We start from the raw sequence: 144,179 nt of genomic DNA, 5'->3' as shown, positions 1-144,179 counted from the left end.
GCTGGCCCTGTGGACCGGCAGGAAATTTCTGTGGACCGACACTGGTCCATGGACCGGTGGTTGAAGAACACTGCTCTAAATAATATGTTTCCCGATCTGTAGGTGTGTTAGTTGCTTTCATCTTTAAACTGGTGGACCAAGGCAACTCTTCCCCTTCCTCTTCTTTCCTCATCCTCACTCCAGTCATTTCTACCTTCTCTCTCTCCCCCCCCCCCCCAAGTATAAGCCTTTTGCCCCCGTCTACTGCTCTTCCCAAACCTAGCTCTCTGTCCCTCCTTCCTGGTTTGACTTCAACATGCTTCTCTATGCAACTGAACCCATTCACCCTTTGTTCCAGCTGGATGCCTTCCAACTTCCAGCTCCATTCTGTGCAGTAATCCAGTCAATAGTATAACCATTGTGGACAATTTACAGGAATGCTTCCCAGTGAACTGTGCAAGTGCATTGGTCTACACCAGGGGTCTCAAAGTCCCTCCTTGAGGGCCGCAATCCAGTCGGGTTTTCAGGATTTCCCCAATGAATATGCATGAGATCTATGTGCGTGCACTGCTTTCAGTGCATATTCACTGGGGAAATCCTGAAAACCCGACTGGATTGCGGCCCTCAAGGAGGGACATTGAGATCCCTGGTCTACACATTTGCAACTCGCCAATATCAGATCTGGAGAAAGGATTACTGATGTGTACTGCCAGCAGTAGTGGTCTAAAAGAGGTTTTGCATATGTGCAACCGAACATCATGATTTGTCGTACTAGAAGATGGTGGTTTCGTTGATCAATATTTGGAGCAGAGGAGGAAGAAAACCGTTTTTATTCCCAGTTTCAGCCCAAAACTAAATCTGTGGCTGTACGAGGGGGGCCACTGAAAAGTTCTCAGCCCAACTAACAAAATTGCAGCAGTCTCTATTGAGTGCTATACACTCAGGCCCTCTTTAATTAAGGTGCGCTAAGCGTTTTAGCACACGTTTATCATTTGCTAAATCAACGTACATGCTAAACTTTTATACATCCATAGGATAACATGCATGTGTTAGCATTTAGCGCACGCTAATATTTTGCGTGCACTAAAAAGCATAGCACACCTTAGTAAAAGAGGGGGGTTAGTCCAGCAATTTTCTACTTTTTTTGTTCATTATTTTCCAATTGAATGAAAAGAATGGAGAATCTGGCCTAAGTATATAGCCCTCATTGTCCCAGCTTTCTTTGTTGGGCTGAGAACTTTACAGCAGCCCCTTGTAATGTGCCATTTGGTTTTGGCTGAAATTTAAGCCAAAGCCCAAACTAGTCACTGCTACCCCAAATTAGTGCTATGGCCCAGCCTGGCATAGACCCTGAATAAAAACAGCCCCCACTTCCTCCCTCTCAGACTGAAGGATCCCACCTTGCTCCCTTCCCCTGAACAAAAGACTCCCTCTCTCTTCCTCTTCCTCCCTCCAAACAGGAGACTCATTTTTACCTGTTAAGGATATCTATTCATTTTGAAGCAAATGAGTGCATTCTCGGTTCATTTCATTTTAAATGAAACGCATAAGTGTCATAAAATAAACCAAAACCTATCTTTTTTTTATCATTCATTACCACTACAGTCTATGGGGATGGTTTAAGTTCCCAATGACTTCATTGGAAGTCTGTAGAAAGTTAAAAAATCAACAAAAAAAAATCTCCCAACTGGGGATACATTTTTTCACAGGAAGCAAGGTGGATGCTTTGAATGCTCTCCTGGAAGAGATACTGGAAGCAAAACCTATGATGAAATTTAAAAAAACAAAACAAAAAAAAAAACAACTCAGTGAGATAGACACAATTGATCCCTAAAGAGCAAGAGATAGAAACAAAGCATAGATCACATCAGTCCAAAAAAGCTGTGAAATGACTTTTGCACTTCTATGAAAGCATGAAGGGCAGTAACTAACATTACATCAGTTACAATCATTATACCTGACAGACCGGAGTGTAGCAAGACATAAGAACATAAGCAATGCCTCCGCTGGGTCAGACCTGAAGTCCATCGTGCCCAGCAGTCCGCTTACGCGGCAGCCCAACAGGTCCAGGACCTGTACAGTAATTCGCTATCTATGCCCCTCTATCCCCTTTTCCAGCAGGAAATTGTCCAATCCTTTCTTGAACCCCAGTACCGTACTTTACTGCCCTATTACACCCTCTGGAAGCGCATTCCAGGTGTCCACCACTCGTTGGGTAAAGAAGAACTTCCTAGCATTCGTTTTGAATCTGTCCCCTTTCAACTTTTCTGAATGCCCTCTTGTTCTTTTATTTTTTGAAAGTTTGAAGAATCTGTCCCTCTCTACTCTCTATGCCCTTCATGATGTTGTAAGTCTCTATCATATCCCCTCTAAGTCTCCTCTTCTCCAGGGAAAAGAGACCCAGTTTCTCAAATCTCTCAGCGTATGAAAGGTTTTCCAGAATTCAAGAAAGCAAGGAATAAGCATAATATTTTTCCCTGTACTACAGTTTGGTTATTTAAGCAGATTAGATGAGGTTTGCATTGTAATTGCCATCATCGTCTTCTTACAAATAACATAGGATGCAAATATTCATTGGGAAAAGCACCATAAAACTCTAAAAGATCAAATTATGCATATACAGTACTCCCCCGATATTCACGGAGGTTCCGTTCCAGGAATCCCCGCGAACCTTGAAAAATCACGAATACAGTTTTTTATGGGGGAGACGCGGGGATAGGCAGCAACATAGCAGCGGCAGCCACTGCCCGGCCCGTCAGCGAGTCTGAAAAACGCTGAACAGAAAAACCGTGAATACGCTGAACAGAAAAGCACACGATTCAGGCACCTCAGAGAAGGCATGCGCTCCAGCAAGGAATCTCGGACCAGCTGTGTGTAGTTGAAGTCACTTCTGTAGGTGTTTTTAGTGGGGGAGACAGGAGAGAGCAGCCAGAGCACCTGCGAATGAAGGATATCATGCTCCGACCGTCTCTTCCTACACTAAAGTTGGGCCTCACCAATTAGGCACACATGACTTTTCATCATGCGTTAACCCCCGCACTGGCCTAAAAACTACCACCTGTTCAAGAAAGGTGTTAGCGGCTAACGCAGCTGGTGGTTTAGCGCACGGTATTACATGCATTAAACTGCTATTGCGGCTTGTTAAAAGGAGCCCAAAGTTAGACAAGTTCCTACTGAACAAGGATGTATGCCGGTAGGGCTAGTCTCAGGGCGCTGGTCTTTGACCAAAAGGGCTGCCAAGTGAGCTGACTGCTGTGCATGATGGACCACTGGTATGACCCAGCAGCGGCATCTCTTATGTTCTTATGTTCATTATTAAAGGACGGGACTATAAATATGAAGATGGATGGATCTGGGGATGCCCCAAGGAGTATTTAGGAAAGAGGATGAGTACAAAACATATGGAGATCTTGGATTTAGTGGATTCTTAAAGTGAAACGGCACCATATACTGTAGCTAATTAGACAAAGTTAGCACTGCTTCTTGAATGTTTCAAGTTTATTAAAATTTGATATTCCGCCTTATCAATATTCAAAGCAGATTTACAAAGGGGGGGGAACAAGACTAACAATACAAATGTTGACAAACTGGCACATAAGGAGAGGGAAGAACTACAAAATATGAATAGGTCATACTTGTCAATTTAGCTTTAGAGGCAATGGCACTGAATATTACCGGCACCTTCATTGCTCATGCTCCTTCCTGAGTGTTCCCCCGGAATGTCCCTCTGGTGCCTGGTTCCAAAATGGACAGTTAGTTCCAATCCTCAGCACCACTGCCTGGTTAATTGTCATTTTGTATCAGTGGATAACAAGCCCAAAGTGACGAACAGAGCACATACCGAAGATATCTAAAGGAAGGCGAAAGAACAACAAAGGAGAACCAGCGTGGTTATCAAAAGAGGTGAAAGATGCAGTGAGGGATAAGAGGAACTCGTTTAAAAAATGGAAACGAGAAAAAACATCAGAGGCCTTGAACTGTCACAAAAGAGATCAGAAATAGTGTCATAAAGTGGTAAGAGATGCCAAAAAAGTCTATGAAGAAAAGATAGCACAGGAAACCAAAAACTTCAAACCCTTTTTTAGATATATAAAAGGTAAGAAATCAGCAAGAGAGGCAGTGGGCCCTCTCAACGAACAAGGAAAGAAAGGGTCAATTAAGGAGGATAAACAAGTTACCGATAGGTTAAATTAATTCTTTGCCTCTGTCTTCACAAATGAGGACATTTCAACAGTGGCAGACACAGGAAAGATATTCACCGGAGTCATAGAAGAAAGCCTCACAACAGTATATGTGACAATGGACATGATATACTCTCAGATTGACAAACTGAAAAGCGACAAATCCCCTGGACCGGATGGAATTCACCCGAGGGTATTAAAGGAACTTAAGGTCGAAATTGGTGAATTGCTACAATCTGTGGCTAATATGTCAATTAGAACCGGGCAAATTCCAAAAGACTGGAGGATAGCAAATGTTATCCCAATTTTCAAAAAAGGATCAAGAGGTGATCCAGGGAACTATCGACCTGTGAGCCTCACTTCGGTTCCTGGGAAGATAATTGAAACACTGATTAAAGACAACATTGTACAACATTTGGAGGATCACAACCTAATAAGGGCTAGTCAACACGGATTCAAGAAAGGGAAGTCATGTTTAACAAATTTATTACAATTCTTTGAGAAAGTGAACAAACAAGTGGATAGTGGAGATTCAGTGGACATAGTTTACTTGGACTTCCAGAAAGCGTTTGACAAGGTTCCGCATGCAAGGCTTATGAAGAAACTACTAAGCCATGGAGTAGGAGGAGAAGTGCACAGATGGATCGGCAAGTGGTTGGAGAACAGAAAGCAGAGGGTTAGCATAAATGGGAAATTCTCGGACTGGGAGAGGGTGACTAGCGGAGTGCCCCAGGGCTCAGTTCTTGGGCCTATTTTGTTCAATATTTTTATAAACGACCTGGAGGAGGAAACAACTTGCAATATAATAAAGTTTGCAGACGATACAAAACTATGTCGGGCTGTTGACTCTCAAAGGGACTGCAAGGAACTCCAGAAGGATCTGAACAAGCTGGAAGCATGGGCAACAAGATGGCAGATGAATTTTAACATAAACAAATGCAAGGTGATGCATCTAGGAAAAAAAACCAAAGAACACGAATATAAGATGTTGGGGGTGACATTAGCAAAATGCGAACAAGAAAGGGATTTGGGGGTACTGATTGACAGAACCCTAAAGCCTTCGGCAGAATGTGCGGCGGCGGCGAAGAAAGCAAACAGGATGTTGGGCATGATTAAGAAGGGGATCACGAGTAGATCGGAAGATGTAATAATGCCACTTTATAGAGCAATGGTCAGACCGCAGTTGGAATACTGTGTCCAACACTGGTCTCCATACCTCAAGAAAGATATAATTATGCTGAAAGGGTACAGAGGAGAGCCACAAAACTTGTCAAGGGATTGGAGAATTTGAGCTACAAAGAGCGACTTAGGAAATTGGGATTGTTTACCCTTGAGCAGAGAAGACTGAGAGGGGATTTAATAGAGACTTTTAAAATAATAAAGGGATTTGATAAAATCGACCAAGAAGAAGCATTGCTAACTTTTTCGGATGTGACACGGACAAGAGGTCACAGTCTGAAACTGAGCGGCAGCAGGTTCAGGACGAATGTCAGGAAGTTCTTTTTTATGCAGCGCGTGCTGGGAATTTGGAATGCTCTCCAGGAGGATGTTGTGACAGAGATTACTGTTCTGGGATTCAAGCGCAAGTTGGATGCACACCTTCTTGCAAATTGTATTGAGGGCTATGGTATATCTGGGTCTCCAATCAGGAGTACCTAAATGGGCCGCCGCGTTTGCGGATCACCGGACTGGATGGACCTCGGTCTGATCCGGTGAGGGCTTTTCTTATGTTCTTATGTTCTTATGGTGCCCACACATGTCCTGGCACTGAATATCCAAGGCTAATTTAGACAGCCATGGTTAGTGTTAAAAAAAATATGATGTTTGTAAATTTCCTATAGTAGAGAAGATATGACCTAGAAATTGGTAAACTATATCTAGCTCCCCTAAATTATTTATCCCTCTAAAAACATGCCTGTCTAGTCTGATATGTTAGGTGCCATCGACATATGTTCGAGTCCTAATGACTTGATGAACATCAGGTTTCGTGGCAGAATTGAGAAGCACAGGCCTTTTTTCTGGTCAGTATAAATTCAATGTTGTTGCCATTGTTGCATCACACTCGATTCTCTGCCTCCAACACCGCCAATCTTCAGCTGCCCAGATGGGTGGTACATTGTTAGTCTGGCATCTCCACTGAAACCTGTCCACCTCGGGAGGCCCTGCTGATAGTGAAACTCATGATGGCAAAGCTTTCAGCTACTCAGATGCGCGCAAGCCCCAGTGGCACAACAAACCCATGCACCACGACTGGGGAATATGATGTTCACTGTAATAAAAATTCCACAACCACAACATCAGTTCAGACCACCATTTTTGCATATAAAAATATCTAATGCACCAATAAAGGAAATGTCTTGCCTTTAGATGTTTGCAAACAATTACAAACAATTTTAAAATGCATTTTGTCATAAAAGAGAGAAGGCAAAGCATTGTCAAATGCAGAAAAGGCTAACTGTTAATGCAGTTTCACAGTCGGGGGAAATGATTTGACTCTTGGCTGTTTAATTTTTTTTTTTTTTTTTAAATAACCGAATTAGCTAGCATGATAGCTTATCACAGCAGGGTGCTATCTTGTGTAAAGTGCTGTACTCAAAGGCAAGGATCTGACACCTAGTGTATCCTTACTTAGATAACACAATGGTAAAGAAAGTTTAGCTTTCAATTGAAAAAAAAAACCCAAAAACAACAACCCAAGAAAACCCCTTCAGGATGATTACTGGGAGCAGAAAGGAAAATTGGGGGGGGGGGGGGGAACAAACAAACACCCAGAGAGGATAGTTAAGCAATTCGTTCATGGGAAATTAATTACTTTGCCAAGCTATTTATATGTTGGCCCTGAGCTTTGCAGCAGTTACTGTTCACAGCCAGAAAAATACATTGTTACATTTTGCACCATGGTATGCTATTAAATCCCCAGCAAGTGTGATATTGAAACTTTCACTGGTAATGATACCTGTGATGTCAGTGTATAATGCAAATCTAACAGTACGCGTTGAGTATGAAACGCACCACACATAAAAGGACAGTAGGTCGTATGAACTAGTAACAAATGATACATCTGTCACTAAGCTTGTGGCTTAATAAGATGCTTGGAACTACTGAATGTATGCAGTTGGTTAAACTGCGATTAACTTTTCATTTACTGATAAGGTGAGAGCCACCAGTTTTGACAAGTGGATGAATAACATCATCTGAGCCTGATATTGGAGCAAATGTAGTTGTATGCTGGATAGTGGGAAGGATGGAGGGCAGTGCTATAGTAAGGAGGAGGGGTGGTGGTGGATTGTCTCAGACACTGTCTTGGTGGGGATGCCAACACCTCTCCTCCTCTCTGATCCTCTTCCTTCCCACTCCTCCCTTCCCATGCATGTGTTTCACTTTCCCCCCTTACCTCTACCTTGCGCTGGCCTCGGCTCTACAGGAAGTGATATCAGAGAGAGAGCTGAGGCCGGTGTGGTCAGCAAGTTGAAGATGCTGCTCACGTTGTGGACATTGAAGAGGTACAGGGTAAGGGAAGGGACATGCACACGTGGTGATGGGGCAGGGAAGGAGCGGGGAGGCGGAGAAGAGGGCAGGCTCGCCATAGCCCCAGTCACCTTCCACCCTCACTAAGCCACTGACGGAGGGCAGTGTTGAGGTAGGAAAAGGGTTAATAAGGATGGAAGCTAAATAGGGTAGTGATAGGGCAGAAGGTAGTTGTCAGGGATGATGGTGGTGAGTGAATGAAGGAGGCAAAAGTGGATTGGATGTAGCAATTGATTGGTGAGAAGTCTCCTGGGGACTTTTGGTGGGAGTGTGGCATTTGGGTTAAGGGTAGGAAGAAGAGAGGTAGCAAGGACGGGTATTAGGTTACCAAGCCCCTCCCTCCCACCCATGGAGGTGTGTGTCTGTGGTATTGTTTCTTATTGTTGTGAGATGGGTAGTTTCGGTGGATGGATGGGAAATGTAGGTTGGGGGAAATGTGGGGTTGCTGTTGGATCCTTCATGCGGCTGTTATATGAGTAGATTTACATGCAAATGAGGGATTGTAAGGGGTGCTCATGGGCAAGTGAGGGAGTAACCTGATGGCACCAGGTCACACTATGGGAATGGGAGTGGTTAAAGATACAGGAAGTACATAAGAGCATAAGAACAATCTAGTTTCATGACCAAATAGCTCATAAGGGTTGGGGCAGCTGCACTGGGGCTGGAAATTGTTGAAGAGATTGAATTGTAATAACATTAGCATTTCTGTCACCTGCAACTGAAAACTAATCACTATCAATCAATAATCACGCAACTCAATGTTATTAGAATAAATATTTGGCCGCAGCTTTATTATCTATCTGAATATTATCTCCACTTACAATACAATCCTTGTCCAAAACCAACAATCCTCTAATACATATTTCACACACCCCCAGGAAGCAATTCAGTGTCAAAACTAGCTCCCATTAAGTCTTCAAACTTATAACATTCTCCCAAACTTGACTCAGAGTGATGCAAGGGAAGGGGTAAAACGCGGACTTCACGGACCTGACGGACCTCGCGGATCTAAACCCGTACGGCCTTAAAAATCTGAGGTCCGTGTCGGTCCTCGTCCGTGCCGCTTGTAGTTTCTGTCGCTGACAGACCTTGATGAGATTTTAGCGCTGACGGATCCGTCTCAGCATAGAGAGGGAAAAGTGTTAGGATCCGTCAGCGCTAAAATCTCTTCGAGGTCTGTCAGAGCCAGAGACTAGTGCTGGAGCGGCAGAGCAGAAGTCAAGAGAGCGGGGACATAGGTTTTGGACGTGCGTTATGGAAAAGAAGTCTCCAAATTCCAGCACTAGGGTCTGGCTCTGACAGACCTCGAAGAGATTTTAGCGCTGACGGATCCTAACACTTTTCCCTCCCTATGCTGAGACAGATCCGTCAGCGCTAAAATCTCATCAAGGTCTGTCAGCGACAAAAGCTACAAGCGCCACGGACACGGACCGACACGGACCTCAGATTTTTAAGGCCGTACGGGTTTAGATCCGTGAGGTCTGTCAGGTCCGCGTTTTACCCCTTCCCGTGATGCAAGGCCATGCTTCCCCTCCTCCAAACATGACTCACAGTGATGCAAGGCCATGCTTCCCCTCGCAGCGATGTCACATACGAATGTTACATTTATGTATTTATTAACTGCTCATCTCCCAGATCCAACTGGGCCAAACCCCATTTTCTGACCCACCCAAAGCTGCGACCTCCCCCCAACCCCATAAGCTCAACCAAACCCACCCAAGTCGACATATAACCTGTAACCCCCTACCCCCACCCCACAACACTGACACAAAACATAACACCAGCACACATAGGAGGGATCATTTTTTTCCTGAAGAGACTACTGTACTGTACTGTTCTCCTTTCCTCACAGAACTCACTCCAGCCTGCCACAACATCCAACCAATCCTATGACTGCTCCACCCCATCACCTTAGAAACCTCCCTAATCCTTTTTCTTTCTTACAAGCTCTGTTTATTAACCCTTTCTTACCTCCTCTTATAAACTTGTCAATCCTTATTCTACAGACCCTTGACAACACCTCATATATTCCCCTCACTTTCTGCCCCCCCCCCTCCATTTTACCCACACCACCATTCAATAATTCTTACCTGAAGGTGACATCAGCTCAGCTAATGTTATATCACACCAGATCACCAGATGAATCTGGTGTTCTGTATTTGAATATGTTAAAAAACATTTAAATAAATCTGTGGCCCAAAACTATTTCCCCAGTAAGAAGAAAGAGTATAGTTTTGGGGGACTATGTTGAAGTTTAGTACGCAGGTGGGAATGCGAATACCGATGTTAGGGATCTGGGTGTTGCAGCATACTAAGTGCTGCAACCTAATGAATGTAATCCATTGAGAAATGAAAAAAAAGTCATGGATGACTGTGAGTTATTTCTTTTATTATTGCTGTAGTGGAAGTGGTAATATGTCATCAAGAGCTGTGAAGATGAAGTGCTACGGTTCCCAAAACAGGTGTATCATGACTTTCAGTCAAGACAGACAGTCTACAGATCATCACTCTTCTGCAGCACTGTCTGAAGCATGTCAAAAAAATATACAGGGCAAGATAATAAGATTCGGAAGCATCACAAGCGTTCTAATTAGGGCAGCGTTTTGCATAGCAGCGTGCCAATCTTTTTAATCTGTTCTAGTTACTTTCTAGTTCAAGGGTATTTGTTTTATTATTGCCTTCGAAGTCATTACAACCTATCGTATATTTCTCTGGATGCCAAGTGGAATAAATCACTAGATCCCTGTCTTGGCAATAAGCTCAACATTTTTTTTTTTTGTTGTTCAGATCTTTTGTCCTACTATTGAACAGTTCATCGTATAAGGCAAAGAGCATTTTTGAAGGTTTTGCAGCTCTATGCGAGAGGTCACACTGGTGTTCAGGGGCACTCTTTTCCCTCTTTTCTTTAGGTTGAACACCTGCCCCTCCTCCCTTTCCATTGACAGAAGTTTGTTCCCATGATGAGATCACCAGCATTTCTGGAAAATGGGAAGAGGAAGCAAAGATCAGGAGATGAAACTCTTTTGTGATCAAGCATGCGTGCACAAAAGGAAGTGGACATTGACAATGAATAGATGACTTCATATCATTTATTTTATCAATACCAAGATTTGAGCTTTGCATGCCTTAAAAAAAAAATAGAAATGCATTAAATATTACTGATTAACTTGTCTGTCTCTACATGAAAAGATGTCACCTACTTCTTTTATGCTATGCACTTTTTCTGTGTTTTTCCTGCCAGTATTAACATTTATTATTTTAGAAAAATTTATATACCATCTATCATCTGATTCTAAATTGTTTATAATAAAATATAGATAACATTTAGACACACAGAAAGCAATGGTCAGTCATGGAACATATACAAATGGAATGTGACTGGTTACCTTTTGTATATCAATTGCAAATATAAATATACTGCATTAGAAGAGCATAATAAACTAAGCCCCTCCTTTACTAACACATAGTATGGGTTTTAGTATGGGCAGCTGCAGTAACTGCTCTGACGGGCATAGAATTCCTATGAGTGTCAGAACAGTTACTGACGCTGCCGGCGCTAAAACCCGCACTACATGTTAGTAAAGGAAGGGGTAATTCAGCAAGACACTGTGCTATATTGTAAAGAAGAAAGGACAAGCGCCCCACCGTATAGGGGGCAGCGGCGACAAAATGGCCAAGGCCATTGCCTAGGGGGGAAGGGAAAGGGAGGGAGGGAGGGGAGGGAGGGGAAATCGGGGTAGAGAGAAATAGGGCCAGGAAGGGGGGGAGGGCAATCAGGGTCAGGGACCAATTGGGATCAGGGACCTAGGCATGGGGGGTGGGCTGAGCGGAGGGAGGCGACCCGAACAGTTTCAGAAGCCGCAGTTCGGCCCTCGCCATGTTAGTAAAGGAAGGGGTAACTCAGCAAGACACTGTGCTATATTGCAAAAAGTGGAAGAAAAGAACTCAATAAAACTCAATAAAAGTTTGCTCTTAGTAACTGTTCTTAGAGACTTTATCATCATTATAAAAAAAAAAAACCTCCACCTACATGAGCACACAAAGATCAACATTTCAAACAATTCAAATTGATAAAGCAGTTTTTAGCGCAGAGAGCTGCGCTGAATGGCACACACTGCTCCCGATGCTCATAGGAACTCTATGAGCACCAGGAGCAGCACAGGACATTCAGCGCGGCACCCCACACTAGAAATTGCTAGCGCAGTTTCATAAAAGGAGGCCTATACTAATCCACTTTCCAAAAAATGTAGTTCAAAGTATCTGAGTAAACTCCTGACAGAAGTACTTGATATTTTGATTATAAAATAAGCTGCTTCAGGGAAATATTAAATGGTCTTTGTGCCACACATCAAAACTTTCACAACATGGCTGTATTAATGTTCTAATACAAGGCAAGCTCAGCACACTGACCTTTCGCCCTTGTATATGAATACTGAATCATTCCTCATTCCTCCCTCCCTTCTTGACACAAAACCCCTGTCACATATTAACCTTTATCTTAATTGAGCAGTTCTTATTTGGAAAGGACATCAGCTGACAGGCCTTGAGGACGTGCAAAGACTCAGGTTCTGTCCACGTGTTAATCAGGCCCTTGTCTAAGTGCTGAGTTGGAGGATGATCACGAGGTAAAAGCACGAGGTAAAGGGAGGGTGATCATGAGGTAAAAGCATGTACCTTTGTATCTACCAATGTAAAAGCATGTATCTTTGTACCCACCAATCATGAGATGTGTAAACGAAGGAATTACTATGATGTCATTAACTTAGAAGCATAATAAAAAGGGACTCAGAGCTAGCCCCTAGCAACGCCTCCATCCCGACTCTAAGACTGCGTGTGTGTGTTTGCTGTGTCGCATTCCTACACATGGCTGTGTCTAAGCTCAAAAAACACTGATAATATATGTGCTCTTCTGTGACATTATCAACTCTTGTCCTATAATTTTGTTACTGCAATTAGGCCTCCTTTTAAGAAGCCACATTACGCTTTTTTATTGCCAGCCATGGAGGCATTAGCTCCGATGCACATGGGAATTCTGTGAGCGCTGGAACTTTTACCACCACGGCCAACGATAAAAAAGACTAACATGGCTTCATTAAAGGGAGGGGGTTATTTTATTTATTTATAAATTGCCTACTACTAAATGGTGTAAAAAAAATTTTTTACATACATAATAAATTAGACAGTACTAAAAACAGCATCTTTCCACCCTGTCTGCCACTAAGGATCCAATAAGTTGCTCCTCTTAAACTAAGAAAGCTTGCCTAAACAAGCATGTTTTCAAATTTTTCTTAAACTGCTGAAAGGTTAAGCAGCCCTGCAATGTTCTTGGGAGAGCATTCCACAGCTTTGATCCTGCAATTGAAAAAGTGCCATTGATGGCAATAGTGTGTTGTACATGTTTTTAAAGTAGACAGTACTACTTTCTTCTCAACATTAATCCACAATATTCTTTTGGAAACATGCTTCTATACCAGAGATAAGCAATTCTGGTCCTCGAAAGCCGGAGCCAGGTCAGGTTTTCAGGATATCCACAATGAATATGTATGAGATGGATTTGCATGCACTGTCTCCTTGAGATGCAAATCTATCTCATGCATATTTATTGTGGATATCCTGAAACCTGACCTAGCTCTGGCTCTCGAGGACTAGAATTGCTTACCCCTGTTCTATACCATTTGTTTAAAATAGGATGATATTTCACAATATAAGCTCTTACATAGCAGGCACAATACTTTAAACAGAATTATAAATTTGACAGGTAGCCAATGCAATTTTTTTTAAATATGGGGCTAACATGTTGGAATCTATGTACGTTGCCAACTACCTTTGCTGTAGTGTTCTGAACTACCTGAAGAGCTTGACATTTTGCTGCTGATCTAATATACAGTACAATATAATGCATTACAAAAGTCTAATGTAGACAAGACAAGACTTTGAACAACAACTCAAAAGTCCAATGCTGTAAGGTAAGCATTGGCTTCAATTTACAACCTAGTCTTAAATAATAAAACAGGACTGAATCACATGAGTGATATGATTTTGAAATGACAGTCTCATCAAGTAAACGTCCTATGTTTCTTATCATTGATTTTACTTCCTAAAAAAATGTGTGCCATTCAATTAATGAACTTAAGCCCATCAAGTAGTACTAACTTGCATAGAGCACAGTATTTGGGTTAATAATAAATATTTCAACATATTAAAAATATGTCTTTTACTTACACAGTGAGCCACTAATGGATATTTTCCCCATATTTGAAAGCACCAATGTCCCTCTACTCTTGTACTTATACTTCTCAAAGTTTGACCTATAAAGTTCAAGTTCAAGTTCAAGTTCAATTTTATTTGATGAATCGCCTATAACACTTTCTAAGCGATGTACAATTAAAATATCATATATGATAACAAATAGTATTAAAAACAAAACTTCTTAACAAATTTTTGAAAAGCAAAAATTTATGACATACAATGTTAGAACTAAAGGGGTTACATCACACACTAGGTACATTAGGGAAAAAGGGAAAAAAGTTACAATTTTCTCAGTCTAAGATGGAAGAAACATTAAAGGTAAGCACATAAGGAGGGGGCAAAAATAAATTTAGAAGATTAAAATTTGAGCTTGAAAAACAAAAAATTTATAAACAGAGTATAAAATTAAATAGTAAAAGCATCTTTAAATAAAAAAGTTTTCAAAGATTTTTTAAAGGAATTGAGGTCTTTTTCTTTTCTTATATAGAAGGGCAAGGAGTTCCAAGTGTGGGGTCCTAAGACAGAGAACATTTCGTTTCTTCTTGTGCCTACTGTTTTTAAAGAAGGGACTGATAATAGATCTTGAGATATAGATCGAAGGGAGCGGGAAGAATGATAAGGAATAATCATTTTGGAAATAAATTGTGGTTCCTTAGATGCCATAGTTTTAAAGATTAGTAGTGCTATTTTAAAAGTGATTCGATGGTTAATGGGTAACCAATGGGATTTTATCAGTAAAGGGGTTACATGGTCACAACCCACAACCCACAAGCGCATATGATGATATATATAACATTTGACGATTGACATGTAGTGGATGTTTTATGATAATATTAGAGGCCATTGAAAAGTCCTCAGTCCAACCAACAAGGTCCAGTGATTTTACACTTTTTTCATTCTGTATTTTTCCTACAGAACGAAAAAGTGGAAAATCACTGGACTAAATGTATAGCCCTCAATGGAGACTGCCCCAACTTTGTTGGTTGGGCTGAGAACTTTTCACTTGCCCCTCATATTTTTGCCAGAGTGGGGATGTTGAAAATAAGTGATGGTACACATGACATCAGACCCAGAACAATGCATACAAGGCTGGTGACCTCTTTGCTATACTTCCTGTGTTAGCTGCAAATGTGGCATATCTCTCAGATATATTAGGCCGAATAAATTGTTTGGAGGAAAAATAAGAAAGAGTCCTCAATGAAAAATGTAATTTAAAAATATTTGAAATCTTTACCAATGTCTGCATTTGCTTTACATAGGTATTCAAATAACTTTCATTCCCCTTCTATGGACTTCAGCGGCTAGATTCAGATCACAGTAAGCAATACTGAAAATAATTTAGCCAAATATCTTCATTAGTCCTTTCAACTGCTTATTTTAAACTTTTTCTTAATATATACAGTATACTTTTATTTTAATAACTCATCTTAAATAACTGTTTTAAAAGGGATATCCCAACATGACATCATGCTTTGCCGGAAGGCTGTTTCAAGGTTCATTCCGTATAAGAAGTGCAAAGATAGTACGTTCGTTTAATACACATATACAGTATACTGCCAACCACTTTGCAGAATCTAAATGCCAGAAACCCATGCTTATATTCATTTTCTCATAAGTGCATAAATTATCAAACTTTCCTCAACCTACCTTCAATCACACATGGAGCATCTTTGATCACTTTCAAAGATGGCCATGATGATGTTTTGTTTTTGTTTTTTCTTTTAAAGTTTTATGTTGCCAATCAGAAAGCACGTAAGCTCTTATATTGAAGACATCACTTCTATCCACTCAATTTCAGTAACATGGGGTTACTGTGTTAAGTTTAAAAATCTATTGTTCTTTATAATTTAGTCATCTTTCACTATCATCACTCTTCCACCCAACTTTAACCATATCAATAACACTCATTTCAAATCATCCACTATGTGGTTATTTTCTAACCATTGTGTAACAACCGGAGCCTGTAGATTTTTAGTCACTATCCGTGTTCAGTTACTTTCTGTCTTGTTGATACAGAAGAAAATGGACACACACAGGTTAGGATTTCAACTTCACGCTTCCCTTTTTCCTTTTTTGTTATCAAAAGTTCCCATTGAGCAAACCTAGCTTTTTTAAATAGGCCTTATGTATAGCTTTTTAAGGATATCCCCTTTCTAAAATTCACACCTTAAGAGCTAATGCAAAACGACTTGAGAAGATGGTAGACAAACTTGAAACAGTAGATCAGGCATGGTGCCTATTGAAAAATACTATTGTAGAAGCACAAGATCTCTACATTCCGAGGATTTCCAAAGATCGGAGAACTAAAGGCAAAGGAGAACCGGCATGGCTTACCATACAGGTGAAGGAAGCCATAAAAGAAAAGAAGGACTCTTTCAAAAAATGGAAATGCACGAAGACAACCGAAGCCTGGAACAAACATAAAGATGAACAGAAGAAATGTCACAAGGCGGTGAGGGATGCAAAACAGGACTATGAGGAAAAAATAGCCGGGAGGCCAAAAACTTCAAGCCCTTCTTTAGATACGTGAAAGGGAAAAAACCTGCAAAAGAGGCAGTGGGAGCCCTGGACGACAAGGGAAGAAAAGGGTACATCAAGGAAGATAAACAAATCGCAGACAAACTAAATTCCTTCTTTGCGTCCGTCTTTATGAAGGAGGACACCTCAACAATACCTGAAGCGGAGAAACTGTTTACAGGAGAAATAGAGGACAGCCTCACCACAGTGAAGTGAACTTAGATCAGATATACTACCAGATCGACAAACTTAAAAGTGACAAATCCCCTGGACCGGATGAAATTCACCCGAGAGTCTTGAAGGAATTGAAGGTTGAAATCGGAGAGTTATTGCAAAAACTTGCAAACCTGTCAATCAAAACTGGTCAGATACCAGACGACTGGAGGAAAGCGAACGTCACGCCAATTTTCAAAAAAGGATCGAGAGGAGAACCGGGCAACTATAGACCTGTGAGTCTTACGTCTGTCCCCGGCAAGATGATTGAATCACTGATCAAGGATAGCATAGTTCAGCACTTGGACACACACGACTTGATGAAACCCAGTCAACATGGATTCAGGAAAGGGAAATCGTGTTTGACGAATTTACTCCAATTCTTTGAGACCGTAAACAAGCAAATTGATAGTGGAAAGCCGGTGGACATAATATACTTGGACTTCCAGAAAGCATTTGACAAAGTTCCACACGAAAGACTTCTCAGGAAACTACAAAGCCATGGCATAGAGGGAGATATACAAAGATGGATAGGCAAATGACTGGATAACAGGAAGCAGAGAGTGGGCATTAATGGGAAGTTCTCCGATTGGGAGAAAGTGACTAGTGGTGTACCCCAGGGCTCGGTACTTGGGCCGATCCTTTTTAATATTTATATCAATGACCTGGAAAACGGAACATCCAGTGAGATCATCAAGTTTGCAGACGACACAAAACTCTGCCGGGCAATCAGATCGCAGGAGGACAGTGAGGAACTCCAGAGCGATTTGTGTCGGTTAGAAAAATGGGCGGAGAAATGGCAGATGAAGTTCAACGTGGAGAAATGCAAGGTAATGCATTTAGGCAGTAAAAATAAGGAATACGAGTACAGAATGTCAGGTGTAACTCTGGGAAAAAGTGAACAAGAAAGGGATCTGGGTGTACTGATAGATAGGACCCTGAAGCCGTCGGCACAATGTGCGGCAGCGGCAAAGAAGGCAAATAGAATGTTGGGCATGATAAAGAAAGGAATCTCGAGTAGATCGGAGAAAGTTATAATGCCGCTTTATAGGGCAATGGTCAGACCCCACTTGGAATACTGCGTCCAACATTGGTTTCCCTACCTAAAGAAGGATATAAAACTGCTGGAGAGGGTGCAGAGACGAGCGACTAAACTGGTGAAGGGTATGGAGAAACTGGAATATGAGGATCGACTTAAAACACTGGGATTGTTCTCCCTTGAGAAGAGGAGACTGCGTGGGGATATGATCGAGACCTTCAAAATACTGAAAGGAATCGACAAAATAGAGCAGAGATTATTTACATTGTCCAATTTGACACGGACAAGAGGACATGAAATGAAGCTAAGGGGGGACAAGTTCAGGACTAATATCAGGAAGTTCTGCTTCACACAGAGAGTGGTTGACATCTGGAATACTCTCCCAGGGGAGATTATTGCGGAATCGACAGTCCTAGGCTTCAAAAGCAAACTAGATGCATATCTCCTTGAGAGAGGCATATAAAGATATGGTTGGCTATAAAATAAGCCAGGTGTATACCTGGCAGGGCCTCCGCATGTGCGGATCGCCGGACTTGATGGACCGAAGGTCTGATCCGGAGATGGCGCTTCTTATGTTCTTATGTTCTTATGACTCTTAAATTCAGCTAAATCTGTATGATACTTCTTAAATGGAGAAACTGACTTATTGATAAGTTGTATTTCAGGTGGTAAGGGTGAAAACTATGAAAGCAAAGCCAATTATTTTTATCCACTGGTTACGATACAATGTTGTAACCAGTCTGTTATCTTGTTTCATAATTACTAGATCAAGAAATTCAATAGCCCTCTGATTATAATGAAACACATATTTCAAGAACTGATTCTGTTGATTAAGTCAATCTTCAGAGCTCTTAAGTTCTTCCAAGGACTCAGACCAGATAAAGAAAACATCATCCAGGAACCTCTTTCATAGTCATATTTTAGATTAATTAGCACTAGGATAAATTCAGTAGAGCATTCAGCGTGCTGGCCTGCATGAAAAACCGTTATTGTGGTTCTGTAAAAGGGGGGGGTCAGTTACTAGCAGAGTTCAATTCAATGGTTAGCCAGAACTATATTTTTTTGTGTTGCGGATCATTTATCAATAAAACACTGCCAGCATATTACTTGTGTAAAATCATGAAGTGAATAAATAAATCGTTCTTCAAATGGAGACAAACAAATTAGCTAAAGTAGGAGCAAAGGAAGCTCCCATTGCTTTTCCAGAAAGCTGCTGTTGAAAAAATTCTTTATCTAATATAATAAAACGGTAAGCGCGCATGCGCACTCTTACCACCGTGTTGCCTGATCTGTAGTTCCGTGGTCGGCAGACTGCGCATACGCGCTTAAAATGACCCCATGCTCATGGCAGCAGAACCCAAATAGCGGCCCGGGAAGAGAAGCGCTGACCACAAACACTCCTTTGCCGGCTCCCCACTCACTCGGTAACTTTTTGTCGCGGTCTGACCCTCCCATCCCTTCCCGACGTCTGACCGTCTCACTTACTCCTTTGCTGCCCCTCCCCCTTCCCTTCCCACGGTCCCGACTATAAACCTGCCGATTCCAGCAGCGTCTGCAGCACTCTACACATGCTGCTTCGGGGCCTTCTACTGCCCTGATTGCTCTGCCGCGTCTCTGATGATGTCATCAAGGACGTGCCAGAGTAAATCAGGGCAGTAGAATGCCCCGAAGCAGCATGTGTAGAGTGCTACAGATGCTGCTGGAATCGGCAGGTTTGTCAGGACTGCGGGAAGGGAAGGGGGGTGCGGGAAGGGACTAAGTGATCCGGCCAGTCCGCGGGAAGGGAAAAGGGGGTAGGGGAAACGCTGCTACTGTACAGGGAAGTGGTGTGGGGGGAGGGAAATGGAGGGGGAGGGAATGCTGCTGCTGTGGCTGCTGAAAAGATTTATGCCAAGATCACAGCAGAGAGACTGAGTGGAACTTTGGGAAGTTGGTACACAAATAACAGGCAGGTTTTATAGATGATATTTACTAAGATTCAAATGTTGGATTCTATTTGTTAAATAGAGGCCTACAATTTAGATTGTAAATTAAACCCTATATGGACATAATTTTACTTAGAGGAGCTTGGCTAATATAACAAAAGAAGTACAGTAAAACCTTGGTTTGCGAGCATAATTCATTCCAGAAGCATACTTGTAATCCAAAGCACTCGTATATCAAAGCGAATTTCTCCATAGGAAATGATGGAAACTCAGACGATTCGTTCCACAACTCAAAAACTTTAATACAAAATACTATATATTTGTATTGCAAGACCTCGCTCATTTAGAACAGTCACTACACTCCTGCAGTATTAGAGAGAGAAGAACCATCGGCTCAGTTGTGATGATGTGACATGTGTATACTGTATGTACTCGTATTGCAAGACCTTGCTCGTTTAGAACAGTCACTACACTCCTGCAGCGTCAGAGAGAGAACCATCGGCTCAGTTGTGATGATGTGACACGTGTATACCGTATGTACTCGTTTTGCAAGACTTTGCTTGTTTAGAACAGCCACTACACTCTTGCAGCAACAGAGAGAGAAGAACCATCATCTTAGATGTGATATGTGTATACTGTAAGTACTTGTATTGCAAGACATTACTTGTATATCAAGTTAAAATTTAATCAAATGTTTTGCTTGTCTTGCAAAACACTTGCAAACCAAGTTACTTGCAATCCAAGGTTTTACTGTATATCTCATACATAGACTTCAGAGTACAGGTTCACATCCTTTATCCAAAACGCTCGGAATTAAAGACATTTTGAATTTTAGAATTTTTCGGTTTTTGGAATGATATGTCACCAATGGCCATAGATTCATATTCGTTGCCTACTGCAGCCCTGCAGGCTTCACTCTGCTGCCTCCTGCCTTACTGACATCATTTCCTCTTTCCTTCCTAGCTGAATGTGACAGAGAGAAGTGTGTGGAGCCACAGCAGAAAGAAAGATAGACAGCGGGAGGAAGGGAGACAGAAAGAAAAGAAGAAAGACACAGGGGCAGGGAGAGACACAGAAAAACAGATAGACAAAGGGGGGCAGGGAGAGAGACAGACAGAAAGAAAGAAAGACAGCAGGAGGGAGAGAGAGACAGAAATAAAGACAGACAGACATATATTCTAGCACCCGTTAATTTAACGGGCTAAAATACTAGTTAAAAATAAAATATTTGGGTGACCTCTGGATCCAAGATGGCGGATGGACCGGTTAGCTGAGTGCTTCGCTACAAAGTGCTCGCTCACCATTGTTTTTGCCTTTAGCAAAAAAAGAAATTACTGCGGAGAGGCCGCAGTGCTGCTGGAGCCTCACAGCGATCTGGCCCGGCCAATGTCAGCAATATTGAGGAGCTTCTGTGCTGGATGCAGGACATCACGGGAGCATCGGCACGCCTACTGGAGACATGCCGTGGTGAGATGGAAGCGTTCTCCCTGGGCCTGGAAACCACCTTGAGTCTCGACGCCAGAGAAACTGATATTACGAATCACAAAGTTGATTTACAAGATTTAAAAAATTCAACATTGAACTCTTCCCAAGAAATGAAAGTTTCTAAACAAATTACAGAAACACTGGTGAGAGATAAAGAAGAACACCAGATTCATTTGGTGTGATATAACATTAGCTGAGCTGATGTCACCAGCTGATAATATTTATTGAATTATGATGTGGGTAAAATGGGAGGGGGGACAGAGGGTGAGGGGAGTATATGAGGTGTTATCAAGGGTCTGTAGAATAAGGATTGACAATTTTATAAGAGGAGGTAAGAAAGGGTTAATAGACAGAGCTTGTAAGAAAGAAAAATGATTAGGGAGGTTTCTAAGGTGATGGGGTGGAGCAGTCACGTGATTGGTTGGATGATTTGGCAGGCTGGAGTGAATTCTGTGAGGAAAAGGGAACAGTAGAGTAGTCTCTTCAGGAAAAGATTATCCCTCCCTTCCTCCCATTTGTGTTGGTGTTATATTTTGTGTCAGTGTTGTGGGGTGGGGTTGGGGGTGTACATGCTATATGTCAACTTGGGTGGGTTTGGTGGAGCTTATGGGGTTGGGGGGAGGTGGTCGCAGCTTTGGGTGGGGCAGAAAATGGGGTTTGGCCCAGTTGGATCTGGGAGATGAGCAGTTAATAAATAAATAAATGTAACACTTGTATGCGATACCGCTGCGAGGGGAAGCATGGCCTTGCGTCACCGTGGATCATGTTTGGGGGGAGGGGAAGCATGGCCTTGCATCACCGTGGGTCATGTTTGGGGAGAGGGGAGGGGAAGCATGGCCTTGAGTCACCGTGAGCCATGTTTGGGGGAATGTTATAAATTTAAAGACTTAACGGGAGCTAGTTTTGACACCGAATAGCTCCCTGGGGGGGAGGGGGAGGGTGAAATATGCATTGGGGGTTTATTGGCTTTTGGACACAGATTGTATTGTAAGGGAAGATAATATTCAGATAGATAATAAAGCTGCGGCCAAATATTTATTCCAATAAAACTGAGTTGTGTGATTATTGATTGATGGTGATTAGCTTTCAGCTGCAGGTGACGGGAATGCGAATGCTAATGTTATATTAATTTAAGGAGAAAATTGGAATCTCTGGAAATTTTTCCTATAATAATAATCTTAGACTGATTAATTTTCCTAGAGTTGCGGCAGTAACTCCTAGAGACATGTTGAAATGTTACATGATGGACGCGTGGGAAGAAAAATTCAAAGAAGTTGATCAACAATTACTTAATATTTCCACGATGTTGGAATTCTCGGATAGGGAAGTGGCAACACCGGCAACACTTCTTCTTACAGTTGCCTTAGCACCAGATAAGAATTGGCTATTTAGACTTTTCTTTAAAAATAAACAGAAATAATTTCTTGGGTATAAAATGCAAATGTTTCCAGATCTGTCACGAGATACACAAAAACGCTGATGCAAATTCTTAATGTTAAAGCCAGGTGTTATTGCTCTTGGGTGACTTTTTTCCTTCATCACCCATGTAAATGTGTGATATTGAATCAAATGCAAAAATATGTCTTCTTTGATCCTAGCCAACTGACAACCTTCTTGTCAGCGGCTCTCCTGAAAAAAGGAGGGGGAAAATGAGCACTCTCTGATTGTTTGATTTCCTTCCTCAGCTAACATAACTATTTGCTTTTTATCTTTTATTTCTTGATTATATTCTCGCTGATTCTATCTTTTGGATTCTTTATGAGGACTTGAATTGAAACTAAACGATATTTTCTTATGATAGTAGATTATAATTTGTATTGTATTTTATTTTCTGCTTAACTTTACCTTTCTGTACAAGTGGATACTTGATATGTTATTGAAAAATGATAAATAAGTTTTCTGTTTGATGCAATGGAGCTCAATTGTGTAATAAATTCAGAAGTAATTTGATGAGGTCTTGGTCATTGATCTAGTGCCATTTTTAATAATGACAAACTTCTTCTTTGGGTATGCTTATGTAAAGTGCACATACATCCAAAGTTTTGTTGTCAAGGAGCATGAACATTTTGGATGCAGTGGCAGTCAGATCACGCTTTTTCAAATTTATGATGCAATTACAAAAGTGCACATCATTTTGATTTGATTTTCTTCTAACATTTGGTTTTGATAATATCTTCCATAACATTACATTGCACAAATAGCAGTCTCATAAATATTGTTCTTTTACTTGTAATTAACAACAGTTTTACGTAATATGCTTTTATAACATTGTACTTATTGGTAATCAATAGAATTACAAATGATGGTATTTCCTTCACAAGGTAAAGATATAAGGCTCCTTTTACAGTGCAAAGCTGTGGTAGAGTTACCGTAGGCCAGTGAGGTAAATGTTCCAATGCTAATAGGAATTCTATGAGCATTGGAGCATTTACCTTGCCATAACTTCAGCATTATCTATATTTATAAGAACATAAGAACATAAGCAGTGCCTCCGCCGGGTCAGACCATAGGTCCATCCTGCCCGGCAGTCCGCTCCCGCGGCGGCCCAAACAGGTCACGACCTGTCTGCATCACCAGAAGGGGCTCCCTTGCCACCTTGGTTTCTCATTGAAGTCCTATCTTCCCATCGTAGTCCTAACCCTCCGGTCTTGCACATGCACGACCTGTTGGGTTTCTATACTTATTACCTGATTAGCTTTCTATACCTGTGTTACATCCCAGCACCTCTCTCAGTATCCCACGATCCCTTTATCCCTCAGGAATCCGTCCAATCCCTGTTTGAATCCCTGTACCGTACTCTGCCTGATCACTTCCTCCGGTAGCGCATTCCATGTGTCCACGACCCTTTGGGTGAAAAAAAACTTCCTTGCATTTGTTTTGAACCTATCTCCCTTCAGTTTCTCCGAATGCCCCCTCGTACTTGTTGTCCCCTTCAGTCTGAAGAATCTGTCCCTATCCACCCTCTCTATGCCCCTCATGATCTTGAAGGTCTCTATCATATCTCCCCTGAGCCTCCTTTTTTCCAGAGAGAAGAGCCCCAGCCTATCTAATCTCTCGGCGTATGGGCAGTGTTCCAGCCCCTTTACCAGTTTCGTTGCTCTCCTTTGGACTCTCTCAAGTACCGCCATGTCCTTCTTGAGGTGCGGCGACCAGTACTGAACGCAGTATTCCAGATGTGGACGCACCATCGCTCGATACAATGGCATGATGACTTCCCGCGTCCTGGTTGTTATGCCCCTCTTTATGATGCCCAGCATTTATGTTTAATATGAGCCTAAATATTCATTTATATTCATATTTAATTTTCATATTTTTTCTTAATATATGAATAATTTTGGGGCATCATTTGGGGTTTATAACATTCTTGTCTTCTCAAGTAGGGGTGTGAAGCTTAGGACTCCTTTTATCAAGGCGCGCTACGGGGGTTAGCGCGTCGGACATTTCATCACGCGCTAACCCCCACGACAGCCTAAAATCCTAACACCTCGTCAATGGAGGCATTAGGTACTAGCGCAGCAGGCGGTTTAACGTGCGGTTTTCCATGCGTTAAACCGCTACCATGCCTTTGTAAAAGGACCCCTTAGTTGTTTCATTTTTATAGGAATTATGTTTGAACTTTCATTAGTTCTCATATGAACTTTTTCATGTAATATTCCCCCCCCCCCCATTTGCTATTCTGGGGTAAATTTTATGGCAGTTATTTATGGTTATATATTGTCCCTTTTTTATATTCACTTGCCACTTAAACAAGAAATTTGTTCTTTTTATTATTAAAAAAAATATATGTGTATTTACACAATTTATAAAACCTCTTGGTATACCATTTTATGTAATACTGTTTCTTAAAACAGAAAATATTAGGTCCTTAGGTTTCTTTGTATAGTATTCTACTATTTAATTATCTTTTAATTTTTATTTATTTTATTAAATTTAAAGTTTCATTTTACTGTGTTTTGTTTTTTAAATATTTTTAATATACTATGATCACGATGCAGTCTTTAGGATTGAAAGACATGGGTTGAGTCTTTGATTTGCAAAATAAAGCATCTCTACTTATATGGTCACCTTCACTGTTTCTATATTTGTGATTTCTCATCTCAAGAAGGTGGTTTCTCCTGCTTTTCATCATTCTGGATGAAGTAACAGGTTCCCCCAAAACAATGGTATACCAATGGAGATGGGGGTGGGGGGCAGAAGAACTTGGGCCTTGTTTGCTTTCATGGTATGGTTGCTCATTTAGACCTGAACTGAGCATGTGCAATATTTTCTTCCCCATTAACAGGACTCATGAAGATGTCTTCAGCTGGTAGGGCTTGGCATACTTACCAGCAAAGGTAAAATTTTATTGTGTTGGCATCAACAGTGGCTTCAGGAGGAGGGGAAAGGGTACAACAATAGTAGACCCCCCCCCCCCTCAGTTCATCTTTGGAAACCTCCCAAAATGGAGTTCTATTTATGCCCTTGCACCAGAAGAAGATTTTGTTTCCACTGATTTTAAACCTCTCTCAAATTTTGAAATATGGGCAGCTCAGAGTCATGGCATCTATTTATTATGCATTTGATCTATTACCTTGCTTCCTGCTTAAAAGCTCTTCTATCTTTTTAAGCAAATGGTTTGATGACCTTATTCCAGGAAGAGGTCATTATAAGACCTAGCTCTCTTAAAACCTGGCTTTTACCCAAACAATCTAAAATATTAATATCCAGTTTCCAATTTTTCTTCTCGGGGAAAATAGCAGGGATGTATATTCATTTGAAATGACAAGGGAAATGTAAACTTTCCCTTGTTGTTTCATATTGCTTCTAACCTGAAATGACAGGTTGCTTTCCAGCGTCATTAAATTTCAGCATTTTCTCCACTATTGTCAACTATCAGATACCAACCAGCCTTGAATCTGTGAACTTTAGGTTGGAAAGTAGCCACCTTCCAGAAGTATTCTTTTTCTTGGGTGCTTGGTATAGCTAACCAATGCTTAACTGTGTCTTTTATTTCTGGTACTAGTTTCTGTTTCATGATTGGCTTTTTGTTTTCAGTAATCGTTGTATACCCTTTTCTGCTGGATGAATTTTGTTGAGGTACAAAAACATTGACTTTCAATAATCTTAATTCTTATCTTGTTCTGGTCTAGTAATCAAAGTTGAAGAGTTCTTGCTGGGAACTCAGGAGCAGAACGAACCAGCTAAAAGATTGACTTAGGGGAGAATTCATCAAGGTATGGTAAAGAATGGCAGATTGTCAAATTCTGAGACATTGGCCTGATGCTTTAGGGCCCGATGTACACAGGGCTATAGGGCTTCATATAATGCCAATCCCCCAGTCTACTACCCCCCAGTTACCATTCTCCTCTAGTCCCCCCAACTTCATGGTACCATCATCCCTCCCAATGCACTCCCCAAAGCATCATCTTCGTATCCCCAATCCCCCTCTCTTAGCAGCAGCATCATATCTCTACCCTAGGCAGCTTATTTCTAACCCCAGAGCTAGACAGCATCCTCCTATCGCAAATCCACCCTACCCCCAGAGAAGGCCTCATGGCCCTTACCTGGTGGTCCACTGATTTCTGGACAGGAGTCATTCCCCTTCACTCCTGTCTGGTCAGCGCCACATGTAAAATGGTGCCCCTAGTGGTAGTTTGTTTCTTTTTATTTGAACTGATCTTTTCTTTTTTGCTGGGAGCTACATTCCACACATCCCCTAGGGAGATCTTGCAAACCTTTTAGGGTACCTCATGTTGGGAAATCTGCACTAGGCTACTCCTCTGCACTACAGGGATAACTGTGAGGCTATATTTTTGAGATTGATACCAGCCTGACGTTTATGTACCTAAACTAAACTAGACTAAAACTTAGCCTTATATACCGAGTCTTCAACCAAAGGAAACTTAATGCAGTTAACAATAAATTTTTAAAAAATAAAGTAAACTGAAATACAAGAGCTAGTTTTCAAAATGTTTAGCGAATAAAAACGTTTTTAAAAAATACTGGCGACCGTGATAATGTGGACTAGGACATGGTTGATTAATTGCCTATGTTTTAATGCTCTCTATATTGAGTTTGCTGTGGTCATTCATGAATATTTGTTATTAATGTATTGTAACGAATAATCAAATAAAGAATTTTAAAAAATTAAATTAAATTAAAAAAAAAAACATTTTTAGAAGTTTAGGGAAAAGTTGGAAGGAACTGGGACACCTCAAAATTAGGGGAAGTTCATTCCATAGTTGGGGAAATTTAAACGCCAGAGAGCTGCTAAAATTCTTAACTCCTTGAATTCCTTTCCTACAAGGAAGAGAAAGTTTAAATCGATGAATGCCTCTCGCATATGAAAATCTATAAACATTCCATAGCAGAGGAACAAGAGGAGCAAAGATACCATGTAAAATCTTAACAACAATACATAAACACTTAAATTGAATTCTAAAATAATCCGGGAGCCAATGGAGAGAGAAAAGCAAAGGAGTCACATGGTCAAATTTGCTCTTTCCATAGATCAACTTCGTGGCGGTATTCTGAATCAATTGTAGTCTTTGAAGGCAGTTCTTAGTGATGCCAAGATAAATGGCATTATAATAATCTAACTGGGATAATATAATAGATTGGACCAAAACAGAAAAAGGACAATGGAAAAGAGATCTGACCTTCCTCGACATTCGTAAGCTGAAAAAACATTTCTTAACCAGAGAGTTTATTTGTTCAAAAGCTGGATGTTTCACTTTAGAAAATGGCTATTCATTTTGGACATTTTCAGTGTAAAAACATTCATCTCACAACCATAATCAAAAAGGAAATCTAGACATTTTTCCTTTTGATTATGGCTGTTATATAGACCTTTTTTATTTGGATTTTATGAGCAGGACATTTCTTTTGGAGGGGATTAGATTTTTTTAATGCCTCTTTAAACATTTTAACAAACTTGGAAACATTTTAAAGGTTTGTCACATTTGTTTGACAAGCCAATTTGAATAAATCCCAAATGAAATAAAAAGATTTGCAGAGGATATTTGAAAAATTTGGTTTAAATGTTTCCAAATTGACAAATTTGCTAAGGAATTTTGAATGCATAGAACAATTTTTGCAAGCCCTCTTAGATTTCTTCTGTTTTATCCAAATCTACTTAAAAGTGTAATACATTTTCCTACTGGATCAGCTGACAATTAAAAATTCCTATCAGAACTCTTAAAAATTATCTGGTCTGAAAATGAAAATGAATATGCATACTTCTACTTAGACATAAAAAATATATACATTATATTGTATAAAAATGTTTGATAACAGTGAACTCTATGACTTCCTGAAGTCTGATGCTTAAAAGCAAGAGTAAAACTTGCTACTTCTATGCTCCCTCATTCTTGGTTGTTTTTTTTTTTTTTTGGGGGGGGGGGGTTTCTCATAATTATATTTATTAGCAATTGCAAAAGGGAACATACAACCAAAAAGGGAGCAAATGTGAACAGTACAATGGTCAAGGGATAGAACCAGAGAAAAGTCAACAAATAAGACAAAGTATAAGAAATCCTTGGTTAGATCATTCTGATAAAACTAAGATGTCTGATATCATCAGATTGCACAGATGGGAGAAAACTGGAATATACAGGCTGGGATCTTTAATATGGGAAGTGACACATCAAACCTTAGTAACAGTGTGTGACAAGTTTCAACTTGTTCAGTGCAGTCAGTCGTTTGAGAGAAGGTGTGTTTTAATGTGTGTTGTAAATCATGGATCACGAACAACATGAAATTTTGTTTGAAACTGCAAAAAAGTGCTAAAGAAACACACAAAATGTTACAATTAGTTTATGGTGTTGCTGTAACAACCACAAAGGTGGTTTACAAGTGGTTTGAGCAATTTCATAATGGTTGTGAATTGATTGAAGATGAGGAGGACATCCATCAACATCAAAAGTCCAAGAGAATGTTGAAAGAGTAAGCAAAATGATTGACTATTAGGGACATTTCTGAGGATCTGAGCATCTCTCATGGTTCTGTTCAAAACATTTTAACAACAGATTTGAACAAAAGGTGCAACCTGAGAAATGGGAAAATGGTTTCATCCTCCATTTTGACAATGTCGTCTTTTACTATAATACATTTTTTAAAATTTAAACATTTACCATATTTTTTGATCACATCTCATATATAAGGTGAGAGGAAAAAAGAGTTCTATTCACATCAAATGTAAATTTGATGTGGTTATTTTTGAAACTCCTCCCAGCCATGTCACTTATAGTAGACTCATTTTGTTACATTTAGCATCCAGTCAAAATTGGACAACCTGGTAGTTATGTATAAAAAAACAAATCCTATGCATGAGCAGCTAGTAAAATATGCATTGTCCATATGTTCAAAAATATATTTAACACAAACTGTCTGCATCTCAGGTAAACCCATGACCATACAATAATTGTTCATGCAGTGATGTGTCAGCAGACAAATGATCTGCTAGAAGAATTCAGAGAATCACAACTATACATCAAGACAGAAGAAAGATTCATTCTTACTTGACTGATCAGTGGGGTGTTTGTTTTTTTTCTTTAACATATGAGAGAGTTGCTTCATAAGTCATGGCAACTATTTTTTTCTCTTGAAAATGCGCCAACACTGGAAATCTAATATATATGTTTGAAAGTGTGTGACATGTACTTCTTAATGTTGCCACCAGATGAGAAATGAGTGCGGCAGTCTCTGGTAGAGGAGAAACAAAAAACATGACATTTGAAATTATTGTTTTATTATAGCATACAGTGGACAATATGAACAACAAAGTACAAGAACTAACTGTTTAACTGTTAACATCCTTCAAAGTAGTCTCCTATGTTGTCTTGTTTATCATCCAGTTCTTGAGGGATATTCTGTGAATTTACAGTATTACAAGTATTACAGTATCACCAGTGTCATGAAGTATGAGAAAAACGTTCAGAACTGTTGTATAATGCCATAATCCTACATGACAACGCTTTGAAGGATGTTTACATAGAAACATGGCAGATAAAGGCCAAATGGCCTATCCAGTCTGCCCATCCAGAGCATCCACTATCCTCTCCTCTCCCTAAGAGATCCCATGTGCATCTCCCATGCTTTCTTGAATTCAGACACAGTCTTTTTTTCACCACCACCTGTACTGGGAGACTATTCCACATATCTACCACATTTTCAGTAAAAAAGTATTTCCTTAAATTACTCCTGAGCCTATCAACTCTTAATCTTATTCTAAGCCCTCTCACTCTGGAGTTTCCTTTCAGCTGAAAGAGATTTGTTTCATGCGTATTTATGCCACATAGGTATTTAAACTTCTCTATCATATCTCCTCTCTCATCTTCCCTCTAAAATATATACTGAGATCTTTAAGTCTGTCCCCATTTGGCTTATGAAGTAGACTATCAACCATTTTAGTTACCTTCATCTGAACTGACTCCATCCTGTTTATATCTTTTTGAAATTGCAGTCTCCAGAATTGTGCACAATATTCTAAATGAGGTTGCACCAGAGTCTTTTACAGGGAATCAAAATACCTTCCTTTTCCTACTGGCCATTCCTCTCACTATGCACCTAAGCATCCTTCTAGCTTTCGCCATTGCTTTTTCAACCTGTTTGGCCACCTTAAGATCATCACATACTATTAGACCCAGATCCCGCTCCTCTTTCATGCACAAGATTTCTTCACCTCCTAATGCATGACGTTGCATTTCTTAGCATTAAATCTTAGCTGCCAAATTTCAGATCATTCCTCAAGCTTCACTAGGTCCTTCCTGATGTTTTCCACATCATCAGGGGTGTCTACTCTATTGCATATTTTAGTATGATCTGCAAAGAGGCAAATCTTACCAGTTAGTACTTCAGCAATATTGCCTACAAAAATGTAAAAAAAACCCCAAACAGGCCCAAGAACCAAACCATGAGGCAAACCACTGGTAATATTCTTTTCCTCAAAGTGATCTCCATTGACCACTACCCTCTTTTGCCTTCCACTAAACCAGTTCCTCGCTCAGGGCTAGATGCACTAAAGCCTCTGATCATCTAACGATCATCACTAAACCGATTTGACTGGTTTAGCGACCGAACGTATTTGCGACACGATGCTGTAAACAGGCTCACATCATAGTTTTTCATGTGATCCTACATTCTCAAATTCTGGCATATAAATGAGGTCAGTAATATTAAAACCAGGCATCTGATCGATGCCCTAAATTTGCCAGACCGACCTGGAAAAGTCAACAGGTCTAGCTAGCCCTGTCAGTCTGCCTGTTTTTATCATTTTTTTCTATGGGCACAGATGTAGTATGTGCATATAATTATACCACACCCTCACAAAAATGTACCAGACAAATTACCCCAATCTCACATATGATGGACTCGAGAAATGATGTAAATTCTTTCTTTTTTCTTTATTCTGTATTCTGTTATTCAAAATAAATGATTAATTCATTCTCTTTTAAATGTATTCTTCAATCCTTCTGTAGTTGCGTAGATTGACTTATCAATAAGATATAGAGACCATTCATATACAAATATCACTGAAAGCTCATACAGTGATGGAAAATACTGTTAGAATTACCTCAGGAATAGAGAAACCTCAATTGCTCAAGTGCTCAAGTTTGTCTTTTTAGAACAAGTCTTAGTCAAAACTGTCTGATACGAGCCATTATAGGTTTCAGCACTCTCGCTATTGACTATTGATATTATTCTTGAACTTATTTTTTAAGTGAATAAATATTTAAGATTACTTAGCTTATATCAGTATAATATGTTCCTTATTCCAGATGGAGTGGTTACAAACTATTATCTCAAATAAGATATAGGTCACAGGCTCCACGGAGCATCTCCGTTTCACTCAAAACTGAGCTTCATCAGGAGATATACAACCGAATAATAAGTTGATTGCACTACAAGAAGAAACAGAAACATATTTCTTATTACAAAAACAGCATTTCTCACTACAGAAAGAATCTGGGGCAGAATGGAATCACTATGCCAAACGGCTACTTAGTAATTGCTATGCAGATAAACTAAACCTTCTTATATCTAATTAAATCTTTTTAAACCTTTTTTTTACTCATTTTTAAACTTTTTAAAAATAATCTCCCCTGGCTGGATGGATACACTGCTGGGTTATTATATTAAGGTGGATTTTATTGCTATAATGCCTAGTAAAAAATTATAGAAGAACACCAGATTCATCTGGTGCGATATAACATTAGCTGAGCTGATGTCACCGGCTGGTAATATTAGTGAATGATGGGGGGAGGGGGGACAGAGGGTAAGGGGAATATATGAGGTGTTATCAAGGGTCTGTAGAATAAGGATTGACAATTTTATAAGAGGAAGTAAGAAAGGGTTAATAGACAGAGCTTGTAAGAAAGAAAAATGATTAAGGAGGTTTTCAAGGTGATGGGGTGGAGCAGTCACGTGATTGGTTGGATGTTGTGGCAGGCTGGAGTGAACTCTGTGAGGAAAGGGGAACAGTAGAGTAGTCTCTTCAGGAAAAGATTATTCTCTTCAGAGTTTATTAATTCTTACTAAAAATATTCTTCTTCATTGTGATTTTAATGTTAGGAAGTTTGGTTTATTTTGAGTAAGGGGATTTTTTACCTTGTTAACTTTCTCTGTGTCTGTGTTTTAGTCAGGGCAGGCTATTTTGTCTGCCAGGTGCTGGATTTGGTGCCTGATTAAGCAGAGGCTGCAATGGAGAGGGGCAGTTTGGGCTCTTCTGTGGAGGTTTAACAGCCTGGCAGTACAACAGTCCCCTGTGTGGAGCAGCAGTTAGCGTTGGGCTGCCATTTGGTGAGTTGTCTGCACGACCGTGGGCAGAGTAGGTTGGCTGTGAGGGAGATGGGATGTGAAAGGTGTTTGCTTGCTAATGTACAGTGTGTGAGAGAGGGACTTACCTGTTGGGGTTATTTTGTGTGACTCAGAGAGGTCTTTCTGTTGAGGTGTAATTTTGCCAGGTTGTTTCTTAGTAGGCTAGTTTAGGGGAGCTGGCAGGTGGTTGGTCTTTAGTTCACGAGGATAGTGACTGGCTGCTCTGTGTGCCACACGGTTGGGCACTTATGGAAAGGTTTGAGGATTTGACGTGAAATTCTGGTGTTAGAGGTAAGGAGGGAGTTGGGAGGTGCTGATGCTGCATTCAGGTGTTTGTTTTTTACAGCTAGGCGGATTTGGTGTTCCCGTGTCTGGGAGCTGAGGAGTACTGGCAGCTGCCATTGCAATAGTTATGTGCTCAGCGGCTGCATGACTGTACGGCATCACTATTTTCGCAGCATTGTGATTTAAAATTTTGATTGGAGTGTTAATAGGGGCCATTTTCCTAATTTTTCTTTTGTGCTGTGGCCTTTCTGGATCTCTTGTATCTTCCTGTGACTGGCATTCTTTCTGGGTCGATTCAGCTTGGTGTCAGCTGTCCTAATTTGTTAGCTTAGCTGGAGTTGACCTGTTCTTGGTGTTTCAGGTACATTCATATTATGTACTTGTGGGTTGTTGGTTTTTTTTTTCTGGGTTTGTGGTGTGTGTGTGTTAGGGGGAAATAGATTTATTGGTGTCTGTCTCTGTGGAAAGGGGGGCATTGTAATAAAAATGAGGGTTTGGTTTATTTGTGCTGGAGAAATTAAAGAGAAAAGATTTTATGGTGTTAGTGGGGAATCATCTAGGTAAGTAGTGAGCAAACTTGAACACAGTTATTGTGTATGTCATGTATAGGAACTACTGAGTGGAGTGCAGAGAAAAGGGTGGATGTGAATTGCTTGTTCACTCTTTCCAAAAATATTAGGACTAGGGTGTGTGCAATGAAGCTATTAAGTACTAGATTTACAACAAACCAGAGAAATATGTATTCATACAACATGTGATTAATCTATGGAATTCATTGCTGGAGAATGAGGTGAAATCAGTTAGCTTAGCGGGGTTTAAAAAAGGTTTGGATACTTTCCTAAAAGAGAAGTACATAGGGCCTTTTTGAGATGGCTTGGGGAAATCCTCTACTTATTCCTATGATAGGCAGCATAATTTCTGTTTTATTACTAGGGCATGGAATTTGGATTATAGGATCTCACTAGGTTCTTGGGTCCTGGGTTAGCTACTGTTGGAAACAGGATACTATTCTTGCTGGACTTTTGGTCTGTCCCAGTATCACAATTCTTATATTCTTATGAGGTGCAAGGCATCAGAGGCACTATTGGATAGAGTTAAGCGGGGGTTAGTCGAGTAGTCTGGAAAGTGAAGATGGAGATGGCAGGATAAATAGCTGCCACGGTAATGATTGGGTACAAGACATTTTTAGATTTATTAGGGATAGGAAGACGTGCAAAAGTGATATTGTGGAACCCAAGGGGGCAATAAGTAGCAGCTGATAAAAAGAGCTGACTTCTTCACTAATATTTTCTGTTCTGGGTTCACAGCTGAAGGTTTGGGGAGGAGGGTGTACAAACACCTCATGTGACTGGGGCAGGAGGTGTAATAAACCCTGATTGATTTTCAGTGGCTTGGGTTTGTGAGGGTTCGGGTGGATACTGCGAGGTACATCCAAGGGTAATGCAGGAATTTGGGGGTAGCTCTGGTGACTCTGCTGCCTGACCTTCTCACTGCTTCTTTAGAGTCGGGAGTGGGTAATGCTGGAATAGAGCAGGGAGGATGTGGTTTCTCTCCACAACAAATGGAAAAAAGGCAGCACTAGGGATATACAGGCAGGTAAGTTTTTGGTAAGTAACTCAATAGAAACACTTTTACAACAGAGCTTGGGGATTCACTAGAGATGGGTTTGGATAAGGGGAGTGTGGTGAATATGGTGTATTTTGATTTTAGTAATTTTACCATTTTCATAGGCATATCGTACTCAGTGTTCTCGGTATGGGGGCTCCACTGATGGTCTGGGGCAGGAACTAGTTGGTCAGTAAGGTGTCAGTGGGTTGTGGTCCCAGGAGATGGCTATGCCAAGGGGGGATCTTATCAGTAGTGTGTTTGAAGATTTGTTATTGGGCTTGTTCTTTTCACAATTTTGTAAGTGGGATTGTTGTAGGGTTGTAAGTAAGATTTGCCTTTTTGTGGAGGAGGCCAAAACAGTAATGGACCAGACAGTCCTGATGGTGTGCCTAACAAGGATGGGCTTAAGTTTGTAGAATGGCTTCCTATTGTGCAGCTCAGATTTCATGCTCGCATGGTGTGATTATGGGGTGAAGACCTTGGTGTACGAATGAGAAGTGGGGTTTAGTGTGATTATATGTGATGAGCTTCAGGAGGCAACCAGGTTATAATAGTGCTAGCAAAAGCTAGACAGATATTTGGGTGCATAGGGATCAGTATGGCCAGCAGGACAATGGAAGTTTGCTGCCCCTCTAAAAATTTTGGTAAGACCTCCTTGTGAATTTTGTGTACATTTAAGTTCAGTTCAAAGGAAAGCTACTAAAAGGGTTGATGGTCTATGTCCTATAGGCATATGGGAACTGAGTTCATGATCTCCATCTGTATACTTTGAGGAAGGGCATGAGAAGGGAGATAATAGTGATGTTTAAATACCTATGTGGCCTAACTATACATGAGATGACTCCCCTTTTATTAGACAGCAAATCCAGAGTAAGAGGGCAAGGGATGCAGTGCAGCAGTGCTGGGCTCTGCAGTACTGTATGGCACTATGTTGTTACAGAAGGTGAGGTAGATGCATGAAATAGTTTCTGAATTGGGGAAGGCATTGGATAGGCACATGGACTCTCTGGGAGAGAGGAGAAGTTAATTGTTGCTGTGGAGGGGTATACTGGCTGGACATTTTGGTCTTTATCTGCCCTTATGTTTTTTCTAGGTGGCTTTGCTTATGTCCTCAGACTGGATTACGAGGAACTGCAAGGCGCTGGCTAAGTGCTGGGAGCCAAACTGCTTTGTTTGACTCATTTTCTGCAATTTTTGGGTGCCAGAGGTGTGTTGCTCTTTTCTCATATGGAGCAGCCGAATGTTCTATTAGTTCTGTATGGTTTGTTTGTAGGATGATTTTGGAAGATGGTTCACTGGACATTTGCTGGTGTGGGAATTTTATGGAAGTTATGAAATTGGTACTGAAATTGGCTGTGGGTGTGTGTGATCCAGTGTCCATGTGCAGGGTTTACTTGTTTGTTTGTTTTTTGTATGAGGGTTTGGTGACATTTGTTTGCAGTATTGCCTGATGTGTGCACTTCATGATTTGTAGTGGTGCTCTGGCGATTAGCCTTTTTGTGGCACTTATCAGCTTATCGAGTGGGTGAGCTGGCACCTTCTCAACCTGCTATTGTGTTCAAGGGGTAGCTGTTTGAAGATGCTGGGTTGACTGCAGGTTAAATGCAATTGCCTATTCCCTGGTCACCTGCTTAGAAGGATCAGGAATTTGGATTCTTTTGTACGTGTGTGTGGAGTAACGGGAATGTGCAGTATCTTGTGTACCATTCTAGTGGGCTGGGGAGGATTGTCTTAGCTGTTTCTGAGTCCAGTGGGGCATGGACTATAGATTTTATGGTTAGGTGTATGGAGCATTTGTTGGGAATGACTCTTGCTAATCCTTTTCCAGCAAATATAATTTCCTAATCTCCTATTCTGTTTCACTTCTGATTCTTTTGATGGGTTGTGACATTTGTTCAGTAAAAGGAGAGGATTTCATACTGCCCCTGAGGCGGGATCTGTTGTCTGCTGTCTGTGTTTTCCCTAATGCTCCCACCCCTTTTGTTTTGTTTGGTCCTCTATTGAGTGTGTAAGGAGGACTGGGACATGGTTGCTATTGAGTGGTTGCATAAATGGGTTTAATACTAAGCTTTTGGAGTTACGGATAGCTTTTGGGGGTTTAGAGTGGTTTCTCATGAGTTTGTTGCAACTGTTTACCCTAGACATTATTGTCCTGATGCTGTCTACTTTTCAGGCATAGGTTTGGCCAATTTTATTGGGGTACTCTTTAGGATTTGTTGGAGACTTGTTTTAAAGATGTTGGCCACAGCTTATGAGGTGGGGGAGCAGTGACAAGCTCGAGGCTGTCACCGCTTGTGGCGGAAAATGGGTTTTGGCCCAGTTGGATCTGGGAGATGAGCAGTTAATAAATAAATAAATGTAACACTCGTATGCGATACCGCTGCGAGGAGAAGCATGGCCTTGCGTCACCGTGGATCATGTTTGGGGGAGGGGAAGCATGACCTTGCGTCACCGTGGGTCATGTTTGGGGGGAGGGGAGGGGAAGCATGACCTTGCGTCACCGTGGGCCATGTTTGGGGGAATGTTATAAATTTAAAGACTTAACGGGAGCTAGTTTCGACACCGAATAGCTCCCTGGGGATGTGTGAAATATGCATTGGGGGTTAGTTGGTTTTTGGACACAGATTGTATTGTAAGTGAAGATAATAATCAGATAGATAATAAAGCTGCGGCCAAATATTTATTCCAATAAAACTGAGTTGTGTGATTATTGATTGATGGTGGTTAGCTTTCAGTTGCAGGTGACGAGAATGTGAATGCTAATGTTACTTCCAAACCAATTTGGGCTTAGCTAGTACATTGACTTTAACTGATAACTAATAACTAATAATGGCTAGCCCCCATACATACTCCTCACTTGCATTTCATTGCCTTAAAAGTATTTACACTAACTCATTCACAGCCCTTCACAATGAGGCTGGGCCTATGGTTAATTCCGCCGTATGTATTCTCAGCGTGGTGTTGCAGCAATGGTGCCTGCTACTATGGCGTCATCTAAATTTCAAACTTGTTTATGTCTCTACGTTACGACGTCAGTAGCGCAACATCTCCACATAAGAACGTACTGGCTCGACCCCGCGAGTACGGGGCCTGCCCTTATATAAATAAAATTCCTCTTTATGTAAATAGAGTCACTTAATACTATGCAACCATCCCTAGTTAGGATACATTTTAAGTCTTCGTAAGTATTAAAAAGGTTTTAAATTTGGATTTTGGTTTAGATATGGCTAGGTTTAAAAGCTTATTGATGTAATGTATACATTTATAAATGCGCTTTATAGACTTAATGAAAAAATATTAATTCATTTCAAAATCATTAATTAAAGAATTACTATTAATAAAAATATGCATGAAAATCTTTCATTACAAGTTCTGGTTAGAAAAATGTAGACCAATTAATTGTGGAATTGAGCCCTTTAGGGTGTACACATTGAAAACGATGTATTCATCGCTGCTCAACCTGTAGTAGTTTTTTCACCTATCTCCCCCCCCTCGTACTGATTCCTGTACTTGATCAATAATCAAACACCTTAGTTGATCAAAAGTGTGATTGTGTTGTAAACAATGCGCTACAACTGGAGCCTCTTTTCACTGTAAATGAAGGCATGACTTGTGTTCAGCCATCCAAACTCTAAATGGTCTTGTGGTTTTGTCTATGTAGATCTTAGAACAAGGGCACTGTATGCAAGTACAGAAGGATTGAAGAAGAAATTTAAGAGAGAATGAATTAATCATTTATTTTGAATAACAGAATACAGAACAATGAAAAAAGACAGAATTTACATCATTTTTGGGTCCATCATATGCGAGATTGGGATATGTGTATATAACAAACACACAATATCTGACCCATAAAAAAATGATGAGCCACCCCCCCTTATTAAGGTCCTCCCCAATGACCCCCCCAAACCCAAACCCCCCTGTGCCAGCCAAAATCAGCAAGAGGGATGCTCTCTTGCTCACCACAAAATTTCCCCTGCTCTATCCTACCACAAGGCCCCCCCCAACCAACCTCTCCCTTCCCCTGCTCCCCTTCCTACAAAAAAATTAGAAGGAGGGATGCCCACTCCAACTGCCATTGGATGCCCCTGAACCCCCCGAACCCACACACACCACTTAGGGGGCCCTTAGGCATCTGAGCCAATCATGGCCTTAGTTCCCTCCCTGTGCATTCCAGGATGCACCAGGAAGGGGAAGACCTGACATTTTGCAGTGGAAGGCCTGAAGAGTAGGTGCGACTGGGCATCCCTCCTGCTGTCAACTAATTTACAAGTACTGGGGGGAGGGTCAGGGTGGTGAGGGGGGTTTAGGGCATCCGATGGCAGGAGGGACTGGGCATCCCTTTTGCTAATTTATTTTTGTAGGAAGGGGAGCGTGGAGGGGTCAATTTTGGGGGCTTGTAGGGGATAAGTGTGGGTAGGCTTATGCGGTGGGCAGGAGGGACTGGGCATCCCTCCTGCCAATTTTGGCTGCCATGGAGGTTCCATGGTGGCAGGAGGGAGTTGGCATTCTTCCTGGGTTGTTTGGGGGGAGGGGGAAACTAGCATGGGTATTTTATTTAATGGGGCAGATATTGTGCATGTATAACATTAAAAAAGAAAAAAGCCCCAACAATTGAATGGCAGGAGGCTTGTTTGGGGCTTTCCTCTGCCGCTCAGCTGTTTGAGCTTCCCCAAACCAGCTCTTAGCATGTGTCCAGTCGCTCTCAGAGTAACTGGTCTTAAAGGGATTGCTACGAATCTCTATGTAAATAATTTGCATGGAAACCTGTTGGAACAACGATCGCTGTTCCACAATCAGCTGAAAAATTGGCCAACAGTAACTCGCACAGTCTTAGCGACCATGTTTAGTGCATCTAGCCCTTAGTACTCCACTTTGGCACCAATACTTAGGGCACTTATTTTATTAGATGCCTAAGTGGAATACTGTCAAAGGCATTGATAAAATTTAAATGCACCACATCGAACACTCTCCCTCTCTCCAATTTTCTGGTCATACAGTTAAAGAAATTGATCAGATTTGTCTTACAAAACCTGCCTACAGTAAATCCATGTTGCTGGATTCCAGAAATTGCACTGTTACCTGCTTTAAAAGCATTTCCTTCAATTTATTTACCACAGAAATCATACTTACTAATCTGAAGTTCCCTAATTCTTCCTTTCTTCCACTTTTGTGGAGAGGGGCCACATCCGCCCTTCTCCATCCTCAGGTACCATTCCAAAATCTAGAGAAGCATTGAAAAGGTCAGCTAGCGAAGCCACCAGAACTTCCCTAAGTTCCCTCAGTACCCTTTCTCTTCATTTGTGTAAAGGTATTTAGTGATTCAGTTACCTGAGGGCTTATATGAGGGACTTTGATCACCCTGCCTCAACTATGTACACCATCCAGCCCTATTGCTTTGTCTACCTTTAGCTTAGCTAGCTCCTCATGAACACAATCCTCTGAAAATCGATCAGGGTCTACTATACCACCAGCTCTATTTGCTTTTGTCTTCTACAGTCCCACTTCTGGTGCTTCAGCTGTGATCACAGAGCAGAAATATTTAAGCAATTCAGCCTTATATTTATCAACTTCTATATAGTCCTCTTCTTCACCTTTGAGTCTCTCAAAGCTACTTTGCACTTCCTCCCATCACTAATATATCTAAAAAATGTCTTGTCTCCCTATTTTACTCTCTGCTCTTTTTTCTTCCATTTGCATCTTTGCTTTCCTGTCTACTCAACCAGCCTCTCTTAACTTTTCCAGATATTTTTGCCTGTCTTCTTATTTCTGCGATGTTCTGTAGTTTATGAAAGCTAATTTCTTTCTCCTTACCTTCTTAGCAACTATTTTTAAGAACCAAAGCAGCTTTCTTTTCCTCGTACTTTTACTTACTTTTCTTACAAAATGGTTTGTTGCCTTTACAATAGCTCTTTTCAATTTTGCCCACTGCTTTCCAACTTCTTCCAGATGTTCCCTTGGCATAATCCCCCAACTGAACAAAGTTAGTTTTTTTTAAAGTTTAAAACCTTCACTTTTGAATGAGCCCTCTCTACACCTGTCTTTATATTAAATCACACAAAGTGTTGATCACTGGATGCCAAATGATCACCCACTGTAACATCAGAAACACTTTCTCCATTTGTAAGTACTAAGGGCTAGATTCACTAAGCAAACCGATCGTGGCCTTTGCCACCCAATTTCCCTCTGACCTGATTCACTAACCTCACTCCCCATCCGCTCCGCACTCAATCCGATTATCGCATGCAAATGAGGGTAAATGGCATGGCAATTTAAGGCACACCGACTGGCCTGGCCGATCAAAAACCATGCGACTGCTGAGGACCAGTCTCTCACTGAAATCCCAGCCCTGCAGCCCAGAAAAACTGCTCTCTGCCACCCTGCCTGCCTGTGTGTTCAAGCAGCAAGCTTTCCTTTCCGTCCACCTCGTTCTCTACGAAACACCCAGTGCTGCGGCTTCTCTCTTCCTCCTCCTGTTTTGTATGCAAATGCAGTTGGGAGGAAAAAAAAAAAGCAGTGGTGAGGTAGTACAAGATCCTAGCCCAGCCATCGTTGGCTGTTTCACCTCACCGGGACTGAGCTTCCCACTAGCAGCTTGAAAAATGTCTAAAGAAAGAAGCAGGCAGCATCGAGGTCAGCATAGGGAAGGAGAGGAGAAAAATACCTAAACGCCATCCTCTTCCAAGTCATTGGGCTCTCTCCTGCTCTCTCACACTGAGAGGAGAAACTCTGCTCAACTTGGAAAATGGCCAGTATTTGAAATTCACACAGTTAATAATACAGCCACGCTGTATCTGTTGCTTACAACAGCTGAACCAAAGAGGGATAAAAGTGCCGCCTCGACATATCGCAGTGCACCCCCACTTTCCCACAGATTAAAACCCTGGAGGCAAGAAGGGGAGGGAAGGCAGAGGTGAAGGCGCATAAAGCCGGGCTGGGGCTGGGCTGCTTAGGCAGGTTCCCTGCTCCAGGAGTGACAGGCTGACACACAGGGTGAGGGGAGAAGCCTAGAAGAGGAAGGCACTTGCGTCGCGATCGCTCAACAGCGAACCGTGGGCATGTTTGTGGGCATGCTTACAACTAGATAATTTGAATGCATGAACTATTGTGGATCGGTCGCCCAGCATGACTCGGCCATGGATCGCACTCGGATTGCCCAAAAAAATGAGGTTAGTGAATCTAGGTCTAAGTCCAGTATGTCCCCAGCCCACGTTAGTTCCATTACCAACTGCTGGAACAGTTCTCTTTGCAGAGAATCCTAGATCTCCCTATTTCTAGAATATCCTGCACTAGGGATACTCCAATCAACATCTGGCATATGAAAATCTCCTGTTAGTATTACGTCACCTTTTACAGCTATATTTTGAATGTCTTCTATTAAATCTCTGTCTACTTCTTCCATCTGTGCAGGATGCCTGCATATCACACAAATATAAGTATGAGATTTTCCATTCCCTCTTGATCAAGAACCTTGGTTGCTGCACTTCAAGTGTTAGTATATACTGCTTTCCAGACATTGTCCCTTTTTCTCATTTGTGTAAAGGTATTTAGTGATTCTGTTACTTGAGGGCTTATATGATCACCCTGCCTCAATGATTCTAGTTTAATGCTTTCTTCAGTAGGTTATCCAGTTTGATGCTTCTTTGATAGATGCACACCATCCCTCTCAGCATCCCTTGGAAAATCATCTCATGGTCCAGGAAGCCAAAACACTCATGATAACACTATCTGCTCAGCCAAGCATTCATCTCCAGGATGTGAGCTTCTCTGCCCTGGTCTTTACCTCAACAGGAAGGAATGATGAGATCACCACCTGCGCACCTAACTGCTTCACCTTCTCTTCCATAGCCACAAAGTTACTTTTCATACATTTGTAGAGGTACTTTGCCAACATGGATGAGTAGCATCAGACAACAGTCATTAGGCTTGATGAGTCTGGGCAACCTCTTAGTAACATCTCAAATTTTGGCACCAGGCAGACAGCACATCTCCTGAGATTCAAGTCTGGTCTGCAGATGGATGCCTCTGTACCCCTCAGAAGGGGATCACCAACTACCACTACCTTTCGCCTCCTAGTGTCACAGATTCAGCAACTTTGGGGATTTCAAGCTTTGGCCCTTTCTCTCCCTGGGATGCTCTCACCTCCTCTATTTCCAGGGCTGCACACCAGTTCTTCAGTTCAAGGATAGGTGTAGTCTCAGTATCGACTGTGTGCTTGGTTTAGTGAAACAGCTAAAATTTATTACTTGTTTGTTAATTTAAAAAAATTATTTCAAATGTCATGTTTTTGGCTGCTCCCCTACTAGGGATCGCCACACTCATTGTGCATCTGGTGGCAACATTAAGAAGTGCATGTCACACATTTTTAAATGTATATATTAGATTTTCAGTGTTGGTGGATTTTCAAGAGAAAAAAAATAGTTGCCATGACTTATGAATCAACCCTCATATTAAAATTAAAATATGTCTCATAAATACATTCTGCTCAAAATATCTCATCCTTATTTATGTTTAAGATATTTTTAACCTGCACCTATCTATCCCATAATATAATTAAACAGGATTTGTGTGTGTGTGTGGTGGGGGGGAAAGAATTATAATTACTGTCACTAAAGCTTTATCAACCTTTAGAGCAGTTGTTTCTTTTAAAGCATGTTATATGACAAGGGCAATCCATTCATGCATGACATCACCAATAATAAGACAATTTTTCTCATTTTTCCACTAAAAGCACATTTTACTCTCATTTATAGGAAATAAGAGAATGCTATGATAACAGATAATTTCAAGCCTCTGAGAGTTGGAGCAGCTTCATAGCATTTAGAACCCCAGGCCATGGTACCACACTTAGTAAAATGGAGGGGGGGAGGAGGGGGAGGTGCTGCTGAATATTTGCATATAGCCCAACACCAGTAATTTAACCAGCCAGAACCATTTTTGGCCATTGATCTCACTTTGAATATCAACCCCTCTATGTCTAAAAATATCATACCATATCATTTAAATCAATGACTGGACTCTCTTATATGCAAACTGAATACCACCAAAACAATAATGTTAGGATTTGGCAAATGTGAAGAGCTATTACCCACTACAATACTGCTTGATTCAGGAAAATTTCTATCATTTAACAGTCTGGTTAAAATTTATTTATTAGGATTTATTTACCATGTGTTTCTGAAGGAATTTACTCAGCAAGAATACAGTAACATAGTAAATGATGGCAGATAAAGACCAGAATGGTCCATTTAGTCTGTCCAACCTGATTCAATCTAAAAATTTGTTTTTTTATTTTTCTTCTTCTTATCTATTTCTGGGCAAGAATCCAAAGCTCTGACCAGTACTGTTTTTAGGTTCCAACTATTGAAGTCTCCGTCAAAGCTCACTCCAGTCCATCTACACCCTCCTAGCCATTGAAGCCCTCCCTAGCCCTTCCTCTACCAAATAGCCATATACAGACACAGACCATGCAAATCTGCACAGTACTGACCTTAGTTATTCAATATTTACTATTATTTCCTGATTCTAGATCCTGATCTTAGTTATTCAATATTTACTATTATTTCCTGATTCTAGATCCTCTGTGTCCATCCCATGCTTTTTTGAACTCCATCACCATTTTCATCTCCACCACCTCTCTTGGGAGCGCATTCCAGGCATCCACCACCCTCTTTGTAAAGAAGAATTTCCTTACATTTCTCTTGAATCTACTACCCCTCAACCTCATATTATGTCCTCTGGTTTTACCATTTTCCTTTCTCTGGAAAAGATTTTGTTCTATGTTAATACCTTTCAAGTATTTGAATGTCTGAATCATATCTCCCCTGTCCCTCCTTTCCTCTAAGGTATACATATTCAGGACTTCCAGTCTCTCCTCATACATCTTTTGGCGCAAACCTTCTATCATTTTTGACACCCTTCTATGGACCGCTTCAAGCCTTTTTGTGTCCTTCGCCAGATACAGTCTCCAAAACTGAACATAATACTCCAAGTGGGGGTCTCACCAACGACCTTTACAGGGGCATCAACACCTTCTTTCTTCTACTGGTTATGCCTCTCTTTATATAGTCCAGCATCCTTTTGGCAACAGCCACCGCCTTGCACTGTTTTTTCACCTTTAAATCTTCGGACACTATCACCCCAAGGTCCTTCTCCCCATCTGTGCATATCAGCCTCTCACTTCCCAGCATAAACTCTCCTTCCAATAATCCCCAAATGCATTACTCTGCATTTCTTTGCATTGAATTTTAGTTGCCAGATATTAGACCATTCCTCTAGTTACAGTAGGAATAAAATGTTAGGAATAATCTTGGACTACTCTTTATCTTTTGAACCTCATATAAAAAAAGGTATTTTATACTCTTAAACAACCTAGAGCAATTCACTTCAGTTTTATTGAAGATCACTTTGCTTTACTAGTTCAGCGTACAGGATTATCATAGCATTGCCATTTGCACTTTCCTTTACCCCTATGAATAAAAACACTGAATTTCAATAAATGCTCAAAACAATTTGCATTTGGCAAACAATCAGCCACAGCTTTATTAACCTAATTAATAATCTCCTTTTTACCTCCCATCATTCCCAAACATAAACACAGTTCAAAAAAGTTATATAAAACATCAAAATATTGAACAGTTAAAAATGTAGGCCCTCTTTTATCAAGCCACGTTATAGGTTTTTTATGTGGTAAAAGCTCCGACACTCATAGGAATTATGTGAGTGTCAGAGCTTTTACTACAGCGGCCGGCAATAGAAAACCCTAACATGGCTTGATAAAAGGGGGCCTTAACCAGTTAAGTTCATACTGAACTAACTGAATTTAACAAGTACTTGATATTCAAAAATTTGCAGGGTTTGCAGTAATGCCAATTCCTGACCTTATGCCAAAGGGGTCATGGAGGTACTACACATGACTTATTGTATTTTTTTCCCAAAGCTCCACAGGTTCAAAAATATTCAATTATTTACCAATTAAATACCATTCATGGTGTAATGATTACACGCAGGGATCTCAAAGTCCCTCCTTGAGGGCCGCAATCCAGTCGGGTTTTCAGGATTTCCCCAATGAATATGCATTGAAAGCAGTGCATGCGCATATTCATTGGGGAAATCCTGAAAACCCGACTGGATTGCGGCCCTCAAGGAGGGACTTTGAGATACCTGGATTACAGAATCCTTGACATAAGCTGTGAAAGCCTAGTTAGTCACTGCTTCTCCAAGCTAGCTGCAGGCTGGTTACAGCAGGGTTACACTGCTGAAGTCTGTTTAGCATTTATAAGACAATTTTCCATCTGATACATATTGGACAGTTTTGCAAGTTTTGATGTTGATGCTTCTCAGGATTATGTAAACATTATGACAAGCAACTTTGAGCATCATATATCTAGAATCAGGGGGTTAATGATTTAGGTGCACTGCCAATATGTAAGCACTTCTATAAACTATGCCCACTATATTAGTGCCTACGTTTAGATGCCAGCTTATAAAATTACCTTTTATACCTATTCCCATTGTAAAATACGCGCACAATATTTTGATCTGCCTTAACCATGCCCAAAACAAGACTCTCAAATCTGTGCAATCCAGGCCATCTCCACCTGTAAACAGTGTCAGTTGAAAAATTGCCAATGTTTACATGTACAATCCATGTGTATAAATGCCACTATTTACAATTTGAGATGACACATGAGGGCTCTTGATTCTATACAATGCACTTGCTGTCAGATGCCTAGATCTGCCTGCCTAGTCAATCTAGGCGCCTAAATGAATTTTGAATTGGTTCAATCGGCAGTTAATTGAACAGCACCATTAAAAAAACAATAAAACAATTTTAAAAAATTATTTCTGGGTAGGTTTCTAATAAGGTAGGCACCATCTAAGCATCTAGAGCGAGGTGCTTAGTGGTACCTACCTGAAAGTAGGCATGGTTACGGGCAGAGTTTGGGTGTGGATCGAGTTAGGCGCCAGTAGGTGGTCTATATTAAGCGTTGATATTTTAGGCCAAGAAAACCCTGACCTAATATGCTATCACCTAACATTTTGATGCCTACCATCACCTAACTCAATTTAGGTGCCGCTAGGTACATTTCTATGAATGATGCCTCCCTTTGAATGACATGGGGTAGATACCGTTTCTATAGGCAACTACTGATTTAGGTATCATTTATACAATTAGAGCCAAGATTTCAAAATGACCTACATGGTCACTCAAAATCTATGGGTAGCAGAACATGCATTTACCAGTTGATTATGACCACTCGTACTACTGAAAATTTGCAGATATGTTCATAGTATGCTGATTAAAAATCTCTTAAAAGACCTGTATATTTTACTAATTCCTGAATTAATTATTTGGCATAACTGAGAAGTGGATCAGATATCTCTCAGTACAGTTGAACACAGTTTTGTTTTCATGAAAGTTGTGTGTGAATAACTTTTGTTATCCCTTGAAGCTACTTCATTAGAAGAGTTGTTAGAAGATTTCAGTCATTGAAAGAACATGATCTCTTTTTTTTTTTTCTCAGTCTTTACTACGAGTGTTGGATTTCAATTTTTTTCAGCACTGTCATAAATCTACTCACCCTTCCTCATGGTTATTTCAACCATTCAAAAATAATTAGACCCACCAATCTTTTAAGAAACATTCTTTAGTAGTGGATATGCAGGGATTCTGCATAATAAACAAATAAGCATGGCATGATACCATTCAACAAGGACTGAAAAGTTTGGGGCAGTGGGGTGTGTTTTAGCGTGAAGAGATGCAGAAGATCATGAGGAGGGATGGCATTTAATAGTTTTACTGTATCATTCTAACTTGTTTACTATTATACAAAGCACTAAAATTTACTGTAAACAAGGCTTAGTACTAAATATAGAGTGCACTACACTTCCCCCTCCCCATTTGCAGTTTCAGCAATCGCGATTTCACATATTCGCAATTTTTGGGAAGGGGGAAAAAAAGAAAAAAAAACATAGTTTAGCCTTCCCTCTGACATCCCGGGCTCATTTGGTGGTCTAGCAGGCTTTCGGGGCAGGAGCGATCTTCCTACGCTCCTGCCCCGTGTAGATCACCAATAGGAAATGGCTGCCATGAGCTCCCGCCGTAGTCTCGAGAGTCTACGGGAATTCACAGCAGCCATTTCCTATTGGTGATCTACACGGGGCAGGAGCGTAGGAAGATCGCTCCTGCCCTGAAAGCCTGATAGACCACCAGGCAAGGCCAGGATGCCGGGGGGAAGGCGGGAAGGAGGCGGGGGTGGGTCAGAGCCGGACCAGAAGATATTTGCTGTATTTCACCATTTGCGGTCCAGCTCTGCTCCTATCCCCCGCGAATCCAGAGGGAGAAGTGTACCAGTAAAATTAGTGTACCAAAATGGGGAGACATTCCCAAACCTTTGGTTATTCATTTGTGCTCTAACATTACAATTTGTGTATGACTACTAGCATGGGTTAGCACGGAGGTACTAACACTCAAATTCTATATATGGCATCTAAACTTATGCATGTATATTGATGCATGTAGCTAATGTATGCATGCAACTTAATGGATTAACAGGCGTAATCAGTGCCTATAATTGCCAATTAATACCTCATAATTGATGCTAATTGGATTTAATTAAAAGTTAGGTGCACTACTTCATAGGCGCACTGACCAAAATGTTATGCATCAGATCAAGCATGTGGATCTGGAAAGGGGGATTGGTTAGGGGGCAGATCATGGGCATTCTTTTCCACTATGTGCAAGATTTTAGCTTATGCGCCAATGTGCACACAACTTAGTCACAGGCATTGAGGACACATTTTATTTGGCCAAAATTGGTACACCTAAAAGTTATGATGAATGACCAGTGCTAAGTATGATTTGAAGAGCTCCACATAACTTTTATGGAATCATGCTTAGTGTCACATTAGTCAGAACCAATTTCTAGGCATTTTATATAGAATCAGGCTCTTATTGCCTTCTATTCAAGTATTTCTTGCATGTTAACACCAAATCTAGGGTGTACCCTTCCTACTTGCATATTATATCTTTGGTGCTCTGATTAGCTTGCAGAAAGTGCAAAATTAGCTCAAAACCCATTAATATGGTTTTGCACTAGCCAGTTTTCTTGCACAGTTTATTGTGGTTTAGAAAACAGCTCTATTGAATTCAGTTTAGAAGTCTTTTGAAAATTTACTTTTTTAGCTTAGTATTTCTATAGATGCCCTAGGGAGGACTATAATTTTGCAGCTACTACTAGACCTGTAGTGTTCGGGGTTTTTTTCTCCTGCTATCCTTTACTTATGAAAATGGCATTCTTCTCCCCCCCCTCTCTCTTTCTCTCCCCCTCTCTCTCTCTCTCTCTTTTTTTCTCCCTCTCTCTCTGTCTCTTTTCATGGGGGAGCCTTAAGAGGGCAGCCGGAGCGCCATGAATGCAGGAAATCACTCGCGGTATGCGGGGGGAGGGGGGGAGGAGGAGGTGGAACCAATCAAAGCGAGTTTCCCTTACTTCCTATGGGGAAACTTGCTTTGATATACGAGCTCGTAAACCAAGGTTCCACTGTAACTTGGTTTGCAAGTGTTTTCAAGACAAGCATAACATATGATTAAATTTTAACTTGATGAGAGGGATCCAAGATGGCGTCTGGCTGGACGCGCTGAGACGCCGCTCTGAAGATTTTTCTTAAACAATTTTCAATCATTTGCAAGTGGCTCTTTTACTCACCCGATGCCTAAACGGAGGGGCCGTAGCACCGCTGGTGCCTCGCGGCCCACGGCCACCCCCGCGGCTGGAGACATCGGGGAACTCATCAGGCGGATGCAGGGTATTTTTTCGGCGTCGGAGGGAGGCCCGCAGAGGAGTAGCGGCGTCAGTGAGGCCGTGGAGATTCCTCCGGGATTGGAGACATCGTTGAGCCCCGACGTTAGGGCGCCGCCCCCGCAACCTCAGCTAAGCAGCTCTCCAAGGGGTAAGGAAACCCCGGAGGTCGGGGTCTTGTCTTCCCCTGAGGCAAGTAGTCCATCACAGAGCCTGCTGACAGGAGCTCCTATGGATATGAGCTCCTTTGAAGAAGCTGAGGGGGAATCATCTGAGAGGCGAGTTAACCTTCAGGGACAGCGTAAACTTAATCAACTGGACGGTGAGCACTATGACATTTCTTTACCTTTAATTTCTTTGGAAAAACCCTCAGAAGTAACTCTGGACTCACTATGGGATCTTATGGCCGGACTAGTGAAGACCATAAGTCCCAAACTTCAGTTAATTGAGGGGAAATTATCTCAACATTCTACTGAACTTAAAGATTTGAAAAAGGATATGACTGCCTCTAATTTCTCGGTTCAAAAGCTTGAACAGGACATTAAATCATCCAAACAATTACAGGAAGCTTTAATGAAAGACAATATCAATCTTAGAAGAAAAATGGAGAACTTAGAAAATAACTCTAGATACAATAACTTAAGAATCATTAATTTTCCTAAGCTTCCATTGACACCTCCTAGAGAAATGTTTAAAAGATATTTTCTTGAAGTTTTGGGGGCCTCAGAAGATTCATTACCTCCTTTATCACGAGTCTATTATTTACCTAATAAGACTAAATTACCAAAAAAGCCGTCGGATCAAGGACTATTGGATGTATCAGAGTTATTGGAAAAATCAGATAAAGAGGTTGTAGAACCGAGTACTTTGATTATAACAGTAGCTCTCTCTATTGATAAAGCATGGTTGTTAAAACTGTTCTTTAAAAATAGACAGAAAGAATTTATGGGTTGTAAAGTCCAGGTATTTCCTGATTTATCACGAGAGACGCAAAGGCGTCGTCGTGAATTTCTTTTGTTGAAGCCAGGTGTTATATCTTTGGGTGCTACTTTTTATTTGCGACACCCTTGTAAATGTATAGTCCATCACCGATCAGTTAAATATGTTTTCTTTGAGCCTAGTCAGTTGACTTCTTTTTTAGCGCTCTCCCGATTGGAGGTAGAAAAATCATAAGCTCTATGACTATAGGTTAATCCCAGCAATCAGCCTTCCAGCTAACTTTATGAAAGAGTGTACATTAAGTTCAATTCTTTAATTTTGGCTTTATTTTATAAGAAATCTTGGATCCAATTTAGAGGACTTGAGCATTTTAGTTAATATATGATTTAATGTTATTGGAATGTTTTCTTGCTTTATTTAGAATTGCTAATTTGCTTTCTGTACAAGGTATTCTTGATTATATGATTTGAAAATCAATAAATATATTTAAACATAAATTTTAACTTGATATACAAGCAATGTCTTGCAATACAAGTACATACAGTATACATGCGTCACATCATCACAACTAAGTCGTTGGTTCTTCTCTCTCTGATGCTGCGGGAGTGTAGTGACTGTTCTAAACAAGCGAGGTCTTGCAATACAAGTACATATAGGGCTCCTTTTATCATGCCACGCTAGCGGTTTAACGCGCATAATAGCGCACGTTAAACCGACGACCGCGCTAGCCACTACCGCCTCCCTTCAGCAGGCGGTAGTTTTTTGGCCAGTGTGGGGTTTAGCATGTGATGAAAAGTTGCGCATGCTAACCCCACTAGCGCGGCTTGATAAAAGGAGCCCATAGTGTTGTGTATTAAAGTTTTTGGGTTGTGGAACGAATCGTCTGAGTTTCCATTATTTCCTATGGGGAAATTTGTTTGATATACAAGTGCTTTGAATTACAAGCATGCTTCTGCAATGAATTATACTCACAAACCAAGGTTTTACTGTATATATATATACTAGTCTTTAAGCCCGTTACATTAAAGGGTGCTAGAGTAGATGTATGGTGTGTTGTTGTGATGTATGGTGTGCTGGTGTGATGTATAGAGTAGATGTATGGTATGTATGGTATGTTGTTGTTTTTTTTATTTGTCTCTCTCCCTGGACGCTGTCTGTCTGTCATTCTTTGTGTCTGTGTCTCTCCCAGGTCCCCTGTCTGTGTGTCTTTCTTTCTGTCTGTCTCCCTGCCCCCCCCCCTGCTTGCCAAAGCAGCCCCCTTTCACCTCTCCCCCTGTTGTGCAATGCCTGCCTGCTTCATGGCCCCCCTTCTGTTCCTCCCTCCCCCCGATTGCTGTCTGCCCCCAGCACAACTCTCCCCCCAAATCAGCCCCCTTTCCCCCTGTTGTGCAATGGCTGCCTGCTTCATGGCCCCCCCATCTGTTCCTCCCCCCGATTGCTGTCTGGCCCCAGCACAACCCTCCCCCCAAAGCAGCCCTCTTTCCTGCCCGCTCCATAGCCCTTCTTTTTCGCTTCCCCTCCCGTTCTTCCCCTCCCTCCATCCACCCATGGTTGCTTCCGCCGTTGCCGCTCCTGTTCAAAGCGGCCTGCTTAGGTTCACAAACGGCTGTAGTGAACCTCGCAGGCTGCTCTCCATATGGTAGCATGTTCCCTCTGACGCAATCACATCAGAGGGAACGTGCTCCATGTGGAGAGCGGCCTGCGAGATTCGCTACAGCCAGCCGCAAACCTTAGCAGGCCGCTTCAAACAGGAGCAGCAGCAGTTGATGCGGGAGGGGGGACTCGTGGACATGTTCCCTAATGGACACTGCCGCCACCAGCGCTGCTCCACACCCCCTTCATCTTGCCCTCTGGTGCGCCAAGCCAGCGCATGCGCGTAAGCCGCTGGCCATCCGCCTGGGGGGGGGGGAGGAAGAGAGAGAGCGGAGAGGCGGTGACGGCAAAGTTAGTGTAAGGAAGACCCAGCACCTCTTGCACCCTGCATTCTTGTGCTGCCGTGGCCGACATCCGTCTCGTGTGGGGGAGGAAGAGAGAGAGCGGAGAGGCGGCAACGGCAAAATTACTGTAATGGAGCACTGTAAGCCGCGCATGCGCACTTGCTATGTGTCACTACAGTTCACGGAAAACCGGCGCACACATAGGAAGTGCGCATGCGCGGCCTAGCGTTTTATTATATTATATATATAATTTATTTATTTATTTAACTGCACTGATGTTAAACCAATGAGTGGTTTTTTAATTTTTTTAAATTCTTTATTGATTTTTCCAAACATTAAAAGTGCAAAACACAAATATATACCTATATAATAAGTCAATAAAAGCACATTCATTGTACAAATATACATGAACAACCATTTTTCCCCCACCCACCAATGACTAATCAATAAAAACACAAAAACATAGATTCTTTCAATAACCTTTCCCTATTTAAAATAGTAATGTCATCCCACCCTCCTCCCACTCACCCTAGATGTATATACTCAAAGGGCTAAAATTAGGATAGAAATAGAAATAGCCTCCCCCTCCCACCTTTCCCTTGATGTGTATGAAAATAAACAAAAATTAAATTATAAACAAAGGACAACTATAATGAAGTAATAAAAGATGTCAATGGGCCCCAAACCAGTTTAAATAAATTACTATGCCCCAACATGTCAGCAATGAGTGGTCTATTAATGATGATAAATATAAAGATTCAGAGTAAAGAATGCCTCACCTCAAAGTGCACAGTTCATGACCAGTTTCTTATGTATATTTTATTTTGGTATATTCAGCTGTCAGGAGCTGGCTATAAAAGTCAGTCTCTTGCATTTTGCAATGAATAGATGGCTTGACTTTGGAAGCCTCACAAGATTGGTGATTGCAGTCCTAATCATAGAAAAGAAAGAGGGGAAGCACGATGCATTGAAAGCAGAATCAGTTAGAGTACTTGGGGCTTCTTAACCAATCAGTTACTTAATAGTGTGGAAGAGCAGATACTATTTTAAGATCTCAGCAAGTTATTTTAACTTCTCATGCTCAAAATGCTTTTCCTATGTGCAAGGCTGAACTAGTATCTCTGGTTTTGCTCCTGGTGGCAATGTGCTTACTCCTAGTGGTTTGTGACAAGTGAGTAGACAATCATTCTGGCACTTTGAGCATAATAACCCTAAATGATATTTATAGTAACATAGTAAATGATGGCAGATAAAGACCTGAACAGTCCATCCAGTCTGCCCATTAGTTATACCCATTAAAAATACATGTTTACATTAACTTGTCCCTTCTTTGATATTTCTGAGTCATAGATTGTAAAGTCTACCTGGTATTGTCCTAGGTTCCAAATGTTGAAGTTGCCGTCCAAGCTCACGCCAACCTATTCAATTATCATGTTTTGCAGGATGTCTACCATAAAGTCTGGCCAGTAACATCTTCATGTTCCAAGTTAGTAGAGTTCCCATTGATGCCCTCCCCAGCCCATCCTACACCAAATCACCACATATGGGGCACAGACTGTGCAAGTCTGTCCAGTACCGGCCTTAGTTCTTTAATTTACATCCTTCATTTTCTAATTAGAGATCCTCTATGTTTATTCCACACACCATTTCCCTCTCCACCACTTCCCTCAAGAGGGTATTTCAGGCATCTACCACCCTCTCCGTGAAAAATAATTTCCTAAGATAGCTCCTAAGTCTTCCTCCCTTCAACCTCAAATTATGCCCTCTAGTTTTACTATTTTCTCTTCTCTGGAAAATATTTGGTTCTATATTAATACCTTTCAAGTATTTAAACATCTGTATCATATCTCCCCTGTCCCTCCTCTCCTCCAGAGTATACATATTTAGGTCTTCCAGTCTCTTATCATATTTCTTTTGGTTCAAACCCCTTACCATTTTCATCACCTTCCTCTGGATTGCTTTAAGTCTTTTTATATCCTTCAGCTTCCAAAACTGAACACAATATGCCAAGTGTGGCCTCACCAATGATCTATATAGGGGCATCGATACCTCCCTTCTTCTGCTAATTATTTCTCTTTCTATACAGCCTAGCATCCTTCTGGCTACAGTTACCGCCTTATCATACTGTTTAGATGCCTTTAGATCCTCAGATGCAATCACCCTAAGGTCCCTCTCTCCATCAGTACTTATCAGCCTCTCACCTTCCAGAACAAACGGTTCCCTCAGATTTCTATTCCCCAAATGAATCACTCTGCACTTCTTCACATTTAATTTTAGCAGTCAGACATTAGACCATTCTTCTAACTTTTGCAGATCTTTTTCATGTTTTCCACTCCCTCCAAAGTTTCCACTCTGTTACAAATCTTAGTATCATCCACAAAAGCCTAACCTTATATTCTAACTCTTCAGCAATGTCTCTCACAAACATATTGAACAGAATCGGTCCCAGCACCAATCCCTGAAGCACTCCATTATTCACCTTTCCCTCTTCTAAGTGAATTCCATTAACCACTACCCTCTGGCATCTCTCCGTCAACCAGCTTCTAATCCAGTTCACCACTTGGGCCCTAACTTCAGCCCATGAAGTTTGTTTAGAACCTCCTATGAGGGACTGTGTCAAAGGCTTTGAAGAAATCTAAGTAAATTACATATAGCTCATGTCGTTGATCCAATTCTCTGATCACCCAGTCAAAAAATTCAATCAGATTCATTTGGCACAATTTACCTTTAGTAAACCCATGTTGCCTCAGATCTTGTAATTTATTAGATTCTAAGAATTTTACTATCCTTTCCTTCAGCAACGCTTCCATTATTTTTCCAATAACTGAAGTTAGGCTTACTAGCCTGTACTTTCCCACTTCATCTCTGCAACTACTTTTGTGAAGAGGGACCACATCCACTCTTCTCCAGTCCTCTGGAACCTCTCCCATCTCTAAAGATTTATTGAAGAAATCTTTAAGAGGACCCGCCAGAACCTCTCGGAGCTCCCTCAATATCCTCGGATGGATCCTATCTTCTCCCATAGCTTTGTCCACCTTCAGTTTTTCAAGTTGTTTGTAAACACTTTCTTCCATGAATGGTGCAGTGTCCACTCCATTCTCAGGTGTAACTTTGCTAACCAATCGCATTCCTTCTTCATGTTTTTATTCTGTGAATACCAAAGTATTTGTTTAGCACATTTGCTTTGCCCTCATCACTTTCCACATAGCAGTAAATACCTTCTTTCAGTCTCGTAATTCCATTTTTTGTCTTTCTCTTTTCACTAATACACCTGAAAAAATTTTGTCTCCCTTTTTTATATTTATAGCCATTTACTCTTCCGCTTGCACTTTCACCAGATGTATCTCTCTCTTAACTTCTTTCAGTTTCATCTGATATTCCTTTCTGTACTCATCTTCTTGAGTTGTTTTATATTTCACAAACACCAATTATTTTGCTTTTATTTTTTCTGACAGAAGTTTCCTTTTTCCTCTTATTTTTATTTATTTTTTTTCACATGAAGGTCAGTAGCTCTTTTTATTGCACCTTTCGACTTGGACCACTGTTTTTCCACTTTTTTAATGTCTTCCCATCCAATCAGCTCATTCTTCAGTTACTCTTCCATGCTACTAAAGTCCGTACATTTGAAATCCAGGCCTTTGAGTTTGTTTGTCCATCCTCCACTTTGTCTGCTATATCAAACCAAACCATATGATGATCGCTATTTCACAGGTTGACCCCACTCGGACATAAGAGACACTTTCTCCATTTGTGAGCACCAGATCCAGTATCGCTTTTTCCCTCGTGGATTCCATCACCATTTGTCTGAGCAGAGCCCCTTGAAAGGCATTCATGATCTCCCTACTTTATTCTAATTCCACAGATGGAACTTTCCAGCCCACATCTGGCAGGTTGAAATCATCCAGCAACAGCACCTCCCCTTTGTTTCCCAACTTTTGTATATCCGTAATCAGATCTTTGTCAATTTGCTGCAATTGAGTTGGAGATCTGTAGACAACGTACAATCCATATTGCTACTTCCTTTCTCCAGGCCCCCTGCATTTCAGTTGCATGGATATCTGTCTTTACATAGGGAGATACTCTACCTTTTCAACCATCTCTGTCCTTCCTAAAAACATTATAGCCCAGTATGTTGGTGTCCCATTCATGGGAATCACTGAACCATGTATCTGTGATAGTAGCAATATCCAAGTCTGCCTCTAATAGGGCTTGCAGATCCTGATTTTTGTTGCTTAGACTGTGGGCATTTGTGGTCATTGCTTTCCAGCTACTATTCCACAGGAATCTAATTTTTTATATAGTTTTTAATTTCAGCTCATTTCCTGTTGCATTGCTAGGAATTGAATTGCTAATATTGTAGTTTTCATTGATATCATTATTATCATCAAATCTTGTATTTTGCTGGGGGTGGCCATCAGAAGTAACCGAGAAACATATTGCCTGAATTTCTCAGCTAGGATTATTTTTCCTGCCATGGTAAGGTGCAGCCCATCATTACATTACAGTCTATTGTTTTTCCATGTATTTATTCATCCTCCTATGTACCTAAAGCCTTCTTGATGACACCAGGTTTTGAGTCACCTATTGAAGTTCTCAGTATTTTGTACTCTTTCTTCTCCCTTTCTCTAAGTAGGCAGTATTTCTAAAAAATCTACAGCCTTTACAAAAGGTTTTATCCCTTCCCCCAGCTCCCGAAAAGCTTTCTGCATTTCAAGTCGGTTATTGCTGGCTAGGTAATTTGTTCCGAGGTAGATAATAATATAAGGGTTCAAATTATTTGCTTCTCCCCTAGTTACAATCAGTATTTGTACGGCATTCCTGGTAGCTGAGGAACCTGGAAGGCATTTCACTATTTTGAGTTCCTCATCCTGTGTTCAAAGGTTAATCCCTCTGATGATGGAATCCTCTAGTAGCAATACTTTCCTGGTTTGAGGGTTTTGTTTTTTTTATATGTGCTTTGGGGGTGCTATACTTCACAAGTTATCTTCACTGGTTCTAGTTCCTTCTCAGTTGTTTTATCTTGCGTTTTTTTTATATGTGCTTTGAGGGGTGCTTTACTTTACAAGTTGTCTTCACTGGTTCTAGGGGAAGGGGAAGGTTTGCCAGCACCATAGTGTGAACCTATAATGACAGGGGAAAACAAAATTTAGTTTGAAATTTTATGCACACATTAATTTGACACCATCGATATCCACCATGGAGAGCTTGTAGTTTAACAATTTATGGTTAATTCATCTGTTAGTTTATTACTTAGAGCAGAATAATTTGGCCTTCATTATACTTTTAGGGATATTTTCAAAACACAAAAATGTCCAAAAAGCTGTCTAAATCTGCACTTGAACAATAATAAATATATTTCTCAGTGGCAAAGGAAGAAAAAAACTGTTCCCACTTAGCTCAAAGATGTTTTTGCAGGTCCCGACATGGACCATGTATCGTGAATCTTTTTCAAGGAACCCAAACAGCGTCCGAATCACGCAGCAATTACTTCTTTGGCACTGAAGCTATTTACATCTCTGTTTGGGTTCCTTGAAAAAGATTCACGAAACATGGTCCATGTTGGGACCTACAAAAACATCTTTGAGCTAAGTGGGAACAGTTTTTTCTTCCTTTGCCATTGAGAAATATATTTTTGCACTTAAGCCATACACAGTGATGGGATGGTGGGTTCGGCTATAGGAGCCACGGCTCTTGGTCAGACTACACAATTCTGAGTATATGTGAAAATTGTACTGATTTACTTTCAAATTTACATTTCAATTTCACACCTTAATTTATTGATTCATATATTGAGAAGTCTTGTTTTTATAGTATCTCTGCATGGAATGTAGTCATTCTGACCTAGACCTGTTTTAGAAGCATCAAAGTGCCAAAAAGGTAGCTAAACTGACCAGATGACTACTGGGTGAATGATGATATGACCCCCCCCCCCATACACACACTCCCCCAATGGTTACTGACCCCCCTACCAAACCTCAAATATCTGAATGAAACAGTGCATACCTGTGTCTAGAACAACACCTGGTATTGGAAAGCCTAGTAGAACTTCACACATATGTCTCAAGTAGCCAGGTGGGTAGGCTAGTGAACCATAGAAAGGAGGAGCCAGACCCATAAATCACTCTAACCACAACATTTATGGTAGAAAGTATGAGCCCACCAAAATCCACCAAAACCTTACTATACTGCCATGCAGGTGCCATCTGCAGCCATAAGGGCTATTGGGTGGTAGACAGATGAATATAGTACTTTTATGGGAGTTTTAGAGGGCTCAGCATAAATTATAAGGGGTATATGGTGAGATGTATATTTGGCACACTTTATGTGAAGTTCACAGCAGTGCTTTCTAAGGTGCCCCACTGCTCTGTTGGCATTCTTATATAGCTAGTCCATTACAATGGTAGTCCCTCCCTCCCACCATTTAAATGGTGCTGATTTTGAAGTTTCTAACTTTTTTTGTAGTCAAAATGGTAAATAAAGTTAGATGTCCTGGCTGTCTAGATGTTCTGGTGGCCAAGATGTCCATGAAGGCATTTAATATATATATATATATATATATATATAGTGACAGGGAAGCCTCTGTCATGGCTAGAACCCCTGCAGCTAGTCCAGCATTGACTCAACCTGTTACCCTTCTTATCTGTCACATCCTCAATCTATCGCTCTGCACTGCAGCTGTCCCTGATGCCTTTAAACATGCCATTGTCACACCCTCCTCAAAAAACCCTCACTGGGCTGCACGTGCCCCTCCAACTATTGACCCATCTCCCTCCTCCCCTTCTTATCAAAATTACTTGAACGTGCTGTTCACAGCCATTGCCTGGACTTCCTCTCATTCCATGCTATTCTGGATTCGCTTCAGTCAGGCTTTTGCTCACTGTATTCCACAGAAACTGCCCTTACTAAAGTTTCCAATGATCTGTTCTTGACCAGATCCAAAGAACTCTACTCTATCATCATCCTTCTCGATCTGTCTGCCACCTTTGATACTGTTTATCATCACCTACTGCTTGTCCTTGTTGGGATTCCAGGGTTCTTCCCTCTCCTGATTTTCTTCATATCTCTCTCATTGCACCTTCAGTGTATTTTGTAGTGGTTCCTCCTCCACAGCCTTCCTGCTATTGATTGGTGTACCTCAAGGCTCTGTCCTGGGACCACTCCTTTTCTCAATCTACACTTGCTCACTTGGAGCACTGTTCTCTTCCCATAGCTTCCAGTATCACCTCTATGCTGACTCCAAGATCTACCTCTCTGTGCCAAATATTTCTACTGAAACCCAGACCAGAGTCTCAGCCTGCCTGTTCAACATTGCTATCTAGATGTCTCACCACCATCTAAAATTAAATATGGCCAAAACAGAGCTGCTCATCTTCTGCTTAAACCCACCTCTCCGTTTCCCTTGTTCGCCATCTCTATGGACAACACCCTCATCCTTCCTGTTTTGTCTGCTCATAATCTCGGAGTCATCTTTGATTCCTCTCTCTCCTTCACCACCCAGATACAACATATTGCTAAAACCTGCCACTTCTTCCTCTATAATATTACCAAAATCTGACCTTTCTTCTCTGAGCACACTACCAAAACAATTATCTATACCCTCATCACCTTGCGCTTAGACTACTACAACTCGCTACTCACAGGCCTTCTGCTTAGCCACTCACTCCCCTCCAATACTCACATTACCCCTCTCCAAAAGTCACTTAATTGGCTTCCCATCCATTTCCGACTACAATTCAAACTCCTCTTACTGACCTACAAATGTACTCACTCAGTTGTCCCTCACTATCTCTCTTCATTTATCTCCCTGTATGTTCCCCCCCTGTGAGCTCCACTCATCTGGTAAGTTCCTCCTATCTGTGCCCTTCTCTTCAACTGCCAACTCCAGACTCCATCCCTTCTACCTTGCTGTGTCTTTTTTTCAGTTCAAATATTCTTTATTAAAGAAATTTTTTAGAAAAAACAAAACAAATAACAGAACAATCATGATAATCTACAATAACAGCACAGTATCTGGATCAGGAAAAAAAATGGCTGAAATAAAAAACATGAGCAAAGACATTGTATATACAATAGAAATCAGAAACACAATAGAAAAAAAGAAAGATCAAGAAGAAGGCTCATAAAAATACATATTGTTGGAAAGAAGACCATGTACAGACAACTTTATGTGAACGAGAAGTATATAAAGAACTGTGTAATTCAAATTTGTGTGGTAGACAAACTAAATTCCACCACAGAGACATATGTAAATCTCTCTGAATTTTCCAATTTTTTAGGATCACTTTAAGAGCTAAGGCAAGTAAAATATCAAATAATCTAGCTTGATCCTCGGTTAAGACATCGTCCAACACTGTGCTTCTCCAGATCACAATGGGAAGAGTAAGCTGAACTCTGAAAGAAAAAATCTGGGAAACAATGGACCAAATCGCATCCCAGAAAGGCTTTGGAGTTTTACAAGTATAGAGCAAATGAGTTAATGTTCTACAATCAGCCTGACAATGCCAACAAACATCAGAGGACAAGTGACCAATATGCTTCAGTTTCCTAGGAGTCCAGAGAGCTCTATGAGAAATAAAAAACAGTGATTGAGACAAGGAGGCTGACATCGAAGTCTGCAGGGAAGTAGACCAGAAGGTGGACCATTGAGAAGGCGTCAGCTACATCTGGAGATCCTGTTCCCAGACAGAATGTAATGCCAATAAAGGAGAGTCCATAGCAGCATGAAGATGATGATATATTTTAGAAGAGAGATGTTGAGGATCTGCTAATGCAGAAAAATACCTGCAGATATGAGGCAGCACAGATAGAAACTGGTGCTTACTCCTAGTTAGACATTGTTGTAACTGAAGCCAATGAAAAAATTCACAATCTGAAAGCTGAAATCTGTAAAATTGTAAAGGAAAGAATCTGAGTATCCCAAATCTGATCAAGCGTAAGAATACCTTTACTACTCCAAGATGACCAAAAAAACTGGCCTGAACAATTTGAAAAGAGGGATTATACCAGAGAGACTGATAAAGAGTTTCTCTGATACGAACTTTGAACAGGGCATCCAACTCCAGGAGAGACCGAATGGAATCTCATAGAATAGGATGTAGCCAGATTCGTGAAGGTAATTTAGAGCTAAGCACAGAAAAAAAAGAAAACGGGCGAAGCAATGATGCTCAATCTCAATCCAACTGGGGGTCAGAGGAGTATCAGTATCCTGAAACCAATGCCAGGCTTGGCGTAGCTTAAAAGCAAGATGATATTGGTATAAATTTGGAAATTTAACCCCGCCAAAATGCTTACTATGTTGCAAATGATGTTTGGCAATTTTAGGCAGTTTGGATTGCCATAAAAATCTAGAAAGTTTAGTCTCCAAGAGCCTATAGTAGGCACGATCAAAAAAGCTAGGATGCATCATAGAAGTATAATTTAAGTGGGAGCAGCATCATTTTAATTGTCTCCAGACGACCCCACCATGTGAGGTAGAGGGGAGGCCACCTTTGAACTTGACAATCAATCAAATCAAGCACTTGACACCAATTGAGAGAAATAATAGAGTCAAAAGAAGAAGAAAAAACAATGCCTAATTATTTAACTCGAACAGGTGTCCAATGGAAAGAGTAGGGAACGCAGTCCCTTTGTAAACAATAAACATTAAGTGGCAGGAGATCAGACTTATCTCGATTAATTTTGTAATCTGAAATCAAATAAAATTGATTCAAAAGCATAGTTATGACTCCAAGCAAAGAGGAAACATCAGACAAATATAGTACCATATCGTCAGCATATAAAGACACTTTTATTTCTTTCGAGCCAAAGGAGATCCCATGAATAGAATCCGCATTTCCAAAGCCAGATCGAACAGTAAGGGAGATAAGGGGCAGCCCTGTCTGGTACCCTGGGATAACTGGAAGGCAGCAGATAACGTAGAGTTCAGCCATAAGCGGGCAGACGGAGAAGTGTACAATACCAGAATTAGGTCTATAAAAGGGTCAGGAAAGCAGAATTAATACAAGATATGAAAGAGATAAGGCCATTCCACCCGGTCAAAGGCTTTCTCTGCGTCTAAAAATAACGCTGCCATTGGAGTAGCAGAATGTTTGGCCATCAAGATAGCATGGGAAAGAGTACGGGTATTAGACACAGAGAAATGAGATGGAATAAAACCGCCCTGATCTGGGTGGATAAGGCTATCTAAGACTTGAACAAGTCTAGAGGCAAGAATTTTTGCATACAACTTTGCCTCTATATTGATCAGGGAAATAGAACGATAATTCTTCACCTCCATGGGATCACGATCTGGCTTTGGAACAACTATTACTAAAGCTTCCCTAAATGTAGAAGGAGACTGCGGAGACTCCAAAAGAGCTTAGAAAAGATGTAAAAATTTAGGAATAAAAAAGACAGAAAATTTACGAAAAAACTCAACAGAAAAACCATCTCCACCCGGAGATTTTCTAAGTGGCATATGAAAAAGAACATCTTCCACTTCAGCATAAGAGATAGGAGAAATCAAGAGCTCTCGTTGTTTAGGAGACAATGTCAGATATGGAAGAGACTGAAGAAAGTCCTCAATAAGCAGAGTAGAACCTGAATGGTCTGTAGAATACAATTGTTCATAAAATCTAACAAAGCAATCAGAAATAAGAGACGGATCTGATAACAGATCACCCGATGACGATTTAATTCCTGCAATATGTGCCTTTTGTTGTTTGGATTTAAGAAAAGAAGCCAAAAGTCGCCCAGATCTATTCCCTTCAGTATAATATTTAGCAGAGGTCTTAAACACAAAGGCTGCAGATGCTTCAGAACATTTAGTATTATAAGAATATTTAAGTTTTAAGATCTCAGTATACAATTCAGGAGCCTGAGAGGCTGCATGTTGCAGTTCAAGGACTTTAAGATGAGTTTCCAATTGGGATCTGATAGCCAAATCTAATTTATTCTTTTTAGCAACATAATATATAATAAAGCCACGAAGTGCAGCCTTCATGGCATCCCACTGAATTTGTATAGAGGTATCATGCACAGTGTTATAAGAATAATAATGCTCCAAAAATTGTTCAACCGCAGTAATCAGGATCCAACAGCAAGGAGGAATTAAACCACCATCAGGGAGAACGTTGTAAGGACAAATCAGTATGCAAGATTAAACTAATAGCAGCATGATCAGAAACCAAAATTGGATGGATCTTAGTAGAAAACAACTTGGAGACTAAAACTTTAGACAACAACAAAAAATCAATCTGAGAATAAGAGGCATGAGCTGCCGAAAAACAGGTGTAATCCCTGCTTGTTGGATTGAGAAGGCGCCAAGGATCAACTACCCCCAAATCACTCATAAGAGAAACCAAAGTATCTCTAGTGACAGAGTTATAAAACTTCCCGGTATTAGACTTATCCAGATAAGGATCAATATGAATATTAAAGTCTCCACCAATTAACAAGGGGATAGCACTAACTAATTCAGGTAAATGAAACAAGTCTTTAAAGAATTGCAGATCTTCTTTATTAGGAGCATATATGGAAACTAAATTAAGCCTGTAATCCTGATATGAAATTTGGGCGACTACTCATCTACCCTGAGAATCAGCTTTGTGGTGGAGAACAGTAAGTGAAGCATTTTTATGAATTAATATAGCAACTCCACCACGCTTCCCTACAGCAGGGGCATAAAGACATTGACCAACCCAATCCCTCTGTAATTTAACAGATTCAGAAGCACTTAAATGAGTTTCTTGATTCATAGCTAGAGTAGGATGAAAAGATTTTAAATAATTGAGAATTTTCTTACGCTTGATCACATTGTTGAGACCATTTACATTAAGAAAAACACAGTGAAAATCTTTAGCAACTGACATAGGAAATAGAATAAGTAAACTCACAGAGATTTACAAAAATACACCAGCGGATAAGAGAAGGAATAAAGAAAATAAAAACAGCACTAAAATGAATATCCAGAAAATAAAAAGAAGCAAAGGAAAAAATCCAGGTACCACAAACAAGCGGACTTGTAAACAACAACCAGCAAACCCGAAAACAGAGAACTTGTGAGAGAAGTAAAGCCGACATGATCAGGAATCTGGGAAATCCCCACAGAAGCCTAAACACAAAAGCGTCAACTAAGGATATCACAAAGCATAGACAACGAAAGAAAATATTATACAGTACATGTGTCATAATGTCCCATAAGAGAGAAAAAAACAAAAACAATTCACTTAAAAAAAGCCAATCAGCAGCCAAAAATCACTAAGTCCAGAAAGAGAGAGAGGAAAAAAAAATATATATATATATACCATCATAGGTAAGAGAAATACCCTTCAGTAGAAGTCAGGGAAGAAATTCACAAAAGTATCCAAACAGTCATGGTAGAGTTGAGACCTGCGTTTCCATATCTGAAAGGCCCTGCTGCTGAAGATATTCCTGTAAATCTGAAGGATAATCAAAATTCTTGGTAACATTATTCAAAATGAGCCGCATATGGGCTGGATAGAAAAGCCCATATGCGGCCTTCAGACGTTTGAGTTCCGGTCTCATTGTCAAGAATTGTTTATGCCAAAATGCAGTAGATTTAGCCAAATCAGGTAGAATCAAGATGGTATGCTCCTGCCATTTCAAAGGTGCCTTTTCTTTGGCCTTCTTCAAAACAGCCAAGACTTGGTATCACAGAAGCTTTAAGACCATAGGCCGTGGATATTTAGAATTGCGTAGGCAATTCGACGGGACCCGGTGGGCCCGTTCAATCTCCATCGGCGGATCAAAACAGAGATTAAGGAGTTCAGGTATAAATTTAACACAGAACCTGATCGTGTCATCAGCCTCCGCAGACTCTGGAATCCCCAAAATCCTCAAGTTATTCCTGTGACTACGATTCGCCAAGTCCTCTGCCTCCATCTGAAAACGGGAAATCAGTTTCACGTGCGAATCAGTAAGGGCGGCCTTAGTTTCCAACCTCGTGGTGCGAGCATCTAGAGATTCCATTTTCTGGCAGAGTGTCTGCATCTGTTCCGTTTGTGATTGAATTCCAGCCTGCAGCTCTTGCAAAGCTTACCAATTGTCCAGGAGCATTTCCTTAATTTCAGCAAATTCCCTCAACATCGTTGGGGTTAGCTGGGCACCCGGAGTCTCTTTAGAAGAATGCAATTTCGCCGGAGAAGGTGGGTCCGGTTTTGAATGATTAGCAGTCTGTAAGGCTACGTTTCAGATAAAGCCATCCCTGAAGCAGTGATATAAGCAGGGAAAAAAACAAGCAAAGAACACAAAAACAGATTTTACTGCAAAAATGATAGTAGGCCCTGCTGGAGCTCACCCAGACACGTCCGTTCACATGCCTAGCTAGACCACACCCCCTACCTTGCTGTGTCTTATGCTTGGAACAAGCTGCCCGACTCCCTATAGTGGGCTCCATCTCTGGCAGTGTTCAAGGCCCAGATAAAATCCCATCTCTTTGAGAGTGCTTTCGACTCCTAACTCCTTACCTTGTCTATATGTCCAAGTTAGATTGTAAGCTCTTCCGAGCAGGGGATGTCTATAAATATCAAAATGTACAGCATTGTGTATGCCTTTCAGTGCTATATAAGTGATTGACGGTAGTGGTAGTAGTAGTAAAACATGTGCAGAAGGTTAAGGTCCCACTAGTAATGCAGGTGACAGGGATCAGGACAAAAGTAATGCCAGAATCTGCTATGTTACCCTATTCTTCCTTTCTTAAGCACCCTGAGAAAGTCTGCTTTAAACCTTAAGCCTTGCTTCCTGACCTTGGAAGGGTTAAGGAGAGGGGAGGGACTAGCAGAGCTGACATGCCTCAGGCACACCAGCCAGTTGCTAAGGGAAACTGAGCAATGCAGAAGCCTTACCTGGATAAATTATATTCAGCTGGGAATCCCAATGAGCAGGAGCAGCAGAGAACTAGAAAGCTAAGAAATCTCCCAGCCAAGCAGGAAGCTCTAATAGAAAGGAACAGAAAAGTCAGGTACAAGGCTCCTAAACAGAAATTTTCCTGGGTGAAGAGTTATTCTGGTGAGGAGTTCCCAGAAGCTGATTTAGGGAAACATTTGCACCCACTGGGAGGGGATGAGGAAAAGTTAGCTGAGGAAGAGAACTGTATGCAAATAGGAGAAGATTTCCTAGATTTAAATAACCCAGAATATATGGAGCCCAGAATCAGAAGAAAATGTGATAGATGAATGTATGAATGAATGAACTGGTTATGGGGCAAACCTGATTGTGTTTAAATCGAATGATCCTGAAGATTAAATAATATGAAATGAACTGGTTATAAAGCTTGGAGTGGGGTATGCAGAGCTCTGGGGGAGGGGAGAGACTGAGATAACCAGCACTGCTTCTAATGGGAGCCTGGTTTAAAGACTAGGAAGTAAGTAGAATTTGCTTTTAAAGCCCCAAAGTTTGCTACCCCAGTGACATGGAGTATGAGGGGAACATTGGGCGGGTACAGGATCATAAAATCACTATAAGGGTAGAAGTTCTCACACTTTCTGGCTTTAGCTTGATGGAAAGGGCAATTAGGTGAAAGTGTTTCAGTGCTTCAAAGAAAGCTTGGCTGTGAGAACTGAATTGAAGTGGCAGCCACATTGTGCAGAGCTTATAGGTGTTTGGACCTGTCTTGGATTATGGTGATGAACTATAGATATGTTCCAAGGAAGAAACTGAATGTCTGAAGACAGCTGTATGGAGAGTGAAATATGCTGTTGTTTTGAATTCTCTAACTGTAGGTGATACAAAAGAGAATACAAGTTGTTGTTTTTTTATGTTGCATGGAACTGATACATGGCTCAGAGACTAAAAGTACTTTGACAATATTTGTTTGACTCCGTTGGCACTCCTAGGAAAGCTGGTCCATGCACATGTGGCGGAGGTCTTGCCTTACCTTATCTGAAAGGCTGCGACCCCATCACAGTATAGAAAGATATTTGGACATCCTGTTTGAAAATAGACATTTCTTCATCTCTGACTTTGGACATCTTGCTGGAATCATCCAAAATTGGACTTGGATGTCCTATTGAAAATGGTCCTCATTGTTTCAGATCATTGATTGAACCATGTCAACAAAAAGTGTGGAATTTTCAAGTGTGGAAGTCTGTCATCATGAATTTTGTATTCCTGCAGAAAACTCCAAAGGAAATCCATGAAAAATGGCCATCATACTCCACAGTGAAGAAGTGGTGTGCAAACTTTCTGCGTGGAGATTTAGAAACCAAAGATGCAGCAAGATCTAGGAGGCCTCAAATGGTGTCAGCTCCTGAAATTGTTGACCAAGTTCATGACCTGATTATGTCAGATCAGTGAAAATCAGCTAAAACAATTGCTGAGACACTATAGATATCCAGGAAAAATGCTGGGTGTATAATCCATGAGCAGCTGGGTATGCAGAAGCTGTCAGCCAAGTGGGTGCCCAAATGTTTGAATGCTGATGAGAAACAACATCAAATGGATATTTTCAAGTTGATTTTGCAGCATTTTCAGCTATCTTTTTAATGAAACATGATTACATCACTATGATCCTGAGACAAAACAACAGTCCAGGCAATGCCAGCACACAGGCCAAGGCCGAGGAAATTCAAAACCCAAAGGTCAGCAGGAAAGATCATGGTCACAGTGTTTTGGGATCAGGAAGGTGTTGTAATGACTAACTATTTTCCAAGGGGCCAAACAGTTAATGCAGAATTCTACTGTAACTTGCTGTGTCAATTAAAGGAGGCATTGAGAAACAACAACAACCAGGAGAGGGAAGCTGCGGAAAGGAGTTCTCTTTTTGCAAAGACAATACATCTGCTCACAAGACTGGCAAAACAATGGATGTTTTGACACAGTTGGGGTTTCAGTGCATAGAAATTTCTATAACCTTTTCTAAAAATACTCTGATGTCTGGTCACTGAAATACTTCTCCGCTTTTGCAATCACCTCTGAATAACTTGAAAATTGTTGCCCTTTCAAACTCTTTTTAAGGATTGGAAACAGAAAATAGAATTAAAAGGTTAGATATTTAATAATATGGGTCGCTTTAAACATAGGTTACCATTAAATATGTCATAATACAGGGCTACACTGATAGGTTGATGCTGGGAGTGTGGGATTTAAATTCCAGTAGCATTCTTGGAGCCAATTGTCGTAGTTAAGCTCAAAATAATTTTTCTCTTCTGAAGCAGTTGACCTCCCACGAAACAAGGCTATTGTTGAGAGGTTGTGGAATTGCTGGCTGTTTGTCTCTAGCAACAAGTTGGATTATACACTTATTTGGAGGACAGTGTGGAAACACGTGGTCAATGTACAAGATGTAAGCTTGAAAAGCTAAGTAACTAGAAGATTGTGCTAGAACTGTATATCAAAGAACCATGGCCAGTATTGCTATTTGTGTTTTATGTATAACCACACCCCTCAGAGCGGAAGCCCTACCTTACTTTACCTTTAATTGTTGTAGTCGCTAAACAGGCCGATACCTCAGGTAGTACTTCACTCTGAGGAGCGTGGGCACAAATAGGGAAGGGGAATGGGGAACTCAGTATGTTTTTAAACAATGAATTAGTAAGAATAAGTAGGATGATGAAATCTTACTTTAACATATAATAAATAAATAACAGTAGAATTAGTTTGGTTTTATAATTATATTTTTATCTAAAAAATAGTCCTAACTGGATCGAGCTCACAAATCTAGGATAAATACAGTAAAAAAAAAAAAAGATAAATTCAAAAATAAATAAATAAATTGAATGCTCCATATATATGTGCACAAAAATTAAAACTTGTCTTCAAGTTTCTTTGCATTGGCCGGCTTACTTTTTCCTCCTTGTTCAGACTCTCTGGAATTTTGTCTGTCTTCGTAGTCTTCAGAGTTTCAGCTGCATAAATGACACTTACATACGTAAATCAACTCAGGCTTCAACCATGCTCAGCCTGCTAACCAATCATTATCGACTTTCAGGCTTCCCTTTAAATAAGGTACAACTCTCAGGCTCAGCCCTTCCGTCCCTGTCTGTGTTTAACCTATCCTACTTCTCAGATTGTTATTCAGCTATACTATTCCTTACACAGTAATCCTTTTACAACTTGCTCTCTGACATGGTTTTAATCCACTCAGGCTCTATATTAATTTCAGCCTGTACTTATTCCTTACCTAAATTATGTTGTAAATACCCTTTCCCTTTTCTCTGTCAAAAGGAAATATCTTGCAATACCAGCTCTCACAATAATACCTCCTATCTGTCTTTCATCTAACTCTTCAACTGACTTGGAATTTTCTTTATCCCTATAATAACATCTTGGCTTGCCACCTAGTATCCAATCAGCATGAGTGATACAAAGGGTACAGTTGATGGAATCTCTATTTGCAAAGTTCTAGGCTCCATTTTGCCCCATTGACTATAATGAAGGGAAACATTTTAAGGATAATTTGGTCAAATTTAAAAAAAAAAACACTTTCCAGTTGATAAGATGATCAAGCACATCTTTTCTTATAGTCCTGTGCTTTTAAATTTTAAAATGGTGCAATCACATGAGTGCTGGGCAATTTCACACAAAACTATACTTTTAAAATTATCCAATTAACTAAATGGTTCAAAAACCATGTTAACTAAGTCAAATAAGGGTTTTTCAGGTGACCCCAACTGTTGAAACTGTTTAAATCGACCTACATCCCCAAAAGTTTTCAATAGCAAAGACATGATTTTTCTGGAAGTCTGGACCGTATACCTCAAAAATCAAGACTCAGGCTTCATTTGTGGCCTACCGGAGATCAGTTCACACACTGAGCATGTGCGAACTCTTGAGCATGCTCACAGCTTCCCATGAACAGGAGCCCTGAAGCCCCTCCCTCCAAAGGAGGTAAGAATTAATTTTAACCCCTGGTTACACATGAAGATTTGAGGCTTTATGCGCTCTGCAGTATGAGTTTTTTGAAGCATAGGTTTTTCTCAAAGGGTATTCTTTTGAGCTTTTTACTGCGCTGTTTTTCCCATCTACAGGAGGAGCCTATGATAATTGCATGAGTGCAAAAATTGCTGATCATAGCTATTTGTGAACAGCAATGACTTGCATCCTGTTTTGGACTCTGAGGCTCATTTGATTTAGTTATTAAACATTATACTTCTTGGTACAATTCAGCAAAATTTTAGAACTGCTGTTAGAATACATGGGGCTCCTTTTACTAAGTTGCGCTAGTGTTTTTAGTGCATGCACAAAATTACCGTGCGCTAAACCGCGCGGTACGCTTTTAAAATAACGCCAGCTCAATGATGGCGTTAAGGTCTAGCGCATGTGGCAATTTAGCGTGCGCTATGCCACGCGTTAAGGCCCTAACGTACCTTAGTAAAAGGAGCCCATACTTTATAGCAATACCAACATTATTTACTATTATTTGGATCAACAGCAGAAACTAGTTGAATTCCTTGGGCCCTGAAGCTATGGCTTCTCCTTAGAGAGAATCTCTGGAAGTTTTGAGGGTTATGAATCCCTGCCAAAGGAAGGGCCAGGAAAGGAATTACAGCTTTAAGCAAAAACTGTGGAAATGCTGAACTTACCAGCATCTACAGAGGGTCACCAAACTGCAGTTTATTTCCTATAACTCTTTCTATCTTCGACTTTGAAGACTGCTGTAGGAATACAATCATTCTTTTTGTGCTCCAGTTAAGAATTACACAGAAAGATCATTCATTCTCCTTAATCTGTAAATCATATTTTCATTCTTACTTCTGGTTTTAATGTGGTTATATAGATCATTATTTATTGTGATGAATGTGCCATTAACTCTTATTAGTAAAACAGTACTCTGGAATTAACTTAATGCTTCTATAAAATCTGGAAAGTAGTTTTGGTATTCATGCAGAAGTCAATTCAATTAATTTTTCTTTGAATTTTGAGCTAAGTTCCCAACTCTTTTCTGTTTTATTAGAAGTATATTTGGCAAATATTTAAGTAATATACAAACAAATGCCTTTAACTGTCTATAGTTAAAAAAGGTAATTCATTAGAAATTTAGTTTTGCCACTTTTAAGCTTTTTGCTTTTGCTGATTGATTGGTTTAAAGGATCAACATAATAAGGTCATTGAAATCTTACAGGTTGATATTCAAAAGATATAGCCCCTTAATTTAAAGAGTCAATTATCTACACCTGTCAAATTATAATTATTTCCCTATTGAACATTTATTTTTGGGTCCCTTAAAAAAGGGCAGGGACAGGGGAGAGGTCAGGTCATGGGAACTATAATATAATGAAATATTTCTAAAACCTCAAGGAGAGGTGTACAGAAATGACTATTTTAATAAATTGGATTTTGATTGGTTTTAAATGATGCAATTACTGCAGTTTTGAAAATTTGGGTCTTACCGCTTACAAAATAGGTGGCCAGAAGGGCTCATACAATAATCTGTTTTAATTGTTGCATGCTAATGGAAAAATTAGTATGTGACCATTAATGCAATACAAAGGAAATTCTGCCATTATATCCCAGTGATAAAAACAGCCATAGTGCAAGGGAAAGACTCACATAAGGGTGCACTAAAGTCACTTTTTTACCACTGTTTGCTAAAAGGGTCCCTCAGTTTTGCATCTGCATACAATTGGTATCTGTGCATTAAAAAGTTTTAAAGCAGGTTAAAAAAATATTTTATTAATACAAATTTGTAAAATCTAATATAATAAAGCCCTAAGCGTGTATGTGCACTCCCACCTGCATGCTCCCGTTTTCCGTGTGCTGTAGGGACCCGCAGGTAGGAGTGTGCATGCGCGCAGCCCAAGCTCGCAGCAGCAGAAAGAAGAGGCCGTACATTGCCCCGTTTCCTGTGGCTTCGGAGTGTGAACTGGCCAGGGCGATGTCAGCGGGGTCGGACTGGAGCTGGAAGGAAGAGAAGCTGCTCTCCTCTCCTCCCCCAATGGACTTTAATTCCTGGCTCCCAGGCTTCTCCTCCTGCTCTGGCTGGGCCCGCGTAAAAAAACCAAAAACCCCAAGAGCTCGCTTCGGGTCCGGCAAGGGCAGCGGGTCCTGAAACCTTCCGATTCAAGCACCGTCTGCAGCACGCTACACACGCTGCTTCGGGGCCTTCTACTGCCCTGATTTGCTGGGCAGTAGAAGGCCCCAAAGCAGCGTGTGTAGAGTGCTGCAGACGCTGCTGGAATCGGAAGGTTTGTCGGGACCGTGGGAAGGGAAGGGGTGGGGGCGGTAAGGGACTAAGGGAGCCGGCCAGACCGCGGGAAGGGAAAGGGAGGGTAGGGGAAATGCTTCTGCTGCACAGGGAAGTGGTGTGTGTGGGGGGGAAGTGGAGGGGGAGGGAATGCTGCTGTGGCTGCTGCACAGGGAAATGGTGGGAGAGAAATGCTACTGCATAGGAGGCAGGGAGAGAGACAGATAGATAGAAAGAAAAGAAGAAAGACACAGGGGCAGGGAGAGACACAGAAAGACAGACAGACAAAGGGGGCCAGGGAGAGAGACAGACAGCCGGAAGGAGAGAGAGACATAAGAACATAAGAAGTTGCCTCCGCTGAGGCAGACCATAGGTCCATCCTGCTCAGCGGTCCGCACCCGCGGCGGCCCATCAGGCCCATTGCCTGAGCAATGGTCTATACCTATCTATACCCCCCAATCCCTTTTTCTTCTAGGAATCTATCCAAACCTTCTTTGAAACCATTTAATGTTTTCTTGTCTACAACAGCCTCTGGAAGCGCGTTCCATGTATCCACCACCCTCTGAGTGAAAAAGAACTTCCTAGCGTTTGTTCTAAACCTGTCCCCTTTCAATTTCTCCGAGTGCCCCCTTGTACTTGTGGCACCCCTTAATTTGAAAAATCTGCCCCTGTCTATTTTTTCTATGCCCTTCAGGATCTTGAAGGTTTCTATCATGTCTCCTCTAAGTCTTCGCTTCTCCAGGGAGAAAAGTCCCAACTGCTTCAATCTGTCGGTATATGGGAGATTTTCCATTCCCTTTATCAGTTTGGTTGCTCTTCTTTGTACTCCCTCAAGTACCGCCATGTCTTTCTTGAGGTACGGCGACCAGTACTGGACACAGTACTCCAGATGCGGCCGTACCATTGCACGATACAGCGGCATGATGACTTCCTTCGTCCTGGTCGTAATACCCTTCTTAATGATACCCAGCATTCTGTTTGCTTTCCTAGAGGCTGTGGCGCATTGCGCCGATGCCTTCAGTGTTGCGTCTACCATCACTCCCAGGTCTCTCTCCAGGTTACTAACCCCTAGTGGTGTTCCCCCCATTTTGTATGTGAACATCGGGTTCTTTTTCCCCACGTGCATGACCTTGCATTTCCCCACGTTGAAGCTCATCTGCCACTTTTCGGCCCACTTTTCCAGCTGCGTTAGATCCTTTTGGAGATCCTCGCAGTCTTCCTTGGTTTGAGCCCTGCTGTATAGTTTGGTGTCATCTGCAAATTTAATGACTTCACACTTAATTCCCGCCTCTAGATCATTTATGTAGATATTGAACAAGAGCGGTCCCAGCACCGACCCTTGCGGAACTCCGCTCGTGACCCCTTTCCAGTCTGAGTAGTGGCCCTTTACGCCAACCCTCTGCTTCCTGTTTGCCAGCCAGTTTTTGATCCATCGGTGGACCTCCCCTTGTACCCCGTGGTTCCATATCTTTTTAAGCAGTCTCTCGTGTGGCACCTTGTCGAAGGCTTTTTGGAAGTCAAGGTAAATGATGTCTATAGATTCCCCTTTATCCACCTGGCTGTTCACTCCCTCAAAGAAGTACAATAAGTTTGTGAGGCATGACCTACCCTTACAGAAGCCATGTTGACTCGGTTTTAGCTGCCCATTTTTTTCGATGTGTTCACAGATGCTGTCTTTAATCAGTGCCTCCATCATCTTTCCCGGGACTGAGGTCAGGCTCACCGGCCTGTAGTTTCCTGGGTCCCCCCTTGCGCCCTTCTTGAAGATGGGCGTGACATTTGCTATTTTCCAATCCTCCGGGATCTCTCCGGTTTTTAAGGATAGGTTGCATATCTGTCGAAGTGGCTCCGCTATTACGTCTTTTAGTTCCTTGAGTACCCTTGGGTGAATGCCATCTGGACCCGGCGATTTGTCGCTCTTTAGTCTGTCAATCTGCTTGAGTACATCTTCTTGGCTTACCTCTAAATCGACCAGCTTATCGTCTTGTTCTCCTATTACGATCTCCTCGGGTTCTGGTATGGTGGTTATATTCTCCATCGTGAAGACTGATGTGAAGAACTCATTTAACCTGTCAGCTATCTCTTTCTCTTCTTTTACAACTCCCTTTCTGTCTCCATCGTCCAATGGTCCCACTTCTTCTCTCGCCGGTTGCTTCCCCTTGACGTATCTGAAGAACGACTTGAAGTTTGTTGCTTCCTTTGCCAGTCTCTCTTCGTATTCTCTTTTTGCTTTTCTAATCACTCGGTGACACTCTTTCTGGTGTTCTTTGTGCCCTTTTTGGTTCTCCTCTGTTTGGTCTTTTTTCCATTTTCTGAACGATGCTTTCTTGTCGCTTATCGCCTTCTTCACTGCACTTGTTATCCACATTGGGTTAGATATATATTGTAGCACCCGTTAATATAACGGGCTAAAATACTAGTAAGCCAATAAAATTGATGTAAACATAGGAAAACACCAAACATTTCTGAAAACAAGCCACACATGTTTTTCTCTGTGCATGTTTCTTCACAGGTCACCATTGAAAGAGGCCAATCCCTGTTCATGATCTTTGGTGGATAGTTGAGGACAGCTGCAGCATTTTAATTAAATTTAGTTGTTTTGCATCTCTTCTTTAAAATACAAGAGGTTAGGAATTTGGATTTAGCTCTTCTCAGGAGTGGCACAAGGTGAGTTACATTCAGATACACTAGGTACAGTATTTTAAAATATATGGGTTCAACATTAAAAGTGGTTTAAATAGCAAGGAGAGGTACCTGACTGTTTAAATTGCATGTTTGGTGCAATTTGGGGAAATTCAGTGGTACTTAATTGGATAATGCTGTTGAATATCTCTTGTAATCACCTATGCTGAAACCGTCTAGTTTGTGGATGGACTGGGTCAGAGTTAGGGTGGTATAGATACAGCTGATCAACAGCAATTTTCAGTCCACTACCTAGCTAAGTAACTGCTGGAAGTTAGGACAGCAAAACAAGACACCAGTCTGAATAACAGTTGGTGTCTGGTTAGTTTCTGATTTGGCAATCAAAACCACATATTCAATGCCAGGAGCTGTAAATTGAATATCTGATTTGTTCAGTCCACAGCTGGAAGCAAACTGTTACCTCCATAGGCTGAACATTGACCTCTAATTTATTTTTTTAAAATTTTCTAGTGGATCTAATCAATTTTTCTAAAGAGATTGTACAGACTAAGACCAATCAACCAATAAAGAAGGGTTCCTGAGCATACTCTGGAAGAACAAGTGCAATGATTCTCACTAAGATCAATGAAAGCTCATGATCCAGTGTACAAAAATTCATCATACCCGCATTCTATTTCACCCATCAAGATCTTCTAAGGCCTAGACCAAGAGATTTTAATCAAATAGATCCCAGACCAAGACTCGGAGACTCTGCTGCTAACCCTATTCCTGGTAAACCAGTGCCTATTCTTAGAACAAGAAAGCAAACTGTAAGGTCTGGCAAGTAAACAGCTCACACATCAGAAAGGCAGAGAATAGGACAGAGTGCAGCAGCAGCTCATAATTCCTTCATTTTACCCTATTATTCCTTATACAGCTTTACAAGCTGACACACAGAGGGTTAAAGAAAGGGGATGGAGTCAGCAGGGCTGACGTGCATCAAGCAGGGCTAGAACCTGGGAAGAATAAAGCTTCCACAGCTGAGAGCTGGAGGGAGGAGTGGCAGGAACAGGAAGAGCCATAGGAGCAGGAGAAATGGCAAGCCATAGCTGCAAGGCTGAGATCTCTGCCAGGCACATTTGAAAACATTGAGAAAGTTTCCCTTCCAGTTTCACTGCCTCATTGGAAACTGCCATCAGGAACTCCCAGGCAAGGCAAGAGTCCTATTTCCCAGAGCAAGATTAGCTTGGGACGGGCAGGATTCTGAGGAAAAGTTGTACAGGCTGGCGGTGAGAAACTAGGGCTTTCACAGAGTAGGGGAGGGGGGCCACATTGCAGAGAAGTAGTTCCTATGGAAGTAAAAGAGCAAGGTTTTGATTATAATAACTTAGACTATGACATGGATTACAGTTATGAACCAGAGGAAGGAAGGTGTGATTAAAGCATGTATGAATAAACCTGATTTAAATAAGAAACCTTCCTGTTTAAAAGTGAATCTAGGATCTTGTTGCTAAAGGATTTGAAATGGAGATTTGTCTGAGTGTGGGGACAGGTGTGTGAATGAGCTTTGGTGAAATGGGGGAGGAAAGCCCAGTACTACAGCAGAGAAAGCCAGGTTTAAAACCAGGGCTGTTTCAAGTGCCTAAGGTTTGTCCCTGACCTGAGACACTGATTAATTGGGAACATGGGAGGTGTACAGGGTCCATTTTACTGTAATTGGGTTGAGCTTGTTCCCACACCTACTGGCCCCAGCTAGAAAGAGTCAGTGCAATATGGTGAGAGAGCTCTTTGGAGCTGGGCATTTGACTGTGGATGGTAGCGGCAGTCTGAGAATGAAGTGCAGGCAGGAGCACTGCTTGGAGTTGCCTGTAAGCCAGAAGAAGTAAACTTTGGTCCCATTTGTGAAGGCTGCTTGGACTGTGTTAAAGCAGCAGCCCAGGGGACATAAGCTATAAAATAAGTTTGCTGTTTTTGATGAATAATATTGAAATCCTGAATTGTTGGAGATTGGAAAAGTTTGCAGTATTTTTGAAGCATGGACTGTGTTGAAAGCAGCAAAGGGGATTTTGCTGATAGCTTCATTGTATAAAGTGTTATCAAGGAAAATAAATATTTTTATTTTGAAAGTGTAAAAAGAAAAAAAAGGACTGTTTATTTTTGGAAACTTGAACACCACATATTTATTATGTTTTAATATGTAAATATCTACCATCAATGTGTCTCTCTTTCTCCATTCAATATGCCACTTAAAAATACCAAGTAATGAAGAGCAGAAAAAGCATGAAGTACTTATCCATTTGTCACAAAACTACTTGCAAGGGGATGCTGAAAAGTTCTCATCCCAACCAATCAGCTTCCTAAATTCTGAACATTACAGTATTTTGTCACTATAGCTGAAAAGAGTGTCAGTTTGCAGAAACACAATTCTATGTTTTGACATTGTTTCAGATCATTGATTGAATCATATCCACATCATTCTTTTTGGGTGAACTGAAAACTTTTCAGCATCCCTTCGTATCTCAGTTGTTCAAGGTGTCCATTATATCCTACAGAGCTCTCTGTTTCATAGAAAGGGAATACATGATGTATATGAGCATTTATGGAAAGACATTAAACAATGGTTGGTTTCAAAATTGACCAGCTAAGTCTATAAAGTAGGTGACTCAGTTTACTGAATATTCCCTCCTATATTCACAAATTTATTTTTATTTTTAGTCTTCTTTCTTTGTTGGTTTTCACATGATTGTTTATATATATATATGTATTAGAAGAGATTTTAAGACATGCAGACTTAAACACACATTAACATTCCCTCTTCCTCGTTCTAGTCAAGCCTTTTGGCCATTCCAGAATACTTTTTGTAAGCCAGACCTTAGTGCTTGACTCACAGTTTAAGAAATGTATAATAATATGTCCCTTTTGGATGAAATATTAATGAGCGTACCATCTAAGCCCATTAACAGTTTGACCTGTGACAGTCCACAAACAATACAAAGCAGCAGCATAAAAAGGCATGTGACATTAAAACAGAATTATTGAAAAATGACTTTAAAACATTTGATGAAAGAACCTGTTTTGTTTCTGTTTCCAAAAGTTTATTTTTCCTGGTTACATTAACAGATTACCACTGAGATTTGCAGAGCGCCTGAAATATTAATTCAATCAGTTTTTAAAGGAAAAAGTATGCCTCCTGGAACTTTTCCTACTAGTGATAGACTAAGAGTACCTTTCACTCTGTTGACATTTATAATATTTCTGTATTCTTTTTATAGTGTATATTTTTGTCACTGAAGTATTTTATTCCTATTAGGATTCAGTTTTCCTGTCTCCAATTTGCCAAGTTTACCTCATCAATTGTACAGTATTTATGTGGTCATATTATACTGACTCCAGTAGCCAACAATTGAAAGATGGGATTCAAAAATTTACAAATTATAGATCAGTGGCATACATTCTGTTATTTACTAAAATAATGAAATAATGGGTTACAATTAAATTGACAAATTATCTGGACCAATTTGATTTATTACACATGATTCAATCAGGGTTTAGAGCATATATATATATAGTATGGAGAACCTGCTCTGTTCTTTAGTGATCCATTTTGAGTCAGGGTCAGAATGCCATATTTATACAATTTTCCTTTCAAGTGCATTTGGCTTGTCAACTATAATCTTCTAAAACAAATGTTTCAAAAGCGGGGTGTACAGGGCAACATTTTGAATTGGATCGATAGGTTCTTATCCCAATGTTCCTATAGAGTGAAAATGAATGGTCTATTATCTACTAGATGGAAAATGGTGTGGTACATGGTTCCCCCTTGTCCCCAATATCGTTTAATGCTATGATGCAATTTTTTGGTAAGATTGAAAACCTTAATGCATTCAGTTACATTTATGCAGATGCATCAATATTCTCTTGCCTTTTAATAATAATGATTCTGATTGGTCTGCCTTACAGTTAGTGCTTGATACTGTAGAGAAATGGGTTGTAATCTATAAGTTGAAGATAAATATAGACAAAACTAATTTTCTTTGGCTTGGCCCACACGATTAAGATAGATTAAATATTTTATCACTTTTTGGACAAAGTAATTATACTTTTGCCCCCTCTTCTACTAAACCGCGCTAGCGGTTTTAGTGCGGAGAGCCACACTGAATGGCCCGCGCTGTTCCCGATACTCATTGAGTTCCTATGAGCATCAGGAGCAGTGCAGGCCATCCAGCATGGCTTTCTACGCTAAAACCGCTAGTGCAGTTTAGTAGAAGAGGCCCTTAATATGCAAACTAGAGTTTTGAGCATTCAATTTGATAATTTATTGAGCTTGAAGCATCAAGTTAATCTGGTTAGTTAAAATAATCATTTTTTTCTTTTAAGGAAATTATGGGTAGTTTAGAAATATTTTGATGTCAGTTTTTACATTTGTGATTCAAGTCTGGGGGAGTCATAGATTGTGGGGTCATGGGTTTGGGGGGGCTTACTGGCAGGAATGAGTGGACATCCCTCCTGCTGTGGACAGTGTCAGGTGGGGGTTTGAGCATGATGGCAGGAGGAAGTGTGCATCCCTTGTGTCATGGATGGTGTTAGGGGGGGGGGCATTCAGGGGTGGAAGCAGGAGGGATTGGGCATCCCTCCTTCCAGCTCGGGTTCAGGGGTTCTCTGCCACAGCCGCTTAGCTGATTATGGGAGGGTGACTTCCTTGCCCCAATCAGCTCAACAACCATTTCTATTTGAAATGTAGGCCAGCATTTTAATGGCCTACATTTCAGATGTCTGTCGCAGCTCTAGGGAGACACCTACGGCTGCTTAAACTTACCCAAGACCTATTCCAGGTGAAACCATGCCCATGCCCAGCCTTGGGTGAGCTTAGATGTTCCTACGCATTTTTCTAGACCCACAAAAATGCCTATAGTGTAGGCTGCCTGCCTTGGGTATTTTTTTTTTCTAAAAACGTGCATCCTGATTGGCTGGTTAGACATAAAACTAATATTGTACACTCATGTTATATTTCCTATATATATTTTAATAGATACAGGTAAATATAAGAAAACATAAATAATGAAATTTAATTTAATAAAGTTATGAATAATAAAAGCATAGTAGCCCAATGAAGAGTGAGGTGAGTCATGAACTATTGAGAGTATGCTCATGTGAAAAGGCTTACCACTTAGGACATGAATACAAGGTACATACAGTACATAAATCCCATAAGAAGCATGGGAGATTTTCAATATTATATTCTTTAGCACTGGGACATTGATGCAGAGGCATAATGATAGAAAATATTGCAAAGAGCAAAATTATTGAACACAAATAGACATGGTATAATGGGAAAGAGTCAACATAGATTTTGCAAAGGGAAGTCTTGCCTCGTCAATCTGCTTCATTTTATTTTTTGAAGGTGTGAATAAATATGTGAATAAAGGTAAGTCAAGTTGATATGGAAGGGCATTTTTGATATGACATCCAAATTCTAATTTGGATATTTTGAAGAGCATGCACAAATATCTAGTACTAAACAGGCCCATTTTCATAACTGCAAAATGTCTGTCTTGATTTTTTGAAAATGGACATTTTGAGATGTGCATTCTTTTTTTGAACCATTAAAAACAACAACAACAACACATGTCCAAAAGAAAAACATACAAAACAAGCCATTGGGATGTAGGAGTGGCCAGACATTTTTAGTAGACTGGCCACACATAGATCCCAGCAAAGCAGTGGAGCACCTTAGGGGACACTGTAGTGAACTTCACATAAAAAGGCCCAGGTCAACATCTCACCATAATCCCTTTATAGTGTATGATGAGTCCTCAAAACTAGAGAGTTGCGTGGGGACAGAAATCAAACCTGTCCATGCCCATCCTCACTGGGATCAAATCCGACATCATAAGTAATCTCTTCCATCCACACCCATCCCCATAAACTTCAGAAGTAGTTATTTCATTTAATTATGCTAATGAATTAAAGGTTCTGGTAGAGACCCATTTACAAATAAGCAAAGACACTTTATTAAGTTTGGAAATATTAATTAGGAAGAATACATACTTTGTAAATGGGTCTCTGCCAGATGTAAATATACATTATAAATACTCCAACTGATGAGGCTGGGGGTCCCTTTTGTCAAGCTTGGCAGGCAGCAATAGGGTCCCTGAGTCACAGAAGCTGGCATTTCAGTGGCTCAGGGATACTGCCACACTTGATGGAGGGGAGTTCTGGCCACATTTGGAGGAGCAGAACTCAGGGATTAGCACCAGCCACAGCAAAGGTCAGAAAGTACTTCAACACTGGAGAAATAAAACCAGAAATGTATTTCATTTTCTCTTGAACACAATACAAAGACATCTGCTATATACATTTCCCAAAGCTAACATATTTCAGTCAATAAATTCCTTTTTTTTACCTTTGTTGTCTGGAGATTTATTTTCCATCAAGTTGGTTCCAGTTTCTCTTTTTTTTTCTACTTTCCTGTCATCTGCAAATTATTCTTCAAGTGGTTGCTGTCCATTGGCTCCTCCTACTATGGTCCAGCATTTCTCTCTTCCCTCCCTCCCTACCATTGTACAGCATCCTCATTCCCTTCTATCCAGGATCATTCTCCCTCTTTTTTCTCTTCCTACTCTTGCCTAACATTTCTTCCTCTCCTCCCATGTACAACATGTCTCCCTTTCTCTCTCACTGTCCATCTCTCTTTGTCTCATTCCTTCCCTTGCTTCAAAGGAAGTGGGGAAAGAGAGAGAGATCCATGGTACATCTCTTCACCCTCCCCCCATTGACATATGCAATATTTCTCCCTCTCTCATCTCCAGATAATGAACAGTATTTTTCTCCCCTTCCCATCAACCCCATGTCCAACATTTCACCTTATATCACCCCTCTCCAACATCATGACACATCTTTCCCTCCATTCCCTCCACCACCATGTCCAACATTCCCCCTCTTGTATCCCTTTCAATCTGTCCCACTGTTCCTTCTCTATCACCATATCCAACATTTCTCCCTCTCATCTTTTTCTTCCCCTTGCATCTCACTCCTCTCTCATCCATGCCCAACAATTCTCCCTTTCTATTCCTTCCCCACCTCAGCATCTCTTTCCCTCCCTCCATCCTATATTCCAAGTTCATGCCCTCCCTTCCTTCTGTGTCCAAATGCATTCCCTCCCTTCCATGTGTCCCAAGTTTGTGCCCCTCCTTCCTTTCAGCCTTTGTCCCAAGTTTGTGCCCCTCCCATGTCTTAACATACTCCTTCTCCTTTCCTCCCTCCTCTGTCCCATGTTCATGTCCCCTCTCTCCCTACCTTGTCCCAACACACTCACTCATTCCCTCCCTCCCTTCTGTGGCCCAAGTTCATGCTCCCCTCCCATGGGTGTGTACCAGAGCCATCCAGGTGGGCCTCCTTGCTGCCTTCCAGTCACACTTTGCTTTTTTTACAGGGCCATGGGCAGCATTTCCTGCACACTGCACGTAGCTGATCCAGATGCATTCCCTCTGACATCAGCTCTGATGTCGGAGGGAAGGCTTCCAGGTTGGCTATGTGCAACATGCAGGGAGCCCTGCATGAGGCTTTGTGGAGGGCAAGCCCATCTGTTTACAACCTTCCAGTAGTCATCTTGTCAGTTTGACCACTTTTTCTTGGTACTTATTCATCATTAAAAGAAGTCTAGCTCCAAACATCCAAACTGTGCCCTGGACATATTCTTAAATGTTAGATTTTATGGCAGAAAAACATCCAGGCCATAAGCCTAGCTTTAGTTCCACCCACATCACACCTCTAACATGCTTCTTTGAGATTTAGACAAACTATTGATTATCAGCATATATCTATCTATAAAATAAGTTTTGAAAATAGCAAATTGGATGAGTTTGGTGAGAAAAATATCCATCTGCCCATTTATGCCACTTTTTGGATGGATTTCTTTTTGAAAATGAGCCTCATAGTACATCTAGATTTTAAGAAAGCTTTTGACAAAGCCTCTCATGAGAGGCTTCTGAAGAAATTGCTTTTAAAGAAAACAGAGTAGGATTAAATGAGAAATTTGTGAATAGAGGAGTACCACAGGGATCTGTACTGAGATCTGTGCTTTTTACTGTATTTATAAATGAAAATAAATGTGGACATCGCCTGACTTCTTATTTGAAGATTTGTTCAGAAAAAACAGCAATCGCAGCCATCATAGACGATCTGGGAGTTACCCACACAAATAACATTGACATCTGCAATCAATTCAAGTCTTTCTATAAGGAACTTTATTCCACTGACTCTCCAGACTCATATGCCGCAGATTCATTTCTGTGGGAATTGCACAGACCAACCATTTTGGATGACGATAATGAGAAGCTTATTGCTTTGTTCCACAAATACATCTAGAAGAGGCCCTGCTCTCTATGGCCAAGGGTAAATCTCCGGGACCAGATGGTCTTCCAGTAGAGTTCTATTTAGCTTTTCGAGCTATACTTCTTCCCTTTTGGTAAGATTTTTCAATCACCTCATTACAGAGGGATCTGCAAGAGGTACTTTTACTGAGGCAATTATAATTGTATTGTCAAAACCTAACAAAGATCCACTTAAGGTGTCAAATTATCATCCGCTCTCTCTTATAAATGTAGACGCCAAACTCTATGCAAAGTTATTAGCATTACGTTTACAACTGATATTGCCTAAAGTCATACATGCTGATCAGAATGGCTTCATGAAGGGGAGATTATCAAGTGATAACACCAGGCTTTTTTCCCAGATAATTCTCCATGCACAACATCTAAAGGAGCCATTTCTTGCCATGGCTCTGGACGCAGAAAAGGCCTTCTATCGCGTGGAATGGCCATTTTTGTTTAAGGTTATGACTTGGTTTGGTATTAACAATCAATTTATTCAAATGGTTAAGGTCTTATATTCAAACCCTACTACCAGACTGCACATAAATGACATACTTTCTGAAGCATTTACCCCATCAAGAGGCACAAGACAAGGGTGTCCCTTATCACCTCTACTCTTTAACATGGCTTTGGAGCCTCTTCTCGTAACCATCAGATCCAACCAGGCCATAAAAGGATTTCAGATTGAGGATTTGTCAATCAAGATATCAGCATATGCAGAAGATGTCTTACTGTACGCATATTTAGACTTGCTGCCTACTATCTTGCAGACAATCAGCTCCTATGCAGCAGTATTGGGGTACAAGCTTAATGTCATAAAAATGGAGGTTATGCCCATCAATAACCTACCTTGTGGGGATGTTATTTCTAAATTGAACTTAAAATATACGGTGACTAAATTGAAATATCTGGGAGTATATTTTGGAACATCAATAGAAGAGACTAGGGATTTCAATATTGAATATATACTACAGCTCATCAAATACATTACTGCACGTTGGTCCCCCCCCTCAAGCTTTCGTGGTGGGGGATACTGGATTCACTGAAGATGGTACTGGTACCAAAAATAACTTATGTTCTTTCGATGATTCCATTTTTACTGCCAATGGCAACATATCATAAATTTGGAACTTTGATGGTCCACTATCTATGGAATAACATAACCCCTCATATAGCACTCAAAAAGTTAAAATGTACTAAAGAGAGAGGGGGGGGTTAATTTCCCCAGTATATATGATTACTACCTGGCATTCCTCTGTAGGAAGGGGTCACGTTGGCTAATTGATTTGAGCCCTTTAGACATTCCTACTTGGCTGCGGCTCGAACAAAAAGTTTATGATACACATTACCTGAAGTTTTCACCTTTTACATCTTCAGATGAGGCGGTCAAATGGAACCCTGTACTATCTTCTACCAAAATTGCTTTGTTTGAAATGGACAACATTACTGAAGTTCAGTGGAATACTATTTTACTGACATCACTTTGGCATAACCCGAAGCTAAAAATACAAGGACAATACATGGAGTGGAAATCTTGGAGAAAAAAGAGGCATTTGGTCTTTTTCTCAATTATAATTAAACGGTACATTCATGGACTTTTCCAAGTTGGCAGCCATTTATAATCTAGACTCTTCACAGCATTACAAATGGCTTCAATTGAGACATTGCGTAACTGCTTACCTAAAGCAAACTCCATTAGTAGATGGTCTCCCTACCATATTAAAGTGGTGTACAGTCATTCAGTCAACTCTTGGTGAAGCTTCTACATGGTACAAGCTTCTGAAATGGAAGACATTCCCCCCTCCAATAGCATTGTATGATGTGTGGTCTAATGATACTGTAGAGAGGTTGGATGAAAAGATCTGGTCAAATAACTGGCTATCATCGTTTAAGGCCTTAAAATCTTGTGCCTTCCAACAATTGGTACTTTTTCTTTATCACAAAGCCACATAAACTGTCCAGAATTAGTACAACGGATTCTAATACATGTTGGTCTTGCCAACAGCAAATTGGTGCATTAGATCATATGATTTTTTCATGCTCTCAATTACAAATCTACTGGTCAGAGATTTGGCGCATAATTTGTCAGTTTTTGCTCATTAATGACAACTTATCGTATGCCGTATTGATTTATGGAGAGCATGCTCTTACATCACCTTTGGATAAATATGAAGCAAAGTTATTGAAATGTTTACTTCTAATTGCATTGAAAGTTATTCTGTCTTGTTGTAAAAGATTTTTCAGCAATTCACTATAATTCTTGGTGGAATACTGTTCGTCTATTTTCTAAATATGAAAAATATATTGCTGAAAAAACAAACTCATCATCTGGTTATGATAAAGTATGGTCCAGAATCCAAAATTATTGTGAGTCACAGGGAACATAGGATTATGTATGATTTCTTTGTAACCTTTACATTTCTCATTATTCCTCGTGCTATTTCTTTAAGGTATCGCCCTCATCTGGCTAACCTGTGGGACTTGCTATTTTGTTTTGCTGCTGATATCCTTTGTTGATTCATGAAAGTGAGAATGTTTGTTTTGATATTATATTTGATTGTTCTGTTTTTCTTGTTTATTTGAACTATAATACAATAAAAAGATTAAACTATAAATGATCTGGGCCTCTTTCTTTATTTCAAATTTGTATTATGTTATACACATACCAACAGAAAAATGCATGAATAAGTCTCCAAAATAATAAATTACAAAATACAAAATCAATATTTAAGTCCACATCAGGAAGAACCAACTTAATCCTAAAATATGAACAATGAAGGAAAAACTGGTTACAATCTGGCGAGATCTTGACAAAAACTGAAGCAGAAAGAGACTTAGGGGTGATTGTCAGGGATGACATGAAGTCTGCAAACCAAGTTGAGCAAGCTTCATCCAAAGCAAGGCAAATCATAGGTTGCATACGCAGGAGTTTCGTCAGCCGTAAACCTGAAGTCATTATGCCACTATATAGATCCATGGTGAGACCGCACCTGGAGTACTGTGTGCAATTCTGGAGGCCACATTACCGCAAGGATGTACTGAGACTGGAATCGGTCCAGAGAATGGCCACCAGGATGGTCTCGGGACTCAAGGAGCTCCCATACGAGGAGCGGTTAGGGAAGTTGCAGCTCTACTCACTCGAGGAACGTAGAGAGAGGGGAGATATGATCGAGACATTCAAGTACCTCACGGGTCACATCGAAGTGGAAGAGGATATCTTCTTTTTCAAGGGTCCCGCGGCAACAAGGGGACATCCGTGGAAAATCAGGGGCGGGAAACTGCACGGTGACACTAGGAAGTTCTTCTTCACCGAAAGGGTGGTTGATCGCTGGAATAGTCTTCCACTTCAGGTTATTGAGGCCAGAAGCGTGCCAGATTTTAAGGCCAAATGGGACAAACATGTGGGATCTATCCGCAAAGATAGATAGGGAGGGTCATTGGAGTGGGCAGACTTGATGGGCCGTGGCCCTTATCTGCCATCTATTTCTATGTTTCTATGTTTCAAGTAAATCTCTTAATATACCCCTTAACCTACACATAAACAGTAAATAAGCTAGAAATTTCCAGAAGCCATTTTACTGTTTCTTTATCTTTATGAAAAATTTCAAAATGAGAAGAATCCAAGAAGATATAAGAATTATTCCCTAACATTACCACTTACAAAAAAACAAGAAAAAATGTGTCTCCGAAAGCCAAAACATGAGGCTTTAAGCTTAGAAAGTCTATATGACAAAGTTGTGTTGGTTTGGCAATGTCGGGGAATATTAACACCTTTGGAGAATAAAACTAAACGTTACTTGGAGAAATAAGCCTTCAAAAGTGCCATTTTATGAACCTCCATCTGAAATGATACTAACAAAGTAGCACATTTAAAAATATTCTCTTGTGAAGATTCCATGAATTTAGTAATATCTAAACTATCTGGAAAATCAATGGTATGATATTCACCCTCCTTATTAACAACCTTAGAACCCCATTGCAAATAATACATATCTATCACTGTCACATTATCAAGGGAATAATTAAGCACAACCTTCATTTACTACTACTACTATTCATCCCTTCTATAATGCTGAAAAGCGTACGCAGTGCTGTACATTTTAACATTTAATAGACGGTCCCTGCTCAGAAGAGCTTACAATTTAACTTGGACAGACAGACACGACATATATGTGATAAAATTCCTATGAACATCGTAGGTTTTACTGTAGCAGCTGGCAACAAACAAACAAACAAAAAAAACCCTAACACAGCTTGATAAAAGGGGGCCTAAATTTATGAGATGTTTCACAGTATATTTACTAAACATTTTCAAATTATCTTGTAAGGGTTTCTCAATTCTAATCATAGCCTACATTATATCATCCAACAAAACATTTATATGTAGATTGAGAAATTGAAACTATGATCAAAGAAGATTGTAGCAAAACAAGAGATGGAATCTTTAAAAAGTATGAAGGCTTACCTTGATCATTTGTTGGAAATTCAATAGATGAATAGGAAGCTGGAATCAATCTAGATCGAATTTTGATGCTAACCTAACGGGGGCATTGTTCTTCTTTCTTACAGCACAGGGTTGTGGAGGAAGGGTAGGACCTCCAGAAGAAACTGATACTTAGAAAACATTAGTCAAAACTGTAGACTTCACTGTAACCTGATGGACATGTTGATCCATAGGTCCCATAATTCTAGTAGGATTCATTGTTATGCCTTTACTAGCCTTCCATTTCCCCATATGAAGCAGAATAATGCCTGTTCCTGTACTCCATATTGCTCCAAAGGGGCTTTAAAGGGGTGGGACCTGCCCCTTTCATCACACGCCATAGACCGTGAGCCACAGCAGAGATGTTTTCATATGGCTAATAGTAAGGGCCTCATTCTGAGAATCTCTCCTTGAGGGTGTCTCTCTCAGTGCCTGCAGCTGATGGTAAGGGCCTCACTCTTTGAAGCTCTCCTAGGGGGCATCTCTCAGAGCCTGTAGCCCAATATGGATCAGCAGTTGAACCTCTAGAGCTGTTAATGAGTACCATGATCAAATTTATACATGACACAAAATTATTCAACCTTGTTAAATCACATGATTATTATGAGAAATTACAGGAGGGCCTTAGGAAATTAGAACTCTGAGCATCCAAATGGCAGAAAATTTTATGTTTAATGTTTTTACTGAAGAAAACCAAGACAGGCAATAAAAGCATGAAAATTACTTGGTTCTTTTACTAAGGTGTGCTAGTCATTTTAGCATGCGTTAAATGCTACCGCGTCCTCAAAATATAATGGACGTATTAGTATTTAGCACACACTAATATTTAGCGTACGCTAAAATGGCTAGCACGCCTTAATAAAAGGACCCCTACATAATTATTATTATGTTTTTTAATTAACATAAGAAATGGCTTCGCCGGATCAGACCCTAGGTCCATCCAGTCCAGCGACCTACACTCGCGGAGGCCAAGCCAGGTGTTGCCTGCTGAGAAACCTTGTTTACTTGTATCCCTCAATGTGATTTGCGAGAAGGTGTGCATCCAACTTGCTCTTAAATCCTGGAATGGTGGTCTCCATCACAACCTCCTCCGGGAGAGCGTTCCAAGCGTCCACCACTCGTTGTATGAAACAGAATTTCCTGATATTTGTCCTGGGCCTGGTGCCCCTCAGTTTCAGTCCATGACCTCTTGTCCGAGTCACATTTGACAATGTGAATAACGATGTTTCTTGCTCTATTTTGTCGAATCCTTTTAGTATTTTAAAAGTCTCTATCATGTCCCCTCGCAGTCTTCTTTTCTCAAGCGTGAACAATCCCAGTTTTCCGAGGCGTTCTTTATAGCTAAAATTCTCTATACCTTTAACTAGCTCCGTGGCACGTCTTTGCACCCTCTCCAGCAGGGTTATATCCTTCTTTAGGTAGGGAGACCAGTGTTGGACACAATATACCAAGTGTGGTCTGACTATTGCTCTGTAAAGCGGCATTATGATGCCCTCCGATCTACTCGTGATTCCTTTCTTTATCATGCCCAACATCCTGTTTGCTTTCTTTGCTTCCGCTGCGCATTGAGCCGACGGCTTCAGGGTCCTGTTTATCAGTACCCCCAGGTCCCTTTCTTGTTTTCTCTTGCCCAATGTTACACCTAACATTTTATATTCATGTTTCTTGTTTTTCTTACCTGCAAAATACAAGGAAAATGGTAATTAAATTTTAAAAAACTCAAAAAACAAGGAAACATGAAAAATTATCAAATACAAAAACCAAATAGTCCTCATCAAAGTAGAAGTTGTTTCATAAACCATAAATAAATTAATTTCAAGAAATAAATACTTAGGATATGATATCCTAACATCATTTAACAGTGTTGCTCAAACTTAATATTCCTTATTTTTGTTAAGATATTTTATTTTCAATGTCTATCAGAAACTGTTCTAATTGTAGTGAATCCCCCCAAATATAATTGTTACCCTAAAAATTATCTAAATATTTGCAAGGAAATTTAAGAAAAAAGTAGCTTTCAGGGCTACCACTCTAGACTTCAAAGCTAAGAAAGCCTTCCGTCTTAGCTGAGTTGCCCTAGCTATATCACAAAATAACATTACTTTGGCTCCACAGAAATTCTCATCTTTCTTTTTAAAGTATCATTTTGTTATCAAGGATTTATCACCTTCATTAAGACAAGTTACCAAGAGGGTGGATCTTGTCTGTAACTTATCTTGAGAATCTTCTAAATAAGCAGTTAAATCCAATTCTAGAGTATCAACCCTCTGGTCTCCTGGGAGCCTTTTCTTAGTAGAAATATAATAACATTAAAAAAAATAATAATCAAGGTGGCACCATTCTCTATACCTAGAATCTCTTTGAGGTATTTTCTCAATAGGATCTCAGGTGAAAGCAAATATATAATAGGAAAATTAACAAATCTCAAGTTCCTAGCTCTATCAGCATTCTCAAGTATTTCCATTTTAAAGTGTATATTACATGAATCTTTTATTGCTGAAGCTGAAACAGCTTGTAGAGCTGAAACCTGAGATTCTACCACAGTACAATGTTTATCCAATAAAATAACATTTCGGTCCACATTAGCAAATTTATCAACTACTTCTTGTCAAAAGACCTTATTCTGAGAAATAACAGATCTTAACATACCCTCCATTCTTTGATTAATATCCCACAAATATTTAAGAGTAACATTTTGCTTATCATCAGATACAGGGGTACTCAATTGAGGATCTAACAAAGACACAACCTGAGGTATTTTAATAAAGGTTAATTTTGTAAGGTCTTCTGAGACCCTATATCTGAATGAGGATCTTCTAAGGTCCTCTTATCGCAGAGTCCCAAAGGAGAAGGAATATGATCCGGAGGAGACAATGAAATCTCTGAAGACAAGGAACCATGATTTTGACTATGATGTAAACCACCAAGAGGTGAAACATGGTGATCCATAGTACCTGCCAATAGCAGAGTTTTAGCTTTATGTTTTCCCATTATCAAGGAAATAATTGAAAACCCCTTTATTTTCACTCCATGGTGCTCCAAGGAGTTCCCAAGGGGCAGGGTATGCCTAGAGGGTCAGACCCCTCTGGCCATGCTTGTGCACCACAGGAGCATGATTATTTTGTATGGAGTCACAAGGGCCCTATGATGTCACTGGGGGCAGCCTTGTCTTGCCTGATGAAGTTGGTAGCTCGGGGCAAGCCCAAGATTGGCCCAGGCAGCTGGAAAACTCAGGCTGAAGGATACCCACTCAGGTACACTACAGGAAACAACTTCTGTGTTAAGCCACAGGTACACAACTCTTTTCTAGGGAACCACAAGGCCCCCTATGATGTCACTGGGGGCAGTCTTGTTTTGCCTTATGAAGATGACAACTTGGGGAAAGCCCGATATTGGCCCAAGCAACTGGAAAACTTGGGCTGAAGGATTCCCCACTAAGATATGTTACAGGAAAAAAAACCTTCTGCTTATATAATTAAGTTAAATGGGACAATAGTCATATACAAGAAACATATGTATGCACAACCAAATCAATAGCTTTTGTCCAGATTTAATGATTTCATCCTACATCCAGATTTTGTCCTACATCCTCAAACCCCACTCTCTATTCCATAGACTGTTTCTATCATTATTGCTACTGACATTTGTACAGGAAGACAATAAAATATACCACTGCAAAAAACCAACTCCCTCAAATAAAACAATCCAATACTGCATGAAGAATCTAAATTGAATATGTAAAAGTTGCAAAAAATTGCAACTAGAGAAGAGTGATACAAATTATGGCTTCATCTTTTTTGATTAACCACTTTGAAATTTTTGATTAACCACCTTGAAATTATTGATAAGGCCCATTTAATTTACCCATTTAATTTTTTTAAAAATAAACTTAGATTCCACACTAGGAGTCATCATGCAGAAGAAAGATCTATATTGTAACCCCACTGTGGCCAGAGCGGGACTCCACAGCACTCCAAGTGGTTACCTAGATGAATTACACCAGCGTGTGACCTGAAATGGAGTCACCCTGCAGGACTGGACTGAACTCAATCAGAAGTTCACAAATCAGAGTCTCACAAATGAGGTTTAGAGGAACATAATTCAGCTTTACTGTTCCAAACACAAAGATAAGCAGTTTATAAATAAAAATGCAAATGTCAGTAGGCAAAACAAACAGCAAAACCAAAATGCAAAAAAGGCAGGAAAATAAAGCAGCACAAAATAAAGACAAAATGGCAGCTGAGGTTTCAGCTCTCTTCAGAGCCAGCACAAGCCTGCTTCTAAGCAGGTTGTTCAATACAGTTCAGTGCACTGGTTCCAGCAATTCACAGTGCTTGACAGAAACAAATAAAATAAAGCCTCTGGCAACTTTATACTACTTATCCAATACACACAACTGGGTGAAAATTCAAATTCAGGGTTTGTTCCCAAAATTCATGGATACAACAGCAATTGATGAAGAAACAAACAGTACTTTAAATACCTTTTTAGGCTTCGGTGGCGCTCAGAATCCAAGATGGAGTAAAAAACCTCAATATGGGGTACAAAACCCCTAAAGAGCGTTTTTTGTAGAATCTATCATTGCACCATTAAAAGTGAAAAGGAAATGAAAGTGCTTATTAAAAAACATTCTTAAATTGTTATGTCCATCTAGTGAAATAACTCTTCAATATGTGAATGAATTCAAAAAACGTGAGTTCAAAAAGAACTTATCTTGAATGTTCAATTAGCGTTGACCCGGCGAGGTTCTGACGCGTTTCGCCAACCCTGGCTGCTTCAGAGAATCCGCTTACTTGCTAGTGAACCGCTGCTTAAAGTGTGTCCTGGTTCAAAGGAACTTCTTTTGCATTTCCTGTCACTTTATACTACTGCCAGGCAAGGAGAATGTCACAGGTTTTGTAAAGTAAAGCCTCAGGACTGGCTTTCCAAAATCCCACCCAGAGTGTTAACAAAACCTCTCCCCAAAATGACACTCTTAGCTTTACAGACAAACAAAATAGTCCAAACAGGCAAACAGTCCCTTGAAAAACAAAAACTCACTGTTTGCAGCTGACAGTCAGGCCCACCTGCATGGCCTCAGGAAAATTGGTATCCCCTTCAGGAAAACTCTCTTGGCATTCCATGGGCATTTCAGCATCCAACAGCTTGTCCAGCTCCTCAGCTTGTCCAGACTCCTCCACTTCCATCGGTGTAGGGTTAGTGCACCTGCTTGGCCCAGGGAGTACCTCAGGGAGACAAGGCCTAAACCTTCTCCCTAACCGGCCTACTTGTCTGTTCTCCACTGCTGGCTTAAATACTCTAGGGACACGCCCTACCCTGGCTGAGTCAGCAGTGTGCAATGAGGCTCTTGGGCTCCCCCGGTGGTGACCTGGATACAACTCATCTACCTCACTGTCAGCAAGTTCAGGCTCCCTCTGGTGGTCAATGGAGAAATTGTCAGTCTCAGGAACCGGAGGGACCTTGGAATTTCCCTTCCTGGTTTTCATTTTTACTTTTACCCCTGGCCTAACTGGGACCTTGGCAAGCATCGTGTCTGACTGGTCACAATATGCCATCCTGGATAACATGTTGAAAACTTTTGCTAAGTGTGTGATGGTGCCCCCCCCCCAAAAAAAAAAAAAAAAAGCAAAGGAATAGAACATAAAATAAAACATATCCTAATGCCTTTGAATTGTTCCATAGTATAACCACACTTTTATTATTGTGAGCAATTCTGGCCGCTGCATCTAAAAAATATATAGTAGAATCAGAAAATGTACAGAAATGGGTGGCCAAAATGATTAAAGGGATGACACGATTCTCATTTGAGAAAAATCTAAACACTCTGGAGCACTTCAGCTTGTAGAAGAGATTGCTGAGAGGAGACTGATGGAGGTTTATAAAATCCTAAGTGAGATGGAATATGTAAATGCAAATTGAATGGTTTATTCTTGAAAAGTACATAGACTAGGAAACATACCATGAGGATACTATATACTACTACTATTATTTCTATAGTACTACCAGACATACACAGTGCTGTACAGAGTCACAAAGACAGTTCCTGCTCGAAAGAGCTAACAATCTAAATAGACAAACACAGGGCCGCCATCAGGGCAGTACTACCATCCTGCATTCAGGGGCCCGGAGCTGACAGGGGGCCCGGACTCCCCCAGGGTCCTAGGCCACAGTTCTTCAACCGCCGATCCCAGTGCGTACCTAGGGGGAGGGAGGTCCATCCCAGGTGCACAGGAGAGAACTGGACGGGGGACCCTCGGAGTTCCTATCTGCCCTGCCGCTCACATATAGCCAATCGGAAGTGTTCCCCGATGTCAGCGCTGACGTCGGAGGGAGGGCTTAAGCAAAGCCCTCCTACTTTAGCGCTGACATCGGAGAATACTTCCGGTCGGCTATTTGTGCACGGCAGGGCAGGCAAGAAACAGGAGACAAGCCTCTCGGCTCGAGCTCCTTTTTGCTGAGAAAGTTGCAAAGATGGGCTGGGAGGCAAACGCGGAACACAAAAGGGGGGAGGGAGTGTGTTTTGGACACAAGGCATGAATTTGGGAGAGAGGAAGGGAGGGAAAGAGATGCTGAGGTGGGGGAGGGAATGAGTTTTTGGACACAGAAGGCATGGACTTGGGAGAGAGGAAGGGAGGGAAAGAGATGCTGAGGTGGGAGAGGGAATGGGTTTTTGGACACCGAAGGCATGGACTTGGGAGAGAGGAAGGGAGGGAAAGAGATGCTGAGGTGGGGGAGGGAATGGGTTTTTGGACACAGAAGGCATGGACTTGGGAGAGAGGAAGGGAGGGAAAGAGATGGTTGTGTACATGGGAATAGAAGAAAGGAGGATTTTTGGTCATAGGGAGGGAGTGAGGTACAGATAGTGGCATACCAAGGTGGGGGAGGGTGGGGGGGTGGTCCTCCCCACCCTGCCCTGCCCCGGGTTTACGTCCCAAGGGGGTGCACAGCTGGCCACCCTCCAGTGTTCTCCCTAGGCCGGCAAACTGCGGCTCTTTAGCCACTTGAGTGCCACCGCCGCCATCGGGAATAGGCCGGCGTCAAGTTCTCCCTGCTTTTCCCTGTGGGGCCGACCAACTCTCGCCACTCGCGTCAATTCTGATGTCGGAGAGGACGTTCTGGGTCAGCCAATCGCTGCCCAACTGGCCTAGAACGTCCTCTCCGACGTTAGAATTGACGTCAGTTGGCGAGAGTTGGTCGGCCCTGCGGGGAAGAGAAGCAGGTCGAACTCGGCGCCGGCCTGTTCCCGATGGCAGCAGTGGCAGCCTATTCCCCAGTGATGGTGGCAGCATTTTCCCAATGGTGGTGGCATAGGGGAGGGCAGGGATAAAGAAAGAAAGGGGGGGACAGGAAGCAAGCAAGAAAGAAAGGGGGCAGGGTGAAACAAAGAAAAATGGGGCACGGAGAGAGAGAGAAAAAAATAGATATACAGAAAGAAAGGGGGTATGGAGAGAGAAAAAAGGAAAGAAGGGGCAGGGTGAAACAAAGAAAAAGTTTGGGGAGGGAATGAGGTCTGGAGGAGAGGAAGCATACAGGAGGATGAAAGAAGGGAAGAAATATTGGATGCACAGTCAGAAGAATAAAGTGCAACCAGAGACTGATGAAATTACCAAAGGTAGGAAAAATGATTTTATTTTAAATTTAGTGATAAAAAATTTGTCTGCTTTGAGAATTTATATATACTGTCTATATTTTGCACTATGGCCCCCTTTTACTAAACCACAATAGCATTTTTTTAGCACAGGGAGCCTATGAGCGTTGAGAGCAGCGTGGGGCATTCAGCGCAGCTCCCTGCGCTAAAAACCGCTATCGCGATTTAGTAAAAAGGGAGGGGGAATATTTGTCTATTTTTGTATAGTTGTTACTGAGGTGACATTGCATAAAGTCATCTGCCTTGACCTCTTTGAAAACCCGCGGAATATAAATGATAATTAACATTTTCTCTGCGTACAGCGTGCTTTGTGTTTTTAAAATTTTAATGTTGATAGATCATTTTGACTTGGCCACAAAGGTAAGGGGGAGGGAGGGAGGGGAGCTGCTGAAAGACATCTAGTAATCCTTGCAGTCTTGACTGTGCAGGGAATTATTTTTGTAAAATCATGTTTTGTTATGTGACTGGCATTATTTAGACTTTAATTTCTATGAATGAATAGAATGAAAATGATATAAATTACTTGCTTGTTTTTATGTGCGTGCGCTGAAGGAAAGTGGAGAGAGAGTCGGCTGAGGACTGAAGGGAAATGGGGAAGAGAGAGTGGGGAGAAGACGCTGATTTATAAATTGACAATTGTACAGAATATTGTTTCTTTTTTATATTCATCCATAGCTGCATGTTAATGATGTGCTCATATGCATTTATTTATCATCATAACATATACATCATCATTAACATGCAGCTGTGGATGTGTAAGGACAGGCTGAGGAGGATGGATGGGAAGGAAGGAAGGTGCACATATCAACATATCGTACATTTTTAACATGCATGATACAACTATAGGCAAGCTGAGGAGGATGGGATCATACAGATGTGTATGTTCAGATATGCGCTCAGATGTGTAGTTTTTTCTGATATATTTATTAAGCTTACAGTATTTATAAAAACACATTTAATACTTGTTACAAAAAATATTGTGCAATTATGATCTACTTCTGGCCTACAAAGGTCAAAAGAAATCCTTAACTGAGATTTTACATTCAAAAGTGAATTATAGCTACTAGCACTATTATTTATTAGTTATTTATTATGCAGATGTTTGTTAGTTTGTTATTAGTTCAGTATTAGACATATGTTAGTTTAGAATAGATAGGTATAGATTAGTTTAGTTTAGGTTAGGTTAGGGCCCTGCTGAAAGAGTCTACCTTGACGTGGTTGCAGGCTTACAAATCTTTTGGTCAAAGAGTGCGGCGACAGATAAAAGCATGTGTGTATTCGGCACATGGAAGAAGGGGGGATCGTGGGGGGGAAGGGGTACGTGGAGGGCCCAATAGGATTGCTCAGTAAGGGGCCCAGAAATTTCTGATGGCGGCCCTGGACAAAGAGGATGTCATGGATATTGCTGCTGAACAGCCAACATGTAACCAACAAGGTTAGGGATGGGAAGGGGCAGACATAGGGTGAAATATGGACTTAGACAGTTAGTGGAGAGCAACCAGCTAGGTAATCACAGAAAATTAGGATATATATATATAAAAGCAGCCCTTTATGATTATTGGTGAGTGCCTGGTTAAACTGGCAGACCCCCACCCCTTGCAATTCACCCTCCCAGTCCCTGAAAGAAATAGAAGGCTCTCCGAGTTCCCACTCCCCAGGCATACCTGGAAAAGCATAGTACATTTACCGGTAACCCAAATTGAAGAAATAATTTTTTTCCACTCCATGCATAGTTAAGCTCTGGAATTTGTTCACAGAGGATGTGGTAAAAGCAGTTAATGCAGCTGGGTTTAAAAAAGATTTAGACAAAATCCTGGAAGAAAAGTACATAAACTATTTTTTAAGGTAGACCTGGAAAATATAGAATCTTCTATTTCAAGGGATCCTGCCCAGGGCTTGACATTTGAATGATCTATGCTTGGAAAGAGGATGCTGGGCTAGATGAGTCTTTGGTCTACCCAGTATGGCAATTCTTATATTGTTATATTCTTGTGAATTATCACATGCTGTTAGTACATGAGCACAGTAACCATTACTTTGCAGCCATGACATCATATGACATTTATCTACTAACTCCCTCATTCTATAGCAGATCACCTAAAGGTAGATGCTAATTGTGCAAATAAGTTCTAGAATACTACCACTTATATGTATGAATGTTATGAGTATTCTATAACTTAGGCTCACAACTGACAGCACATAAATGCAAGGGGGGGATAAGGAGCATGGATGGCTCATGTGAATATCTGATAGTTACATCCATAACTTATAGAATACTGTAAAGGCAGTTAATAAATTCCAATAAATAAATCACTCTATTGATGCATTCAGGTGCACTCATTTACACCTGCTATCAATATGGTATAAGTGGAGTAGTAGCCTAATGGTTAGTACAGTGGGCTTTGATCTTAGCAAATTGGGTTCAATTCCCACTGCAGCTGCTTGTGACCTTGGGCAAGTCACTTAATCTTCTGTTGCGCCAGGTACAAAAAAAACCCCAACAACAAAACTTATGGGTCTTTTTACTAAACAACAACACAGGCCAGTGCAGTAAATACTCCAACATTCATAGGAATTGAGTGGGCATTGGAGCATTTTCTGTGTGGCAATTGACATTACATTACATTACATTAGTGATTTCTATTCCGCCTGTGCCTTACGGTTCTAGGCAGATTACAAATTATAAGAGATCTGGACATTACCGAGAGAATTGCAAAACAAAGATTATCCAGAGAAATTACATAACAGATTATCTAGAGATATTACTTAATAGATTATCTAGAGATATTGCATAACCGTGATTCATGTACTTTACATGGTGTGGTAGAGGATTCAATTATAAGAATAACATTCAATTATAAGAATTACATTCAATTATAAGAATTACATTTAAGAGAATCAAGTGATAACAGGATATAGTGGAGAATATCAGTATATGCGGGTTACAGACGAGAAATTACCTAACTGACTGTGCAATTGACTGTGTGGTTTTTAGAAGGAAGGTTAGATTGCGAGTCCAGTAGGGAGAGATACATGCATATAATGTGTACAGTGCTGTGTAAGTCTAGTAATGCTATAGAAATGATTAGTACTAGTAAAAATATGTATGCTGAAATGTAGGTACATTGATGCTGACTTATAGACTACTTGCAGCTCCTGTAATTTGGATGCCTATATAATTGCTCTTTAACTGAATTACATATTATGGGCTTGAAAATTGCCAGATTTATGGGCATGGAATAAGTAATTCAGTACAGGTCACCTAAAGATATGTAGATACTCAAATACTGCATGCTAAGAATGAAGAGGGCCATTTTCGATAGTGTGTCTAAGTCCGATGTGGACATCTTGAGAAATACATCCAAAAATCAGGAGTCAAAAACATCAATTTTCAAAACCGCTAGATGTCTTAACTTTTTTTTTTTTTTTTTATCGGCTATCTAAATATCTTGGACCTTAGGACATCTGACTTCTTCAGCCATTTTCAAAAAGAAAAACGTCAAAGTTCAAAATGTCCAAAACCAAGCCATTTGAACTTAGATGGGGGGGGGGGGGGGGGTCTCCATTTATACTACACTGGCCACACAGATATGCCAGCAGAGCAGTGGGGCACCTTAGCAGACACTGCTGTGAACTTCACACAAAGGGTGCCAGGTGTACATTCAAGTTTCAAGTCTATTAAGAAAAAAAAAAATTATACCGCCTAATCAGGCATCTAGGCAGTGTACAATACTAATAATAAAGAGAATAATACATTAAAAACAAATTATAAAATTAACAGAAATGGACAATTCTAGGGAATGTTAGTACAACAAATTACTTGACTTATGGACATACATCAAACATAAGGAGATGGGCAAGAACTACAATATTTGCAAAAAGAACATAAAAGGGAAGAACGATGGGGAGTGTAAAATCAGAAGAGGATTGTTTTGTACTTAAAAGGGCAGTTTTTATCTAAAAGCATCCAGAACCCCCTTATGTATGGTGAGCTCTCCAAAACTCCCCTTATACTTACTATATCCACCTGTTTACCACCCCAATAGCTTTTATGGTTGCAGGTATCACCTGCTGTATATGGCAGTATAGTAGGGCTTTGGGGGGCTCACATTTTCTACTATAAATGTAGTGGGTAGGATGGGCTATGGGCCTGGGTCACCCTCTCTATGGTTCACTACACCACCCAAAGAAAACAGAGAAGACGACCTGTGGTGCTCAATATCTTTATTATGGTCAAGGCTTGACCGTATGTAAGACCTACCTCAGGAGTCTGAGCCTCAATGCAGACTATTATGTCACCGTTTTTCTTTGATTGTAATACTTGGATCAAATAGCCAATTGGACAAACAAAACAAAAAAAGTAACCAGTGAAAAGTATATCCGTTATGCCAAGCAGTGTATCGATTTATCCAGAATTCTCCAGTATTGTGTCAAGAAAAGTATGGAATAACTTGTAAGTTTCTTGGCTCCAAATCATTCTCTTCTTGGTTGGGCTGAGAACTTTTCAGCGGTTACTCGTATGCATTAGGCGATGCCCTGTATGCCGTACATTCCTTGTTGGATATCTATTTTTCATTTTGGAAGTTCTATCCATTCACATGTATTTTAAAGGCACAACCATATATTTTGTACCTCTTGTTTTGTGCAGGTGCCTGAGAGAAGCAAGAGAGAACACGTATTTACAGAAATGCCATGTGCATTCATTCCTTGTCATCGACTGGACCCATTGCGAAACCAAGTTAAGTCTAACTTGTTGGATGGGGTGGGGGGTGAAGGTCCTAGGCTCCCTGCTTTCCTAACCAAACAAGAGGTTCATAGGTACCAGAGAAGCTATATCCATTTCTGTGCTTGCTGAAATGAATTCCTCACTAAGTCAAGGAATAGGCATATAAGATTATTCCACAGTCCTTTATATTAGCATCCCCAGGGTCCTTTTTATTAAACTCCACAGATCGCACTCTATGGCTCAGATACCCTGCTACAATCGAATATGCATGAAATCAAGGTGAGCATATTGGGCCAGAGTCAGTAAATGGCATCGACAAATAGGTAATTGGAGAAAATCAGCACTCAGCATTATTCTATAAAGGGCACACCCTATATGGAATAGTATCTATTAGGGATTTTTGCTTTCAAATTGGGGCACAAGGACTTATCCCAGTTGAAACCTGGTGTAAATCTTGGCACACAAATTGGGCACATCTCAAATTCTATAACACTATGCATTATTCATTGGAATGCCTTTTACCCACCCATGCCCCTCCCATGGCCATCATTTCATAACACTATGCATAATTAATTTGAATGCCCCTTATCCACCAATGGCCATAATTCTATAACACTCTGCTTAATTCATCGAAATGCCCATTAAGATCAGCCTCACTACATTCTCTTAATGTTCCATCCTTAAAAAGCAATTGGCACCCGTCAAACTCTTATTTTCTCAGTCACTGCCCCTTTAATTTGGAACTCTCTCCTCTTACACCTTAGAGCTGAACAAAACTTGGATAAATTCAAGAGCAGTTTAAAATGCTGCATTTTTGTATTATCACTTGTCATATCCTTCCTACTGTTTATCTCTTTTATGTGCTCTTTCCTAACAAAATTGTAGTTCTTCCCTTTTTTCCTATTGTTGTCATGTCGCAATCCCAACCTAGTATGTCAGTCTTGGAAGGTCTATGTTTATTATTTGTTGTTTGTTCCCTATTCATATTTAAATTTTTAATGTACAACGCTTTGTATTCCTGGAGAAGCGTATTATCAAATTTTAATAAACTATGAACTATACTATGCATAATTCATTGGAACGCTCCTTACCCACCCATGCCCCTCCCATGGCCATAATTCTATAACACTATGGGCTCCTTTTACGAAGGTGCGCTAGCGTTTTTAGTGCATGCACCGGATTAGCGCAAGCTATAGTGTGCGCTAGCTGAAAAACTACCACCTGCTCAAGAGGAGGCGGTAGCGGCTAGCACGCGCAGCGTTTTAGCGTGCACTATTCCGCGCTTTAAGGCCCTATGCTTCTTAATTCATCGAAATGCCCCTTACACTATGCATAATTAATTGAAATGCTCCTTACCCACCCCTCCCCTTTTGGGATGTGTGTGAGAGGATTTGGACGCAGATCACGGTAGAATTTCATGTAGCCAGTTGCATACACAAGTTCTACTTGGTGCCAATTAATGTCGATAATTGGTTATTAGCAGCCAGTTATTGATTGTTAACAATTTGTTAACTAATTTATTTGCGTAGATATTTCAGGACTGTGTGCAAATTTGGGTACCATTTATAGAACTCAGGGTATATGGTCTCCAATGCTTTCAGATTAACCCCCATGCATATTCATTGTGGATATCCTGAAATTTTGAATGGGTGGCGGTCCTCCAGGACAAGTTTGAGACCTACTACTTCACTATCTTAATCCTTGGGACAAATGGAGATTCTAAATGCTGCTTTAAGGGTGAGAATAAGGTATTTTTAAGGAGAAGGAGACATATCATAAAACTGTATTGTAATTGCAAGCAGCAAGGAATAAGCCAGTGGTGAAAACACAGTTACTTGGGTCTTCTATGACATCAGCCACAGCAATAGGGATTCCTTATCAAGCAATTCAAAAGTCAGCATAAATAAAACTGAATAAAATGCAAGAAGGTATTTTGCTCTAGTGCAACTTCTGAAAATATATTTCTTAGAAAGAAACAGGTAAAATAGTGATTGTCCTTAAGCTCCAAAATATAACACACATACAGACAGGAAAAATACGCAAGGAAATTCTTTCCAATACCACATTTCAAGAGTATAACTGCTCTCCTGTGCTAGGATTTACAGCCGGCCAAACAAAATATCAGTGTTCCACTAGGAAATGACTAGGCAAACAGAAAATGCAATGAATCTGCAGCTGGTGAATATAAGGGTTTCTCCATGCAGTCCCCTGTGTCAAAAATTATTATAAAGGCTTTTTGTAGTTTAGGACATTCCTGAGAATAGTTACTTAGTGTTATGTAAATGACAAATGACTAGGAAATGAGTGGGGGAAAAAATCCCCTTGGCTTCAGTGAATATGCTATTTGGCTCTGATGAAAGTGCTTAATGTAGATTTGACTAACAGGTTAGACATAGTTTCTTATCTTCTGAAGTAACACCTTAGCAAACGTCAGTAAAATTTATATATCGCCTTTTTTTGGTAATGAAAAGCTGAGATAGGACTATAAAAAATACACAGCGGTTTTAAAATGCAGCTGGGTTTAGTTTCAGCTTCTGTTACAGGGAAATGGATTAGAATCTGGCAGTCAGGGCAGGTGAGTCAACAGCACTGAACTGGAGGGTTCACTTTTTCATTATTATTAATCAAAAGAGAGTTATGAAAACAAATGTTACTAGATTCATATGTCCCCAGATCTCTGTGCAAGTCAAAGGGCATGTTTCTTGTTTTGCAGGACAATGGAGTGCAACTATGACCTAGAACAATAAAATAAACAGAGAATTATTCAGGATGTGTAGTGTAAAATGTTACCTATACCCAGTTGGAATTTTTGTTAGTTACAGTAACTTTTCAATAGATTTGACCACAATGTCAATTAGGATTAGAATGAAAGGCCTTTTCTTTCTTCATGTTGAAATAGTCAATGTGTATTTTTGTTATTTTCAGACCTTAAGTTTTTGCCTTTAGTGGGCCAGCTTTTAGTAAGCTGCTCAATGGCAAGATACAAGCAATATACAAGGGCAAATCAAAAATTAAAGGCAATTGTTAAATTATGCGATAACCAAAACAGAGCTAGCAAAATGCAATATATGTACTTGTACATTGCCTGTTGGATAGTTTGTCTATGCACAGTGCAACTCTCAGCGTTTAGTCGTGTGGCAGTCATGAGGTCAGAAACTTTGTAAGATTGCACCATCGAAGAATAGCATGCAGTAGTGTGCTTTCTTTGGGCAGAGGGCATGAAACCTGTGGAAATTAACCATTGGATATTGACTCAGTATGGGCATAGCACTATGAATCAATGAAAGGTTTATGAGTGGGTAAAAAGGTTTAAAGTGGGAAGAACAGGTGTAACCGACGAAGGTCGTTCTGGTCGCCCATCAGCATCACACACACAACACCTTGACAGGGTAGATGCCTTGATTAGAGAAGACAAACAGATAAAGATGTCTCAATTGGCTGCAAATTTGGATATCAGCTATGGATCTGCATTTGCCATAATGCATGGTGACTTGGGATACCAGAAAGTCTGTGCATGATTGGTCCCAAATTGCTTACTGATCTGCTCAAGCAACAGTGTGTGGAAGTTGCAACCCAGTTCCTGAGACGGTGTGAAGAAGATCTGAGTATTCTGAAGAGAATTGTAACTGGCGATGAGACATGGTTGCCTCACTGTGATCCAGAGAACAAAAGACAAATCATGATGAAGGAAGCGGTGCTCACCTGGCTTCAGGAGCAGCCAAAAAACTTCTCTGCAGGAATGCAGAAGCTAGTTGAATGATACAAAAAATGTGTTGTCTTGCATAGAAACTATGGGGCTCATAATCAAAACAAAAACTGTCTAAAAAGTGGCCTAAATGGGTACTTGGACAATCAAAAAGCCTGATTGTCCAAGTACCCACAGCCAAAGCTGGTTTTAGACGTATCAAAAACCAGCTTAGGCCTTTCCCTTGCCTCTAAACGCATAGAGCAAAAAGAGGTGTTTTTAGAGCCGGGGAATGGGCGGGAGGTGGGCTGACCTAGACATAGCTGTACAGCAGGTATAACCAAAGGTTTAGGCAGGTTGCCTAGTTGGCACTTATACATTTTGACTTAGACCAAGTAAAAACAGGTATAAGTGCCGAAAAAGGGGCCGCTGAGCTGATTGCAGCTGCCATGATCAGCTCAGCGGCCCCATCAACTTGCCTACCCCCTACCGCAACAATCGCGGCAGGAGAGATGACTCATTTCTCCTGCCACGATTGTAATCGCCCACCTCCCTGAAACGCGGCACTTCAGGGTGAGGATCACTGTAGGGCATCTTCCCTGCCACGATCCTCACCTCGAAGTGCCATGGTTCGAGGGGTGGGCGATCACCATCGTGGAAGGAGAGATGAGCCATCTCTCCTGCCGCAATCCTCCCCCCCCCCCCCCCACAGCAATGATCGGGGCAGGAGGGAGCCGAAGCCCTCCTGCCTGAAGAACTCCCACCCTCCCAGACACCCACTAAGATATGGGCAGGAAGGTGGGTGGTCGACAGGTGGGGGGGGGGGGTCTAGAGCTTTGGTGGGATGAGCGGGGATTTGGGGGCAATCGGGGGGGTGTATTGAGGGCAGGAGGGCCTGGGATTCCTCTTGCCCTGATCATGTTGGGGAGGGTGGGGGTTGTTTGGGCAGGAGGGTGTGGGGTGAATCGCGGCAAGGGAGATGAGCCATCTTTCCTGCCACGATCGTTGCTGGGGGGGGGGGGATTCTGTAACCGGTATTCTTTTTGACAGACACCAGTTACAGAATCCAGCTTTTAGGTGAAAGACTGGCTCCTCCTTCGCATAAAAGGTCTGGTTTTGGGCGTTTGGGACTTAGGGTTTTTTGGGTTATTTATTCCCTGCTTCTACTTTCAGCATTTAGGGCCTAGGCCAAAAGTGGACTTAGACTTTTTTTTTTATTATTATGCCCCTCCACGTGGAAAAGTGATATGTTCAATTGCTCACAGTTACTTCTATTAAAGCCATTAAATATATTTTACTTTTACTTTTTGAGTTATCCTTGTATAAGAAAATCCAAACAAGAATCCTTAAATTACATAATTTCAAATTTAATAACTTGATTGAGGTTAATTTTCCTATGAAAACATTCATTCTTCGATATGAATAAAAAATTATGGGAGTAATAATTAAAAAAAAAAGTCTAAAAAGTGTCCTAAGTGGCTACTTGGATGATCAAAAAGCCTGATCGTCCAAGTACCCATAACCAAAGCTGGTTTTTAGACGTATCTAAAACCAACTTAGGCCTTTCCCCTGCCTCTAGACGCACAGAGAGAAAAGAGGTGTGTTTATAGGAGGGGAAAGGGCGGGAGGTGGGCCGACCTACACCTAGGCGTACAACAACTATAACCAAAACAGTTTAGTTGGCACTTAGACCTGTTTGACTTAGACAAAAGAAAACCAGGTCTAAGTGCCGAAAAAGGGGCCGCTGAGCTGATGGCCGCTGGCGCCATCAGTTCAGCGGCCCGGCAACCTAACCATCACGGTAGGAGAGATGCCTCATCTCCTCTATCGCGATGCCATCACTCTTCTACCCGAACTGCCGCGACCCGCCTGTCCGGCCAACGAAAAAAAGGTACGGAGAAGGAGGGTGGGGGTGGTCTTGGGGGTCGGCCGGGGGGTTCTGGGTCGGCTGGGGTCAGGGGTTCTGGGGGGGTGGACGTTGGGGGGAGGGGGGTTCGTCGAGGGCAGGAGGGCCTGGGATCCCTCCTGCCCATAATTTAGTGGGGGGTGGGGGTAGAGAGTCGCCTGGGCCAGGAGGGCTTGGGCTCCCTCCTGGCCCGAACGAATTGGGGGTGCCGCGGTTGGCCAGGGCAAGAGGGCTTGGGCTTCCTCTTGCCCCGATCGAGTCGGGGGGTCACGGCTTCAGCAGGGCAAGAGGGCTTGGCTCCTGCTTGCCCCGATATTGTCGGGGGGGGGTTGTGGTTTGACATGGCAGGAGGGCTTGGGCACCCTCCTGCCTGGATGGTTGGGGGGGAGGGGATTCTGTAACTGGTGTTGTTTTTGACAGACACCGGTTACAGAATCCAGCTTTTAGGCGAAGGACTGGCTCCTCCTTCGCCTAAAAGCTTTTCTGTTGGACGTTAGGGGCTTAGGCGTTTTTTTCTTTCATTATGGCTAAAAAGTGTAGACGTGCTGTGGGTGTACTTTTTGACGTAGTGGAGATTGGGTGTTTAGGCAGAGGAAGGCCATAATCAAAACATGGACGATTGTTTTGGTCATGAACACTTTCCCTGCTTCTGGGTTGAACGTTTAGGGACTTAGGCCAAAAGGGGACTTAGACGCTTTTTTGATTATGCCCCTCCACATTTTTGCTTCTGATTTGTTATACTTGGTAACAGATATGGTTTATTATCAAGAATGGAAAAATACTTGTGAGTTTGACCATTATGGGGCATTTAATAAGTAGAATTGTGATTTCAGATTCTCAAGGAAAACACCAGTTAGAAATAATATTCATTTCAAATCAAATTATTATTTGGTATAGATAGCAAAGATACAGCATTTGGCCCATTGGTAAAATATGTGTGATAAACTAAAATCTATTAATAGTCTTCCACTAATTAAACAATTAGTAGTTCACATTAGATTACTGTCAAATTTCCAGCAAATTGAATGTCAAAGACCATTTTAACATATATGTGGGAAAAGAAACAGACCTTTAAGATGCAACCTAGGAGCTTTGGCTATGGCTTTGTGGCACAATGTTTTCAAGATAACATAACTGCTCACAAACCATAGGATACAGTAACCTGTGGTACTGAACTACGAAGGGCTGCTGAAATATTCTCAGCCCAACCAACAAGATTGGGGAAGTCTCATACATTTAGTCCCGTGATTTTTCACTTTTTTCATTGTGTATTTTCCTGAATGAGCCCTCTCTTTACCCATCTTAATATTAAACCACACCATGCAGTGATCACTGGATGCCAGATGATCACCCACTGTAATATCAGAAACACTTTCCCCGTTTGAAAGCACTAAGTCCAATATGACCCCTTCCTGCTTGGGTTCCATTACCAACTGCTGGAACAGTTTTCATTGTAGAGAATCCAGGATCTCCCTACTTCTAGAAGACCCCGCAATAGGGATACTCCAATCAACATCTGGCATGTTAAAAGCACCTATTAGTAAAACTTCTGAATTAAATCTCTGTCCACTTATTCTGTCTATGAAGGAGGCCTGGATATCATACCAATCTAATATAATAAAACGCTTAGCATGCATGCGCACTCTTAGCCCGTGCTTCCCTGATCCCTGATCTGTCGTGCTGTGCCGGCAAGAGTGCGCATGCGTGCTTACTACGTCACCAGGACTCCAGCTGGGACCGCAGCCAGCCGCCGATTGCCTCCATGAGCGAAGTACGAGAAAGCGAGGGTCCGTCCATCCGTCAGAGCTTCTAAGAAGATCACGCGCCGTAACCCCAACCCCCTCCCCCCGTTCCACTCTCACATGTGCGCTTGGTGCCGCCACAGCTCCGGCTCTTTCCCGCCCTCCAGACTTGCCGTGGGGGCCGCAACAATGAACATCTCCAGCCGGTCATGGGGCCTTCCTTCAGTCCCGTCAGGGCCCGCCTTCGCCAATGCAACTTCCTATTTCCATGTGGGCTGGGCGCCACCGACTCGCACCCGGCCCGGGTGGACGGACACAATGTAAGCAATGCGGGAACGGGAGGGAAGAGGAAGCTGGTGAGATAACGGGCCCGTGGGGGAGGGGCTAGAGAGGTGATACAGCAGCTACGGAAGGGAAGGGAAACTGCCATTTGGAAGGAGGATAACGGGCCTGAAGGGAAGGGGCTAGATAAATACAGGACCCATGAACGGGAAGAGAGATAATGGGCGACAGTGGACCAGAGTGACCAGACTGACCAGGCCGGATCATAACTGGCAACCATATTCTATCAAATTTTGCTTGGCTACTGCACAGGGAAGTGACGGGGGAGGGAGGGGATAGAAATGCTGCTGCATAGGGGGCAGGGAGAGACACAGTTAGAAAGACAGACAGTGGGAGGGAGAGAGACAGAAAGAAAGAAAGACAGACAGACATATTCTAGAACCCGTTAATGTAACGGGCCTAAAGACTAGTGTAAATATATTCACCATTCCTTCGTTCCAAATTGATCCATAGTGTCTCTTTTTTCCCTGCAGGACCTGCAATTGTGTGACTTTAATAAGATCTTAAACATATAACGCTACTTCCCCTCCTTTTCTTCCTACCGTGTCTTTCCTGAACAGATTATAGCCCGGTATATCTACATTCCAGTCATGGTTCTCCGTGAACCATGTCTCCGTGATCGCCACTATATCCAACTTCTCTTCTTCCATCACAGCTTCTAGATCCAGGATCTTGTTTCCCATACTTCGAGCATTAGTATACTGGTTTCCAGACATTGCCCCCTTTTCCCATCCATGTAGAGGTATTCGGTGATTTATTTATCTGAGGGTTTATACTCACCCGGGGGCTTTGATCACCCTGCCCTATCACTTCTAGTTTAAAGCCCTCTTCAGTAGATAAGATTCTCAAAAGAACTTAGGCATCTGCAATAAAGGCCAGTAAAACCCAGATGCCTAAATTTTGTGGAAGGCGCTGCTAGCTATGATTCTTTAAACAGAGCCTAAGCATGATTGACATATGGCCAGTGCCATTTTTCTAGGTGGCTGCCAATTTAGGCACCATCTAAAGAATTTGGCCCAAAATGTTTGACTAGCTTTATATCTCTAGGGCTTTTATTTATTTATTTATTTTTATTTCATTTTCATGCAAATGTATATACTTACATTCAGGAAATAACAAGTCTACATCTTGGGAGAAAAAAACAGGATTTACAGGAAAACAAATTAAGCAGCAACTTCAAATAATATCTGCCTAATTTCCTAGGACTTTTCAGACATTATTAATTCACTCAAATGATTACCAATTATTTAGCTTCCCAATCTAATATAAATCTCTCAAGCTGATCAGGTTCTAAATACATATACTGAACATTTTAAGAACTTAAGAATTGCTATACTGGGACAGACTAAAGGTCCATCAAGCCTAGTATCCTGTTTCCAACAGTGGCCAACCCATATCCCAAGTACCTAGCTAGATCCCAAAGTAGTAAAACAGATTTTATTCTGCTTATTTTAGGAATAAGTAGTGGATTTCCTCAAGCCAGCTCAATAATGGCCTATGGACTTCTCTTTTAGGAAATTATCCAAACCTTTTTTTAAACCCTGCTATTTTCTTTGGTCTATTTTAAAATTACTACTTAGTAGATTCATTGCATGGCCCTTAGTCCTAGTATTTTTGAAAAGAGTAAACAAGTGATTCACTCCACTCAGTATTTTATAGACCTCTATCATATCACTCCTGAGCTGTCTCTTCTCCATGCTGCAGAGCCCTAGCCACTTTAGCCTTTCCTCATAGGGATGTCATCTCATTCCTTTTATCATTTTTATCACTCTTCTCTATACCTTTCTAATTCTGCTATATATGTTTTTACATACGGCAGCATAAATTACACACAGCATTCAAGGTACGGCCATGCCATAGAGAAATACAAATGCATTGTAACATTTTTTTCATTGTTTTCTATTCCTTTCCTGATAATTCCTAATATTCTGTTTGCTTTCTTAGCTGCTGCCACACATTTTGCTGAGGGTTTCAATGTATCCTCAACAATAACACCTACTGTAGATCCTTTTCCTAGGTAGTGACTCCTAACATAGAACCCAGTATCACGTAGCTATAGTTCGGGTTCCTCTTTCCCACATACATCACTTTGCACTTGCTCACATTAAGCATCATCTGCCATTTTGATGCCCAGCCGTCCAAAGTCCTCTTGCAATTTTTCACAATCCTCTTTCAATTTAACAAATTTGTATTATCAGCTAGGAGAGAGAAACAAGATGCGACGAGAGCGGACGCCTGAGAAAGAGGCTCCCTCTTTTTCGAACGGCTGGCGTTTTTTTACAGCATCTCTCTTACCTAAGCCATGGGTAAGAGGAAAGGAGCCCTTCGCAGCAACCCTCTGGTGGCGATAGCGGCACCACGTCTGGTACAGACCACAATTGAGGGAGCACTTGCCCGACGGGGTGAATCGGCAGTGACTTCTTCAGAGGTAAGCTCAAATTCATCGGGCGAACTCAACCAGCAGACTCGGGCATTGTTATGCCCGGAACAAAGGCAGCCACCACTGCAACCCAGAAACAGTTCAGTGCTGGGAGTGACTGAGGAATCGATGTCCCGGGAGGAGATTTCGAGCCTCAGTGAAGGAGGAGGCTGGAGAGGCTGGAGAACAGCAATAGCTGGAGAACAGCAACAGCTACTCCACACTGCAGTAAAGGTGAGAACAGCTTTGGGTGGAATTAACATCACATTTGGGGTGCTGGAGAAGCAGGAAAATATAGATATGGAGGCTTTATGGCAGGCCATTTCAGTTATGGACGCAAACCTCAAATTGTCTTTTTCTACTTTAAATATTGACTATGGGACTATCCATTCTAAAGTGGAGCAACAAGGTTTGGCCCTTAAAGATATGAGTGAGAAGATAGAAAAACAGGAGACAAAATTTGTGAAATGAAAACTTTGGATTTGGAATTAATAAAGGAAATAACATTTATTGCTAGGAAAATGGAAAGTTTTGAAAACCAACTAAGGAAAAATAATCTGAGACTCCTTAATTTTCCTAAATGTCCCTTAATTTCACCAAGGGAGAAGGCAAGGAAGTACTTTAAGGAAATTCTGCTTATTCCTACAGAAAGTTTGCCACCTATCGTTAGAGCTAATTATTTTCAAATATAGAAACCTGTGGAAATGTCTACTCCTAATGAGATTCAAGGGGCAAACAAAGAGGATATTAACTTAACAACTTTTCTGGAAAACTCTTTAGAGGTCATAACGGAAAGGAAAACCTTGTTAATAACTCTTGCTTTGGAAAGTGATAGAGAATATGTATTACATCTGTATTTTCGTCATATAAATGATCAGTTTTTAGGTTCTAATGTTTAAATATTTCCAGACATGTCTTTAAGATCTCAGACTACTACAAAACCTCCCCAACCCCAAGAAAACCAACTGACAAGGGGGAGAGACAAGAAAAAACCTCAATCTAAGTTAATCAGCAAATTACACATAGTGTGAAACAGGAGAACCCTCAGTAACACAGCCACCCACTAAGGGAAAGGCTGTCACCGGCTAACACTCAGAAAGAGTGTAAACTGTGAAACATCCCCGGGTTCTTCCTGTAAGTGAGAATAAATCAAGTGCACCCCCAAAAAGTGCTACGTGTGAAAAAAGATTCTAGAAATCAAAAAAACACACTATGAGGTTAAGAAATTCTTGTCTCTACTCCTTGCCAGGGGGGCCAAACAAGGAAGGAAGGTGTCCAAATCTGTCCAAATCAGAACCAAGCCAGTCAATAAGTGGAAGTACTTAGCTTCTTTAAACTGTAGAACAGCCAGCCGATGTGTGACATCATCCGTCCAACGGGACTCCGTTTCGGGGGTGCACACCCCCTTCCTCAGGAACAACTGGACTGTAATAAGACTGGTGATTCCTCCGGCGTGGCTTGGAAAGTAAGGCAGAAAATGGCACCTAACAGAGGAAAACGCCTCCAGATTTAAACTACAGCCACCAATGTTATTGGGTGAAAAAGTCAGATGACCAATTTCTTGAGGGAAGAAGTGGAAATTCCCTGTATACCAAAAAGAGTAAAAAATGACAACGTATCAACAAAATAAGTCCCACACAAGATACAAATGGGATTGTACTATGTGTGTGGAGAAAAATTAAGCAAAAAACAGATCGCAAAAAAGGGGGGCTAGTACGTAAGTTGCCATTCTATGTAATCGTTGTGTCCTTTGGGAGTCAGGGTCTGTAATTCAAAAATCCAGTATTGTTCTCTTCTCTGTAACCACTTAGTTTTGTTACCCAAATAGTCAGCAAACAGACATTCGATAATGAACCAGCGTAGGTCACGAAAAGTATGGCCATGCTGGATACAATGAGGGACCATAGGAGAATTCAATGATTGAGTATTGATTCGTGACCGATGTTCTATCAATCGGGTTCTGACAGTTCTCTGTGTGCGACCCACATAAATCATGGTGTAGGGGCAGATGATAACATAAATAGCCCACATGGATTTACAAGTAGTGTCTGACTTTAGAGTGTATAATCTGCCAGTATGAGGATGTTGCCACTGATTGCCCTGAATAGTGGTGTGACAAATGTCACAAGTGTCACTGCATCTGGAATGGCGGCCTTCCCGCATAGTAAAGCCCCTGTTCTTGCTGTACCTAGAATGAACCAGGTAATCTCCTAAGTTCTTAGCCCGGGAATACGCTATACGGGGAAAATCTTGGAAGACCGAGTGAAGCTGAAGAATAGGCCAATGTTTCCGGATGCTCAGGGCCACCCGGGCAGCATGATTAGAAAAAGTCAATATGCATGTGGTGCCCTCCGCTTCTTGAGTAGGAGTCGCCGAGAGGAGGAGTTCCCTATTAGCAAAAAGGGCCCTAGTGTAAGCGTTCTGTAGAACATTATGAGGGTACCCTCTCTCCTTAAATCTGGCGTAAAGTTTCCTCGCTTGAAAACGAAACTCTTTGATGTCAGAACAAATCCTACGAACACGGAGGAACTGGCTGACCGGTAAGGACTGTTTTAGTTTTGTGGGATGACAACTAGTGTAACTGAGGTAGTTGTTGACTTCAACAGATTTTCTGTACACTGTGGTGGTCAGAATGTGTTCTGACTTAGTAACCCATACATCCAAAAAAGATATATGGGATAAATTGGACTCCATAGTGAATCTCAGATTGGAGTCCAATGAGTTTAACCAGTCAACGAAATGAGTTAATAGTTCTATAGGTCCTGTCCAGATGCAAAAAACATCGTCTATAAACCTGTACCATACTTTGATGTATGTATACCAGGCTGAGGAATATAAATAACGTTCCTCGAACCGGGAAACATACAGGTTGGCAATGCTGGGGGCAGCGGCTGTGCCCATTGCAACCCCGTGTGTCTGGAGGAAAAATTGCTGGTCAAACTGAAAATAGTTATGGTTTAATACTAGTTGTGTTAACTGAATAAGAAAATCTGCCCTGATCCTGTCATGATGAACATCCTGCATGAATGTTCTGGAAATGAGTTCGAGAGCAGCTGACTGAGGTATGTTAGAGTAAAGGGACTCAAGGTCCATGGTAACAAGTATATGCGAATCTTGAATATCTGTCAACTGAGAAATACATGTAAGGAAATGAGTAGTGTCTTTGAGATAAGAAGGTGCACGGGTTACTAACGGTTTGAGAAACCAATCTATGAATTTGGATAGGGGCTCCAGAAACCGTGCCCCGGAGGGACACGATGGGTCTGCCTGGAGGAGGACAGACCTTCTTGTGGACCTTGGGGACGATATAAAAGGTGGGGCGACGGGGAGATGTTAGTTTGAGAAATTTAGTTTCCGCCTTGGTGAGTTGACCCTCATCATATGCTTTATCCACTATCTGAGCGATGGTGGAAATGAGGGAATCTGTGGGATCACCTGAAAGAGTAGAGTAAAATCGAGTGTTTGATAAGTGTTTATTGATCTCTGTAACATATTGTTGATCATTCAAAATGACAATCGAGCCGCCTTTATCAGCAGACTTAATCACACACCGGTCATTATGGCTAAGAGACATAAGAGCAGCCCGTTCACTTTTGGTGAGATTAGAATAACTATGTGAATTACTCAGAGATTTTTCCAAGTTATCTAGATCTTTAAGAATTAGTTCACGAAAAGTGTGAAGGGCCGGATCTAATGGGCCTGAAGGGACCCACTTGGAAGGGGCTCTAAGTATAGACTGATCCGTGATGTGTGGCTGTTTATGAAAAAACAGTCTAATCTGGAGAGATCGTATGAAACGTTCAATATTGCTCCGGGTGGTAAAGGGGTCATAACGACATGATGGAACGAAAGATAGTCCCTTGTTTAATACCCCTAATTGGTCCGGGGATAAAGAAACCCCGGATAAGTTATACACTATTGGTTGGTCGGGCCCGATGACCTCGTCTGTGGTCGAGACGTCTGATTTGGGTCGGAATATTGTGCTCTGTTGGGTCCCCTGTTGGTAGGGCGATTTCCCCTTTGCCTCCGTTGTCTGCCCCTCCCTCCCCGAGGTAAAAAAAACCGGAGACTTTGATCTAAGTCTAAGATCTTCTGCGCCACTACTGGAGCCCGAATCCAAATCAGTGAAAGAGTGAGTGGAAGTAGTAATGTGCTCAGGATCTTTATCTTTGAATGTTAACCATGAATAAATGTTCCCTTTCTTATAGTCTTCAGTGTCTCGGTGAAATTTTTTGATTTTGGATGAACGAGTTTTGGTCCTAAACTGATCTAATGATTGATGAATGGTTGGTAAACTCTCTTGAAATGCCTGGAATGCGTCTGATTCTTTGCGAATTTCTTCGTGAACTGTGTCTGCCTGAGTGGTGACCTCCTGAGTTACTTCTTGAATTGTGTCTATTATAAGCATCATCAGATCTACAGAACATTTGTTTAAAATGGATGCCCATTTACAAAGAAACGGTTCCCTATCAGTGAACATGCCTGGAACCTTCTGTATCCGTAGACCCCTAGGTATGTATTGATGTTTAAGATATTCTATCAGGGACATACTGTGTAGGTCTAAACGGATCAGACTACGTTGTAGGTTGATCCATGTCTGTTTGTTTTGAGAATAGCCTGTAGAAATATCACTGTGGCCACCATCTAGCAAAGAAGTACGATGAGAATATTGAGTAATTTGGTCTGCAGAATAACCAAGAGTACGTTGCCACTCTGGAATATCCATGGGTACAATATCTAAAGAACACAAAAATAGAACCCAAAAAAATGTATAGGGAGGAAAAATATATAACTACTGCAAAACCTCCCCAACCCCAAGAAAACCAACTGACAAGGGGGAGAGACAAGAAAAAACCTCAATCTAAGTTAATCAGCAAATTACACATAGTGTGAAACAGGAGAACCCTCAGTAACACAGCCACCCACTAAGGGAAAGGCTGTCACCGGCTAACACTCAGAAAGAGTGTAAACTGTGAAACATCCCCGGGTTCTTCCTGTAAGTGAGAATAAATCAAGTGCACCCCCAAAAAGTGCTACGTGTGAAAAAAGATTCTAGAAATCAAAAAAACACACTATGAGGTTAAGAAATTCTTGTCTCTACTCCTTGCCAGGGGGGCCAAACAAGGAAGGAAGGTGTCCAAATCTGTCCAAATCAGAACCAAGCCAGTCAATAAGTGGAAGTACTTAGCTTCTTTAAACTGTAGAACAGCCAGCCGATGTGTGACATCATCCATCCAACGGGACTCCGTTTCGGGGGTGCACACCCCCTTCCTCAGGAACAACTGGACTGTAATAAGACTGGTGATTCCTCCGGCGTGGCTTGGAAAGTAAGGCAGAAAATGGCACCTAACAGAGGAAAACGCCTCCAGATTTAAACTACAGCCACCAATGTTATTGGGTGAAAAAGTCAGATGACCAATTTCTTGAGGGAAGAAGTGGAAATTCCCTGTATACCAAAAAGAGTAAAAAATGACAACGTATCAACAAAATAAGTCCCACACAAGATACAAATGGGATTGTACTATGTGTGTGGAGAAAAATTAAGCAAAAAACAGATCGCAAAAAAGGGGGGCTAGTACGTAAGTTGCCATTCTATGTAATCGTTGTGTCCTTTGGGAGTCAGGGTCTGTAATTCAAAAATCCAGTATTGTTCTCTTCTCTGTAACCACTTAGTTTTGTTACCCAAATAGTCAGCAAACAGACATTCGATAATGAACCAGCGTAGGTCACGAAAAGTATGGCCATGCTGGATACAATGAGGGACCATAGGAGAATTCAATGATTGAGTATTGATTCGTGACCGATGTTCTATCAATCGGGTTCTGACAGTTCTCTGTGTGCGACCCACATAAATCATGGTGCAGGGGCAGATGATAACATAAATAGCCCACATGGATTTACAAGTAGTGTCTGACTTTAGAGTGTATAATCTGCCAGTATGAGGATGTTGCCACTGATTGCCCTGAATAGTGGTGTGACAAATGTCACAAGTGTCACTGCATCTGGAATGGCGGCCTTCCCGCATAGTAAAGCCCCTGTTTTTGCTGTACCTAGAATGAACCAGGTAATCTCCTAAGTTCTTAGCCCGGGAATACGCTATACGGGGAAAATCTTGGAAGACCGAGTGAAGCTGAAGAATAGGCCAATGTTTCCGGATGCTCAGGGCCACCCGGGCAGCATGATTAGAAAAAGTCAATATGCATGTGGTGCCCTCCGCTTCTTGAGTAGGAGTCGCCGAGAGGAGGAGTTCCCTATTAGCAAAAAGGGCCCTAGTGTAAGCGTTCTGTAGAACATTATGAGGGTACCCTCTCTCCTTAAATCTGGCGTAAAGTTTCCTCGCTTGAAAACGAAACTCTTTGATGTCAGAACAAATCCTACGAACACGGAGGAACTGGCTGACCGGTAAGGACTGTTTTAGTTTTGTGGGATGACAACTAGTGTAACTGAGGTAGTTGTTGACTTCAACAGATTTTCTGTACACTGTGGTGGTCAGAATGTGTTCTGACTTAGTAACCCATACATCCAAAAAAGATATATGGGATAAATTGGACTCCATAGTGAATCTCAGATTGGAGTCCAATGAGTTTAACCAGTCAACGAAATGAGTTAATAGTTCTATAGGTCCTGTCCAGATGCAAAAAACATCGTCTATAAACCTGTACCATACTTTGATGTATGTATACCAGGCTGAGGAATATAAATAACGTTCCTCGAACCGGGAAACATACAGGTTGGCAATGCTGGGGGCAGCGGCTGTGCCCATTGCAACCCCGTGTGTCTGGAGGAAAAATTGCTGGTCAAACTGAAAATAGTTATGGTTTAATACTAGTTGTGTTAACTGAATAAGAAAATCTGCCCTGATCCTGTCATGATGAACATCCTGCATGAATGTTCTGGAAATGAGTTCGAGAGCAGCTGACTGAGGTATGTTAGAGTAAAGGGACTCAAGGTCCATGGTAACAAGTATATGCGAATCTTGAATATCTGTCAACTGAGAAATACATGTAAGGAAATGAGTAGTGTCTTTGAGATAAGAAGGTGCACGGGTTACTAACGGTTTGAGAAACCAATCTATGAATTTGGATAGGGGCTCCAGAACCGTGCCCCGGAGGGACACGATGGGTCTGCCTGGAGGAGGACAGACCTTCTTGTGGACCTTGGGGACGATATAAAAGGTGGGGCGACGGGGAGATGTTAGTTTGAGAAATTTAGTTTCCGCCTTGGTGAGTTGACCCTCATCATATGCTTTATCCACTATCTGAGCGATGGTGGAAATGAGGGAATCTGTGGGATCACCTGAAAGAGTAGAGTAAAATCGAGTGTTTGATAAGTGTTTATTGATCTCTGTAACATATTGTTGATCATTCAAAATGACAATCGAGCCGCCTTTATCAGCAGACTTAATCACACACCGGTCATTATGGCTAAGAGACATAAGAGCAGCCCGTTCACTTTTGGTGAGATTAGAATAACTATGTGAATTACTCAGAGATTTTTCCAAGTTATCTAGATCTTTAAGAATTAGTTCACGAAAAGTGTGAAGGGCCGGATCTAATGGGCCTGAAGGGACCCACTTGGAAGGGGCTCTAAGTATAGACTGATCCGTGATGTGTGGCTGTTTATGAAAAAACAGTCTAATCTGGAGAGATCGTATGAAACGTTCAATATTGCTCCGGGTGGTAAAGGGGTCATAACGACATGATGGAACGAAAGATAGTCCCTTGTTTAATACCCCTAAATGGTCCGGGGATAAAGAAACCCCGGATAAGTTATACACTATTGGTTGGTCGGGCCCGATGACCTCGTCTGTGGTCGAGACGTCTGATTTGGGTCGGAATATTGTGCTCTGTTGGGTCCCCTGTTGGTAGGGCGATTTCCCCTTTGCCTCCGTTGTCTGCCCCTCCCTCAGCAGAACATCCGCAGCCCTCAAATCCCGATACCGAACCAGCCACGGACGCATGGCACCCACCATAACCGGAGTGGGCAAGCCACGGGACTCCAACTCATTTTGTCGTGGGCGGAGGCAAGCCGACTCCCCTCTTGGGGCACTTGGTAGCCGGATGTCCCTGGCCGCACAGGGAACAAGCGTGTCGAAAACGGCAATCGGTAAAAGAGCAGGTTGATTTGTTAAACTGCCAGCAGAGGCCCGGACCTCCTCCAGCACCCGCACTTCCGGGCGGATGAAAGGAACGACCTCCGACCGTTGTTTGCGGAACCTGTTTGCCCGAAGTCCCAGGACCCGAGCTTCCCGGCTTCGCCATATGGGTGAGCCAGAGATTAATGTCCTGCGTGCCCCAGGACATGTGCCGATTCTCCTCCATCTTATCACGGAACGCTTCGTCGTAATTTAACCACGCCCAGCCCCCGAAGCGCTGGTATGCATCCAATACGGAGTCCGCGTATGCCAAGAGAAGGCCATAATCCTGAGGTCTCTCTCTCCCCCAGACACTGGCCAACCGCAAAAAGGCGCGCGTCCAATTAACAATATTGCGCGAAACCGCACCCACCTTGGGTTTTTCACCCTCCTTCTTGCCCTTCTTCTTCCTACCGCGAACCCGACCTTCCATAAGCGCGAAGACGTCCACACAGGTCCGCCTCCTAATTTTTCGACGCAAGGACCGCGGGACCTTCTCCCACAATTCCGACAACGCTACCAGGGCAGGCGCCCCCCTGTCGCCACCCTCCTGCGCAGGACCCGCGCTCGTTACCCGCCTCTGGGACCCCGAAGAGGAAGACAAGGAAGAAGAGGAAGAGGATGTTAATGAAGAGGAAGAGGACGAGGAAGAATCCCTACCCCTATGGCGCTTCTTACCCTTACCCTTCTTCCTCCCCCGCTTACCCCGGTTGTCTGTCCCAGCCCCTAGGGCCTTGTTACTCGTAGTCCGTTCTGTTCCCGGTCCGCATCCGCCATCCACATCTTCCGAAGCGGCACCTTCCGCAGCTACCACCATAGCAGGATGCTGAGTAGTCCGAGCAGCAGCCTCCACGCTCATCCGCACGGCTCCAGTAGATCCCTCGGGAACCGGTCCAGCAGCAGAAGGTCCGGCCGTAGCATCACGTCCCGCGGCGACATCCTGTGGGGAGAAATCCGGACAGGGGCCAGCAACCTGAACAGCAGGAGGGTAAGTTAGCCCTGCAGAAATAGCAGCCCCACCAGGGAACTCACCCCCTCTAACACCTCCCAGAAAACCCGTTCCCCAAGGCGACGGAGGACCCACCGCCGGAAAAGAAGGGGGGAACGTAGCCCACGGGCCCATCGCCCATGGAGAACCCCACATACCCCATGGTCATGTGCTCAGGATACCGCACTACCACGCACCCGATGAATCCTCCCTGCCCGAATCTGCAGACCGCGTGCTCCCCAACAAAAACCCGACACGAGGTGAACTGCTCGCTGACTCGGAGGACCAAACCGTTTAAGTCCTCCGAGCGTGCTCCCCTTATAACCCCTCCCACCCACAATCCCCTTCGGCTGCGATGCCCCGAGGAGAGGAAGGGAAGAGATCGCGCGACCACGGACCGCCCCCCCCCCCGCTCTCTCATTATCGGCCTAACCCGACTACCTCACCACTAACTGACCCGACGAGCGACTCAGCGGGCCACCCAGCCCCGCGTTAGGGTCGCCCGTCGAGACTAGCTCTCGGGCTTGCTTATTCTACACAGTTCACCAAAAGTAATAAACCCTTGAAGCAACAGGGTAACAATAAGGAAATAAATAAAATAATAATATTATGGCAGGAAGAAATCCAAAATCACAGTAAGTTCCTGAATAATATCTCTTTGGTTAAACCTAGTAATCAGACTCAGAATGCTATCAGCTGTTTAGCCTCTATCAAAAACTGTAGCTGATCAGGTAAAGAAAAAAAACAAACCTTAATTAGTGGAGGAGATAACCACCACCTTATCATTTACAATGATAACAAAGTTGAAAAGTGCCTACCAGTGTCTGAACTTGCTGTCTATGTGCTTTAAATTTCTTCCTTCTTTTCTGACTAGTTTTGTAAGATCAGGGGAAACCCAAACCTTTTGACCCAAATTCAACGAGCCACTGAAAAGTTCTCAGCCCAACCAGCAAAGTTGGGGTAGTCTCCTTCGAGGGTATATGCTTAGTCCAACAATTTTCCACTTTTTTCATTCCATATTTTTTTTCTGATGGAATGAAAAAGTAGAAAATCACTGGATTAAGTGTATACACCTTGTTGGAGACTGCCTCAACTTTGTTGGTCGGGCTGAGAACTTTTCAGTGGCCCCTCATAGTTCTCATTTTTTGCTTAAGAAAAGTCTCAGAATATGGTCATGATCTTGAGGAAAAATGAATGTAGTCATAATAGTAGTTCGACTGATTACTTCAGTTGCAGAACTTTCCAAAAGCCCTGTTAGGTCCACACTATCTTGAATCATCTCTACCCTAGAAGCATCGCCTTTATCTTGAGAAATTTTCTTTGCTGCAAGTAATAGACTTTGGGAATATACAAAATTTATTCCACATATTGTTTAAAAACATCTGCTGACAAAATTAGATGCTTTGGAAAGTTCAAAATTAAAATATCTATATGAGTTTTCTAGAGTCTCAAGCCTCCTGGTGATCAATCTTTTATCTTTAATAATAACAGACTGAGTTTTCTGTAATTCAATCATCTGCTGCTCTAATTTATCTAATCTACTCTGTGCATTTTTCAAGTTCTCAGAAGTTATTTACCTAAGTTTCTGATTTTCCAAAAACCACTGCAGTTAATGTTATAGACTTATGCATAAGAACTATTGCATCCCCAAAAGATCCCAAAGTCACAGTCTGCAGCTTAACCAATGGAGAAACTACATCGAAAGGCTTCACTTCTTGCCCCAATACCTGAGTTGTTAATGATGGTAATCCAGGCAAAGAAGTTCCAGGGAGCAATTCAGAAGCCTTCTCTCCAAGCACTGTAACTCTCAATGGTGTCTCTCTAGCTAGATCAATGCACTTCTCTGCAACTGGAACAGTACTCCACAATGCTGCTGGTTGCTGCTCCCACACTGGAGACGCCATAGTGGGTAGAGGAGAAGCATTCCGTGAATCCAGACTCAGAGTGGCATCGAGTTCTTAAAAGGGCTCTAGGGCTTTTATTAATAACTCTCTGGTTGATTCCCTATCTCAGGGCTTGAAATTATGATTTGTAAGCTCCAGCACCAACCTCTTTCACGAGCAATGGGATTTAGGTATTATAATATATTGTTCAAAATATATAATATTCAAAGTAATTTTGCTGATTTTTTTTTAATTCAACAGTGTATTTCTTTTACTTCCTTTATGCTGCTTGGTGATATTAATCTACATCTAGAAAACAGAGAAGATTATGAAGTCTTTAATTTTTAAGTTCAATTTATTCTTTATAAAAATGTTATCTCAATTTTAAATTCTTTATCAATTTCATGAAAAAGGTCAGGCTGTAGAATTTTTGCTTATTACATTAGATTCTTTTGATTATCTTCCAATTGCTGATATTGTTTGGAACCTGTTCTTTGGTCAGATCATTACTTGCTTGAGTTTACACTTTCTTTGACGTTTACTATAAACTTGCCCCAAATTTGCACCAAATTTATTTGTTAAAAAAGTTGATAAGTTGATATTTAGGAATGCTATGATTCCTTTACTTGATAACTCACACACACACCCTTCCCCGCCTTTCACTAAACCGCAATAGCGGTTATTAGCATAGGAAGCTGTGCTAAATGCTCTATGTTTCAAGTTTCAAGTTTAATAGTTCTCTTGATTAATCGCTTAGTCATATTTCAAAGCGATGAACAATTTAAAATACATTCATTAAAAAAATACAGAATGAACAATACAATACATACTTTAAATAATAACATTGGGCTAAAAACTAAAACATCATTTTGGGAACATAGGGAAGGAAGGGATTGTGAAATACAATTAGGAATAGTAAAGCAATACAAAGGAAAAGTACAATAGGAAGACAAATTAAAACATGGTTTAATAAAGTATAATCTATGGCCTAGGGATTACTAAAAGCATCTTTAAAAAGAAATGTTTTTAGATTACTTTTAAATTTTCCTAGATCTTGCTCCTTTCGCAAATAAATTGGGAGGGAATTCCAAGTCTGTGGGGCGGTCACTGAAAAGATAAACTGCCGTCTAGTATTAATGATCTTAAGCGAAGGAATATTTAATAAATGTTGTTCATTGGATCTTAGCGTTCTATTTGGATGATACGGAATTAATGATTTATATATAAATGCTGGAGTTTTGTTGAAAAGAGTTTTAAAGGTAAGCAAACAGAGTTTATATGTTATCCAAGTTTCCAAGTTTCCAAGTTTATTAATTTTTAATATCCCGACCATAAACCAAATATCTGGCCGGTTAACAATATAATTTAAAAAAGGGGGTAAAAGGGAAGAATGGATAAAATATTTAAGTGGGACATGAATGACAAAACAAGACAGACTTGACTGTGAGGATAGTAAGGGAGGAGGGGAAAAAGTTACATTTAATAAGAAGAAAAGGGAAGAATGGGTAGGGGAAAAACGTGAAGGTAAGGGCATATTGTAGTGATAATTGTTTGCAAGAGGAGAGAGAATAGAAATAAGAGAGAAGAGAGAGAAAATGGATAGAAGAAAATCTAGGTTCGGTTATAAGCGTCATGAAATAAGAAAGTCTTTAGACAAGATTTAAATTTAACAAGTTGTTGTTCGTCGCGGAGGTATTGTGGCAAGGAGTTCCATAATGTAGGGGCAGTTACGGCAAAATTTGTTTTACGAGTATAATAGAAATCTTTTAGAGGGGGGATGAAAAGAAGTTTTTGATCAGAGGATCTTAGAGTGCGGGAGGAGCATTGAGGTATCAGGAGTTTGTCAAGGAATGAAGGTTGATGAGATTGTTTAATTTTAAAGCAGAGTAAGATGATTTTATAGGTGATACGGTGGGTGATAGGGAGCCAGTGAGCTTCTTTTAAGAGTGGAGTAACATGGTCAAATCGGCCTTTTTTATAAATAAGTTTTATTGCAGTATTTTGTAATAATTGAAGGCGACGTAATTCTTTTTGGGGAAGGCCATTGAGAAGGGAGTTACAATAATCTAGGTGGGAGATTACTAAAGAATGAGTCAATACTGTAATAGAATCAGTGTCCAAGATAGAAAGTAGGGATCGAATAATGCGCATTTTGAAGAAACAGACTTTAACGATTGAACTGATATGATCATGGTAAGTGAGATCTCTATCAATAATAACCCCTAAAAGTTTAATTTTACTTTCCATGGGAAGTGGAATAGATTTAATAGAGATAGTTCCTAATAGAGATTCAGAAGTTTTAATTGGAAGAAGAAGACCACAGGATTTCTCGATGTTGAGAGAAAGCTTGTGTGTGTAGAGCCAATCATATATGTTATCTAATTTATTATTTATATCTATTATTTCTGAAATGTTGGTGGTGTTGATTGGATGAAGGAGTTGTATATCGTCTGCGTATACAAAAATCGTAAATCCTATTGATTGGGCTAAAGTAAGAAGGGGGGAAAGAAAAATATTAAATAACTGGGAGCCAATGTGCATTTTTCAAAAGAGGTGTAACGTGGTCAAATTTTCTCGATTTGGTTATGAATTTAATGGATATATTTTGAATAATTTGGAGACGTTTAATTTCATTTGATGATATTCCCTTAAAGAGAGCATTACAATAGTCTATTTTTGAAATCACCAGAGAGTGGATAAGAATATTTAGTGATTTTGGGCATAAGAATTTTGAAATAGATCGAATCCTGCGTAATCTATAAAAAGTAGATTTAACAATATTACTATGAACATCAGGAGCAGCGTGGAACATTCAGCGCAGCTCCCTGCAATAATAACCACTATCGTGGTTTAGTAAAAGAGAGGGGTCAGTGATGGATCCTATGAAGGGGTGCTGAAAAGTTCTCAGCCCAACCAATCAACTTCCTAAATTCTGAGTATTATTTTGCCACTGTAGCTGAAAAGGATGTTATCTTACTTCATTAAGTGCTAATTTGCTGTATTACTATTTAAAAAGGCTTACCAAATACCTTCAGTCACTTTCCGCACTGGACAGAATGCCAGGAAATCAAAATAGTATACAAATTAAGTTTTATTACATATATACAATATTTCTAGCCATAATCATTGATTAAGTACAGAGTTTGAATCAATACGTTACCGGTTATTACATCATCACGGTTATTACGTCATCACTCTGTCGGGGGACCACGAACAGGAGGCTTATTCAGAATGTCATCACACAGCGTATCAGTGGTGGAAATGTCCTCTTTCTTATATACATCCCCTCCTTGTAACTGAATGCCGGAGGGGGGGGAATGTTTACTAATAGCCTGCTTCGTGAGCTAATTTCCCATCCCCTTCCTTGTGGAGGATGTTTACCAATCAGTATGTGTTAGAAACTCCTAGCCTGCTTCGTGAGCTAATTTCCCATCCCCTTCCTTGTGGAGGATGTTTACCAATCAGTATGTGTTAGAAACTCCTAGCCTGCTTCGTGAGCTAATTTCCCATCCCCTTCCTTGTGGAGGATGTTTACCAATCAGTATGTGTTAGAAACTCCTAGCCTGCTTCGTGAGCTAATTTCCCATCCCCTTCCTTGTGGAGGATGTTTACCAATCAGTATGTGTTAGAAACTCCTAGCCTGCCTGAGCTGACAATGACCTGCTCTCATAATTATCAGCAGGTGCTGAAAAATTCCTGGCCTTGCTCGTTCTCATAATACTTGTGTTTCCCTGTAACAGCTATCATGGATCCTAGGCAGTGTCATTCAATATTAATAATCCTTTCATACCATACGTTTCACATTCGTGTCACATTCGGTCCTTATTGAGTGATACTGCCACAGGATACCATCGTGGGTCGTGTTGATTTACAGCATAGTCCATAAACCACATAACAATTCCACAAGGACAGAACAAGTACTATTATGGTTAGTATAATTACTAATCTGGTGCTCTATTATGCTTTTGTTCAAATTCCTTATGGACTGATTTATCCTACGGGATCCTAGTATTAACTTTCCCAACTTTAAATCCCAATTTGGAACGGAAAAGTTGTTCTCCCAGAATCCTATATCAGGTGTTCAAACATAAGTTTGATTCTGCCAAAGAAGTGTTGACATATTGTGTAAGCATCCTGCAAAGGGTACTATCATTTTTTGGTATTATTGGCTCATTAGTCACCACACATATTACGCATGGTGCTATTTCAATAATATAGTCCATTCACACACATCATATATTATTGATTGTAATTTACAAATTCGCCCTTGCAATGTGGAGTCACAAAATGTTAAAATTAAATTTAGGTGCCCAGAAAAATTGCTTCTGAGGTTCCCCTAGTATGAGGGGTAACACTACATATTTACACATAAACATTCCTATGCAGTGAGTATCATTACATTATACTTCTGGTGCTTGAAATTGTTTATTAAACACGGTCCTCCATATCTGCTCATTTCTAGTGTGTTCATTGCTTTTAATTTCTGTAATCCATGTATGGTCTCTTGTTGTCACATTTGCAATGATACATCTGGAGTTAGCGCTGCAAGTGAAGTTATCTTGCTTCCGATTCATTGAAGAATGCTTCCATCTCCATGACGTAACGACCCCTTCTTTAATTGTAATATGTCGCCCGGGGGCAGCGCCTCTTACCCCATACCATATTCCAAGGATTCCAAGGCACACGTATATCTGCAAGTTTCAGAAAACATTATTACTCTCTCAAATAACATTTCTCCTGAGGGACATATTCCCATTTTTCCACTCCCGGTTTCATTACAAGGAGAGCCTTATCTTTCCCGATTGCAATCACCTCCGCTGGTTCCGGAGGTCCTTTAGGATTGCTAATCCAGATTTTGGCTATGGACAGTTTCCCAATCGTCAAATTGGGGGTTACATTATCCCTCCACTGCCCATATTTGTCATCTGTAGTTAGTTTTTTAAGGGCCTCTTTCAAAAGTCCATTCATCCATTCAATTAATCCCGCTGCCTGGGGATAATAGGGCATGTGATATACCCATTCAATATTATTTTCCTTAGCATATTCTTTTATCTGCCCTCCCGTAAAATGTGATCCATTATCAGTTTGTATTTGTAAGGGCATACCATAATACTGAATAATCATGTCTAAAGTCCTTAGAGTGTCCATTGTGACGCAGAAGCACAAGGGAATGCTAGTAATAATCTACAGCAGTACACATATATTTACATTTACGACTTTCGGGTAACGGTCCTATGAAACCCATTTGCCAAATCTGGGCTGGCAAATCGCCCCGTGCCCCATTACCTTATGTGGTACTTCCCGTTCTTGATATGTTGACACACCGGACATTTTCCGATCACATGTTAGATCAAAGGAATCCCTCGTTCCTGAGCCCACCTGTAAGTAGCTTTTTCTCCAAGATGTCCACTTTTCTGATGTGTCCAAATGGCTGTACCTTCCAACCATTCTTCCACCTTAGGAATTTCATTAGTAGTTGTTACAGAAATGGTAGCTGCGGCATCTGCTTGGGAATTAAACAATCGTTCCATTGAATCAACAGGCATATATGCATCTACATGAAATACTGACACTATTGTCTCCTGTACAATTTTTTCTATGTCTTGCCACAATTCTTTTACCCCACAGTTAACCAATTATGGGACTTCCACCCCATTAACCATGTAGCAAGACCATTAGCGACCGACCAGGAGTCAGTAAAAAGATATCCCACTCCCCATTTCACTGGGGATTCATGAGCATATACTGGCTTTATGATTTCCAGCTCTCCGTTAGGAATATTAGCTATTTTTTCGTGCAAAGTAGCTACCCCATGCTCACCTATTTTAGCTCTTTGAGAAATGTACCATTTCCATTTAATAATACTTTGTTCCTGAGCATATCCTACTCTATTTGACTTGGGATCAGACATTACCCATTGCATAATTGGAATTTGTGGTCGCAATAGTAATCTGTTCGGTCTCAGCCAACGCCCAATAACATGCTAAAAGTTGTTTTTCAAAGGGAATATATTTTTCATCTGCTTCCGGGAATTTCCTGTTTCAGAATCCTAAGGGTACCCGTTTCCCACTTTGTTTTTGCCATAATGACCAATTAGCATGCATTTGATTAATAGATACATGTAATTCCACTTCTCCCTCTCTCATGGGCCACAAATCTACAGCGGTCTGTATGGCTTGTTTAGCATTTTCAAAAGCAACCTGCTGTTCTTCTCCCCACATAAACTCATATTTTTTACTAGTTACCTTGTATATTCTTTGGAGTGGGAAAATCTAATATTTTTCGTTTTGCTTTCTCAATGATTTCCCTAATATCCTCTATTCCACTGAATTCCTAAAAATTTTACCGACGTTGCCAGTCCTTGTATTTTTGTTGGATTTATTTCCCATCCCTTCTTTTTCATATGGTCAATTAATAAATCCAACTGCCCTTTCTTAGTTTGTATGTCAATATGTCAAACTCATGTAATTTACTATCTTGCTCTATCTGTACCTCAAGCTGAATTTAGAGTCTGACTTCTTTCCCTTATCCTGCATCTCCAAAATTGAGTCCACAGGAAAGTGATAGGAGTCCGGCAGGGCTGCTTCTCTCCTTCTTTTTCATTATAATTTGTTTTGTTTCTTAAATATATGCCTTTCTGACTGTCTGTTTTAATAATTACACAAATGTATTCCTACCCTTTTTCATTTTGTTTCGGTACGTTCCCCAAACAAACCGGAAACCTTATTTCAGACAATTTGTCTGTGTATCAATGAGCTGCTGAAAAGTCCGCGGCTAGCCTACAAGCAGTGACTCCTTAACACGTCTCACAAAGCTTTCTTCCACATTCTTGTACGTTCGTTCTACAGACTATCTCCCTGCTTTTAACCATCTCTTAAAGAAACAAGGAAAAGAAAAAAATTCAGGCTACATCAGGCAAACAGCTCCTAAATTTTTTATCCATAAACCCTTTGGTTCCTTGCTTACATTATTAATTTCATTACAAGTTCCTACATTTAAATCCATAATTTGTTAATATTTAAGCATATTTTAAATATCGGTACCTGTTTTTGCAACATTCGTAGAATTGCAGACAGACCCCATGCTGTCTCTCTTCTTTTTTAGGTGGGGGTGAAAATCCCTCTCTTTGCAGTTCGCTCTTTCAAACAAAGGAACTTTTACTCCAACATCCTATTTACTCGACTGCACCTTTTCTTATATTTTGTGGCAGCAATATGAACTGCTAATACCCAGCTCCTTCGAGCCAAAGCAACTACATCACCCGATTTATCGGGGCATTTTTTCTAAACTACATCACCCGATTTATCGGGGCATTTTTCTAAACTACATCACCCGATTTATCGGGGCATATTTTTTTTTTCTAAACTACATCACCCGATTTATCGGGGCATATTTCTAAACTTGTACAAGATCAATTGGTTCTGCACTTCCCAGAACCTTTTCCCATGACTCTGCTAATCCATGATTATTGGCTAGTTCTTGTGCTATTAAATTATATGGTGCCTCGATCCAGCTGGGCACCTCTGTAGGTTCTTTTGAGGATTTCTCTCTCTTCCTGAACATTCCTGTATCACAAGAGCGCTCAGGTTTTCTTTAGAGAAATCCTGCCGACTACGCCAATTAATGTATTACTATTTAAAAAGGCTTACCAAATACCTTCAGTCACTTTCCGCACTGGACAGAATGCCAGGAAATCAAAATAGTATACAAATTAAGTTTTATTACATATATACAATATTTCTAGCCATAATCATTGATTAAGTACAGAGTTTGAATCAATACGTTACCGGTTATTACATCATCACGGTTATTACGTCATCACTCTGTCGGGGGACCACGAACAGGAGGCTTATTCAGAATGTCATCACACAGCGTATCAGTGGTGGAAATGTCCTCTTTCTTATATACATCCCCTCCTTGTAACTGAATGCCGGAGGGGGGGGGAATGTTTACTAATAGCCTGCTTCGTGAGCTAATTTCCCATCCCTTCCTTGTGGAGGATGTTTACCAATCAGTATGTGTTAGAAACTCCTAGCCTGCTTCGTGAGCTAATTTCCCATCCCCTTCCTTGTGGAGGATGTTTACCAATCAGTATGTGTTAGAAACTCCTAGCCTGCTTCGTGAGCTAATTTCCCATCCCCTTCCTTGTGGAGGATGTTTACCAATCAGTATGTGTTAGAAACTCCTAGCCTGCTTCGTGAGCTAATTTCCCATCCCCTTCCTTGTGGAGGATGTTTACCAATCAGTATGTGTTAGAAACTCCTAGCCTGCCTGAGCTGACAATGACCTGCTCTCATAATTATCAGCAGGTGCTGAAAAATTCCTGGCCTTGCTCGTTCTCATAATACTTGTGTTTCCCTGTAACAGCTATCATGGATCCTAGGCAGTGTCATTCAATATTAATAATCCTTTCATACCATACGTTTCACATTCGTGTCACATTTGCAGAAACAAAATTTTGACATTATTTCAGATCATTGATGGAACCATATTCTCATCATTCTCATCTTGGTTGGTCTGAGAACTTTTCAACATCACCTCATACAATATATTATATTGGACAAAGGGGAACCTGTAGACATCATCTACCTTGACTTCCAAAAGGCCTTTGACAAGGTACCCCATGAGCGGTTACTTAGGAAGCTGTGGAACCACGGGGTGGAAGGGGACGTACACAGATGGGTCAAACACTGGTTGGCAGGCAGGAGACAGAGGGTTGGAGTGAAGGGTCACTACTCGGGCTGGAGAAAAGTCACGAGTGGAGTTCCGCAGGGGTCTGTACTTGGACCGCTGCTGTTCAATGTATTTATTAATGACCTGGAAACGGGGACGAAATGTGAAGTTATAAAATTTGCGGATGACACTAAACTCTGTAGAAGGGTCAGAACTACGGAAGAGTGTGAGGCCCTACAAAGAGACCTAAGCAAACTGGAGGAGTGGGCAAATAAATGGCAGATGAAATTCAATGTAGGGAAATGCAAGGTCATGCATATAGGGAGAAAGAACCCGATGTTCAGCTACCAAATGGGGGGATTAGTATTAGAGGGAAGTAACCTTGAAAGAGATTTGGGTGTACTGGTGGATACAACAATGAAGTCAACGGCGCAATGCGCAGCAGCCTCGAAGAAGGCGAACAGAATGTTGGGTATTATTAAAAATGGTATTACGACCAGAACGAAAGAAGTCATCCTGCCGTTGTATCGGGCAATGGTGCGCCCGCACCTGGAGTACTGTGTTCAGTATTGGTCACCGCATCTTAAGAAGGATATGGCAATACTTGAGAGGGTCCAGAGGAGAGCGACACGAATGATTAAGGGCATGGAAAACCTTTCATACACTGAAAGATTGGAGAAGCTGGAGCTCTTCTCCCTGGAAAAGCGGAGACTCAGAGGAGACATGATAGAGACCTACAAGATCATGAAGGGCATAGAGAAAGTGGAGAGAGACAGATTCTTCAAACTTTCAAAACATAAAAGAACAAGAGGGCATTCGGAAAAATTAGAAGGGGATAGATTCAAAACAAATGCTAGGAAGTTTTTCTTTACTCAGCGGGTGGTGGACACCTGGAATGCGCTTCCAGAGGATGTAATAGGGCAGAGTACGGTACTGGGGTTTAAGAAAGGATTGGACAATTTCCTGTTGGAAAAGGGGATAGAGGGGTATAGATAGAGGATTATTACGCAGGTTCTGGACCTGTTGGGCCGCCGCGTGAGCGGACTGCTGGGCACGATGGACCTCAGGTCTGACCCAGCAGAGGCATTGCTTATGTGCTTATGTGCTTATAAGTACTTCTACTCCACAAAGTCTCATATGAGTTCTATGCAGTTTACAATTACAAAGAAACAGGGCATGCCCGGAAAATAATAATTTTACTTAATAATCATATGGCAAGATGATCTACGTATTTAAAAAGTTAATATATAGAAATAAAACAAAACATAAATGAAAATAGGTTGATACCTTTTTATTTGACTAAATTAATGCATTTTTGATTAGTTTTCAAAAATAACCCTTCTTCTTAGTATCACCTTCTTAGAGATGATACTTTGAGAGGAAAAACAGCTATTCTATTAGGAAGTATTTTCTCTGAAAAATACATTTCTAAATTCACTAAACAGTTTCAAGAAGATATGATTTTATTTCAAAGTTTTTAAAAGTATTGAATAGATAGAATGTGAGTAGATAATGAATCCTCTGACATCCACCTGAAAATTATTGTAATCCACCAGATGATAAATTTTTGATATGCCTGCAGCAATGAATAATGAAACCAAACTTCTAGAACAGAAGCTTTCAATACTCAGAGCAGGGCTGTGAGCAAAAAAACCCCACCAACAACATTTCTCTAGTAATTCTAATTCTCTATGCTCTTTTTCAATCTTCAGCCCTCTGCAGGCATTTAAAATAGATTTGAAAAATGCAGTCATTTCAGCCTCATCTACCTTTTCTGTGCAGAAATGTAAAATCTGTCTGTCTCCCAAAAAAGGGGCTCCTCAAACAGCAATGATCTCCTAATGCATTGAAGCACATCAATGTCAATAAGCCCCTGCCGCCCTCTGCTAATTGTACCATAAATATAAAATAATTTTTTGGCTGATATTTGGTGTGATTTAATTGGGTAGGAGGGTTCCTAGCCAGTTCAAACACTCTGACTGAGTCCAGTTCTGGTGTTCAGCAGCACTTAACCAGAGTGTTAACTTAACTTAACTGTTGAATGTCAATACAGAGGGAAGACCTTGGATACAGGGGAGTGGTCTTTGTCCCGGAAAGCCTCTAAGATCATTGTGAGTCACTGGGAATGTACGACGTTCAATTTGATGGTGTCGGCGGCCAACCAAAAATAAAGGACTCTCGGTTCTTCAGCTGAAGATTTGAGCCCAAAAGCATCAGCATGGATGTTTTAGTACAATCTTAGCCAGAGGAAGGGCTGTTGTACATGTTTCCCCATGGCTCATTATAGGCTGGGTCATTTTCAAAATAGCAACCCACCCAGGATTGGTAATCCTGGTTGCTCCAGATAGGCGCATGGATCTGGTTCATCTACACAGAGACAAGTGTCTCAAACTGCCACTTCATCCAACTCTTCTCTCATAGGGTCTAATTGTCCTGTAGGATCTGAAATGCTTTGAGCTTACAGCATGGCCCTTGAGCACGCAGCCTTAGCGTGGAAGGGCTACTCGGAGGTGGTCATAGTTTACTCCTAAAATCTAAGAAACTGGCAGCTGTCGCAGCTTATGCTAAGGCTTGAAAAATGTTTCAGCACTGGTGTGCCCTGTCTGTAATCCTGCCATTTTTTCAAGATGGTCTTGAAAAGGGCCTGGAGGTTGGTTCCTTCAAAGTGCAGGTGGCAGGCATCTTGTGCTTTTGGACTTGAGTGGAGAAAATTTTTTTGGCTTCTCATCCTGTGATAGCCAGATTTTTTGAAGGGATAGTTGCGGCTGCATTCTCCTGTATGACAGCCTTTCCCACTGTGGAATCTTAACATTGTTTTGTATGCCCTCAGCAAGGCCCCATACGAACCCTTACAAGAGGTGTTACTGAATGGATCTTACCATTAAGATGGTTTTCCTAGTAGCTTTTGCCTCAGTGAGAAGGGTCTCAGAGCTGCAGGCTCTGTCATGCAGAGAGCCATTCCTCAGATTGATGGAAGCTGGGGTCTCACTGTCCATGGTACCTTCCTTTCTGCCAAAGATGGTTTCAGTCTTCCATATAAATCAGGAAGTTCAGCTACCTGCATTCCATACCACAGGTTTAAAAAGAAAGGGCAAAGTTTTGGCATTCTGTTAGGAGAGTTCTTCTCTGTTGCCTCGAGGTAACAAATGATTTTCATCTCTTTGTACTAATGAGTCCTAGCTGCCTGGGGAAGCCAGCTTCTAAGGCTCTCATTTCAAGATAGATTTGAATGACTAGCTCTTCAGTGTATATCAGATGTGGTAAGCAACCACCAATTCCTTTGATAGTACACTCTCTATGAGAAGTGTGGCTTCTTCATGGGAAGAGTCCCAGGCAGTTGTGCCTCAAGAGATTTGTAGAGTGGCTACATGGGCCACCCGCCATACTTTCACATTTTACAGGGTGGAAGCAGCAGCACGACCAGATGTCACTTTTGGGTCCTCTGTGCTAGCAGCAAGCTTATCTGCCCTGCCTAGACTCATGGGACTATTTTGGTTCATCCCACTAGTTCAAGACTCATGCCTTTTGAACTAAAAGGGAAGATTATGTTCTTACCTCGATAATCTTCTTTCCAGTAGAAAGGCATGTGAGTCTTAAAGGCCCACCCTCTCAGTTTTCAATTAGCCCACTTGCTGTCTCAGACACGTACAGTATACTATTTCTAGATACTTGTCTTTTTCCTGTCAGACAGGTTTGAAGAGTGAGAAGATTTCTTGCTATTGCAAAGTGTCAAATATGAGAACTATATAAGTGTTAGTACAAGTTGCACTCAGATAGGTGGCTTGTTCAGGTTTCTTTTGTTATTGGGTTCTTAATTGCATTTGTTCAAGAGCAATGCAGATTTGGCTTTCTTGAGCAGTATTTCTCCTCTTATAATGCTTTGGTACAAACTGAAGAGCTGAAGCAGAGCCCACTGATACAGGAGGCAATACAGAAAAGAATGTGAATGATGCCTTTTACACAACTCATGAGTAGAGGTGAGTAACCCACTGGTTCATATTTCATATGCCATTCTACTAGAAAGATTATTGAGGCAAGAGCCTAATCTTCTCTTGTGCACAATCTATGTGCTATTCTATAACCCAGCATGCCTAAGTTGTCTTATGTGAATGGGGCATGAGTGGTAAAGGGTATCCCCAAATTTTTGGTGCAGTTTTATAGAATAGGGTCATTTATATTCCCACCTGCCATTGGTTGCATGCCATCATTTACACTAGGCTTCAGCAGGCATAAGTTCTCTTGCTCATAGGATCACAAGAATCTGCACTAAAGCCCAGATTCTATAAATGATGCCTAAAGTTAGGCGCCTAGATCACCGTGCCTAGTCAATCTAGGTGCCTAACTTAATTTTCTTAATCAGCACTGGTAATTGAAAGCACCATTAAAAATAATTTAAAAAAAAACTTTTACAAACTTAGCTCGTAGGTGCCTAACTCAGTAGGCGCTTATCACTTTGAGGTAAGTGTCTACACCAAGGCACCGACCAGCAAATAGACATGGTTAGGGGCAGATTCTGAGTGAATTTGGGGCGTGGTTTGACTTAGGCACAATCATTTAGGCTAAGAAAAAACTCTGGCCTAAATGTGAGTGCACACAAGGTTTTAACATCTATCAGTTCTGTAGACTGCTTAAATGCTACCAGGTGCGATTCTAAGAGATCTGATTGAAAAATAATGCGACTGCCTTTTTTTTTTTTTTCTTTTCAAGACATAGATGTGGAAACACTGTGCTGGTTATTATGAAGCTCATACAGCAACATTTCTGAAACTGCACTTGGTCTGCTGTAATCTTCAGTGTTGGATCACAGCAAGAGGAAGAACTTGGGTCCTCTTCTATCAAACTGCGATGGCAGTTTTTAGTGTGGGGAGCCACACTGAATGGCCCGCGCAGCTCCCCACGCTAAAAACTGCTATCACAGTTTGATAGAAGAGGGCCTATGTATGTTTCGTCATGGCAGATGAGGAAGATGTCTGTGAGAGTACACAGCACGGTTAATTGTTTCACCACTGTAGGCTTGTGTAACATTTCAAGAGTTTCATTATCATTCTTTCCAAGTTTAACATAAAATTCAAGTTTCAAGTTTATTAAAAGATTTTTTAAAACGCTTAAACAGGTTTCTAAGCAGTGTACAATATAAAATTTACATAAAAACATATTAAAACTGGGGATACTGGATAAAATCTCACGTGTCATAATAAAGCACTAAGATGTATAGACCTACTTCAGACAATAGGAAAAAGAGGAAGAACTACAATCGTAAAAGAAAAGTGCAACAAAAAAGGAAAAATACAATAGGTTAGGGTAAAAAGTAATAATTTTAATTTTTTATTTTTTTTCGTCCTTAAGAGGACAGTTGTTGTCCAAAAGCATCCTGGAACAAGAATGTTTTTAATTTTGTTTTAAATTATTTTATATCGGATTCACTGCGCAAATGGTTAGGCAGCGAATTCCATAGAGTAGGGGCAATGACGGCTAAATTATTGGAGCGAAATGTATTGATTAATTTTAAAGAAGGCATGACGAGAAGATTCGGAGACATTGAAAGAAGAGATTTTAAAGTATTATAAGGAATTAAAAGTCTGTTAATGAACTCTGGTTGATTGTTTAATTTTGTTGTAAGATTTTATAACTGATTCTATGTTTGACTGGTAACCAATGTGCACTAATCAGAAGAGGTGAAACATGATCATATTTCTTTGCACCACAAATGATCTTAATATTCAATCACACACCTTGGGCATACTCTCACAGAAAACGTTTTCCTCATTTGCCATGTCAAAACGTGCTATGACCCAACAATGAAGACTACAGCAGGTTCAGAAATATCGATGTACACGTATGAGCTTCATAAGAGCCAGCACAGCATTTTCACATCTGCTTCTTGGCAAGAAGAACAGAGACAGTCTCATTACTTTTCAATCAGACCTAGTCTAAACGGCACCTAGTGGTTGATTGACAATTATGCTCAACAGCGCCTAGGAGTTAGGTGCCATTTATAGAATCAGGACCTAAGTACTATTCAATAAAGGATAGTTAGAGCTAAGTGACCCTTAAAGAACTGGTGCTTTGCGCTGATCTACCCAGCTTCTAATTTTGTGCGTCATTTATAGAATTCCTCCCTAACTATCCAAATGTCATTAAAGTGCAGTGAAATAAAGTCTTGAAATATGTTTTCTAATTTATATATTTTTCTAAATGTACAGAAATCATTTTTATTTTGGGTGATTTTTTTTTTTTTTTTTACATCCAAGATGTAGCTGTATCTGTAGATAACATTAGTACTTTGTCAAGCATTTGAATTGCTTCCAGCATATTGTAGTATAATCCGCTGTCCACAAACATCTCCTTCATTATTGCCTAATTACATGCAAATTTCATAAAATGAATGAGTTTTAAGTACTTGTCAATCTGTCATCCTAGAAACCACTGAAACATTTTGACTGCTAGATAAATAATCAGCAATAATCATACTATGCAAATTTGATATTTTCTGTACAATTATCTGAAACCATAAATAACTGGACACAAAGACATTTGGCATTCACTCAGCAAGGGTTGACCTACAGGTTTTTATTTCCTTGCTAATGTGATGGTAGAATGTTTGAAAATTATGAGTGGATATGACAGTGATGGGCAAGAAAACACTTAGATTTTAACATGTTTCTTTTTCCTGTTGGAACGGGACCAATTTTTTTTTTCTTTGCAGATATTTTTGCCATTTTATATTTTCCATTCATTTGTAAACTGCAAGCTTTTTAACTTTTATGTCTTTGCCTTCTGTGTCCTTTCCCCATTCATGGTAGGAGCATACTGGAAGACATAGAAGAAAACAATTAAGGAAGTTAAACAAATTGTCAAATAGATGGGTTTTCGGTGATCTTCTGTATGATTGGTATGACAAATGGTTGAGGAGTAAGTCAGAGTGACCTGCCTCAAGAAGCCTTGGAATCTGGATTGCCAGTCTTCTGGCTGCCTCTTGGGCCCAAGGTCTTGGCTGCAGACCTCCATCCCACCTAGAAATGCTGCACACATGAAGGCATGAAGGAACGCAATCAGCCCTGATCCTGGACACACCGCCACGAAGCCACACAGCCTGCACTACAACCCACTAGCAGACAAACCTGGGGTAAGCAGCACTCCCAAGGGAATGGTTCTGAAGCCCCTATCTATGAAAGCAGACTGTCCAGGTGGATGCAATACAAAGCAGCCAACCCCCTGAAAACAGACTTTGTCAGTAAAAAGTCTACGATCTCCTGCAGCCAGAGCTGTCTCCCGCAAGGAACCTCTGCAGCACAAAAACATGAATCTGCAAAATTACTGAACTTACAGAAAAAAAAATTAATACAAGCAGAAAAGACTAGCTCTTACTGTCTCGCTTGTAGGAAGACAATTGGAAGTCAGAGAGCATTCCTGAGGGGAGGATCAAAAATATGTAATTGAAGCTTCTTACAAGAGATCTTGCAAGATGGGATCAACTACTCTTTGTCCCAGGAGGAATGGGACTGTACAAGAAATATAGTTATACAGCTGTGTTACCTAGCATTTATCCCGAATCGCTTAGGCAGAAACTGACGGTAGAAAACTCTTTGACATAAGGATCCTATAAAAGCAGCACTAGCTGCATAACTCAACATAGCAATTTCTCTGAAATTATTGATCAAGGTGATCTGATTCCAAAATAACTTTTCTTTTAGTCCTATCACATTTCATTGCTAGGATTTACATAGCTTAGCCAGTATTTATACTGACTTGATTGTACACTCCATGTACAAAAGGCTGCAACTTGTACAGTGCTGTATAAAGCACGTTTGACAGCACATTAGAGATGCTAAAACGGAAACATAAGTAATACTTTTCTCATTACCCTTACCTGTTATGTTTTCCACATTAGCTTCTTTTCACTACTGTACTTTGTTTTCTATTCCCTGTCCTGTTTATTTCATCATTTATCTTCAATTTTTCTGTATTTCTTTCAATTTTAGGTACTTTTTAATTTCCTTTTTATGTATTAACTTTATCACTCTGCTGTCTCTTTTTCATTTGACCCATCTCTCTTGACATTCCTTTTGTGCCTATTTTCCCAACATACTGTTACTTATTTTCATTCTATTATATCTCAACAAGTAATTTTCCTTTTTTTCTATTTACAGTACACCCTATAATTACATTTTCTGTCCTCTTCATTTTTTTTAATTTTTGCCATCCTATAGTCTATTTCTTGATAGTACTCTCTTTTTTTACATACTCTTCTTCCTTCAGCTGTGGTCTCATAAGGAGAAAGGAAGCAGATGAGGAGCTTTGATTCAGTGGCATAGTGAACGGTTTACATTAATTTATTCAGGTACTCAAGCATAATTCCCTGTCTGTCTCGGTGGGCTCACAGTCTATCTAATGTACCTGGGGCACAAGGAGTAGCTTGGGCCTGCACGCACAACCTCAGGGAGCCTAGGCTGCAGCTCCAACCATGGTGCTGCATTCTCAGACATAGTATGGTGACAGATAGCATGATAAACTTAGACAAGATAGCAAAACATAGCTAACAAAGCACACATAATCAAGACAACATAAAACATTGACTCATTTCAATTATCTAACATCCTAAAACTAGCACAAAACTCCAGTAAAATTGGCTGTCAAAATCTAACTTAGTAAAAGGCTCTCATAAAAAAATTTGAAAGTGGTTTAAAAGATTGTCATGGACAGTCCTGAAAGGAAAAAAAATATGATTGTAGCAGTAGTTCAGTTGGTATTTAGTGACCAGATTTAATTTTTTATACTATCTCATGCAAATATTGTTGGGAAGGATCCTGACATATCTTATGCTGCACTCTTCTTAGTTATCTGATTTTTCTGACCCTTCCTAACATTGCTTACATATGATCCAAGTGATCCACCTTTTTGATTTTACCAGCCAGACCATCAGTTTATATAATCTCTGATCAGTGTTTTTCTACATAGATGCCAGTCTTCATCCTCTTCCTGCTTTGTACCTTGGATCTTCATTCCACTGTTGCTGATACTTCTATAACCTTTCTGTGGTATCTTGAGAATTATTACATCTTTGGTACAGAGAGAAAATGATTTTTCCGTCTCCTCATTTCCTATTTGTACTTTGGAGGTAATAATTCCCAAGGCACCACAGAAAGGATACAGAAGCATCAGCAAGCACCATATCCTAAGCTCTGCAGGGCTAACACATTTCATGCATCCAATTGCCTTAGGAGACCACTTCGAATGCTGGCTTTCCCACCGACAGCCAATGGCCAAATCTTTGGGGTATAAATCTCAAGCACATTGTCTTGAGATCTCCCTACCAATGTTGCTACTATTTTACCCTCTTTCCTGTGGCTTTTGATCAGTGGCATACATGAAGGGGCATAATCGAAAAGGACGTCTAAGTCCGTTTACATCCATCTCGCAAGTCGTCCAAAGTTAAAAAGAGCTTAAGACACATTTTCGAAAGAAACGTCCAACTTTTTTTTACTTTCGAAAATCGTCTAATTATACGTTCTGCTGATCTGATCGTCCAAGCCGCTAAATCGTCCATCTTTATACCACATTTCCGTCCAACTTTCCGTCCAAGTCCAAAATGCCTAGAACAAGCCCTGTTGAATGTGGGAGGGATCTGTAAAGTGATGGATTGAACACCAGACATGCCACCTAAATAGTGGGATACCTTACAAGGCACTGCTGTGAACTTCACAAAAAGGGTGCCATGGCTTCTCCTCCCTACAGCTCCCTTATAGGTAACGGTGAGGCCCCCAAACCACCTCTAGAATCCCCTTGACCTACTTCTCTACCACCCTAATAGCCCTTATGGCTTCAGGAGCCACTTATATGCCAGTAAAAAAAGGTTTTGGGGGTGTATAGGGGAGTGCACATGTTTAAGTATCAATGCAGTGATTAAAGGTGCTTATGGGCATGGGTCCTCCTCTCTATGGGTCCCTAACTCACCCCCAAGATGACTTAAGCTGCCTCTGGGCTGGACAACTAGGCTTTCCTATGCCAAGCAGCTAGGTGATGATGGTCTGGAGGCTGAAATTTAAAGTTGTGAATAAAATTTTTATGGGGGTGATCACTGGGGTAGTGTGTGGGGGGTCTGTGTTATGTGTTTGCAGTGCTTATCTGGTGAGTTTAGTTGGGTTTTTGTGACTTAGATCATGTTTTACATGGTCTAAGTCACAACATCCAAGTTCCGTCTAGATTGTTGTAAAACTTTCAGTTATAAATGCTGTATGACTAAGTCTAAGCCAGCCCACATCCCGCCCAACTCCCGCCCTCGACATGACTCCCAAAACGCCCCATTTAGCTTTGGACATTGAGTGGCACTATGAAGGCCTAGGTCGTTTTTAAATACATCCAAAACCCGGTTTTATTCTTGGCGCTTGGATGTTTTTGAGAAATGTTCCTCCAAGTGCTGACTTAGGCCGGTTTTTGGACGTTTTTCTCTTTCAATTATGAGCCCCATAGGGTATGTGATTCCCGGGGCCAATCATTTTTAAGAACCCCGCCATATAGTAATTTTATTTATGTAGTTTTATATCTTGTCCTCCCCAGAGAGCTCTATACGGGCTACAGTTTAACAGTCACAATGTTACAATATAATATTACATAGGATTATAACTTCTCCAACCCCATGCCAGTGCTGTAGTGTAAACAAAATAAACAAAAAAGACTTTACCTCTCTTGTTAGATCCCAGCTCAAGCTCACTCTTTAACACCAACTCTGGCAAGATACTCATTTCAAATCTGACATATCGTAATTGCAAAATAGAAAATAAAATTATTTTTTCTATCTTTTGTTGTCTGGCCATTTTATTATTCAAATCATGTTGGTCCCAGGGTCTGTTTTCTATTAACTCGCTCACCGGGGTCTCCTGTGCATTTGACATTTTCTTCTTTCTCCGTGCTCACCATTTATCTTCCATCTCTGTACCTTCCCTTCCACTGCAATATCCAACATCTCTTTTCCACTGTCTACCATCTCTCTTCTTTCTCTCCTCTCTCTCCCCCTCCCTGTCTTGTGCCCTGGGTCATATCTCTCTATTCCCCTTCATGCAGCATCTTTCCTTTCCTTCCCTCCATTATCATGTGCAACATTTCTTTTTCTCTCCCCATGCACCATCTCTCCTTGCCCTCCAACACTTCTCTCTCTCTCTCTTCTCCATGCATGTCTCACTCTCTCCTCCACCATATGCAGGATTAGTCTCTCGCATCCTTTTCTACATGTGTGGTATATCTTCCTTCCTTTCCACCAGCCCATGTCCAACAATTTTTCCATTCTCCATCCATGTGCAGCAGCTTTCCATCCCTTCTGCCTATTCCCCTGTACAACAGTTTTCCATCCCTCCCTTCCTCCCATCCCCCTGTGCCGCATCTCCAGACCCAATTGACACCCTACCCCTCACTGTGAGATTTGACAGGCAGAACTGTGAACAGGATGTTTGTGGCCTTCTCCGCAAGGGCTTCTCTCTGCCTCATCATCAGTGATGTCATCAGTGACACGACAGAGGGAAGGCCCCAGGAGGACAGGCCACAAGCAGCTTGTTATCTCATTGTCAGCAGCTTTAACTCATTGCTCTGCCATGTCTGCCCTTCCTGTCTGCCGGGTCCTAGCATGCCCAACGCCAGCGGAGCAGTGAAGTTCTCAAACCATGATGCCAATGCCGACCCCGGAAGCATCCCTTCAAAGTCTGTACCTGAGGCAGATTGCCCACCCCCACCTCCTTGGTATGCCAATCTTGGTGCTGCTCTGTCCCTCTCCCTCTCCTTGAAGCCTTCTTACAAATGTCAGTGCAATGTGATGTAGTGGTTAGAGATACAGCCTCAGCAACCTGAGGTTATGGGTTCAAACCCTGTTTGCTCCTTGTGACCCTGGGCAAGTCACTTAATCCTCTACTGCCTCAGGTACATTAGATAGATTGTGAGCCTGCCAGGACAGATAGGAAAATGCTTGAGTACCTGATTGTAAACTTCTTAATATACCTTGTCCAAGTGATATATTAAATCCCATTCCCTTTAATTTCACATTTTCATTTCATACTTTGCTCCTCTAATGGTGATTTGCTGTCTTCATGTCACTGGTAGTGCCTTTTAAGATGCCATGGAGTCTTCATATGATTCATGAGGATTTAAAGTTTTGTTGCCTCTATAGCATAGGAGCCAACTTTTCAGAATGATTGGGGTTATTAAACCCAATAGAAATTATCCCATCACTGGGCAGGGTCATAGAGTTTAATCAGTATTGGGGGTGTTCAAGCACCCACAGAGCTGGTTCCTATGCTCTGTAGTTAATGCCTAGCAGAAAGCTTTTAACAACTTTTGTTTAAAAAAATGGTTGGAAAATTCCATTGTTAGAATGAAAAATATCTTTCTGCATTAACTTTAATGGATCCAAAATTTAGATTCTGAAGACAGGGATTAAACTGAAATGAGCTGAAAACAGTTTTGCTATGCACACTCCTAGCATGTAGCTATTTGTGGGTAGGTGCTCAGCCTTATACTGGAGAATATTGGCAGGTTCATTTTCTATATGAAATATTTTCTTCTTTAAAAAACTTTCCCAATAAGTTTTGTAAAGTTATTACAAAAGCTATAGCTTAATTCCCTTTATGACAGTAGATATTTGGAAAAAGACCACATTCAGCTGCTATTCATTTCCTGAAGGCCCAAAATGTTAGGGGTAATCCAACGCCTATAGTTATTGTTTACATTCTTTCAATACTATGTTCCAGAATTAGTAATTCAATCATGTACTTTTATTATTGAAAAGGTTGGCAAAATTTCTGAAACTAATTAAAGCCCCAAATTTCTGAAACAAATTAAAGCCCATAAGTGTAGCTTTCAAACAGTCTCTTCAAGTGTGATCTAAGCTCTGTTCTTAGCTGAAGGTCCTTGGGGATTTTTGTACAAGAAATGGAAGATGAGCTGAGTTATCAATCACACAAAGCTCCATTAATTTTACCACAACATTGATTGCTGTTGACATTAAATGACACACTCTTGACCATCTATGTCTCTAAAGTGGGACATAGCCAGATCTTTGCAAATGCTAATTACATTTTTGACCTTAAAAGTAACAGACCACCACCTTTTTCTGTGAAAGTCATACTTTTCACAAAGACAACTTTCTCTTATTATTATGGTTTTGCTTTGACTGCAACTGCTCTTTGCTACCCACGATATGTTCCTGCCCTAGGTGGTTTTACCTAACAGTTTTTTTCTTATCACATTTACAGTGCTCCCCTGATCATTCATGGTCAGCGATTCGTGGTCCCAGTCATTTGTGGTATTTTCTGACCGTGAATGACTGGGCAGGAGAGGGCAGCCAGAGCACCGACAAGTGAAGGAAATCACTCCGACCACCTCTTCCTGATTGGTGAGGCCCAACTTTAGTGCAAGAAGAGGCAGTCGGAGCATACCGCGAGTGATTTCCTTTACTCGCCGGCGCTCCGGCTGACCTTTCCTATCTCCCCCGCTAAAAACCTTATTTACTGTTTTTCAACATTCGCGGGGGTTCTTGGAATGGAAACCCCCGCAAATATCGGGGAAGTACTGTATATCCTGATTTATCTGTCTAATCTAAAGAAGTTACAATATAGCATCCATGAATTAAAATTCACAAATAAAACATTACAAAACAATAAAAATATCAAATTAACAGAACCATTACTAGAATATTTGTAACTTAATAAGGGGATTCTAAAAATGGCACTCAAAATTTGGCAATGGAAAAAATCAGCACTAAGTATAATTCTATAAAGGGTGTGTGGTCTTTATAGAATTGCATTTAGATTCAGATTCTCTATAGGTGCTGGTATCAACAGTTGCCGAAAAAGTGGCCACTGATCATTGTCAACCACAAGACGATTCCCTATACAGAATTGCACCTCCATGAAAGATAGGTGCTAGAAATGTAGGCTAAGGTTTTCCAGGCCTACATTTTCGATACC

Source organism: Geotrypetes seraphini, chromosome 6 (genome assembly GCF_902459505.1).
Source record: "Geotrypetes seraphini chromosome 6, aGeoSer1.1, whole genome shotgun sequence".
Lineage (NCBI taxonomy): Eukaryota > Metazoa > Chordata > Amphibia > Gymnophiona > Dermophiidae > Geotrypetes > Geotrypetes seraphini.
Note: the sequence above shows the minus strand (reverse complement) of the source record.